This window comes from Carassius carassius, chromosome 10 (assembly GCF_963082965.1).
Source record: "Carassius carassius chromosome 10, fCarCar2.1, whole genome shotgun sequence".
Lineage (NCBI taxonomy): Eukaryota > Metazoa > Chordata > Actinopteri > Cypriniformes > Cyprinidae > Carassius > Carassius carassius.
Genome location: NC_081764.1, coordinates 12,295,733 through 12,439,911, shown reverse-complemented (window position 1 = coordinate 12,439,911; position 144,179 = coordinate 12,295,733). Strand labels below are relative to the sequence as shown.

At 36.9% G+C, this 144,179-nt stretch overlaps 1 protein-coding gene across 2 annotated transcripts; it reads right to left on the bottom strand.

The window, feature by feature from the left end:
- Nucleotides 1-43,378: 43,378 nt before the first annotated feature.
- Nucleotides 43,379-88,626, bottom strand: LOC132151800 (BMP/retinoic acid-inducible neural-specific protein 3-like). Of its 2 annotated transcripts, none has more exons than XM_059560173.1 (8): nucleotides 88,119-88,626; nucleotides 87,206-87,480; nucleotides 69,937-70,124; nucleotides 69,189-69,373; nucleotides 59,762-59,867; nucleotides 58,745-58,981; nucleotides 56,747-56,969; nucleotides 43,379-44,612 (listed from the first exon to the last, which is right to left on the bottom strand). In XM_059560173.1, exons 2-8 carry the CDS (start codon nucleotides 87,433-87,435, stop codon nucleotides 43,496-43,498), a joined length of 2,286 nt encoding a protein of 761 aa, XP_059416156.1. In that variant the 5' UTR covers nucleotides 87,436-87,480; nucleotides 88,119-88,626; the 3' UTR covers nucleotides 43,379-43,495. The 2 variants fall into 2 exon arrangements, with proteins under 2 accessions (XP_059416156.1, XP_059416157.1); XM_059560174.1 differs by having other exon boundaries at nucleotides 87,206-87,477.
- Between the last annotated feature and the right edge of the window lie 55,553 nt (nucleotides 88,627-144,179).

Sequence of the window (144,179 nt, the reverse complement as noted above, 5' to 3'; positions counted from 1 at the left end):
TTTGTAAACTGACTCTACAGTGTTTGAACAAAGAAATCCTCTTAACTTATAGTGTTATTGTAAAGTTACTATTTTACATTTCTGTGCTTTGGATGGATTGCATTCTGAGATAGAGATAAATGTGTTATGATTTATTCTGTATATATCTTTGTAGGAAAATGGAAATGTGTTTTTGAAATAACGATGATACCTGAATCCATGCCCCCATGCTCTAAAGAGATATGAGATATATTTCAGCGCTCAAATGAATTGTTTGATGAAGAATGCATTTGTGAACTGATGAAATATACTGAAGATGTACACATATTGCTCAAAGGCAAATGTGTTTAGTATTGAAGATCACTGGTGACTGAGAGAGCAAGATTTTTATTAAAACTCGAGCTGACGACATATAACCATAAACCCTGAGGCGCACATAGAGGATATTACCGATATTCGTGGTTCGATTACATAAAACCAGTTTAAATTATCTATTTGAACTGCACTGGGGATATTGCTTTTTTTTTTTTTGCTCTGAGGGAAATAGCTTGTTATTACGAATAAGCACTTTACCATCCTTAGATGCCAGTGGTTTGAAGAAAAAATATGCCTCATTTGAGATGGTTTTGGTGGGTGGGGGCTGTTCAAAACATGAATGCTAATGAATGTGTAATTCCTGGTTCCTGAAATTGGCTGACATGGGCGGCCCATCTGGTACAAGTGTGTTCTAAACAAATTGTTTGCCAATTAGTGTTTGCAAGTATCTGAAAGTAATTACTGAGCCTGAATTGTTGAATGGTAATTAACAGAATTCCATCAGTTCATCCAAATGCCAGTACTGTTAAGGCCAAAAGTTTTGAAAGTGACATAAAATTTGTGTTTTGCAAAGTTTGCACACATTGTTTCTAGGTTATTATGTAGAGTGATCAGATGCATGTTAACTATTTGCTAAAAGATTCATTGGCCAAAAAAGGAACTTAGTTAATCCAAATGATTTATAACATCTTTACTTTTAATCAAATATAAATAAAAAATTATTTATTATGTCTGTCCTCTGTAATTTGTAATTATTTCTCTAGCCATCTGAACAGATAATTGTTTTGCCACCATGATTGATTGTTATAAGAAACCATATAGCTATTTTTTGTGTCCCTCCCCCAAAGGAAATCTGAATTATTATTTATTTTATTTTTGAATTTTTTGGTATTGTTTTGAAACAATATTATATAGGTGCAGTTATGTGCACTCCACTGCATACTGAACAAGCAAAAGACACACAAGAGACTTCATAATTTAAAATATTTTTTTTTACAATACTAGGGCCCTCTGCAATGTTATTTATTTATTTCTCATTTAGTCATTTATCCTATATTGTGTTTTATTTTTTTCTGGATTTATGATTTAATACAAATTTATTATCAAAAACAGTGGTAATCAAATACAGCCATAAAACATCAGCAATTTAATGTAGATTATATCTCTTAAAATCAAAGTCATTAATTCTCTTTTGGCAAACAAAGTGCTGCACAACAGAGATTTAGTGTTAAAATTAAAACCTGAAAAAAGGTGTGATTTATTCTTTAAAAAAATAAAAGAAATTGTTTTTATGTCACATTATGTCACATTTATGTTTGTCAAATATTTATAATATTAATTAATTGTGGAAACCATAGGCCCTATTAAAAATTACACTATTAGCTGACTGATACCCACCGGCGGCGCCAGGGGGGGTCCTGACAAAAAATGCCTTGACCCCCCATTTGACCCCCCACCCTCTTCCTGAATATATATATATATATCCGGGATAAATATAAAAAAAAATATCTTCAAACTACGCAGAATAATAATATACAATTATTATTTTGACATTTATTCGTACGCTGAACGAGAACCGTTTCTGTCGGACGCGTCCGATTCGAGAACCGAAAAGCTGATAATACTGCGCATGTGTAATTCAGTGTGAAGCAGACTGACTCACAGCTTGTCTGAACCGAACTGATTCTTTTGATGATTGATTCTGAACTGATTCTGTGCTAGTGTTATGAGCGCGGGTAAACCGAAGGCTTGAATGAAGGGCAGTCATCGCGAATGACATTACATCGAGTGCAAAAGAACCGGTGAACCGTTTTTTTTTCAACTGGTTTTATTTGATCGAACTGTCCAAAAGAACCGGTTCACTTGAGAACCTGCTCCTTTGCCCCTTAAGTGCCCTTTTGTCAAAGCAAAATTTCCTCGATTTTTTTTTTGTAATAACATTCCCTTTTGTGAATGCCTGCCCACGCCCAATCATAATATTAGTACAATTTATTAATAATAATTTAGCCGTAAATAAAATGACCAACATGATGACCTTTCACCTTATGACGACGACCTCATCCGACCGAGATGATTCCTCACGCGCATTTTTTAATTGCTAAAGGATATTTTCAACACCGCGGTAAGTGGTGTTTCATTCTCAGCGAAGTGATTTTGATGGTTATTTACTTATTATTATTTTACAAGAACAATGTGATGTGAGAACATGTTGTTTATATAGAGAATGGGCAACTACGTCATCGCGCAGTAGCGGCGGCCATCTTTTAGGACACGGCTGTGGTAACAGTCTCTTGAGGCCCATCACCAGTTTACTAATGGTTGGGTTCAGGACCTGGAGATTTACAAACTCAACAAACCGGAAAATCGTCGTTCGCACAAAGGTAGGTAATCACCACGCACCAGACACACATCACTGTCACCATACTAAACGTAACAACAACACTGCAAGTTAAATTCTGCGTCGTAAAGTTATATATTTTCCTTTTTTTTACTTCGGAAACATTTTGGTTAAGTTGTTTACTTTTATTTAATGTAATTTCCAGGCGAAACGCTGTTGTTGTTGTCATCGTTGTTGTTGTTTTGCACTGTTCTAGACTAGTTTCTGTACTAAATCAGAATCAGGTTTATTATATAAACACAAATAAAGAACTAGTAAAGAGATCAGAAATACATGTCTACAAAAAATACACTGGAGATTTGACTATGAAATTACAACTATGTTTGACTATACATTTTTCACTGGTGTGTAAATGTAAAGTGAAGGCTATTTTAATATATATATATATATTATATATATATATATATATATATATATATATATATATATATATAATATACATATAATTCATTTTATGCTTATCAGTGTTATTTATGTCTTAGGTTTTGCACTCTCAACGCCTTAATGAACCTCCACTCAAGCCATGGGTGATCCTCAATACCAGTGGGCAAGTGGAGTGTGCACACTGCACATGCATGGCTGGCATAGCTGAGTCTTACACACATGTCGGGGCCCTCCTGTTTAAGATTGAAGTAGCAGTGCGGATACGGGGTACCAAGACAGTCACTGATGTGCCAGCCTACTGGATGATGCCAAGTAGTGTCGACAAGGTCCAAGCAGAGGTGGGCTACAAGATTGACTTCTCCTCTGGCGCAGCTAAGAAGAGGGCACTCGACAAGTCCAACAGTGGAGAGAGCACAACGCCAGGGATACGGACTCGTATGGCTGCACAAGTTCGTGTGGACACACAACAAAACTTTCAGACTTGTCACCTCTACTTGAAATTTTACATAGTAAAAGTAAGGCTGTTTGCCTTTCTGGAATGGAGGGCTACTACCAAAATTATGCAGACCCTGTTAAGCCTTGTGTAGTCCCAAAGTCCCTACAGCACCTTTGTGACCCGGGGAAGGATGGATCTGAACTGTCTGTCCTGCAGCAGCATTGTGAGGGCCTCACACACGGCAGCGGTAACAGAGGCACAGGTGGTTGCGGTGGAAGCTCTGACGAGACGGCAGCATCGATCCCCTGCCTGGTACACATCAAGAGCAGGAAGAATAACAGCTTCCAACATCCATGCCGTTGTGTCCACCAGTGTTGCCAGACCAGCTTTGTCAACTGTGAGGAGGGTGTGCTGCCCCAGAAAAACAGCATCCACAGCTGCCATCAGATGGGGGATAGACCACGAGGAAGAAGCAAGGCAGACCTATGTCACAATGACAGCTTCCCAGCATGATAGCCAGAAAGTGGAGCAATGTGGGTTTATCATAAATGCCACTACACCTGAGCAGCCTCCACAACTCTGCATCCTTCAACCGTATTTGAGCAAGCTCACACAAAAAGGGCAAGAACACAGACAGTGCGGAATACAAACCAACTCAGGTGCGAATAAAGTGGTTCCACCTCAGCTGTGTCGGACTCAGTCAGGCCCCTTCAGCTAGTGAGCCGTGGCTCTGTGCCTCATGCACACAGAACTGATTGAATACTGAACAAACACTTCGTTGTTCAATAGATTGTGAATAGTTTGTAGTACATAGTGCCTTTTTTATTATGACATGTTGTCATTTCTTGAAGTTATCTTTGTTATATACTGTTATATTTGCACTACATTGTTACTGTGCAGGTCCTGTTATTTATTTTACCTGTTATATTTGTACTACATTGTTACTGTGCAGGTCCTGTTATAAGTGCCTGTTATTTATTTTACCTGTTATATTTGCACTACATTGTTACTGTGCAAGTCCTGTTATAATTACTTATTTACTTACCATATTTACTTCAGCATTGCACTAAGATCATGTTATGTGACACAAATAAAAAGATTTATAATTGACATAGTTTTCCATCATTTATAATAATAATAGTAATAATACATTTTATTTGTGGGTGCCTTTCATAGCACTCAAGGACACCTTACAGCAGACATCCCAGGGCTCCCGGAAGTTCCGGGAGTCTCCCGCATATTGAAAGCGGCTCCCTGAGACCCGCAAATTAGTTAAAATCTCCCGGAATCTAGACCGAGCGAGCAAAAGCGCGCATGCGAAACAGATACTGTGTTTCAAACCGTGTAGCGCACACACGGCAGAGAGGGAGAGGGAGCGAGAGACCTTGCGTGTGTGTGCTAATGTGCGTGTGTGCGAAGCGCATGTAAGACAGATAGCATCCTGATTGGCCTGTTTCTGCAAATCAACCAATCAATTGTCAGTGTGGGCGGGCTTTTATCTCTTGTCCCGAACAAAATTAATCAGTTATGTCTATCTAGAAACAGGAGCACCATTGCAGAGGGAGAGTGTCACAAAACAAAAAAAGTAGAAGACACATTTTACGGCAGACTACACGAAAGTGTACTACTGTCTTATAGGTGTCAAACATAATGACAGTCTTGCTCAAGCATTGCCCATGGAGGGTTATATGGTTCCAAAAGGCATGTTGAGATGAGTTGACAAGTTTAATTTCATCTGCATATTATTCAGGTTAGTTGCCAAGGCTACATGAAAACAACCAACTCCTTAGACCTGTTTAAAGTTGCAATGGAAAATAAATAAAAGCAGTTTACATAAATTGTATAAGCAGATTATATAAATAGTAAAAGTAATCTACATATTTAAACATAATTAACGAATAATTACATAGGCCTATAGCTTATAGAAATAATATTTTATGCTTTTATATCTGTTAGGGACCACAACATGTTAGGGAGGCTAAGCGCAGGGAAGGCTGCTCCAATATATCTCAGTTCTCCCATTCAGATAGGCAAAGTCTCACTAAGAAGGTGACTACAGCTGAGATGTATTTCCTTCCTTTTGTTGGGGGGGGGGGGGGGGGGGGTACCTCCCTGAAATGACTTTTTGCAGGTTGGGATGTCTGCCTTACAGATTAAAACAGAATACATTTCAAGGAGGCAATACAATAAAGAAACAAGACAATGTAAAGAATAAGAAAAAAATAAAATAGAGAAAAAAGAAGCAGTTAAACATTAAGCTGTTTGAAGGTGAAGTTATGTGGGGTAGGCTAAATAACTCTATTAACTTTAATAACACAAGGTTAACTTTAACACATGGTATGCAACATATGCAGTTCATAAGGTTTATGGCAAAGCTGAAAAATACTCCATTTGTTGTACGTTTTCCACGCCGATCGTGAGAACGATTATGACAGTTTACAATGCAACATGCGTTCACAATTGTCGTTTTTCTAAACTGAATTAGCCTACTTCTAAAATATACCAATATACTACCGCAAATACTAATATTACTGCTACTCTACGCTTCTCCCGTAACCTCCGTGTCCTAAAATCCCACAATGCCTTGCGTTACTGTGATCCGCTCACGTCACGATCCCGAGCTCTATTGCTGTGTGTAGCCTGTAGTGTAGAAGTAACACTAGCGTGCTGTTTGAGGGAGAAAAGTTTAACAGGCATTGAAGGATCTGGTCTTTTTTATGTTATTTGACTAAACTATTATTATATTACAGTATTTATTTATTTTTTAACACAGAGTGCCTTAAAAATAATTATCCCAACACTGGTAAGGCTTATTCAGACTTTCTCATTCTCTGAATTATCATTATAAAAATAAAAACAATTCAGAAATGAATTAAAATATAATTATATTTTAAATGTGACGCAAATTATTATTTTTTCTACAATAGCAACAGTGTTTACAAGAGCAAGACCACTTTAGCCTGTAAACTCAATAATATCTCTCTGGAAATAAATGTAAAAATATCAATGTCAATAAAAAATGCATAATATACCTGACATCAAAGTGCAGTGTGAAGGATATGAATAACAATTGTAGCCTGTCATTTGTTTACATTGCAAAGGTGTTCAATATATTATGAATATGAATCAATATATTCCAGTGTATCAGTTTTTTTATGTTTTGTATCAATATTTAAGGTGGACTTATTGATTAGGTGCAAGAGTAGTAGTGATGGTTAAAATAATAGATTAATGCTGAAATAGTAAATTGAACCTTGTTCCTAGATGGACAGAGAGTGGGAAGTAATAGATCAAATGAGGAGATGGAGAAAGAGGAAGAAAAAGAGGGAAATGTAGAGGCACAAGTGACAGAAAGAGAGCAGGGAACAGCAAGCCAGGAGACAGAGGCTGGTGAGAAAGAGGAAAATGTAGAGGCACAAGTGTTTTCTATAGTTTTTACTATAACAGCTGTTCTTAATTATTCTGTAGAACAGAGAAGAAAAAGCCATCAGGTTGGGACAATTTAAGACATTTCAGTTTCTAATCACAGAGCTATTATTATTTTAAACTTAAAATTGTCTTCTCTATTGTTTCTTTTTCAAAACTGCATCAAAGCATTTGCTGCTGTATCAATGCATAACCATCCATATCTATACGTGAATCAGCAAGGAATGCATCACAATATATTGCTGTATTGATATTTTGAACAGCGCTATTTAAAGCCTTGTTCCATGTGCCCCTTTTAAACTTTGAGCACCTGCCCCTCCAAAGGTCTCTCCACGGCCCTGTTCAGAGGGAGTGTCAGCCACATTAAAAAAGTTAACCGCTTAAGTCATTTGTGGATTAATGCGTATTGGTGACGCGAACCATTTAAAACGCCAACCCTTTAAAGTTTGAGCATATTGTTTGCAAACTGCAATTGATTAATTAATTAAAAACAAAGTAGTAGATATGCTGTGTTGTTGTTTTTTTTGTTTAGTAGCAGTAATATGCAGTTATTAGCCGTGTCCACTGTATTTTTTGTTGGTTTTCATGAGACCCCCCTTGAAATGACCAGGACCCCCCTTTGCCCCGCCAATCAAAATTGTCTGGAGCCACCACTGCTGATACCCCAAGGTAAAACACATCAGTGACCATTGGAATTGTGTGAAACTCTCTTCTCAAAATGTTGTGCTTTGGAGTAATTGATATGAGGTTTAGAAATCTTATTTTTAATCTGGTATACATGGAAAGGTCAAATGCACACATTTAGCTAGTTATTATGCATACCGTATACATCTGCTGTTACCATCCTTCTGTACATTCTAGCAGTATGTTAGACACTGAAAATCAATACATGGCAGGCCCAAACCAATACTGCGCTTTTTATCTAGACTAAATTCAATCTGATAATGACTTAGGGGCTTTTTCAGAGGTCAGGATGAGAGGAAAGTATAGAGTCCTTCCCAGCTGCAGATCAATGCATTTCTTCATGAACGGAGTGAAAGCAACTGATTTGATAACTTGCCTGCTAACAGTTCCAGATGCTAACTGAAAGCAGAGCTATTAGTATAAGAGGGTCATAGCAGAAGTCAAGTACCATTATTCTGCACAGTTCTTTTTTTGCACAGCTGATGGAGGAGAAACAGAGTCGCTAATAAACACATTGTTTTAGCTATGTCGTGTGCTTAATGAGTCTACCAGGGGTGAAATCCCATAGGCTTACTGTAAACATTCGTTTTGATGAAACAATAGAGACAAGGCTATGGAGATCCAATGAGCAACATAAAATGTCTTTAAGAAACATGAAAGTTCTGCTGCCGGTTGTCAAAACCCTCATGGCCTAGTGCACAGTTGAGTGGTAGAGAAGTAATGGCTTATGTCTGCTTAAACACTTATTGTGTTGAGCGGAAGACTGCAGTCAGCCTGACTTGGCAGTCTCAGATAGATCCTCTTTTATCCCTGGAAAAAGGCTGGCCACGAATTCATTTTCTGCCCAAAGGTGACTGCTGACTGAAAATGGAGGCCTTGCTAGAGGAGCAGTCATGCTTGACATTTAGCATGGACCCGCCTCTTGAAAAGCTCCCATCATGCAGCTTCAATGTACTAGATGCTCACAAACCCCCTAACTCCATTTTAGAAGACAGCATCTGATTTCCGTTAAAGCTCCTCCAAAGTGCTGACTCAAAATAAAGTAATAATTTATAATAAAATTATAAACTACATATTTGACAATGGACTTTTCATCTATAGAAAAACCTTAATAATTAGGGCCCTCCAGACCCCGTTCTGACATGCTTCTTAGGAAGCATAATTGTGTTCAGAAAAAAGAGTGCAAACTGAATTCAACAGATTGCAGCCCCTTGCAGTACATTTTAATCCTACAAAACAAATTCAATACATTTTGTGGCTTTTTTTAATAACATTTACAATTAAAACTGTAACAGTGGCGATGCTACATAAGGGTGGCAATGGCCCACTAAGATTTATGGCTGGTCTATTCAATGTATTTATGTAAAAATATATATACAGTACAGACCAAAAGTTTGGAAACATTACTATTTTTAATGTTTTTGAAAGAAGTTTCTTCTGCTCATCGAGCCTGCATTTATTTGATCAAAAATACAGAAAAAATGTAATATTGTGATATATTATTACAATTTAAAATAATTGTTTTTAAATTTATTACACTTTAAATTATCATTTATTTCTGTGATGCAAAGCTGAATTTTTATGATCATTATCACATGATCCTTTAGAAATCATTCTAATATGATGATTTATTATCAAAGTTGGAAACAGTTCTGCTGCTTTTTTCAGAACATGTGATACTTTTTTAGGATACTTTGATGAATAAAAAGTAAAAAAAAAAGAAGCTATGTTTTTAAAAAATAAATATTTTGTAATAACAATATACACTACTGGTCAGTAATTTGGGGTCAGTAATTTTTTTTTAAATAAAATCAATACTTTTATTCAGCAAGGATGTGTTAAATTGATAAAAAAGTGATAGTTAAGAAAATATATTATTAGTATATATATTAGAATTTTTTTTTCTTTTGAATAAATGCAGTTCTTTTTAACCTTTTATTCATCAAATATATTAGACAGCAGAACTGTTTCCAACACTCATAATAAATCAGAATATTAGAATGATTTCTAAATGATCATGTGATAGACTGGATGTTACATGTGACACTGAAGGCTGGAGTAATGATGCTGAAAATTCAGCTTTGCATCACAGGAATAAATTATTATTTTTTAAGTATATTCAAATAGAAAACTATTATTTTAAGTTGTAATAATATTTCACAATATTACTGTTTTTTCCTGTATTTTTGATCAAATAAATGCAGGCTTGATGAGCAGAAGAAACTTCTTTCAAAAACATTAAAAATAGTAATGTTTCCAAACTTTTGGTCTGTACTGTATATATATATAACATGGTGTATAACTGCTGATTTTCCAGTTGTGCACTTCGCTATGGTGAATGGTAAATCCAAATGCTGTCCCTCTGTAAAACAGTCCTTGATTGGTCTTTACTTATCGTCTCTACCCACTGCACAAAAGTCCCTTTAAGGCAAGTAATTTCTCTCAGCGGCAATCTTTGAAACACCTTTCGTGCAGCTAATTTGGTCATGCAAGTACAGCTCCTATTTCTTTGAATGGGGAAACATCGAATTCTCCATAACTTTTCACCAAGTTTACAAATTAAATTTCATATTTGAAATCACCAATAAAATCTGACAACTCTCTCAAAAATGTTGCAGCTGGAGCTTCTAATAACCGCTTCAGTGAAGTGATGACTTTACCATTTACTGTAGCTATTGGCTTTTTTATTCAGAAGGTTGGACTATGGCTGGTCTAATTCTTCAAGTGGCATTAGAAACCTTTGCATCATTGTCATTGCGACACAATTGGATCCCGGAAATCCTACAGCTTTAGTAAAGCAGTATGTAATGTCACTCTAAAGCCCCTTTCACACTGCCAGCGATTACCCGGAATATGTGTGTGCGTTCACACACAACCCGTAAAGGTCCCGTAAAGACACGTGACATCAGGATGTTACGTGTAATGTACGAGTCAAAAAAGCTAGGCACCATAAACTTTTTCCACAATAGAAGGGGCATGAACTTGAGTCTGCAGCATTTGATTAGCCTCCTTACCTCTCCTTGTCATCCTCCACTTTGTCAAAACCAGCAGTTGTAACGGGAAGGCTCTGGGCTTTTCAGGCTGACTAGGTGATTAGTGAACCCAGTCTGAAGAGTCCATCAGCCATCATAACTTTGGTTCATCTGCAGGCTTTTAGTCTCAGAGAGACAGTTATGCAGGCTGATTTTTGTTCCCCTAGAACCAAATAAATCATGTCCAACCTTTGACTGGCTGGACTAGCAGAAAGGGCACAACAGAACAGGTCACAATTACAAAACACCCTGCTAAACCTTATGTCAGTTGTCAGATTGGGAACCTCTGCTATACTGCTTTGTCACTCAGAAAAACTGTTGACATTGCAGCTACAAATTAATTTCTTCTTCCAAACATTTGGAAACAATGGCAGACAGTGATATAAATAGAAAGACAATGTGTTCACTCATGCAGTGGAACGAATGAGGTACAACAAAGCCATTTTTTTTTACACAATTTTTCCAGGCATGTCTGTGAGGTTCATTCATCACATTTCTCAATTTCATTTATCTTACTTCCCAATTTTCTTCACAGCTATTTTACAGCCACACAAAATACATAATTTCAAATATATAGGGGAAGGAAGTATATTCATCCCTGTTCTTAATGGGAGATATACAAGGTCATGTGAATATGAAGTTATGCCTTTTTTTTATTACTTATTTAGAAAAAAGTCTCTCGCAAAAGTTATACTTATACATTTATACTCATGTGCAGGCATTGGTTCATTCATTTTTTTTTGCATTTTCCCACAACAACACTAGTTTACTTGCAGTAACATGCATTATTAAGTGCTGCCTCAAATAAAATTACTTTCACATTTCATTATTGTCAGCAGGAAAATAAACTATTTTTAAAAAACATTACAATAATAAAGTTATGTCTTCTTTGATGATTTCTGTTTTACTGAAGAAATACTGATTGTTAAATTTACAAGTAATTAGTCATGGACTTTTGAGCAGGTTATTATTTTATCTTGATTTTGCCATAGAGAATACAGTTGAATGTAGGTACAACTGGTTGCTGGTTGGGTAGTGAATAACGATTTAAGACATGTAGGCTTGGAAAACAGGCATGCTTCTTCCTAGGGCTGTGCAAAAAATCGAATCGAATTTTCATGCGCATCTCATCAGTAAAGATGCTCCTGTGATTAGAAGTATATCTCCAGCACGTGCGTTCAGATCAGGGTTGCCAGGTTTTCACAACAAATCCTGCCCAGTTGCTTCTTAAAACTAGTCCAAAACTAGTCCAATCGCGCTTCCACAAGATTCCCCGATAAAAATTGCTTCCCAGGGTTAAAATATAAATTTTTTGGAGGGGTTGCCATGGTAAATTTCGCATTTTAGGGGCTAAATATCACGTTATTTGTATTGGGGTTGCTTCAAACCGCGGACATGAAAAACAATCAAAGACTCGGCAACACTGGTTCAGGTGGAGCGGCAGTTACTACACAGAGCCGTAGTCTACCGACAACTAACACAAAATCGTTTTCAAAATCGACAAAGAATCGCCTGCGATTTTAACATCGATTTTGTGTAGATTGTCAGTGAATTACGGCTCGGTGTAGTAAATGCCAACCATTGTTGCCAAGTCTGTGGTTGTTTTTCATGTCCGCGGGTCGAAGCGACCCCAATACAAATAACGTGATATTTAGCCCCTAAAATGCGAATTTTACCAAGGCATCCCTGCTAAAAAACGTATATTTTAACCCCGGGAAGCAATTTTTATCGGGGAACCTCCTGGAAACGCGATTGGGCTAGTTTTGGACTAGTTTTGAGAAGCAACTGGGCAGGATTTGTTGTGAAAACCTGGCAACCCTGATCCGAACGCACGTGCTGGAGATTTACTACTAATTACAGGAGCGTCTTTACTGATGAGATGTGCATGAAAATCGCATTCGATTTTTTGCACAGCCCTACTTCTTCCTGAACTTTTTCAACTGTATCTGTATCAAGAATTTTAACAGCATAAATGATGCTTATGTATGGAAGCATATGTGTAGCAATATTCAATTTGGAATGTAATATGCAAAATGACAATGCAATATGTAAAATGGCAATGCATTTCTGTATTTACATTTACATTTTCCAATATATTTGTGCAACGTTTGGTGCAAAATGAAAATGAAAATTAAATTACATAATTTTCATTTCCCATTTCACACACTAGTTTTAATATGTAAAATGAATACTAATTTTAATGCTTTATAAGTTGCAAAATTAAAATTAAAATGTATTACAGAAATTATTAGATATGTATAACATGTTCAAGCAAAAACTGTGGCAAAATTATCATTCAAATGCTATTTTTCATAATTGCATTAACTAGGGCTGGGCGATATGGAGCAAAAAATATATCTCGATATATTTTGCTATATCTCGATATACGATATACAGTATATCTCGATATCTTTACAGGAAAAATAACCCCCCAAAAACGACTGTAAAAACAAATATGCCAAATATTACATGTTTAGGGCCCTATGAAATGTTTTTTTTCTTCACCATATGTTTTATTGTTATCTAATTCTGTGTTTAAGCAAGTGTAATTATTTAAATGCATAAAAACAACTTAATTTGTTACATTTTTTTCTTATAATAGCCTTATGTGAAATGTTTTTTCCCCTCTGAAATTCTGTGTATTCAACATTTTTCTGGTTATCAAATGAAGGCATAAAACATTAATTTAATTTATCTTTTAATTATTGAAAATTAAGCAAACTTTATTTTTTTTTGGAAACAAATGGGATTTGCTATTAAAAATAATACATGGAAGAAATGTTGTGTGATTATTCCTTAAATTATGTTTGTTTAATTTTAATAGTAGTAGTAGTAGGCTTTCTACATTCTGCTGAACAATAGGCTAGTAATAGATTTCTGGCAAATACTTTTATTTTGATAGGTTTACCTTTACAGTTCTGTGTATGTGATACTACAGTCTATGATGTGATATGACGCTAGTTTTACTCAAATCAAACGGTCAGATGCTCATGAAGTGACTCTCAGTGCAGTTCTGGAGATGTTGTTCATGTGTTCACGTCTTTATTTAGTGAGACGACAGAAGCTGAAATCACCGGAGCGTCACTCGCGCTTCCGGGTGTGTAATAAAACTAAGAAGCGCTTCTGCTCCATTCATTAACACAGACACGCAGAACATGCATGATTCATATTTAAATAGACTTTTCCGGCTTAATATTTGTAGATATTAATCCATATCGCGATTTGATGTGAGTGCAATGACCTACTTTTGATAATTCATTTAAAATTTGACAAATTCCGTGATAATCCACATTAAACTGTAAATTCCGTTTTTATGACTGGATTCCGCGATTCCGTCCGCGTTTTTTACATTGCGGAAATCATAGGGCCCTACAGTAGACATCTGCCTGCAGCACGAATTATGTGCCCAGCTACATCTGATTCAAATATTATGCTAATAAACAGTGAGTGGTGGTTTCAGACCACTCTCGCACTGACTCTTATTCTGTCTGAAAGAATGAAAAGACAGAGCTGAAGGTGGAGCGATTCGACCAATCAGGTGAAAGCAGCATTTTAGCTCCGCACACAAGTGCGAATTAAATATTGAAGCCATAAACTGAAATGATCAAAACGTAGACGGACCAACTGTCTTGTCCATGTTCTCTCACTTGAATCCTCTTGAGTCTCTTGACCTTCTGCAAGCCCCGCCTTGTTCACGCAGTGATTGACGTGGCGCGAGGGGGCGGACACGTGATCGGCTCGGAATGCATTTTCAATGTGCACATTGAATTTTGCTACATTCATTGCGGGACATTGAATGAAAATGCATAAGTGTCTTGACTGAGTGTTAATGCAATTAAGAAAAATAGCATTTGAATGATCATTTTGCCACAGTTTTTGCTTGAACATGTTACACATATCTAATAATTTCTGTAATACATTTTAATTTTAATTTTGCAATTTATGAAGCGTTAAAATTAGTATTAATTTTAAATATTAAAACTAATGTGTGAAATGTCAAATGAAAATTATGTAATTTCATTTTCACTTTGCACCAATTGTTGCACAAATATATTGGAAAATGTAAATACAGAAATGCATTGCCATTTTACATATTGCATTGTCATTTTGCATATTACATTCCAAATTGAATATTGCTATCCATATGCTTCCATACTTATGCAGGATTTTGAAGGGAGAACACTACTGCCAGCCATATTATGGGGTCGCTCCAAACAGAAGTGCTAAAAAAGTACTTCAAATGTTTTTAGTAGGGTTCAGCTGATGGACAGTTTGCTCTCAGTATATGATTCTTTGTGCTGCAGAAACTCTCACTCTGACCTGATAGTTATAAATCTGCTCAAAGTTTGCCAAGCGTAACATAAATTAAACCATCTGCACCTGCAAAAGTGCTCTGCTTCTGTAAACTAGACACTTTGAAATTCCTTGCTCGCACATTCCTTTAGAAAAGTCTATTAGGAACTTTTTAAAAGTTTTCCAGTAACCTCTTTTTTTGTAATTGATTATAAGTGATATTACACTGCAAAGTTGTTGTACATTATAATAAATAAGCTTAAAGAGGGAAAACTGCATTAAATAGTGCATAAAGTGATGTTTAATTTAGTTATTGAATTGAACATTTGCTGTGAACTACATGCCTGAGCTTTTCAATTGTCTTATACAGTAGTTGAACAGCACGAAACATTTAGGAAAAAAAAAAAAAACTTTTTGGTTTGTATTTGCAAATTGTCAATTGATGAGGCTTTTTAGGTGTATCTTTTAAATAGGATGTAATATCTAACACCATTACAAATTTGTTTAAGCACTTTTCAGACAAGGGAATAATCTTGCATGTACAGTATATGTGACATAATATTTTTTATTCTTAGACCCTCTGTTACCATAGTAACAAAGAACATATAAACTTGTGGGACTGTATTTAATTTTCAGGTTTATAAATAACGGACCATGTTAATGACCCTTCAGTAGAATTTCCATTATGTGAAAATGAAGCAACAAATAAAGGCCTCTTAAAAGGAAATTGCTGTAAGCACCTGATCTTAGCACAGTTGTTTCATTTCAGAATCATTCATTCTTGCCAATTAAAATGAAGGGCAGCAGGTAACGTAACTCTCACACACACACACACAAATATATATATATATATATATATATTTATTATATATATATATATATATATATATATATATATATATATATAATAAATATATATATATATATATATATATATATATATATATATATATATATATATATATATATATATATATAAAATAAATATATATAATAAAAAAAAAATATAAAAAAAATACAAACCATTTATTTTCAACTGTAATATTTCACAATATTACAGATTTTCACAGTATTTGTTGACCAAATAAATCCACGGTGAGACTTATTTTAAAAATATTGCAAAAATCTTACCGACCCCAAATGGTTTGAATGGTTTGTGTGTGTGTCTCTGCAATTGCATTCAGTTATTGAAAGTAACTGTGCAACTCTTCGTATTTCTTTATATACTCTAACACTTTGCCATCCTGCTACTTTGTCATTTATCATCTCCAATACTGTACATTAAAATGGAAGATGACACAAGGTACCACAGTAAAAAAAAAAAAAAAAAAAACTTTAAGTAATTATGAGTCTGATGTAATGACACTTGGACTGTCAAAAGGCTTATAGAACATCAAAGCATTTGCACAAACCCTCTGCTGCAAGGGAAACACAACAATTAATTTATGCCATTGTTAGTTTGGTCATCTATTTCCCCAAAATAGTGCTAGTGCTGCCTCTGCCTGCCATCTGCTCATCACAATTCCAACATTCCGGCTACTTTATTACGCTTGGACTGAGATTAGCAAGTGACACCAGATTGTTCTGCCATGAATAAAACATCAATAACATTCTTGTCCAATAGATTTCCCGTGTTCATCTGTGCGGAAATTGAGATCGCCTCATTTTTCCACAAGAGAGTACTGTATGTCCTCCTGTACTGCGGCTCAATATTATCACTTCCTTTGAAAAACTGCGTTCCTTTGAGACGACTTGTAGGGTTGCCCTCACTGTGCCGGAGCTCTGAATAATTCAGTCAGGCCAGGAGTACACCTGCTGTCCCATCAGCACAGCTGGGGCCCCGACTGCTCTCCACAGCTGCCCGGACACATGCATGCACTAATTGCAGTTTGGGGAAAGAAAGTATTTTATTCTCCTCAAAAAACAAAACAAAAAAAACAAACAAACAAAACAAAAAATATATATATCTGGGGACAAGTCCCACTGCATTGCCATAGAGCGGGATTTGCTTTGTATTGATCTGAGTGGCTGAATCAATTAATCAGGTCCTCATCTTCTAGACTGACACAGCTTAGAGAACAGGAGAACCCTAGGCCCTCTATGATTTATTTGTGCTTGGAAAAAGAATGAAAGCGAAACAAGCATGACCTTGACTTGAACTTCTCTCTTTTGCAGACCTGAATGGAAATTTGTATTGTGTTAAGTCAGAGGAAACCTGCTGTTACTTTTAAGCTTTGAATTTCCAAAGATGCAAACAAACTTTTGTTCAAATGAGTCATATTAATAAACGAGTACCTTTTTTTCCTTAAGCAAAACTATCTGTAAAGGCTTTAATATAACTCTGCAGTGTTGCTCATAGACTTTATCAGATTTACTGTGCATGTGAAACTGTGCAGATGTATGAATATTTTTATGTCAAACTGAGATGTTATCTTTGAGAAGGGGTTTTCGTGGGAGGAAGTTCTCAACTGATTATTTTGACCGTTCTAGAGCTCTGGACTAGGTGGAAAGCGCTTTATTTCTGATGTGTTGTCGGCATACTCCTGATTTTCATCACAACAGTGTGACAACTGCTTCCTCATTGTACCACCCAACATTCTGAGAGAAAGAGAGAAAGAGAGAAAGAGAGAAAGAGAGAGAGAGAGACGTTCTGCTTTTAAACAGACTTTTTCACTGTCACAATGGCACCCAGACTGTATGACATACATACTGTAAAGAATATTTATGACATAAATATGTCATAAATATGTAATATGACACTGGTGCGCAGTCAATGTCATCTGAATCTGTTGCACTGACAAAATGATTCATATTTGTATTCAGATAAACCAGAAGCGCAACACATTTAAATTATAAGATGTTTTAGATTGTTTATTGTTTTCAGAAAGACAATATGTACAATATGTAAACAGTGCTTAACACATTTATTACAGACCATCATCCATCACCCAATGTAAGGTCTGTGCCACAGCTGCCCTAAACTGGTGTATTGGTTATTACCAAAAGCATTTGTGTGTGTTTGTGTGTGTGTGTGTGTGTGTGTGGGGGTGTGTGTGTGTATGTGTGTGTTTCAATAAAGGTTAATCCACCAGTATGTGTAAGCTGCTAATTGTTTGTTATCCATGAATTTTTGAATTTACTGTTTTTACTGGTTTACAAGAAAGGCAGTATTTTTTTATTCAGATGCCCAATAAAGGGCTTTACATAAATATTTTTAAATAATTATGCAATAATCATAGCATGTTCTATGATCATAGCCTATCTAACTGTCTGTCTGTCTATCTAGATAAATATATATCATTAATAAAGTTCACACTTCAGTCATAAGGGTTTCGTTGCTTTGTATTTTTTATGACTTTAAAATGTTCTTTTATATATATATATATAAAATCAGGTAACATTAACACTAGACTGCATTGTAAAACCTCGACATATGGCGACGGGCAGGTTTCCCCAGGTTGGTTTGAGTCTAAAGTTTCTAGTTAGCAAGTTTTATGTTCCCTCTTTTCCCTGTTCAACCCAGGTCTTCATTCCTGAGGTTTGCAGGTGTGTAGCATCCACAGAGCAGATGTGATTAAAAGGTCTACATGTAAGAAAGCATCTGACCATTCCATCCTCTCCTGTTCATGTGACCCAGTTCTAACCTCATTTATGTTGGATCCCTATCCGTTTCCTCTTTGCCAGGGCAACTGGGATAGCTATTAAGCTGCATTCATTTAATAATTACACATAACCTGTGTGGTGTGGTGCTGATGAGTTGTAAAAAGATTTTTTCTTTTTCAATTTACGCTCTATTGGTGTGTGGTTTTGGGTTTGGTTTCCTGTCATAGCAGATGATTGAATATAAAGTGGCTGCCAATGCCGTTGACGACAACTTGAAATGGGAAATGAAATCAAATCCCAGAGGACCCTTCTATGTCTGTAAATAGGCAGGTTGACGTTCATCTCAACGCCAGCCAACATCAAAACATACAATTAATAGATTAGTTAGGGACGAAATATGGCCTCACAAGAGTGAGAGAAGGAGGATTAAGGCCTTTCCAAGTGGATAGTGACATATCGAGAGTTTGAGACACAGGTCTAGCCCAGACTAATGAGGAATGATTTGGGGGTTAGCCTGAGATATAATTACTGCATCCACCTCTGCTGCTCAATGAGCCTTGGTCCTCTCGGGAACGGCCCATTTCCAGTCAGTAATAGGGAGCGAGGCTGAGGTTGGCTGATCAAATTGCCTGCTCAATGGCAGGTTTTTTCTTTCCTGATTGTCCCAAAAGACCCAAAGAGCTTGACCCATGGATGTGTTTTCTCTCGTTGTTGCCAAATTTAAAATCCAAAGCTCTCCCCAGGCATGCTGTTTGTGCTCCGGCCCTCTTTCATACGATGTTTGATTTATGTGAAGCCGTTCAAAGACAAGTCCATAATGAAGTTCTTGCAAGCACAAAAAAATGTGGACTCCAAAGAGTCAGAATAAAAATGCATATATAACTGGTCCGTGATTGTCTCAGTGTGTAGTAACTTGACTAATGTGTTGTGGAAAGAACAAGGGATAACCCAGTTTACCGTGAAACTCACCATCTGGAAGCAGGCGTCCCTGGTGTTTGTCTCTAACACGGGGGACAGGCGTTTGAATATGTAGGTGCATTCTGCACTTGACCTGATCCTAGGATGAGAGATATGCTACAGTGCACTTGTTTTGGAAACAAGTGAAAATAAGCTGGTCAAAATTTCATGAGGAAAGTCACTTTGTGCTAAAATGCTAGATGAGCTTATAAATTGAGTTTAGAACTTATCTGGGGCTTTCATCTACATTTATAAGTTCTAGAAAAGAGAGCACTTTACATTCTGCTTGTCAAGTAATTTAAGTTTCTCTGTGAATAGCCAGGCGTTCTGAGAAAGCTTGTCAAAGGAAAACTATAGTATCGGGCAGATGGTTTACATTGCTAGCGGAAGTTTATCAGTTCAAGATCTTAAATCTATTTTCTTTGCTTTCACAAGTACAGCTCAAAAAGCACGTTCCCATTCTCCCATCGACCTTTGTCGAGTTGTCATGACAACATGAGTAGGGGACCTCTGTTTCCATGTCATTGCCTGCAGATCCCTTTGGAATTAAGCTCAGCACCAAAGGTCCACTGGGTTCTGCTTTTACAATACAACTTATTCATCTGCAGACCTAAAAACCAAATTTGTAGGTGTCTGTACTGAATAAAATATTTGGTGATTCACTTGAATTGTTTTTGATGTTGGCGCTCATCATTTTTAGAAGGAAAAAAAAATCCTTGCCCCACACCATTTTAATTTAGACATGTATTTATTTCAGTAAGTTTAAATAGTGTCCTTCAATGTTAAAATGCATATTGGCAGTATTATGTAATTGAAAGTGAAAGTGACGTGACATTCAGCAAAGTTTGGTGACCCATACTCAGAATTTGTGCTCTGCATTTAACCCATCCGAAATGCACACACACAGAGCAGTGAACACACACACACACACTGTGAGCACACACCCGGAGCAGTGGGCAGCCATTTATGCTGCAGCACCTGGGGAGCAGTTGGGGGTTCAGTGCCTTGCTCAAGGGCACGTAAGTCGTGGTATTGAAGGTGGAGAGAGAACTGTACATGCACTCCCCCCACCCACAATTCCTGCCGGCCCGAGACTCGAACTCACAACCCTTCGATTGGGAGTCCGACTCTCTAACCATTAGGCCACGACTTCCCTCAATTGACAATTTACATGGTCAAGGTCAATAAAAATGGGACTTAATTTTTATTTTTATTTTTCTGTCTGTATTAGTGATTTGAATTATACCTTTTCTGTAATGGACATGTTTTTATTTATTTATTTATTGAGTTTCAAAAATGTCAGGCGATATAACTGTCTGATATCATAATAAAGAAAAAAATGCACTTTATTATTAATTAATTATTTAATTATTATTTATTATTATATAAAAAGGCATATTTTTTTCACAAAAAAAGATAATTTTTTGGTATTAATTATTAAATACAGTTATATCACTCTTTTTTAATATATGTATATGTTTTTACAAAACTGATTCACAGCTTATTACTATTTGGAAGTCACGTGGTCCAACCAACATACAGAAACATACTGAAAGAAAAAACATAAAACAGCAAGTGATATAATAGAGGGAGGATCCCTGCAGATTCCTTTCTTTATCATGGACACTCTTACATTTCATAGACCTAAAAACAAATCAATTTGTATACTTTTAATCTCATAAAGAATTGTTGTTCTCCTCAAATTCCTCTCTGGCGACATGGTTTCCTTGCAGACCGCCGAAATTGTCTGTAACTATGCAGTTAAATTAAAAAACTGAGAATTTAGAATAAATCTGGTATGGTTTAAATGTCATATGTCAATTTTCATTTTTATAATTTGCCGTTGATCCAGTCACAAAACTGAAAAAGGTCATTCTGTAATATATTGGAAGAAGATGAAAAAGCACTGCTGGCATCACGTGTTGATATCTATTTACACAACCCTGCCGAAGATGCTGGTAGCAATGTGGTGTCTTTGTCTATGGATTACGCTGAGCCCAGAGGTGACACGTAAAGGAGACATAAGGGTGAGAATCTTCATCCTGTGCGGATGGCCGAATAGCACCCCGTTGGCTGAGATGAGTATCAGCTGAAAATCTCTACGGTCGAGGAAAGAGCGTGCTCAGAAGCTGCTGTCGCCTAACATTCATCATCCACCACATTCAGTCCGGAAGAAATATGCCTTTGGAGCTACCATCTTTCATGGGAGTCACTGTGTGAAGCCACCATTTGTTTTGTGGACAAAGTTCCTTTAATTCTGCTGAAAGAGTCACAGAGCTGGGAGGCCTGGATAAGTACTTCAGCCAGCAGGGTGATTTGCCATTGGCTTATGTCATAAACCACAAAATCTACAAGCAACATATGCTGCAGAAATTAATCTCAGGTTCATCAGGTATTCAGAGGTTCGTGCTTAAATTAAAACAAACATTGATCTTGTAAGAGGGGGGCAACTTGTTTGACCCGTCCCGAAATGCACAGATGTGATAAATAGCTCAGAGCAGGCACATGCAGGGGGGGGGGGGGCGTTGGGTGCTTGAGCACCTGTCCCTTTGCCCCTTGGTGCCCAAAGTGCCCTTTTGTCAAAGCAAATTTTCCTCAAATTTTTTGTAATAACATGCCCTTTTGTGAATGCCTGCCCATGCCCAATCTAAATATTAGTCAAATTTATTAATAATAATTTAGCCGTAAAAAAAAATGACCCACATGATGACCTTTCACATGATGACCTTTCACATGACGACGACGACCTCCTCCGAGCGGGACGATTCCTCTCAAGCTGCACGCGCATTTTTTAATTGCTAGAGGATATTATTAACACCGCGGCAGCTGGTAAGTGGTGTTTCAATCTCAGCGAAGTGATTTTGATGTTTATTTACTTATTATTATTTTACAAGAACGATGTGATGTGAGAACATGCAGATATGTTGTTTATATTGCTGTGTGTAGTCTGTAGTGTAGAGTAACGTTAGCGTGCTGTTTGAGGGAGAAAAGTTTCACAGGCATCGAGGGGTATGGTCTTTTTTATGTTATTTGACTAAACTAGTATTATATTACAGTATTTATTTATTTATTCATTCATAGAGTGCCTTAAAAATAATTATCACAACACTGGTAAGGCTTATTCAGATTTTCTCAATCTCTGAATTATCATTATAAAAATAAAAACAATTCAGAAATGAATTAAAATATAATTATATTTAAATGTGACACAAATATATATATATATATATATTGATATTGATATCTGACACCTGACATCAAAGTGCAGTGTGAAGGAGATGGATGTATAACACTTGTAGCCTGCCATTTGTTTACATTGCAAAGGTGTTCAATTTTAGACAACAACAACTGCAACAGTAATAATAACATTAATCATTATATTCCAGTGTATCAGTTGTTTAATGTTTTGTATCAATATTTAAGGTGGACTTATTGATTAGGTGCAAGAGTAGACAGTAGTGATGGTTAAAATAATAGATTAAATATGCTGAAATGCTGAAATAGTAAATTATGCCTAGTTTCTAAATGGACAGAGAGTTGAAAGTAATAGAGCTGGGGTCCGTTTCACTAAGGAGGTTCAACCAACTCTTAGTTTAAACTTGAACTCTGAGTTGACTTACCCTGAGATGGGAAACTCTGAGTTTTCGGTTACAGAACAGCTGAAATTAGTTGGTTTAATCAACTCTAAATTGACTGACTCTGAGTTAAGCGCGTGCACCACTACTATAAAAAGCCAGTATCAATGGAGTGCCAATATTACGATTCACCATGGCAGCAGCTCCCGCCAAAAATCCATCTGCATACTTCAGACTCAATACAAATGTAATTCTTCTCAATGTTATAATATCACAGGTGAAAACTGGCAGAACATTAGATTAATGAATTAATAGCTAATCATTTTATGGTATCTCATGGGCAAAAAATATATATAAGATAACCATATTAAAAATAATATTTTAAGTGTTTTTTTTTATTTTGCAAATGATCTGCCAATAAAGTAAGAAAAATATGGGAGTGGCTATTTACACTAAGTGGAATTAACATACTTTCTTAGTGATAGATCCTATTTACAGTAGGCTAAGTGCAAGTAGCTCTAGATGCTATTTACAGAAAAAAAATGTACAGTGAAAATCGTGATATATTCTATTTACCATGTAAAAGTAGCAGTTCTTTGCAACAGACTAAGTGTACATAATAATTAGATGCTAGTTATACTTTATACTGGCAGATACATTTGCACCTCAGTATTGTTATACATTAACAGGATGCAATAATAACATTGTAAATGATTATATTTATTACAATTATAAATAGTTGTATCATTATTAAACACTCGTTAGACACTTTACTTCCACTTTTAGAACATTTTGTTCATTTTTATTAAAAATAAATTCTAATGTGACATGTGATGGGAAAAGTGAGAAGAATGAGCTCGACAAAAGCCTGACTCTAACCCAATCAATAGCGTTACAAGCTAGTTTCCGTGCCAAAAACATTACTGCCTAGTGTCTACACCACTGAAGCCGTTATTCACATGTGTCATATTTAACCTTATGTGTCGATGGAGGGCGGAGCTACAGTAGATTTGCACTTAGTAATAGACACTCAGAATAAGGTTTACCATTTGCATTAAGATTATTTTTATTACCACACTGGCATATAATTTTGCTTAAGTAAAATGCACTTAATTTAGACCCCCCCCCCCCCAGGAAACAAGACACATTTTCTTATATAGAAAATCAATCTTTATTTTAGATTTTTTTTTTTTTATATATATATTTGTACTTGGGCAAAAAAAAGAAGAAAAAAAAAACACTTAGTAAGAAGAGCATTTTTCCAGCGTGCATTAATGAAGTGTTTAAAAAGGGGGAGGAGACCGAAATAAACTCTGGGTTTATCGAAGAAAACCTGCTCCCAACCAGGCTAGGTTCATAGAGTAAGTTACCATGATAACTGACTCTGAGTGTAAGTTACCTGTCTTTCAGAAACGGGCTTGACTTACCCTGCTTTCTCAGGTTTGACAAACCTCTCATTCTGAAACAGAAAACCTAGTTTCCCTCATTTCAGGGTAAACATACTCAGAGTTTTTACTTAACCTCCTTTGTGAAACGGGCCCCAGATGAGGAGATGGAGACAGAGGAAGAAAAAGAGGGAAATGTAGAGGCACAAGTGACAGAAAGAGAGCAGGTAACAGCAAGCCAGGAGACAGAGGCTGGTGAGAGAGAGGAAAATGTAGAGGCACAAGCGTTTTCTATAGTTTTTACTATAACAGCTGTTCTTAATTATTCTGTAGAAACAGAGAAGAAAAAGCCATCAGGTTGGGACAACTTAAGACATTTCAGTTTCTGATCCCAGAGCTATTATTAGGTGGAAAGAAAATATATATTTTTTAACTTTTAAACTTAAAATTGTCTTTTCTATTGTTTCTTTTTCAAAACTGCATCAAAGCATTTGCTGCCGTATCAATACATAATCATCCATATCGATACGTGAATCAGCAAGGAATGCATCAAAATATATTGCTGTATTGATATTTTGAACAGTGCCATTTAAAGCCTTTTTCCCCGTGTCCCCCTTTTATACTTTGAGCACCTGTCCCTCCAAAGGTCTCTGCACAGCCCTGGCTCAGAGACCAAATATTTGCGGTGGAGCTTCTTCATTTAGGTGAAAGTATCTTTTCACAGCCTATAAGGGCATTCATTTTAAAGACTGCAATTAAAAAGACTGCAATTAAAGATTGCTAATTTAAATCATATGCTAAATTTCTTGCTATATTGTCACCAAACTGCCTACATTAAAAAATAAATAAATAAATAAGTCAACATATTTATAAAAAAGCTGTATATTGCAGAACTTTTCTAAAAATAGTGCACACATTTATGTTGATCCTTTTTCCAATATTTAAAGCAAGATGCTGCCCTTTTACCAGAGCACTCAAGGCATGTGCGGACATGAGAGACTTGGCTGCTTCTACATGGTCTGTTGGAATATTGACAACTCTGAGATAGATTGGTATAATGGTGAAATGATTGATTGGCACCTTGTGGAGGGAAAACTGTGCATGTGTTGGAAAGAGAGTGGAGGGATAGAGAGATTTAAACCTGAAGATGAAATTTCTGCACCAGTAGCGTTACCAAACTGAATTGAAAACTTGATGACTGTTTTTAATCTGACTTCCCGAACACTTCCCGTCTTTTATTGTTCAGTTAACAGATAGTCCCGCCTCTCAAAAAAATAAAAAAAATAAATAAAAAAATTAATAAAAAAAATGCACTCATTTGTCAATGTAAAGTTTGATGAATGCAGTCATTGAACATTACACATAATCATTCATCTTCAGACTGGTTACATGTAACTGAAATTCTTTTAAATTTCCAAGCCATAACCTGTGACATGATTGCCAGGGAAGTAATATTTTTTATAAAATAAAACGTTGCAGATCTCTGATGAGAAAGATATATATATATGTGTTTGTACAATAGAATGAAGACTGCATCTTTTAAATGTAGTTTATAGTACTTTATGGCAAAGGTAGAAGCATTCCATCAAATTCCATCAAAAACACAATCACTTACATACATGCTGCTCACATATTATTGTAGCCCAGTTTGTGCTGATTACAGTGTTACAGTGTTTTCGGCAGCACTTGTTTAGTTTAAAAGTAGACATGTCAAGCTTTCTATAGATATCTCTCTCATGTCTCTTCGTTGAGTATTCACTGAGTTACAGTTCATTTTAATGACGTGTTTGTAAATGAAGATCACCGCAGACCAAGGCTGCAGACAGCAAACCTTGTTTGTTATCTTTATTTTATAAATGCACAGAGTTTTGTTGTTAGTATGTCTGTATGTGTCAGATTCGATTGATGTATTGCTCTTACATGTACAATCAAAACTGAAAGTGTAATTTAAGTTCTTTTCGGGTTATCAGGAGAAAATGCCTCATAGCACGTACACTCGTGAATCGACTCCAGAGGGCTAAACTTTAGCCATTAATATGTTTAAAAGCAACTGAAAAAGATCAAATGTCGAGGCATCTACCTATCAGTTCTTTCTGGTCCTCGAATCTGATTGGCTAATAAGAATGCATATTAGAGTGATAACAGAACTCCTCCAATCGATGGCCTGCGGCCTCGTGCCTATGGCCAAACTTACAGCCATGCCGATATAGGCTACTATATGTGTATGCATATGTATACAGTGTATGTGTGTGTGTAGCTCAAATGATTCCCATGACTCAAAACACTGGGTTATTTAATGAAATGATGATGAACAGTAGCCTACGGTCATCAGTTTGACCATACTGTGGCCTGATGTACTGTACATAAGACATTTGTGATTGGTTATTTGATTGCTTTAGATTCAATGTCACTATCTGGCCAAAAAGATACACTTTAGCATTCAATAATTGTATTCATTTCACTGACACAATGGTGAATTGACAGTGAATTTCAATCACTGTGGTTGTCAGATTTCCTGTAAAGCTCAAAAGTGTATAGACAGTATAGGAGTAAGGAATATATCTTCATAAAATGTATGTATAATGACTTGGTAAGAGTATGAGGGAAAAGCTCCATATATACCTTCAAAAAAGTTATTTATTTATTTTTACCTTTGGTGTAGATTCTTTTTCTTTATGAAGTGTAGGCTAGAAAGTTAACAGTAAATTTATAGCAAGACTGACAAGCCATTTTATATAAAAATATATAAATATATTCAGCTAACCAAAAGGAAACATTTACTGGAACAGAGGGAAGTTTCCAAAAGCAGACAGAGTTTATATCTACACCTCTTGGGACCTCGTTCTCTTGAGGGGAATGTTTTACAGGCATTACAACCAAGCACAGATCTCTTGGGATTCCTGCACAGGCAAATATCACTTTGCTTCATCCACATTTTTATATTGCATAAAAAGATGGAAATTTGCACAATGCCCTGATTTCCAAATGCACTTGTGAATGGTCGTATGTTAGAAACTGAGAACAAAATGTATTAAATAAGTAGGCCTCAGAAAAAACAAGCTGGTGTTGTCTGAACTGCTACTGTTTTTAACAAAATGCAGCAAGAAAAAAAAAAATATATATATATATATAAGCCTCGACTTATCATTTATTATCTTGGTCAGAGATTGTTCTAGTTTTTAGAGAAAAAAATAAATAAATAAAAAAACCTATATGTCAAACTCCTATCCGAACAGACGATCATAATAATTAGTTATGGTTGAACCTTCCTTGACCTTAAGGTATAATGCATTTGAACTACTGCATTTGCATTGAAGAGATGGTTTGCCTCTGTTTTCCAGAACTACTATTAGGTTAACCCTTGAGGAAATAACTCATGCATTGAAGTGTGGATATGTCAGAGCACATATGACACCTTGTTTCTTTTGCAACATCTCTGTGTAATAAAATGTGTTCAGAAACAAAAGCAAAAGTGAGACTGTCCGTATAGTGTCTAATATACATAAATACATGTATATAATTGTATTTATATATGTATATATATTTTAAATTTTCTGGACTGCAGCAGTATATTCACTTGAAGTTGTTAATACTGTACTATAAACTGATTTTTTTTTTTTTTACACATATTTACAAACTTGATATTATTTACACTATGGATATTGTTAGCTAGACTCCTCATTATCAGTGCTTTACACAGCTTCTCTCAACAATTTATATCTTCTGTGGCTGCAGCAAATTAGTGACTTGTGAATTTGTCTCTTTGCAGTCACCTCCTGCTTTCACAGTGTGGCCAGATATGTGCTGTAAGAGTGTCTGTTGGCTGTCGTCCTCATCAGTTTCACCTTCCCTAGAAAAACTGCACATACATCTGCTAATTATGCACATAAAAGTACTGCATGGAAAACAAGCACATGCAATGCACATCGCCAACTCATCTAACACATGCACCTGCTCATTTAAGCAGAATCTGTCAGATTAGTTTTACTTTAGTAACATATTTCCTATCCAACGATAGGAATAAAATTTTTAAAAATGGTTTTTAATGCAATTTATATATATATATGTATATATATTGAAACATTATTTGGAAACGCTGCATAAAAGTTTTTTTTTTTTTTTTTGCATATTTTTAAAAGAAGTCAATGCTGAATTTATGTGATCAAATATACAGTAAAAACAGTGATATTGTTAAATATTATTGCTATTTAAAGGAACTGTTTCCTATTTTAATACATTTTTAAAAGTTTAAATATATCTGTAATGGCAACGCTGGATTTTAAGCAGCCATTTCTCCAATATTTATTGTCATACAATCCTTCAGAAATCATTCTAATACGCTGATTTGATGCTCAGATATTTTCAGTTATCATAGTACTCAATTATTAGCAATAGTTCTTAACGTCAATGTTGAAAACAGGTTTTGCTGCTTAATGTTTTATTATTGTTGTTTGTGTTATTGAAACACTTTTTTTTCCCGGATTCATCAGCATTTGACAGAAATCTTATGTAACATTATAATGTCTTAACTTTTAATGTCACTTTTGCTGAATTTAATGCATTCTTAATATAAGTATTATTTCTGTAATTCTTCACACTATTGAACAGTACTATATAAATATCTAAGTCTTTTCTATTTTTATTTATTTATTTTGGATTCAATGGTCTCTAATGTATATTGTGTCCTTGTTTTGTTTTCGAAAACTGAGGAAAAAACAAAAAATAACAAAAATATCATGCAAATACATAGTTCTGGCATGACATTCTGATGGTGCAGTCTGATAGGTCTAACTTAATCTGATGTAATGACATCATTATCACATGGCACAGCTGATTGTTTCTCTCTTGTATTGGTATCCAATGAGCTCACTACTCATCATTCAAATATATGACTAGAGCTTGCTGTAGCACTGCAGCTTGCTTCAGAAACCCTCCACCTTCCCCAGCTCCACCTGTATAGATTTGCTACGAGGTGATTCAAATATGCTATGGGGTTATTTCATGTACTGTATGTCATATTTGCAGCAGCAATATTTATTGCATGCTCACAGTAGCATGTTGTGGATGAATTGGCAGCAGGTAATCTCGGTACTGACTCTGCCGCAGCAGCAGCAGCGTAGCAGATCTTTTCCACCAAGACCAAATACATTACCATGTTAATCACTCCAAGAGTTGTCATGACAGAAATATTTTTCCTGTGTTTTATTCAGCTGATTTTTAATAATTTGATTGCTGCATATATAAATGTACTTACTAAGCTGATATTACAATTTTAAAATGAAATGTTAAAATCATATTTATATGACTGGCAGTGACTGCAATCGGAGTTTGTAAAAGTTTCTTTTGACATCGGGTTTGTCTTCTTAACTGATTCTCCGAGTCAGATTTGTTTTTAGACTAGCAGTGCCTTTTAAACTAGCAGTGATGGTAGTGAAAAAAAAAATTGAAAAATAAAATGTAGTCATGTACAGTAGCAGCATCCACCAGCAGTGGCAATAAATTGATTCCTTTAATCTAACCTGAATTTTGGGATTCTCATTACACCAAATGGGAACAAAAAGAAAAATGAAATGAGACAAGCTGTCAGATATTTTATTTGACTGTCATCTCCTCCCTGTGGTCCTAATCTTGTATAGCACTGTACCAATTACCTTACATGGAGGGAAAGAGAACACTGAAAATGATGGCAGCGTCTTGGACTTTGGAGGTCTAGGACTGACTGAATTGTTTATTTTTTTCATTTCTGCTGCCTATATTCATCAGCATGTTTATTCATCAGAGTTCATCACCCCATTCAGCTATAGATTGATCGACCAGAAGGAAGTATCTTAGAAATGTAAACACATAAATCAAGCTACTGTATAAGAACAATCACCATGTGCAAAAGAAAAATATCCAATACCCTTTCTCTGCTTACAAGCTCATATTCACCTCAGCCAAACGGCTCATCCATCTTTGAAACAATAGAACTCTCTCAAAGACTGGTGCTCGTCCCAGGTGGATAATTGACAGATTGGCGGTCTATACTAGGTATAAAAAGTCAACATCCTCAAGCTGACAGAATGGTTCTGAGGAGAGAAAATCAATTATTTTGGTCATGATTCATTCTATTGATCTGTCTGTAATGGATGGTAAGCTGCATTAATCAGAAACAAAATATGGTTGATATGTGAATAAGACCGTGAGATGATTGTTATTTACTACATTATATCTTCTCTGACTTGTCCTTTGAAAGAGAATGTGGAGAATTGCCCCAAAGGACAGACCAATTAAAGTGAAAGTTCACATAAAAAATTACATTCTGACATTTTTTTCAGCCTGATGTTGTTCTAAACGTGAATTAATTTATTCTGTGGAGCACACACACACAACTATTTTTATCAACTGTTTTTGTCAGACAATGAAAGTCAATGGGGTCCAAAACAACACTGGAATCCACTCCAGTGATGTTCATTGTATAAAGGAATAAAATAAAATAAAAAAAACCTAAACAAAAACAGGGATGTATTTAAGATGTTGACAGGTTCGGAATGAAATAAGGGTGATTAAATTATATAATTTTCATTTTAGGGTGAAATATGCCATTAAGCAAGCTTCCCTTTGCAAATACCTGACATTTTGATGATAGTTTGTTCTGGTGTAATGTTTTCAAAGAAACAAAATGGCCTTTTGTACCTTTCTTTTGGAGAACTCTACCAAATTTATGCTACAGTGAAGGATAATTATTATAGCAGTGTGTAGCAATTAGCACATTGCATTCCTTTACCTCAAAGATACGGTTTCAAAATCATCTTGTTTTTACACATGCATTGTTTAGCTCTCTCTGGGCATTCTTTGCTGAAATAGGATTTAGTAAATGTACATTTGGGAATTTCCACAAACATTTATCTGGTTAGACATTATTGCAGACTTCTAACAGATATACTGAGCCTATAGGACTCATTTAATAAATTAGGTTTGGGATGAAAACTGCTGAATACTGAATTAATTGCACTGGGATATAAATGGTTAATTTGTATTTATTTTGTCCCTTGTTTACTATCTTGGATGTCAGTGTGAAACCATGTGAGTATTTTTAATTGTTTGTAGTTTATGAAATTGCTTATGTTGTTTGATTTTCTGTTCATGACAATGTATACAGTAGCATCAAAAGTACATAGACACTTAAGATAATAATAATAAAAAAAAATAACAAATTACATATGGGAATATTGTACAAAGTGGCATGTATTTTAAAGTACAAACTTTTAAAAAAATTGACAAAAAATAAGTTTTATCATTTATAATACAAATATTATTCAAAATGTAGATACATTTTAGTTAAATGTTAGTGGATCATGAAAATTGTTAAAGTGATTTGACAAAAAATGAAAAATTAGACCCAGTTTTAAGTTTGTCGAAAAGTGTCCAAATATTTTTTTGACCACAGTATATACAGTACACACATACAGTAGACACACATAAATATGTATACATGCAGACCCATATTCCCTTAGGCTGAGTGAAGTTTTTACATGACAAAAGCAATGGAAAGTATTTGCCAGTGAAAAATAGAAATGGTTTAGAGCCATTGCTTCCAAGCCATTAAAGGAGGCACGCTGCAATCTCCCGCAATCATCTGTGCTATTTCTCTTGATATTCTGGCTAAGCTGGTGACTGGTCACATGAGAGAAAGTGTGTAATAAAGTCTGAAAAGATATTCTGAAAATATTTATCGGATAGTGCTTGCATGGTCTGTGCCACATGATTGCTAGTGAGCTATGGGTATTCAGTCACATCTCTATCAGAAATAACTACTTTTTTATTTTGGATAATTTGGTTGATGTTTTACATCATTTTGAATGGTAAAAAAAGCATATTAAATTTGGATTAATTAATATATATATTTTTTTTCTTTATCCAGTACAACACTGTACTTCCTTAAATCAGAGAGAAGAACCCTCTGACATGACCAAAGAATCATGAAAGTGCATAAAGATAATGTAAGCATGAGCCCAAGTCTTTTTTTATTGCACTTACATGCATAAATTCATTTTTCATGCTCACTGTTCTGACACGAAGGTCCTCATAAATCTCCATAAATCAGAATTTTGAGTATTTGAAATAGATTATTATTATTATTATTATTAGTAGTAGTAGTAGTATTGTTGTTGTTGTTGTTGTTGTTAGCTATTTAGATCCTCTAACTACCAATTAAATATTTATATGACAAATTAGACATAGAAAATATGAAAACCCTTAAAGCAAGAACATGATAATCTTACATGCAGGTTACATTTGACCTAAAAAAACAAACAAAGGGAGAGCATATTTATTTGGGAAAAATAAAATAAATACATTTCCACACCAATCTAATGGAATGTTTTTATTATTATTTAAATCAGCTTAAAGGCAGTATAAAAAATGTTACCTTAATGAAACAACTTTATTTTATTTATATATCTATGCTATATCTTAACAAACTTGAGATATTTTTTACTTTGCAGTAATGATAATGGTTAGTGTAATTAATTTTCATGAAAATTATTTTAAACATTCTTCAAAAATGCAATATACTGCAATATATAGTACAGTATATGTATAAATATAACCTGCACATGATCTTGACCTGATTTATGAGGTTTACCCATATATGCGATAGAGTTTCTATGTTTTCCCACAAAATCATAAATATTCAAGGACTTATTTTGAGAAAAAAATAAAATAAATTCTGGACATTGTCATGATGAAGGCTTGCTTGTTCTTAAACACCTCAGCAGGGCATAAATCCACACTCCTCGAAGTGCTCATTTAAGAGCTCATAAATTTTACATTTTCTCTGTCTAAACCGGTTACCACAGGAGTCACGCTGTGTGAGGCAAAACACAATATTATCATGTATTTTTACCCTCTAATTATGTCTGTTATGCATATGGTACTAAAAGCTCAAAGTCACATATATATATATTGTCGTCATGTCCCAAACCACTGTGTATTTATATAGGTTGTAATATAAAGAAGATACATTTCAAGTCATCTGTTTGCTGTTATGAGCTGCTTGAATGAAAACAACCCTACGTGTGATCTTGTTTTCATCAAAAGCAAGCAGGGCAACAAAAGGAAACGAGAGGTGACAGATTAGCCCAGACCATCTGAAGTGTCACTGATATCTGTCAACTTGTGCAACATCTGATTCAGTAATGGTAGACCTTTTGCTTTTGAATCCAATCCGCAGGCCCGTGGAGGAATATTATGTGAAAACTGTATGCCTTCCCATATTATTGTCAGTGTCTTTTGTCATTCCATGGATTTCAATTGATCTCCGAACTCTTTTTGTGCACATACTACAACTTTTTGCCGCTTCCAGTGCTGATGGGCTAAGGAGAAAGTAGGAGTTGAGGTGGATGCCCTCTTCAATTTTGTCATTTTATTTTTTTCCCGAAGTGAATTTAGCCCTAGTGAAAGTATCAAAGAACACAGAAAATCTAATCAAAAAGAAGCGGAAGCGGAATGTTTCTTGCCGCTAGAAACACTCATCTGAAGTTGGAGATACAACTGCTAATTTACCTCCTCCTGACAGGAAAAAGTAAGCACTCTTCAAAGCCAGCCTGGAAGTCTTTGTCTGCTTTAGCATCAACATTCCAGCATGTTTTTTTCTCCAAGGGAGAAGAAATAATTGGCAGCATTGTGCAAGGTATCAGTGTCAGGTCTTATAAGTGATACAGCGATGATGTACATAAGGACATGAAAGAGACATGGAAGAAGACTCTCTTTTGAACCTTCAATGTGTTTATAAAGTATGCATCCATATTTAATGTCTTGATATGACATATTGCAAAAATGTGGGTGAGGAATCTGGTTTTTCAGATGCCTACACCTGCAACTTTTTCCCCTGGTGGCTGTCCCTATTTGCAAGATGTGATTTGTGTGCTTTCCTCTGTTAACGTTTCTATTATGCTAATTAACTGTGGTTTAACACTTTTAAGGAGACTTCAAAGCTCAAGGTACAGAAAGTTCTGTCAAATGAAAGTGGCAGGTTGCCGTATTCCAAACCCTATTGGCCACATTTTATTTTATTTTTTTTTCTGACAAACTCTTTATTTTTCAATTTAACAGGAGGGATGTCATTATGAGAACAAGGAAGAGACACAGAGAAAACAACATGCAACATGGAGAAAAATAAACAGATGAACGAATAAAAAATAGAAAATTATTTTGAATTGTAAATCTACTTGTAAATATCTGTTATTTCATATGAACACAGAATTGATACAATGATGGCAGATTTGACTTTTTTTAGTCAAGTTTTTTAGTCAATATCGGTTGATTGGTAAAAAAAAAAAATAGACATAGCTGAAACTAAATTTAGTGTAGAAAAATTGCAGTTAAAACTGTTATAAAGAAACATCAAGTAACATTGAATTAAACATGATATTTTAAAGTAGAAATACTGAAATAGTAAAACGTTCTTGTAAAATGACCAATAATCATTAATCCAACAACATACATGTTCCAGAGTAGTAACTTAAAAACCCTATAATTACAAAAAAAGAAAAGAAAAATCATCTTTTTTGTATGCCAAAAATAGATTGATTTGTCAAAATGTTATGACCCATACATCACTTGGATTTTATTCAATTTATATATATATATATATATATATATATATATATATATATATATATATATATATATATATATATATAGTAACTGAATTCAAACAGAGTAAAAAGTAATAATAAAAATCTCCCTTTCACAGTACAGTGTCAGAGAGGGTATTTAGCATAGATTGTTAATTCAGAATTTCGCAATATATAAAGAGGATTTTTGGCATGTTTAAGAGCACAGAGCTCTGTTATTTTTTTTTTTACAGCATCCTGAAATAGCCTCATACTTACAAACAATATACCCAGCAAGCTCTTGAGCATTTCACAAAGGTGGAATGGGCACTCTGTGCTTTCTGCAGTGACAGCTCAGAGTAGTTTTAATAGGCTGATAAAATGCTGACTTGAGCACACAAAGAAACTGCGATGGTTTCGCAGTGTTACGCTCTGACTGATGGAAACTGGTCTCTGCCACAGGTTTTATCATCTGGTTTGTTTCTCCGCCATTTTTTTTTTTTTTTACGTTTCTGAGAGATAATGAGGAGCAGGCTGAACTTACCTTAGCATTATTCCCGCACTGAAACAGATACAAATAGGGTTTTTTCATTGAAAGCTGGAGTAAACACTGGTGACATTAACACTTGCAGGTTGTAATTGTGTTTATTAAGATGCTATGTTTAGAGGGCTAATTGAAAAATGATTTAAAGTGTCACTCTTTTTCTCTCTTGACACCTGGGACGAATTGAACACCAGAGAGCTTTCGTCTGTACCGATAAATGGATCTAGCTGTTAATTAATCTGTTTTTCAAACAATTTGATATCCTCAGGAGAGACTGTCAGCAATACATATCACATTCAGCCATTTGCAGTACCTCCAGGACATCAGCATAGCTGTCAGTTTACTTCCACCATGATAACTATAATCACGCCATGTGTAGCTATTGTTGAGAACCAATCTTTCTTTCTGTCTCCTTCCACCATATTCAAAAAGAAATATGATAATCAACCCTTCCACTAGAAGGTAGAAACATTCCTTAATTTAGCTGCCTGAAATCCCTTTTCCAGCAAAACTTGACTTTTTACATAACAACACTTTATAATCACGTTTGCTTGTTTAAATTCCGAAACTCAAATGAAGCAAACCTGGTTTTGGTCGAGGTTCTTTGAAACCCTGTCTCCCCCCAAGAGATATGTATTAGTGCATCAACACATTATATTAAATATATTTTAAAAGAGCATTAAAAATAATTTAAAAAGTAGATTTAAAATATTATATTTAATTAAAGTGTGCTTTAAACGTTTACAAAAGCAAATTGATTTTAATTTATTTTAATAAAATGTATGTAAATATTAAGCATGCAAATTATTATAGTAGCCTACTGATAAATGGTGTTACTGTGTACAAGCATGTAAACTGTGGGTAAAGTCCAACTCCTCTGTTATCCATTCAGAAACAGTAATTGATTATGACAGAAGGCAGTGCTGTCTTAGCAGTGTGATTGTGAAGAGTGCTGACATGTTCTGCCATTTGCTTTCAGAGCCAGTTACAGAAACATTCAAACCTTTAGTGCGTTACCGAATTCTTTCAGCTTCAGGCATCCATCAGGAGCCGCTCATTAGGGGGCTTGCCTGACTACTGTCAGCCCAGGAGTCTTTCTCGTGTAGTTGAGCAGCCATCACACCATCACCCTCCTCCCACCTCCATCCCTCATTCCTATCTTTCCTATCTGCACCAGGCTTGTTAGACAGAGCCCAACATTAGTCCGGTTTCTCCCTCCGTAGAGGCTCACAGGCCTGTCAGCCCCAAGGTTTAGTTAATCACTCAGTGAGATCAGCCCTGCGCTCGGGCCCCGGACGCTAATAGAGCGACGAGTGAGACTCAAACATAACATGAAGGCCTCGTTAGCACAGCAGGTATTTAAGGAAACACCCCCTTTCAAATGAAAATATAATTTGTCTTCGCGCAGAACCATGGGGCCCTTTTTGAGAGATGGCTATGCGTTGTCAGCACCAGTGGCATTGGGAGGCTCTAGGCTGGCACTATTGTCACCATGAATTTGACGTTTAATAAATACTTCAGAGGAATAGCTGTATATTTGATCCCCAAATACACAAGTCATTTTGTAGCGTTAAGGGATTTTTGCCATTTTTTCTCTTTTATTTTCTTTTAAAGACACTCGAGAATGATAAAATATAACTTCTCCCTGCAGTCCAATGTTAGTCCAAATTATAGTGCTGGCCAATGATGATCAATGCGATTCAAACAGGTCTTCACAATTAACCCACATGTTTGTATTGCAAAATCAATACACCTAAATTAGAAATCTACTGTAAGATGAAAGTCACGAATAAAGTTCCATATAAAACATTTTCGGTTTTGGAGCGCCAAATCTATTATTCTCCACTAGAAGATGCCACAAACACACTACTTTATATATTAATAAAGAGCCAGAGGCCGAACACTTTTAAATGCACATTGCTCAAAAAAAAAAAAGGACAATGTGGTCCCCACAGGCAGAACAGTCCCACAGATGGGGTCTCAATGGTCTCGGGTGTTTGTTATTATGCCATATTATTAGAAAGAGCATCACAGTGTTAAAATGTTGTATATGTGCCATAATTAACTGTTCCCCGACTTCCCTTGCTGCTTTTCGTGCATTAATCCACCCGCTCTGTCACAGCAGCACCGGTCCCTTCTCTCATTAGTGCTGGCAGGTATCAGAATGCAAATAATGAAGAACTGTCCACCAGTCAAACTACATACTGTATATATATATATATATATATATATATATATATATATATATATATATATATATATATATATATATATATATATATATATATATATATATATATATATATATATATATATATATATGAGAGTGAAAGAAGGGGATTGGGAGTCCAGGAAGTGCCAAGAGTGAAAAGCAATCATACATGAGAAAATGCCCAGGAGAGCACTCCAACATGCACTAACTGCAGAGGAACACAGTGACAAGCCACGTGCCTTCATTTTCAGTGAAACGGTGCCGACTTTCAGCGCAATGTGCCAATCAGTGTATAATGTCACTCTCGTCGATGATCGGAATTAGATGGGGACAAAAGACTGCTGGAGAATGGTTTGTGTCAATAACGTTCGCCACTCATCCTTAGAATTCCCTTTCATTTTGTTTACTGTATGGAGAAACAATAACATGCAATACAAACAATTATTTTTCCACCCTGTTGATTTCGTCTGACACATTCTCTAGGGAGGGAAAAAAGGCAATTTTCTGTATTTCAAGGATGTCTCTGCATGGCATTGGGGCGTCTCTTTTGGATGATTGTGCGTAAATAACTGCAATTATCGCAGGTGGTACGTACAGCAACTATACTGTATATGCATTATGAATTTGAGGATTTGACTAACTTGCAATGAAGCTTTAAAGCAAATTACAAAGTACATAACACTCCTTGTTGTCCTCTCAAAATAAATGCTTATTAGCTCTGGATGGCATCCATAAAATTGGCGTTTAAAAAATACTTCAAAGTGCAGACTGCTGCCCTGAAATGAATTACATACTAGGACTTTTTCAAATTATTATTACCTTCAGAATGTGATACACAATATATAAGCTTTATTATTGCAGTACACATAAACCTTAAATCTATCTATCTATCTATCTATCTATCTATCTATCTATCTATCTATCTATCTATCTATCTATCTATCTATCTATCTATCTATCTATCTATCTATACAGTACAGACCAAAAGTTTGGAAACATTACTATTTTTAATGTTTTTGAAAGAAGTTTCTTCTGCTCATCAAGCCTGCATTTATTTGATCAAAAATACAGAAAAAACAGTAATATTGTGAAATATTATTATGACTTAAAATAATAGTTTTCTATTTGAATATACTTTAAGAAAATAATTTATTCCTGTGATGCAAAGCTGAATTTTCAGCATCATTACTCCAGCCTTCAGTGTCACATGTAACATCCAGTCTATCACATGATCATTTAGAAATCATTCTAATATTCTGATTTATTATGAGTGTTGGAAACAGTGCTGCTGTCTAATATATTTGATGAATAAAAGGTTAAAAGAACTGCATTTATTCAAAATAAAAATACAAAATTCTAATAATATATATTCTAATAATATATTTTCTTTACTATCACTTTTTATCAATTTAACACATCCTTGCTGAATAAAAGTATTGATTTTATCTAAAAAAAAAGAAAGAAAAAAAATTACTGACCCCAAATTCCTGACCAGTAGTGTATATTGTTATTAAAAAATATTTATATTTTAAAAACATAGCTTCTTCTTCTTCTTTTTTTTTTTTTACTTTTTATTCATCAAAGTATCAGAACAATGTCAAAACTCTTATTTTATGAGTTTTTACTCATATTATATTATAATCATTACTTTTTATGAGGCCCTTCCACAATTACATACTCTCCATGTTAATATAACTTTCAAACAGAATTACTTCTTTATATGCTCAAATGCGTGTAGTCCATTAATTTAGTTTTATTGCCACTAAATTAGTTTCACTTACCCCCTCAGGCAGCAAAATGTAATGTGCATAAATATAATTTATGCCCCTAAACATTTGCACTACAAATATGCAGTTCAGACAAATGTCAATTACCTGCCATGTGCACTCTCATATAAAACAGATGCACTTTAGACCATTTCCAGTTAAGTGGGAGTTATTCTTGTCAGAAAAGACCTCAGACTGCTAGGGCGCCTTGTGCTAGATAAGATGAAGTTACACCGTAAACGATTTTCCAGGAGATTTGATTTTTTGTGTTATAGTGTCACCTTCACCTAAAAAAAAAAAGAAGAAAAAAGAAGAAAATAAAAAATAAATTCCTTCACCATTGCACTTTCATATTATATTTTAGTGAAACCATTACATTTCTTTGGGAGATTATATTCCTTTTGGATAGGCTGGGGTTCAGTAAGGAGATGGTGTCACTTTGGGAGTTTTTCTTGATTGTGCTTGTGTGATGAACTATGAAGAACACCGAATGAGGTTGCAATGATTGCTCTTCTGGGGAACATTGAGTTTGTAATAGGAGGAGTAAAAACAAACAGTATAGACAGTTTACGGATCGTGCATGTTTGTAGCATGTGGGAGGAATGATATGTAATGTGAGGTACAGTAGTTGCATTTGGGGTTTCTTTTAAAAACATTTATGCAGTTTGGGGATATTTTTGGTATGTAGTATCATAAAATCAATGTTACAATCTAACATGATGAGACCATGCAATGTATAAAATATAAATGTTAGATCTGAGGTGACCATATATATTATATTACATATTTCAAGAAAAGCTATAAAATCGTTCAAAAGTTTTTTTTTTAATATCAGCTTTTGAATTTTACACTAATTTGCTTTAGATGTAATGTAGCAAGACCGACCATTTGTTCTGACCCCTTTATAAATGTGCTCATGTGAACAGCTTTAATGAAAGTTGGAAATAGTAATAGTTGCAAATAACAATTACAATTTATTGTATAAAGTGCACATAAGGGAAAAGAATTTAAAGGGAAATTGCACTTCAAAATAACATTTCTGTCATTATTTATTTACCCTCATGTCACTCCAAACCAGTATTTCCTTTGTGGAACACAAAAGGTGAATTAAAAAATGTTCTGGAGGGCTGTTAACCATTGTGATTGGATCATTGAGCTTTAGTTCCCATTCACTGTAATTGCACAAGAACATTATTCAAACTTTCTCGTTTTGTGCAACATGAACGAAAGACAGTAAAGTTATAAATGTTTTTTCTGACACAAAGGTGATTAAATAGTGGCAGAATTGTCATCTGTGGGTGAATTAATCCTTTAAGAAGTAATTAAATTACAGAATTGGGAGTCATTGCTTTTTATGAACGTCATACTAAGTAATCAAAAATGCCATTAATTGGATTCCCATTGAAATTCATTTAAGAAAGCCACAGAGAACTGGTAATGGCAGCCTTAGTAAAACTCACAAAACACACCCCTTTTCAATATGAGACTCAGTCATTGTGGTACACTTGAGTATGGATGGTGGAAGTAGCATTTATGAAGCCTGAAAAGGCAAAATCCATCGATTTCCAGGAAGTCAGAAGATAAACTATCTAAGAAAATGATCTCTGTTTTTTATATCACAGCTAAAATGCATTTGTTTACTGTAAATGTAAGACAATTTCAGTATTTGTCTAGGCAGAAATATTTCTCCTGTCACTGTAGAACTGGATATGTAGAAAACAAGTCCCTCCAGATGTGTCTGCTGTGCAGTATGCCCCAGTTGTTCATCACAAAGATTCAGTGATCATATCTGTGAACTGTCCCTGATAACTGCTTCCTTAAATTCTCATTAGCTTGGCCCCTTCTGTCGCCCCTTTAAATGGATGATTATTCTGGACCCTTTCTTGAGACATATCACAGCTGACTAATCAATAACTAATTTAACTTTTGGTTATCTCGGAGTAAAAAAAAACAAAAACAGTTGCCTAACTTTTGTTCTTTTGAGGCAGTTTCACTACTTGTTCCTTGATGATTTTACCTATTTCATCTCAAGATGATCTTATAAAAAAAGTTGAGGAATTAGTCATCAGGTGTTTATGTCAAAAAGCAGTTGATACTGCTTCCAAGTGGGTGTTGCTTTTAATGTGTTTGTGTTTTTTTTTTCAGACATGCACATTGTCAAAGCTTTTCTCGTAGATGAATTGGCTCTATCAAGGAATCATTTCTCAGAAAGACTTGTCTGCCAGGTTATATATATATATCTCGGGCTGGCAATACCACGACTTAGGTGCCCTTGAGCAAGGCATTGAACCCCCAACTGCTCCTCAGGCGCCGCAGCATAAATGGCTGCCCACTGCTCCAGGTGTGTGTTCACAGTGTGTGTGTGTGTGTGTGTGTGTGTGTGTGTTCACTGCTCTGTGTGTGTGCACTTTGGATGGGATAAATGCAGAGCACAAATTCTGAGTATGGGTCACCATACTTGGCTGAATGTCACGTCACTTCACTTCACTTCATATATAGTCTGAACATTTTAATTATACATAGTTATTTCAACAAAAAATTAGTAATTTTTGCAATTCAATGTGCAAAAAATTTGCAATTCAAGCAATTGGATATTTACAGACGCCACATAAAAATGACTTTTATTTAGAGTATTAACAAATTCATGTTCTATACATTTTATGGACATTACCTTTGTAACTTGTCACAAATAATAGATTTTATAAAAATAAATGTAGATGAAACAGCATATATAATAAGTACCTTGCTTATGACGTTGTGATTTTTAAACAGCTTTCCTCCTACATTCATATTTCAACAAACACCGTAAAAAATTGTTTTAAGCATCAATAAAACCATCTATTGTTGATTAGGATACTGATAATTTTGAGAGTTACAGTGTTGACAGACAGCATAGAAAAGGCAAAATTTTAATTTTTTAAAGTCGGAATTGTGCCCAGGCACCGCAGGAACCCCTGGTTACACTAACAAGGTTTGGCTCACCATGTGTTTACTGCCTCTGTTATACTTAAAGAGAATAAAGAGGTGAAAATAAAAGTCACTTTAAAAATTAAGAGTCTGTTCCTGGACAAGTCCTACCGCACACATCATTTATCAGGACTGAGGCTGATGCTAAATTCTGCAGTGTGCCATGAAACTGAAATGAGGCCATCAGACTATTAGTGCTTTTCCACTGCGTGTTATGACTTGGCTCGCTACGGCTCAGTGCAGTACGACACAACTTGTTTTGCATTTCCACTGCAGTTTAGTACTGATTTAGAGTGGGCGGGATTATTCACATGTCCATTGTTGCGACTCCTCTACTGCCGCAACTCGCAAAAAACATTTTCATTCTGCGTCGTCCCATCAAGCTCTCACTGGATCCGCTCCTTTGAAATCAACGAGAGGAACGTCTGTACTTTCTCAACAGACAACGAAACAGACATTTTTTGGTTGTTAAAAAGGTGCACTTGTTCAAAACAGTTGCATTCGATCCTTCGCTGGCTGTGCTGATTTAAATCTAGTGGTTCTGTTATGTTTGTGTCGTAAGTTCAATGACGCAGATAGTGACAATTCTCTCAGGCCAATACATGATCAGCAGAGTTTACGTGTCATGTTTTGGTATCAGGTACTGTACTCAGTGGAAAATCCCCCAAAAGGGAACCATACCGTGCCATACCATGTAGTGGAAAAGCATGAGTTATGGTTAGTCATCATTGCAGTTAAGAAACGAAAAGGCAAAAGATTTGGTCATCCTTCTGAATGGCCTATTACATCAGTGGCTAAACAAACCAACCGTGGCTTTACCATCAACACTGTATCCCAGCAGTTGTTCAATATATATTTTTTTCTTTTCTAAAAGTATATCAGGCCATTTAACTATAGTTACTGAAATAGCTACAAACATACTGCTACCTTGCAGTGCCTTATTAACTACATAGTTTGGTAGTTTCATACTCCATTGAGTTGGGCTGCTTGGCGCTGAAGGCCTGAAGAGCAGTCTGGATTCGGACCACATCAGTGGTAGAGAGTTTGAGACGGTGGCGTAATAAGCAGGCGAACAGGTCCAGAGGTTGTTGGCCCGGTGGAGAGAGACGGTTGACCCGGTCTCGGATCTCCAGCAGCTGGAGCAAGGCCGAGTCCTGCGAGCCCTGCGTGTACGGATAGTCCAGCTGCAGGATCAAGTCCTGAATGGCATCTGGATCAAAGTGCATACTATATCCGAACACCTGCATACTGTTAATTTTCATGTAGCCCAGGTTACGAGAAGAGTCCATGTATTCCAATGGCTCGAAATGGACGCTGCCGTTCCCCTGAACTGATGCCGCTTTGACACGGCTCCTCAGGTAAATGTGTACCGTCTCAAAAAAGGTCTTCCACTTGTTACCCAGAGTCAGGGTCCAGTTATAACAGTCAAGCAGGATGTCTAACTTGGTCCTTTCCCAGTCAGGGTAACTGTTCTGGTCAATTGGCATGATCCAGCTCTCAGAATGACTACCTCCAAATGGATTGATGTAAACGGACAGCATGGGTTCCAGGGTGCTGTTTTTAGTAAGGCATATCTGCAGGGAGATCCCTAGGAGCATGTGAACGTGGTTCGATTTGAACTTGTTGCTCTTCAGTGTCAACAGCATCCTCTTCCTCCAGCTGGGATCGAACCAGTTGTTGAGTCTGACATCATTGCTTATGAACATGGCATGAATATTGATCCGTCCGTCCTTCTTTTGAAGCAGGTAGCGCAGCTCCGTGTCCTGAAGGTCCGTCTCGAACCCGATGTAGTTGTCAGTAGAATCCGGTATGGTATTCCTACAGGACCCTTGGCTCAGCATGTAGCCGGGATTGCAGCTGGCACAGCGAGAGCGGTTCTCGTAGGAGCAGGAGGCGCAGTGAGGACCATCGCCTACGTAGCACGGGATAATGCCCTGGCAGGATGGGTGCTCGTAATGACAGGAGCAGGTCCGCGTTTCCTCCATGTAGGAGCCTATCTGATTGTTCTCACTGCAGTACATGATGGAGAGGATATACCTAAGCCAGTAGCTGAGAGGCCTATGGTGAAGGAATTAATGTGATTAGTCAGATTGTCTTGAAAGTCATAAATGGTATTAAATTTAATCAAAGATAAAGTCTAAAGATAAAGTACTGCAAGTAGCAATATTAAAGATGTCACAAGAATTAATCAGGGTACTTATGGGAAAATGTTTTATTTTGTTCATTCTCCAATAGCTTAGAGCCTAAAATCTTTTTACACTGTGTACACACACACACACACACACACACACACACACACACACACACACACACACACACACACAGTCTCACACAATACAAAATAACTGGGCACAACATCCAATATAATATACAATACAATATAGTATGATGATTTTATTATAATAATTATTGATAACTTAATATATAATACATGTGTGTGTGTGTGTGTGTGTGTGTGTGTGTGTGTATATTGTATATGTAGGTATAACACAAAAAGTAAAGTATGTGACATGAAAGTACTTTAATCTTAGAAAAATACAGCTTGTTTTTCTCATAATAGACAATTTGGAAGAATCAATACTAAAAAAATAAAATAAAAAATAACACAAGACACCAAATTATTTCCAAATAATTTCATCCATTTTATAAGCATGAAAAAAATGCCATCCTGCAAAAATTAACATAACATGCATATTCAGACACTGTAATGATTATCTCTGCAGCCACTGGTAAATGAACTCAGTGGAGTGGATCAGCACGATCTGTCACATGGAGTCAAATTGTAAACATCAGCTAAATTGTACATGTTTCCCATTTTCCATTTCACTTTGTTTTTCCAAGCACAATAACAGAGTAAAAATACAACTCATATGGCATTAATAAAGCCTAAGCTAAAATAGCAAATGTCATGTCTGTTACTGCACCAAGTCTGAAATTAAGCTATACTGGATGTCATTTTTGACATATTAATGTCATTGGTTAAAAATCACTGAAAGACAAATTATAAGCTGAAGAGGATGCTATTTTGAGTATATTTAAGATTAAATAAGACCCAAAACATTCTTAATTCTCCTCTGAACTGGCTTATAGATAAACAACTCATTATTTTCAAACCTTGACGTATGTGGCAAATCTTCTTTTCACAGTTCAAAAATCTATTTCAGCAATTGCAGAGTTCCTTTTGTTATGCTATCCTGCGAGATAGCCAAAGACTTTCATAGCCATAAAATTACCACTTGCACAGAGAAAAACAGTTTACTCTGGATTAAAACGTAAGTGATGGCAACAGAATGAATAAATATTCATGGCACCAGGCTGCCTGAGAGACGGTCAGTATGCAGGTGGTTGGCAATCGAGGAAACCTCAGCAACCTGTCAGCATATTTCACTGACAGCGAAATGGAAAATCACACCAGAGACAAAACATGCATGTACATTTATTCTATGAGAAAACAATTTCTCAAAAATTTCCATATTTTTATACCATAAAAAACTGATGGAAGGTAAACAATAGCAATAAGCATTTTTGCTCTTCTTATGGAAATTACACCAATGAAGGAATAAGCATTAATATTGTACATTGACAAAAGCAATATTTCTGGTAAAATATGCAATGATTTAAAAATGCTTTTTTTTAAGATTCCATTTTATTATTTTTATGCGGATTAAAAATGTATTGATCAATATAATCAGTAAATTCTATTACTGTTGCCATGAGTTTATATCTCACAGTGTTTTTTTTTATCAGAATTGCGTGACATAAACTTACAATTACAAGGTATAAAGTCAGAATTGCGAGATATAATCTCACAATTGCATGGTATAAAGTCAGAATTGCGTGATATAAACTTAATAAAAAGATAAAGATTTAAAGATTTTTGTGATATAAACTTGCAGTTGTGAGTTACAAAGTCAGAATTGCATATTAACTAGAAATTCAGAATAAAGTCAGAATTGGGAGATATAAACTGGTGTAAAAGCTAAAAAATGGTTCAATTTCATTTTTTTTTTTATTATTCAAATCTGCCATTTCCTTTTTTATTATTCATAACAGTAACATTATTGACAGAAAATACATTTACTTGAATTAGCGTTTGGTTCTGCAGACTAATTAGCAAGAGGCTTTTTTTATAACATTTGTTGTTGTTAGTCATTGTTTGTTTGTAAGTAAATATTGTGTCATTTTTATTTAGAGATTGTACAGCAGACTGGTCAACTTTACGTTGTTAAGTTGTACATTATTTTATGCTGACCATAATTTGACCAGTTAATATATTCTATAAATTTTATGACTATTACCATGCATCAAGAAAATATAACACAGATTTTCCGTATACTAAATGTTCTAGTGAAAAGTTGAAAGCTGAAAATCTCACTGACCCTTAAGGAATAAAATATTCAGTATATCAGAGGATATCCATTGGCATTAATATGACTCTGCATCTGCAGCATCTGTATTGCATGTCATCCCAGAGCACCCAGCCAGCTTTAGTGATAATATGGGGGTATCTGAATATTATGTCTTTGAGAAGTCAATATGAATATTAATGAACCAAAAACTTTCAACTATAAAGCTGATCATCGCTTTACACTTGGCTTTCACCTCATCTGACTCAAGTAGTTTCCACTTGACTTGGCTGCCTGCGTGGTCTGCATAATCATTTTTGCACAGTCCTGACCCTCTACCATCTTTGAACACTAGTTTTAGACCTCAGTCGTGAACCTTCTCCTTCCACAGCCCTTACCAAAGGCACTGCATTATCATGCCAGGGCAGAGCCCATAAATTACCTGTTTCTCATGTCTTCCATTAAAACACAACCTGCACTTTAGCCTAAAGATGGGAAGATAAAACCAATTCATCCACTAACTCCTGAAATGATTAGATGGGACAGTCTCTATCATTTCAGAGAGGCTGGGACTTCAGCCAGGATACTAGACTTAACGCAATTACGCTTGCCACAATTGCCCTCAGATATGGACTGAGTAGTGTGTTAAAGGCATTTCTTAATTAATTAGCTCGGAGGACATGCATTTTAAATCTCCTATTAGTTCATCTATTTGGAAGCGGATCAGAAATGAAGATACAAATGCAACAGCGCAATATATGTATGTGACATCATGACAAATAAAGATGTTATAGGAGAATTAGAGGTTTGGACTTTATATGAACATGGGTTTTTCAACATTTTGTGATCTGTCAAAGAAAAATATATCAGTAATATTTTACAGTAAGGTCTGCTAACATCAGTTACAGTTTTTCTCGATTGGTTTGGCTCATTTCTTGAAACCGAGATGACATTCTCAAAACCATAAGGTCATTTGGCCAAACAGTCTTACAGTTCTGCTCAACATTATAGCTCACTAGCAAAATCAAATATCTTTCCCCAAACTCTTCTTCCATGCTTCAAAAGCAGATTCCTTTCCCATATAAAAGGTCAGTACAGTCAAAATAGCACAGATCCTTCTCAATTGCCTTGGCACATGTGCATTCATTTAGTGCTTTTGTCAAAATAACCTGGATGGTTTAGCACAACACCATGGATCCCCTGCAAAAGCTCATATCTCTCCCAAAACAGTTTATCCATGTGTCAAAACTAAATATCCTTCTCATATAAATAGTCAATGCCCCCAAAATGCATTATACCTTTGGCATTGTTTAAGCACTGCAAGTCAAAATGCTTAGACGTTTTGTCACTGAGGCACAGGTCTAGCAACAGAATACCACTATGAATAAAACTAAAAGATTTTACAGTAAAATCAGCCTCCAATAAACCACTCATACTCAAGGAAACTGTAAACATTTTTATTCGTACAAAGAAATGTTAACATTAGAGAACATACTGATTGATTGTCAAGTACTGTCATAAATTTATCAAATGTTCCAAGAAATTCTTTCATGGTATTATATCTTTGACTAATTTTGACAGTTGAACAGACAATTGTGCATATGATGACTTACACAATGAAACCATGCTGATATGTTTTGGAGAGAGTAACCATTTCACTGAAAAATCAACTAATCAGTTTAGATCAGCAAGATCTATTTATTTGGAAAATGTGCTAAATGTGGGCTCATTGTGCTAACTGTAGCTACTTGTACATAATCATTTGAAAAAAAGCACAGAGTAACTTGAGACATGTACTAAAGCATTTGCAATTTGATAAAACCAATGAAAAATGACATTCTGTTGTGAACAATTGCAAGGTGGTTTGGAGATTTGTCCATGTTATTTTGAGAATGTCATCTCGGTTTCAAGAAATGAGCCAAACCAATCGAGAAAAACTGTAATACATCAGGTACACTGTCAGAAATAGGGGTACAGCAGGGGTCCATTTCTGTCCCCCAAGGTACAATCTACACTAATGTACCCCATAAGGCTTATTATTGGACCTCAAGGTACATAATTGTACCTTTTCTTGAGGGTCTTTTGAACCATTTCTTTGAAAGGTTAAGGTACAATATCAAGAGCCAGCCTTGATTGGCTGCTTGATTTTCATTTGAAAAGAACGTCCAGTTCGCAGTCTTTCTTTTGGCAGAGACGAAGTCATAGATAGCATGGTTCTTACAGGGCTTTCAGTAAAATCAGCATTGTAATATTTGCAGTGTTAAAAGTCATTAATTGCCAAAGAGTTTAATTAAAAATCTACAGTGTTAAATAGTAATCATGTTCAGTGTTGTTATATGGTGTAATTTCACTTTTACACTAAAAGTGCGGAATAAAAAAAAAAAAACGCTGAATTGTCTGGACTCCGCCCCTCAGTAACGACGACGACATTCTTTCCTCGAGCGACCGAGACATAAGTTGGATTGCTTTTCCCTTGATAAAAGTACACTGGAAAAACATTTTTGTTGATAAATTTACTCAAAATATGATTGGTGGTGAACACATTTAGAAATTACTAACTGCGAGTGTTTTTGTCAGGTTTAATGATGATCGTGAGGGGCAGAGATGTAAGTTACAGAAGCGTTAAAGTTTATCATCATTCAGTTTCCTCAAAAAAGGTGATTAACGTTACGTGTAAAATAACTTTTTGGAATGTGCTTACAATGTAAGTCATTTATGCTTTACGCTTCTTTCATTTTTGTTGGTCGACACGTCCTCTCTCCTCTGTTCTCGCCGAGGCCTGGGTTTACTGGAGTCTGGCGCTGAAGACTGAAGCAGCTAACTTTACATTCGTTAGGTGTTCTACTCAAATGAGAGAATTCATCACTTGGTAAATGTATTTGTTTTTGAAAGCATTGAGTGCGGTATTTCATTACGCACTAATAAAAAATTAGTTTTTGTGACTCATAACACCATGTTGAAGTGTCTGTCTCGCCGCTGCAGATGTGCAGTCTTTCTGCAGCCAGAGCTGCTATAACGAGGGACATTTACCAGTCATTTGACTGACGTTATCTAAAGCAAAACTAGCAGATAGTCCTATTGACTGACCAAGCGTTGTCTCAGAAAATGCTGCGATAGCCGCCACGTAAACTTTGAGCGTGGAGGGGGCTCTGCCCTTTTCCAACAGCTCCTGTAGGAAGGAGAGAACCTCCGTCACCTCACAATTAAGGGGTGAACGTCCCCGAGCTGTGCACCAGCTGGAGAATACTGACCACTTCGAAGCATATAGCCGTCGAGTCGATGGAGCTCTAGCCTGAGTGATAGTATTTAGCACTCCCACTGAGAGATCAGCGGGTAACCGTTGAGCGCCCACACATGGAGGGACCACAACTCCGGTTGAGGGTGCCAAATCGAGCCCCTGGCCTGCGAGAGGAGGTCCCTCCTCAACGGCACTGGCCATGGGGCAGTGTCTGCTAACTGCATCAAATCTGGAAACCATGGTTGGTTCTTCCAAAGTGGTGCTACAAGCAGTACTGAGCATCTTGTTTCCCTCACCCATTCTATCACCTGCGGAAGGAGGGAGATGGGGGGAAAAGCATAGAGCAGGCAGCACGGCCACCTTTGTGACAGCGCGCTTTCGTTCTTGGAAAAGAACGCGGGGCAGTGAGCATTTTCGTGGGACGCGAAGAGGTCCACTTCCGCCCTGCCAAATCTCTCCCACAGCAGCTGGACTGTCTGTGGGGGTAGAGACCATTCGCCCGTGGGAATGTTGCTTCTGGACAGTCTGTCTGGACCCAGATTCTGTAGCCCAGGCACATGAACTGCTCTCAGCGAGCGCAAGTTGTGCTGAGCCCAAACCAGGAGTCGTTCCGCCAACCTGTACAGGTTTCAGGACCTGAGACCGCCCTGGCGATTTATGTAGGACACCACAGACATGTTGTCCGAACGGACTAAGACGTGGTGGCCCTTGATTCGGGGACAGAAGCGGGTCAGCGCGTTCTCCACTGCCAGCATTTCCAGACAGTTGATATGTTGGAGCTTTTCCCGTTCTGACCACCGGCCAAAGAACGGTCTGCCCTCGAGCAGCGCTCCCCATCCCGTAGTGGAGGCGTCCGTCGACACCACTTTCACTTTCGAGGAAGTCCCCAGGCTTACACCTGATTGGTACCAGTCGTTCGCTGTCCAGGGTTTCAAGGCTGTAACACAGCTCTGATTGACCTTGAGACGCAACTGACCGGATATCCACGCTCTGCGCGGTACTCGCTGTGGCGACAGCCGCGCCGTCATGGAGTGTGAGTCCAGAGCTATACCCAAAAACAGTATCGTCTGACTGGGGTTCAGCGAACTCTTTGTCCAGTTGACACTGAGACCGAGTTTCTCTAGGTGATCGAGTAAAATGGCCCTGTGTTCCACGAGCTCTGATCGTGATTGAGCCAGAATCAGCCAGTCGTCCAAATAGTTCAGCACTCGCATGCCGCTGAGTCTGAGAGGAGTGAGCGCTGCGTCCATGCACCTCGTAAATGTACGAGGAGCCAGGGACAAGCCGAACGGCAGGACTGTATACTGGTATGTCTGGCCCTCGAAGGCGAATCTCAAGTATCGAAAGTGACGTGACGCTATCTGTATTTGAAAATACGCGTCCTTCAGATCTATCGACATGAACCCGAATATGCGCGAGGAGTTTCCTGGTTGTAAGCATTTTGAAACTGCGTTTCGCCAATGCTTTGTTCAGCTGTCTTAGATCAGGTATGGGTCTGAAACCCCCGTCTTTCTTGGGCACTAGAAAGTATCTGCTGTACAGCCCCCCTTCGCTTTGAGCTTGAGATACAGGCTCCACAGCCCCTTTGCTCAACAGTTTTGATATTTCGGCTCGAAGTAAGTGTGCTACTTCTGTTTTGACCGTGGTTTCGACGCACGCTAAAAAGTGCGGAGGGCGTCGAGAAAACTATAGCGAGTAGCCTCTCTTTATAATGTCTAGCACCCAATCCGAAACCCCTGGAAGCGCTGACCATGCGTCTGCATGAATGGCTAAGGGTTGGATGCAAAGCGCGCTCTGTTGGCTGGGCAACGGCAGTGCTTCGATGTGCTGTAACATGGGTGTTATGCCTGTGACATTTGAGGCGGGGAGCGCGCTGATCACAGCGGGCAAATTGCTCGTCCTCGACCCCGCCACGGTGCTTAACCGAGTGAGGGAGGGCTGAGCGAGTCCCGTGGGACTCGTGCTGTCTGTGAGTAATTGTGGGCTGTAAGCGTGCACATTTACTGCTTTTGACGCATTGAGCACGGGTTTTGTTTTTACAGAAACCACATGACGTGTGAGACAGTGTTTGTGGGCACTGAAGAGTGGGCACGTTTACTATGTAGTGCGCGCGATCGACCTGAGTCGTTTTTATGGGCGCGAGCCCTGTGTGAGGGGCTGTGCTTATATGTGGAGATGGGCACTGAGCAGTGGGCATCGTCACTGCATTTATAGCACCATCGGCCGTGGCCGGGACACCAGAAATTACTCTCTTTTCGGGAAATATCTGGGTAGCCATGAAAACAGCTTTTGTGTGCAGGCAAGCGGGCAACTGTACACGCTTGCGCATTGCAGAAGACGCTGAGACAGTCACAATTCCTGGAACTGAAACAGCGGCGCGCTTGGGTGAGAGTTCGGCCGCAGCGGGACTCATACACCGGCGCTTTCCTAGGAGTGCTAGGATGACTTCGGGGCTTCCGGTCTTACCGCAATCCTCTGCCGTGGTCCCCGCGGCACGGGGCGCCGGCCGGTAGAGCGAGAGCGGGGTCTCGAGCTGCGTTGCTGTCGCTGTTGTGATGAAGCTGCAAGAGGCGGGCGGTGTGGCTGAGAGCTTAGCGGGGTCGGTCTAGCACGACTCGCTGCAGAACCGGAGCGCTTCGGGAGGAAGTGCTTAAAAGCTTGAGACGCTTTCTGGACCTCGACGAATCTCTCAATGAACTCGTTGACAGAGGATCCGAAGAGGCCAGCGGAAGTCAGCGGGGCGTTGAGGAACGCGGTGCGTTCAGACTCTGCCAGACTCTGCGCCGGAAAGCGCAGTGGGAACGGCAGTGGAAGGCGGCGTTGGCCAGCAGCTTCAGGAATGGCTCGTCCCGCTGAGATGCTAGTCAGACGACGCGTTGCTTCTTCTCGTGATCCAACGATGCGTGAGCTTCGCTGAAGAGATGACAAATCAGGTGAGTCAGCCTTTTCGAGCTCCCTTTATAGGGCTAGGCCACACCCGTTTCGGCGGTTGGTCTGATGTTGTCTCATGTTGCATCAGCCTGTGCTCGATAGGCTTATGCAGTTGCCGCAGAGCAGCCAATGAGCGAGCGAGCCGTCTCGCCTATGGCTGTATGCTGCTGCAAATGCGCTTTACAATATTTCAAAATTAAGGATAATTTTTTGCTTCAGTGTATCGTGAAAAGAGACTTTTCCCGCAGCGTCTTAGCTAAGACGCAGTACGAGAGAACTCTCGTAAGAGAACTGTAAATCTGTCAGTCTTTCAGTTTCCTTCGGTGTTCACTGGCAGAGCTAGCATGTACTTTATCAATTCATATGGCATCCTATTTTGGGTTAAATAATGTCCCAAATGCTTCCAGATATACAAGGTTACGTGTTAATGGAGAAATATGTCTGAATCTATCTATAGTTTCTTTTCACATTATAAATAATAAATAGATAAATTCTTAAGAAGTAATGTAGTACACTGTTCATTTTAAGATGTCTTATTACTCATGTTACTCACTAAAAGTATGTACAAATGTAATACTTGAATAAAAGTTGTAAAAATACAAATGTATTAAATAATCAGATTAAATAAATACTTAAATTGTTTCCGGCCTCCATGTGAATATTGCACAATGTTTCATTTAATTGACCCTAGAATGAAGGCTATATAAAAAAAATAAATAAATAAAGTTTATGATTTGACACCTGTTTTATAGACAGTTCTCATCATACTCATAATTAGGGATAATCACAATTGTTTCACCACATTTACTTATTTAAATAACTGAAATAACTGTTTTTATCCTTTTTACAATAGAACTGGCCCAGACTTATGCAGTGTCAAGTAAAGGAAGCACCTGTGAGTCTGGTGACTCTAGCGTGAGTGATGGAAGACCTTCAGGAAAGGAGCAGAATGATGAAGATGACGCCAAGAAGTGTCAGTCTGTCTCATTTATATGTTATTCTGTGTGCAGTAGAAATTTAAAACGCACAAATGAATATGAAAATTTAAGATTAACTGGGCAGGCACACAATTTTAGTTCATGTTCACACCTGGAATTTACTAATTACTAATTTAAGATATCAAACTGCAAAACGATAAATGGTAAGTTGGCCCAAAAATGGAAAAAGTGTCATAATTTCTCACTCTCTGTGATTCCAAACCTGCAAGACTTGCATTCATTTTCCAAACACAGATGGAGATATTTTGAATGAGATAATTTCCTTCCATCGACAGTCTACACAACTACCACTTTAATACTTCAAGAAGTTCATAAAGAGATCATAAAACTAATCCAAATGAATTGAGCAGTTTAGACCAAATTTTCTGAAGAGACTCTTTCACTTTACAATGAACAGAATTACTTTTTTTTTTAACATTGATCAGGGAACATAAACAGAAAATGTGGACTAAACCACATTATACATATAAATTACTTCTCTTTATGGATTAGATCTCTTTATGAAGTATTAAAGTGGTAGTTAAGGGACAGAAATCTTATATTCTATTGTTAAGGGACAGAAATCTTATATTCTATTAAAATATCTTCAGTTGTGTTTAAAAGATAACAAAAGGCTGAGTAAACTGATGAAATGTTTATTTTTAACAAACCCTGTAATAAAAGTATATGGCCATATGTGTCACCCAAGATGTGAGCTATTGCCAGGTTGTGAACAGAGCCATAGTGTGTCTACACAATCAACTGAGCAGAATGGTTCCTGAGAGAGATGTTGTAATTAATTGTTGTTTTGTTGTTGTCATTGTTTTTTTCTTTCTTTTCAAGAAGCCAAGTTCCTGCTTCTCCCAAGACCTTCAAGGACCCAATTGACCTCTGAATCAGCTGTAAAGGAGGAAGAAACCGGTTGTCTAAGGTTAGACAATATTTTAGAATAAGAATATCTATATTTTTGCTGTAACTGTAGTCTGTGTTCACGCATTTATTTTATTTTTTTGCTGATTTTATCTAGATTTTATCTGTTATCTAGATTGGGACAGCGATACTGCATCCGTTGGTCTCCTACTTCATTTGATTCCCACATCATCACAAGGCTGCCAGGGACCTGGAAAAATGTCATCCTGTCAAGCTGAAAAACATCTTCAAAAAGGTACATTTGGACATTTCTTTCACTATTGTCTGCCTCAAAATATTGCCAGATGGCTGGTATATGAAAAACAATTAATATAAATAAAATCAGTTGGAGAGCTGACCTTGAGTGTTACTTTTGTCTTTTATCTGCAGGCACTAACAAGAACAGATTTGATGATGATGTGTTTTATTAACTATTTTATGTTTCTGTGCAACACTTAATGAATGTAACTAATTAACCTCTACACATCTGGTATATGCTTTAAGTTGCCAATTTGCCCATTTGTTCAATAAATGATGAAATTTATACATCTGTCTGAAGACTCTTGATTTTATGTCTAATCTTGTACATTAACTTTATTTTTAACATAATTAACATTTTATTTGTTTGCACTGAAAAGAGGACTTAATTAATTACACTTAAAACAACCCCAGTGGTGTTAAATACACTTACTCAGTAGATGATCGTTTATATGTCACAGTTAGACATTGTTTAAAATGAAATGTGAAAATGAAAAGGATTGAATAAATTCAGATTTTAATTCTCTGTGTGTGTGTGTGTAAATTATATATATATATATATATATATATATATATATATATATATATATATATATATATATATATATATATATATATATGTCATATCAAGGATTGTACCCTGTCGAAGCCAATTTTGTACCCTTTTTGAGGGGTCCATTTTTGTACCGTTAAATAAAGGTACAAACAGGCCACCACAGGTACCAAACTGGTCTCTTAAGGTACAAATCACTGTCAAAGGTACAAAAACTGTATCCTTGAGGGTACAGCCCCAGTGACAAGCCATTGTACCCCTAAAGGTACAATTATGTACTTTCTTTTCTGAGAGTGTATCATGAACTAATTATAAACAGAAATTTAACAGAATTTTAATAATAACAAGTACTCTTGGTTAATGTTATTTTCTACAAGTATGCATAAATTGATGTCTTGTAAGCGCCTATTGGTTATATTGATACTATTATTAATATTCTGAATGAATGATAATAATAATAAACTACATTAATGTTAGATTTTTTAATGCCACAGTAGCTACTTTGACTGTTTTCATGGTAAAAAAAAAAACAACCTAATTACAGTAGTTAAAATTGTAAATGAAAACTAAATAAGATATTTAAGTTAATATTCTGCAACTAAATTTGAATTAACTTGATTAAAACTTTGTAAATGGTATCAACAGAATAAAACAAAACTAAATCTAAACTAGGACTGTAGCTTACTAAATGATACATTTAGCAATTTGTAATTGTTTCTTAATGATACCTAATTAATTAGTGTTATCAAATTGAACCTTATAGTAAAATGTTACCAGAAAGGCCCTTAATCTTTTCGGAGGCAATGAGAATCTAATGTTAACGAATTGAATCTTATAAAATGTTACCAAAAAAGCCTGTTCAAACCTGAATCCTTCAGGAAGCAATGATAAACTATTGTTTACCTGTCATCACTTTACAATCAATTATAAATATGGACATTTCCAGTTATAACCCATTAGGAACATGGCTAATCTCTTACCTCTCCCTGGGCAGAGATATTTTTGGCAGAGTCCGACACCTTTTGCTGAGTTTGAAGAGTTTGCCGACAATCCGCCGCGCTTTACTGAGCAGCTGCTGAGTGCTAGTCTCCAGCAGCTGAAAGCGCTGCTGAACGCCAGGGTCCATTTTCCAAAAGTACTGCACAGCAGATGTGTTCAGAGCATAGAATGTTGGTAATCTCCTCACAAAATTTTGGAAGTCCTCTAGAAAGGCAGACAAGTGTTGAAAATAAATTACTGGAATGACTTTGCATCATGTCGGGAAAAAAGAAATCAGTCATGTTTGACAAAATGTGTCAACAGTGAAAATGGGTGTGGAAGGGGAGCAGGTGGAATGTTATTTTCACTCCTTTGATGAAAATTGAAAATTGTCCTGTGTGATTGAACACTGATAGGCGAGGACAGCAGGGTATTTTCAATGAGCTGCTAAGAAGCACAAAGCCTTTTCTAAGAAGGACAGGCTGATTTTGAAGGAGCACATGTGGTTCAACTTCATATATATATAATAAAACACATTAAGTTCTGACAGTATAGCAAGTAGTTAAAGCAAAGCAGAATCATCTCAGCCATACCAATGTCTTCCAGCAAAGGGAAGTTCATTCTCATTCATGGCGAGAAAAATCAATAATCGTGTTATGGTGCTCAACGCCCCAATCAATTCTACCTAACATCTAACAAGAAATGATCTCAGTGGCTATAATTAACAGCACAGATCCTCATCATAGCCTGACAATTCCAGTCTGTGCAGAATTGGATTTTTTATGCAATCAAACATTAGGTAACTGAAAATATTACAAGTTCAATTTTTAGATATCCTCCAAGTTTTGTTTTGATTAGGAATTTCATTACAAAACAAAAACTGTGTGATGCCCCTGACAAATAGAGAAGCGGACTGGTAGATGATCTTGCTCCAGCAGATGATTGTTGTTTATTTATTTGGTTTACAGTCATTAAGCAGTGGTTTTTCACTCCCCGCTGGTGCTGCAGGAGGTAGAGCTCCAACATGGCTGTGATGCACACAAAACCCTTCTCTGTGCTGGCTCAGTGCCTAGCTTAGGGACAAGTAAGCCTGCCAAGTCCAAAACGCTGCTTTACCACAATGACACTAGATCCCAGGAAGCACTTCCCACTATTTCCTTGTCAGCCATCAAATCTAACAAGGTGACAACAATCACTGTGTAATGTCACCCCACTATGTGTCAGGGATATTCACAGATCTATAGGGCACGATGGAATTAACTTTTTGCTGGCATACCATTGGCCTCTCTGAATTAAGACTATTTTACAATAAAATAAAATAAATTATATCCATAAAACCTCATGCAAAACCATTTAATGCTATGTTTTTCACCCCAAAATAATTATCTTTGCCTATCCCCATATGATTGTATGCATAAAAGGAGAATTATAAAAGAATTGTGCTAGTCGCTCTTTTCCATGCAATTATTCTGCATTGGGACTAAGAGTTTTAACTAAAAAAGGAATAAAAGAATCATAAAAGTGGTCCATATGACTCTGTGTTAATAAGTTATACAAAAACGTACAAAAGACTGAAAATCAAGGCATTATTTAGAGATAAAAGCGAGTGAGAACTGGCAAGAACCAAACCAGTCATGAATCACAAAATCATTCTGACTTATTTTTTTTAACCAATTCATTTTAAGTTCTGATTCAAATAAATTTTGTTCACAAACTGCTACTTCTCCCATGAACATGACAGAACTATTTTATAAAACATATATGGTTTGCTTGTGTCCTTTTAGAAGATTGGAAGATTTAGTCTCCCTACTATTTCCAATTACATGGAAAATAGAAAACTATTATAGAAACTATTACTAAAATAGAAATTAAGTACAGTAAATGAAGAAAATAAGTTAACACAATTGTTTTCAATTTATTTAAATTGTTCAACATGTTCCTTGAAAAGTTACTGGTAAATTAAAATAAATAAATAAATAAATTAAATTGCATAATCTTACCAGACTCTTCAAACTCTTGGTTGGCTTGGATCCATGACTCTCTGATGAGTTTCAGACTGTCCTGCATTGCCTTCAGGTCTTCACTGGGACAGTTGCACTGGGGATAATCAACACTGCATTTGCACCAGCAGTCATTATCCCGGCACACAAACTCGCCCTCTGAATGGCAGCCAATATAACTGAGAGCTGCCTCCACAAATCTGCTCCTTAGGTATTCTGGCAGAATGGCCTGAAGCCCTAGAAGAAAACAAAATTAATTATATAAAAATGCATAATATGCATTAAACAAATGAAACCAGTATACACTACCATGTAAAAGTTTGGGATCAGGAATTTTTTGTTAGTTAGTTTGTTTGTTTTGAACATTAAATGAATCAAAAGTAAGAGTAAAGACATCTATAATGTTACAAAAGATTTCTGTTTCTAATCATCATATAACTAAAAAAAAAAAGTATAACAGTTTTCTCAAAAATATAAATCATCTCAACACTGATAATAATAATATTTTTTTTATTGAGCACTAAATCAGCATATTAAAATGATTTCTGAAGGATCATTTGACACTGAAGACTGGAGTAATGGCTGCTGAAAATTCAGCTTTGCCATCACAGGAATCAATTACAATAAAATAAAATACTAAACAGTTCATTTTAATTGTAATTATATTTTATAATATTGCTGTTTAACCGTATTTGTGACCAAATAATTTAGCCTTGGAGAGCATAAGAGACTTATTTCAACCTTAAAACTATTGAATTGTATAATAAAATACTAGTTTAACTTAAAGTATTTAAACATTCTAAGTATCTATAAGCATCTTTCAAAACATATTTTCATACTTTTCATAAGCTAAATTTCCTTGAAACCTTTAAGTGTGCTTTAACAACAAAAGACGTTTGTCGAATATTTCTGTGAACACGCTGCTGCCTCTTTCAATATCAACATAAAGGAATGAAATGAAAGGAGTGATGATATCACTGGAAAGTCTGGGATATAATTAAATAATAAATGTGCTACCTTGTAGATGAATCTTGTTTTCAGGACTCTGAACCAAAACGGAACTGACAGAATCGAGGTTGTCATAGTTACTGCATCCAAGAGGGCCTGTCCTTGTTTCGGTCACCTTAAGGGAAGACAAGAGAAAGCACATGACAATACTCTGTGCAAAACAGAGACAGAAATGACACTGAGGCTATTAAATATGCAGAGCAGGCAGATGACTGGCCTGTGAAATCTAAGTTACATCCAGTGCTTCTACAAGCTCAAAAAAAAGGCATACTGTATTAAACACCCCTAGAAAAAAGTCATATATTTAAAACACATTTATTTCATACTAAGTATAGTTAAAATCTATTAACATATTTACCAACATATCACTTGAGACTGATATAAAAATTAAGAACTACCGTAATTCCTCAAATAAAAGCCAGGGCCTTTATTTACCTGAACTGCAAAAGGTAAAAGGCTTTTATTTGAAGCAGGCTTTTATTAGAGGCAGGCCTTTATTTCTAATTCTGTCTGTTTGATAAGTAATTGTTTTAAATAACCCGTTTTAAATTAAAAGCGATAGCGTTCCAGTGGACAGAGATCATAACATTAGCACAGAATCAGTTCAGAATCAATCACTAAAAGAACAAGCTTGGTTCTCATGCGCTGCGCGTCAGTCTGCTTCACGCTGAATCACGCATGCGCAGTATCATCAGATCCTCGGGTTCTCGAATCGGACGCGTCCGACAGAAACGCTTCTGGGGTACCAGTGTTAAAAACTGTGATGCTTTGTTGTAATAAAATCACAAATAAAAATTATAAAGAAATATTAATAAATTATGTTTTCATTTATGGGTATTGCAATGTAAATAATACACTTAACACGTGCAGTAGACTTTACAGCATGAGACTACCTCTTGCTATTCTCCAAACCCGCACCCCCCGCCCCCTGCACAAATCTCCCGGATTTCGAAAACCAAATGTTGACAGGTATGCGGTTCAGTGTATTGGTGATCTGAAAACCGATGCAACCGGTTCTTGACTCAAGAACGAGAAACGCTCCGGCAGTGGGCGTGTAAGTTCGTTATCTGGCTCTGCTGCACAAATTTTCCCCCGGCCTTTATTTAAGACCGGCCTTTATTTGTCCGTGTTGACCACGCCCCCGGCCACTATATTTGAGGCCCGGCGTTTATTTGACTACCGGTTATTATTTGAGGAATTACGGTAAATAATGAATATGTCCCATAAATATGTTGTAAAGGAGCTCCAACGTCTGTCTAGAATACTATAACAATTGTTCTGTTACAACCAAGGACCTGACTGTTATTGAGAAAGCTAGGGTATTATTTAGGCCAAATTTACTAATGTACTGAAGGGCAAGATTTCACAGTGAACATAATGCACTTTCAGTGTACATAAATAGTGAAGGTTAATGGACCTGTGGCTGAACGCGACTTGAATTTGACAATAAATTTTGTGCATATCAACATAGATATTTCAGATCTATTTATTATATTGGAAGGAACAGTATATACTGAAAGAAATGAAACGGATGTAAGTCAAATGAATCAATGCTCAAGAGCAAACAAACAGGTATGCATAAAAGTAGAACATCTATATCAGTGACACCTCACTGACAAAGCTATCAACACAGTATATTTGTTCCCATCCAAGATTTGTGTTAAAATGTGCACAATCCCAGCTCAATCATTCCTGACAAAACCTTCAGTTTTTCCCTGACAAAAGTCACTATATCAAGGCTCGGCTGACACATGAGAAGAAAACTTACTGCCTGTGGGCAAATATATCTCCCTACCTGTCACTTACAAATTGTTCTCTGTTCTACATTGTCTTCTATAATATATCCCCCAGTGAGTGAATAAAAGTCTTCATGTCATGTTTGTAGATTAATGGTGACCCAGAATTTCTGTCAGGCGAAACTAACTATTCTTCTTCTGTGTTGGAAGAAAAGTTGCCTTTGTTCGACATCTACTCAAGGGTCAGTGGATAAACGGTGAACCGGATCAAATGAGACTAAGTAAACACTATAGTGAACCATCCAAGCAGAACACAGTTGTTGTCATGGAAGTGAACCACTGAAAATGACTGAGGACCTGGAAAAGCCAAGGAAGCATTTCTAATGTATTACACAAGCAGCAAATCCCCATTATCGAGAGCTGCTTTATTTAATTTCCATTTAGCGTGTTGAAATAACTTTCAAGCCAGTGAGAGTAGTGAAAGCCGAATCAGGAGGAAAAGCACAAGTTCAGCAAGCCTACCACTGGCCTTTTCATTCCTCTTATTGACGCGTCCACGCAATTAATTAAAATCCAAGGAACCTCTACAGGGATCAGCAGATTAATTTCTAACAAAGACAGATGTCCGACTTAGGAGGGAAATTGACCAATTGCAAGTATAAAGATGGGTTTTTCTATGCATAGCAATGAGCCGGTACACAACAAGGGCCCAATGAAGTGGAGCATGTGCAGAACTTTCTATAATGAAACAGAGAAAAACTGAGAACTGTTGCTGCAGCTAGTGCATCTGAATTGGAAATTCTGAATTTACCTGAGTATGCACTATGTGCAATCCATTATAGATGATGAGTACAAACCATGTGGACTGAAAACTGTTTTTTTTTTAAACAATCTTCTGTGTTTTATTTGTGCTGACCACATCAGAACTTCCAGCAGCAGGCTTTAATGAGATCAGTAACTGGTACAAGGGTTGCATTCAGTGTGGCTGAGACTGAAGGGATGTATTCAAAGGAAGGGGTCAGTTGTGACTTGTAACATTCACTCTCAATCACTCTGAACTTCATAAGACTGTTCCCTCTGTCTTTATTAAAGAAGACCTGGTGGCCTCGATCCTAGACGTGTCATTCTATACTGCCATGCTTAGAGACTAAAACACTGCACTGAAAATAGAAAGGATAATAATCACAGCACCCATGCCTCACTTTTAATGCTCACATAGATAGATAGATAGATAGATAGATAGATAGATAGATAGATAGATAGATAGATAGATAGATAGATAGATAGATAGATAGATAGATAGATAGATAGATAGATAGATAGATTGCATTTCTCAAACAGTAAATGAAGAAAAACAGACAGTTCTGTAATTCCCACCTGTAATTAATTCAACAAAGACTATGGAAAATATCACTAAGGGGGCCTACGTAGCTACATATTTGAATAATAATGGATTTTAAGATGCCGATTCCAGCTTTTTTGATACGCTAGAAATGTCATTAATGTTTCATAAGCACTGACACTTATTATACAGTTGCTTTAAACAAAGTTCCAGCTAGAATGGGGTCTGTATTTAATCAGAGAGAATTAGTCAATAGGCATTTTCCTATTTGCATCAGGCATGTTTTTACACTGCATTGAAACAAACAGATATTTTAGCAGCTGTTTTCATAAAAAGTCTCTTTCTGGTGGGTTAGCATACCCTTCCTTTCAGTGGGCGCTATGGGGGAAAATTATCATTGGTGGAAAGTGTGCATTAGAATGGAATTATACCCTTCTCCACAAAAAATATTACTTTATTGAAAGCAGCAGGGAATCATCGGCGAGGCTAGTAGTGGTTAATGCTCTCAGCTCCAGCTTGTGAAATCTTAAAATGGAACACAAAGGCATGCTCTCTACAAGAGAGCTTCATCTGCACGCATTAGCTTGAAATTCTTTTTGATTTTTCAAGCGTTCTTTCGTCGCAGCTGGATTCGGAAGTTCTCGCTCTGGTTTATGGCAGTTAAAAGGGAGAGACTGGGGGAGTTGTCGAGGTGCTTGGCAGAGTTTTCATGCCTCCCAGCTTGTGCTCGGGATGCTTGACTGATGACCCAGACAAACGGCAAAGCACTACCAGTGGCAAAATGCCCAACTCTTTCTCTAAATCATAATCTTCCATAAAGTTTTTTACAGTTTATATATTTTACCACCGAGTTTGTGAGAGAATTCATAGCATGCAAAATATATATGATTGCTTAACAGAGAAGAATATGACTATGAGTATTACAGTACATAGGAAAACGGAATAAAAATCGAAAAAGGCCACATATTTTATATATAAAAAATAATGTGTATGCTTTATTTAAAGGGACAGTCCACACAAAAATGAAAATAATCACCATATACTTAAGTCATTCCAAGCATTCCAAGCAAAAAAAAAAAAAAAACATGTTGGTAAACCAAACTGTTTAGATTGCCATAGAACCAGTCTAGCTTTCCCAATAAAAGTTGTTAGCTGTCATAAAAAAAGAAAGTCATAACTGTTTTGTTACCAACATTTCAAAATAACTTCCAAAAACAAATTTTGGTTGAATGAAGAGGAGTCAATGATAAGAAAATTTTCATGTCTGGATCGTCTATATTTTTTTAAAGGGGACATCAGATGCAAAATGCACCTTTACATACCAGAGTGTGGACAAAACCACCCTAATTAAAAACAATTCACAATTTTTTTTTTTAATCCCCAAAAACAGTCTCAATAGGCTTTATGCTCAATAACCTCTGCATTTTGCCTCAGCCAGCTCATTTACATCATTTACAGCAGCGGCGGAAGCTGGCATTAACTGTGGAGACATTGCAGGAGAAGTTGATATTTTACACTCGCTTTTTAAAAGAGCTTCCCCGATTACTGTGAACAGTGCTAACTGCATTAATTGTGAGGCAGTCAGATGTCACTAACAGCAAGGAGATGTTTCGAGTTACATCGACACTTTGAGGATGAGTATTTTCATGCTATATTCAACACTGCAGGCTGAAATGACCCAATTCCGATTTTTTTGCCCCTATGCGACCTGTATCTGATCTTTTCATGACAGTCTGAACGACACAGATCCAATCTTTTCAAATGTGACCCAGGCCACTAGGGTATGTGGTCCAGAATCCGATACGTATCCGATCTTTTGAAATGCGTCCTCCGTCTGAACGGCCAGGCCACATGTATCCGACCCGTACGTCATTGATACGCTACAAACGTCATACGTCTGCGTTGAAGTAGGCGGGAACGATAAGATAAACTGATGAATTATGTATTAGTGAAGCCACTCACATCAGTATCCCACCACTCCTGGCTGCGACTCCGCACCCACACGTTTCTCTGTACCGACGTTGCTAACACTGCTCCACAAAACGCCATGGCCAAAAACCTTGCTCTCCTCCTTCTTTTTAATTTTCTTCTTAAAACGAGAAGATTGTAATTGTGCTGGCTCCCTTGGGAAAATAACTTTAATATTGCAAAAAGAGCTCCGCTGTTGACTACACTGTTGTTGACATTCATGTTTAACGTTAGCTACTTCCGCAAACAACGAGTGACGTCGTTGAGCGTTGAGTACTCTTCTGCGCATGCGGGTCACTTCTGGGTCATTTCACGTTCACACAGGAGATCACAAAAGATCGCATTTAATTGGAAATGTGAACGGCCTTGCAAAAAAATCTAATTTAAAAAAAAAAAAGAAATTGAGCATTAAGCCCTGCAGTGTGAACGTAGCCTTATAGAGATCATACCTGTCTTTTCATTATTAGTTTTAATCAATCCAGATAACATGTTTACTTATATTGTATTCATTTTGACTCATGTGCTTGTTTATGTAACATAAATGATTTTTGTACTATGGATATTAACAAAATAATTTCTTAATTTCCAACAAGAATTAGGTGACAATGAGGGTGTTTCAGGTCAGTGAAGAAGGCAAGATATTTTCAGCTTAAGTCTGAAATAAATTCTCATAATTTTAAATACATTTCTACTTAAATATTTAACAAATATTTAAATAGAACATTAATACATGACTTTTATAGTTTATAACAAAATATTTAGTTTAATTATTTTCACAGGATGGTAAATTATTAACCTGTATTACTGTCCCACAGCAGTTGTTCCTGTGATAGCACTGTGTGACTGCAATAATGTTGCACTATACTGTATCAGACAGCACAACACTCGCAGCTTGGCATCAGTGAAGTTCCTCCTGTTCATAGCTGTCAATTTATCTAATATAATCAGCAAATTTGTCAAAATGGTATTTTACATGAACTCCACTTTTTTTTTTTATAAAACTCATAATTTATAAAAAAAAAAACACCTACTGTATAAGACCAGGCCTAGATTTAACAAATGGACTGTCCCACTACCAGTGCCAGAAATTAACATTTTTATTTTTTTTTTAAAGAAAAGTATTTGCTTGAAATAGATTTTAAGGGGCATTTGAAGGCATTTGAAAGCATTATTAAAAACTTTCGTTTTTTCTAACCATGCAAAAGTACATATACAGAAGGGAAGTCATTGGCTAAAATTCTACTGGAAATACGTGACCAGCGTTCATGCATAAAGTCAATTTTCTAACATGATGTCATATTGCTCAAGTCTCGCCCACGACGGCTGACGGACTGTCCCGTATTAGCATATTTACGCCCTTAGCCAGTTGTACGCTGTCTGCCATTTTCTCCGCGTTCAATCAGCTGTAGTGACAACAATATCTTGTAAGCAATCCAGGTGTTTTGTAGTTGGATGTAAACATGAACATAAGAGTCTTAATTTTCTCCCGACATTAGAGCCACTGAGGACGCATTGGATTTGTTTACACCTACGAATACACCTAAATTCCTTTATGTCTGCTCAAATCGTATTACTCCAGGCTGCTTTCCGAATGTGGGACAATTTGATGCTTATTAATATGTAGCAAGGTAGTTGTTAAGTTTAGGTATTGAGTAGAATTAAGGGATCTAAAATATGGACATGCAAAATAAGACATTTGTAATTACACATACCATTCAGTGGGTTGTTACATGTGTGTATTTACACAAATATTACAGCTGTAGATACTATGTACCAATGCGTACTTACATTGTAATTACATACTATGTACACATCTAGTTACCATGTAAGTACACAGGTATTAAGGACACAATATGAAGTGGGACCCAAAGTTCTAATGAGTCCTTGACCCATTGCCTGGTGTTCATCCATGCCTCTTCAGAGATATCAATTCTGGCCACTTAGCATGATGACTTCCAAGTATATCACCATGATTGCAGAAAGCATGTCAGGCGACATGCAATCATACATTTGGACATTAAAAGCGCTTGAATACTCCAATCATACTTAAGATTCTAAATGCGCTGATTGTTATAAACCTCAACTAACACTCCTCCCTCTTGTAAATCAAAATGAAATCCTGTGATTCATTTCAACTGGCACTCTGCACATTTCCTGTCCACCGTCATCTCTGACTGTGGAGGTTAAAGATTCATTTAGTATTTGCGGTGCAGAAAATCCTCCTCATAAGTCTATTATTCATTAGAGCCTGACACCTCACTTATATTCAAAATGGCAGAGGAATGGACTGGGCTCTCAAAGAAATTATTGAAATGGAACGGATCATTTGTCACACTGATGCATAATTCCACCTGCACCTTTATATTTTTAATTTATTTGCTATATTCCCACTATACCCTCCCCCAAGAAAATAGCTCTTCCATTTGAGCAGACCACTCTCTCTAAAACATTGTATGTTTTCCACAGAAATAATCGCCAGTTTGGTGTGAGCCTTTGTATTCACATCCACATTACATTGTCTTCATCCACCTGAGGTAAAATCCATGGGCTGAATTAAAGACAGCTGATCCTGAGAATATTTCACATCAAGCACCTGAAATGTCAAGCAAATAAAGGCATCTGAAAGGACCCCCATCTACTAATTTCCATCATGATAACTTAAAAGCTCTTAAGTTAAGACATTTGCTGTCAGGAGGCAAGGTAAATACAAATAAACTAGAGTGAAATAGGGTATACGTACATTTATGCATTTAGCAGACGCTTTTATCTAAAGCGACTTAAAGTGCATTCAGGCTATACAATTTTATTTTTATTTTTTTACTAGTATGTGTGTTCCCTGGGAATCGAACCAACAGCCTTTTGTGCTGCTAATGCAATACTCTACCACTGAGCCACAGGAACATGGAACATAGTTCAATTCTTTCAAATTCCGGAACCAACTGTTGTGCGTTCTTCCAGCGATGCTGACTGAATACCATACTAACAGTGTTTACCAACAGCACTATCACAACACAGCTACTGAAACAGTAACAGTTTGACCCTGCCTGTGTTTTGACCATGTCCTTAAATAAAGCTTGCACATTATATAGCCAATTACTGGATTGCATTCATGCCAGCACTTAACATAAATCCCACCACTAAATTTTATAAAATGAACTCTATTTAGCTATTGACTGACGTTACCAATCAAAAGTTTGGGGTCAGTGTTATTTATTTTAATAATACTTTTTTTTCCAGAAAGGACACATTAAATTGAAGGTGACAGTAAATACATTTATAAACTTACAAAACAATTATATTACAAATAAATTCTGTTCTTTTGAACCTTCTGTTCTAGTCAAGAATCCTAAAAAAGTATATAGAATTTTTTTTACAAAAGTATTAAGCAGAGAAAATATTTTCAACATTAATAATAAGAAATGTTTCTTGAGCACCAAATCAGCATATTATAATTATTTCTGAAAGATCATGTGACACTGAAGACAGAAGTAATGATTGCTTGCCATTATATACATTTTAAAATATATTTTAAAAGACAGTTATTTTACATTGTAATTATATTTCACAATATTACTGTTTTTACTGACCAAATAAATGCAGCCTTGGTGAGATTTGTATTTTATCTATTTATTTTTTTACAATTAAAAAAACAAACACAAAATGTTTTTGAACTTTTAAACAATGGTGTATGCTTTTTACCCAATCAAATACATATATTTTTTAAATATATTAGAAGAATATTTAATGGAAACATCAAGGAACTGGACTATTAAGAGGGATCTGAATCATTAAATTATTTAGAATTCCCATGCTTGAAATGAGACCAACAGAGATTTGTACATACAGTATGACAGATATCATTACAGAATCATCCTTTGTTTTTCAAACCATTCTAACTCTAACTTTCCAATAAGTATTTAGGAGTGTGTATGATGCATGCTGCAGAAGTATGCACATAGCACAGAGTATGTGGGCTACTGTTTCAAGCACAATCCCTGACCTGACACATATTGCTTGCTACCGGTAACTTGTTTTGGATTAGCTGATGTATGATGTGTCAAAGAGCTTAAAGCTGAATATGTGTGTAAAAACAGTGCCTATTAAACACAATTTAACTTTATCAGATGCTCCTCTGTGTGTACACACATAATTTTGTTCAAACCTGCGATTCATTAATACCTCATATTTCCACAACCAAAAACACAGGAACAAAAATGAAGGGAAAACTGCTGTGCTTCTCTAACATTTAACCCACTTCTTTTGATCTCCAAATGATGCAGCTGCAAAACAACAGAAACAGCCGAGCTCAAATCAAACCCCTTTCCAAAAATAAGCACTCAAACGTGGGGTCAGGTCCCCAGGTCTGAGTGCATCTAGGCCACAGGGTTACCTTGATGGCAGTGGAAGCAATCTGGAGGTGGTGTAGTCTGCGCAGAGTGCTCTCTCTGTCTATAAAGTAGGAGGCAGCCAGCTGGTGCAGGGCCTCCAGAGTCACAGCCGTGCCATTTGAGTCAGTCAGGTCAGCCGTCCGGCTTAGCCTCCGCTTGTCCACAAATATAGTCAATGCCTCCTCACCTGCAACAGGGCAAAGCAACATAAAGAAGTGAGGAACGCTGGGGAAAATGGCTTCTTGAAGAATGTTCTTTGTGTTTATGTTAGAGTGAAGCAAGGCAATTGTCTATACAGTAAATGTCTTGAAGGGAATAAAAAATGGACGATTTATCAAATAATTTTTTTTTTTTTCTATAAATGTATTATGCTAACACTTATAAATAATGAGAACGTAAGCTGTCATTAAAAGACTTTAACACTTTACATAATGCTGAACAGATGCATAGTTATGATATGAGTATATCTGAACATTTTTCAGAAAAAGATTAGTGTTAAAGATTTTAATGAAATCTTATTAATACGATTATGATCCTAAATATAGATACATCTAACAAGTTACTATATATATATATATATATATATATATATATATATATATATATATATATATATATATACGTTTTCTTTTTTTTCTATGGAAATGATGATAATCAGTAGAATACAATTTAAGAAAAAAAAATATTGGCATATAAAAGAATCTGCCAAAATGCATAAATTTAAATAAACAGTCAGCTTTGTTCAAGTACCTCCGAGTGTAGCTGAGAGCAGAAAGTGTGTGCCATATTTCCTGATGATGTTCTCGGTAATGGCACTGAGAGTGGGTCTGCGGCCCAACTGTCTGATGGTCTGCATGAACTCTGGATCGAGGGGTAGAGCAACGCCATTGTCCTCTCTCTCCAGAGCCAGGCTGTTCACCTTCCAGCGCCCAAACTCTCTGCAAGGTCACGCAAAAACACACACACATACACCCTATTTTGAAATGTCCTTCATTTGAGCCACAATGGACACAGGAGGATAAAATCCTGAACATCATTTCTTCAACAGCTGGGAGAGTTTGTTTTAGTATCTGGTTCAGTGGAAGCCACAGTACAGTTTAAGCTTTTTTGAAATTGCCATCCTGTACATTCTCCAAGCTAAAAAAAAAAGTAATGTTTAAAGAGAGGTCTGAGAAACCTTCACACAGCTTAAGTACAACGCATATTCGATTATCCTGCTGAGGAGAAATGCGATGACTGCATGACCCTTGCAATTCAATTCATTTTATGCATTCTCTTTATTTTTTCCAGCTTCAGCTTTAGAAATAGCTCTGGCCTGTTTTAAAAGCTGTTATCCTCTACATAATGGTGCAATTTGTTTAGTTTTTCTTTTACACCTAAGAAGGGCTGACTGGGACTATCTGTAACAATGGCAATTTTCTTTCTTTAATGGATAAAAGGTAAGAAGAGCCTGTTAGATGAGCAGTTGGAATTTTGTTTGAGAAAATCAGCTGAAACTATCCTTTTTCTGGCTTTCATTTACAGCAAAGGCTGCTCACCACAATACAGTGAAATGTTCATTACATAACTTTTAGAGCTGCAACTGAAAAAGATGTGCCTCAAGGCTATGTGGCTGTACTAAGTTATATATTACTTCAGAATGTAAGCTATACTTTAAAAGAATGACCATCACTATATTGAGTTAACAGTAAGATGCTTTATGTTAATATTAATTTGATATGGTAAAAGAAAATGGTTAATAAATGCAGAATGCAAAACACAAAGTGCCAGTGCTGGTCTTGATATATAAGTATATTAAAGGGATAGTTCACCCAAAAATGAAAATGTTGTCACCATTTACTAACCCAAGTTGTTCGAAAGTTTCTTTCTTCTTCTGAACACAAAACAAGATATTTTGAAGAATATTGGTAACCAAACAGATGACAGAAGTACCCCACCTCCCTTGAGTAAATGATGGGGTGAGTAAATTATGTCAGAATCTTCATTTTTGAAAATCTCTTTATCTTCAGTCTCTTTGATATAATGCTAATACTATATAGTACATACTACATTTTCCTTCTACATACCCTACCAAGGGTTGCAATTAATTTTACAATACGTGCAATTATGTGTACTTACAGTGAACTTACCTAAGAAAGTACTGTGCATATAAGGTAGCTACATGGGTTAAGGTTAGATTTAGGGGTGAGTTCAGGGTTAGTTCCAAGTTAGTGCAATTATTATAATAAGTACATAGTTTGTACATGTCGAACAGGACTGTAATGTAAAGTGCTATCCAACCAAAATGACAGAAGCTAGGGAAAGACATTTAAGAACAATGTACATTTAATGTAGGGGTGGGCGATATCTCCATATTTAAAATATATTGAGATATTTTTTAAACAAGATATGGATTTTGACATATCGTATATATCGATATATTGTTTATATTTAATTCTGATTCCGCCACTTTGCTTGTTTGTCTTCTCTGTGCTGTGCTCGCCCCCCCCTCCTTGATTTTGTTCCCCCTCCCCTCGCGTGTTGTTTCATAAACATGGTGGCGTCCTCAACAAGCCCGGAGGCTACAGAACTAGTCAAAAAAAAAGACAACTGGCTGCATTATATGGAGATACATCGGTTTTAAGGCGTCGGGCGAACAGCAGGAAGATGTCTACTGTAGGGCCCTATGATTTCCGCGATGCAGAAAATGCGGACGGAATCGCGGAATTCAGTCATAAAAACGGAATTTACAGTTTAACATGGAATGTCACGGAATTTGTCAAATTTTAAATGAATTAATCAAAAGTAGGTCATTGCACTCACATCAAATCGCGATATGGATATCTGTAAATATTAAGCCGGAAAAGTTATCATTTGATTTGAGTAAAACTAGCATCATATATCACATCATAGACTGTAGTATCACATACACAGAACTGTAAAGGTAAACCCGTCAAAATAAAAGTAGGGGAGAGCAGGGGCGAAAGTACCATTTTTCAGAAAAACATCATTTTAAAAGATAATGTTGTAGACAGAGATATATTTCTGCTGTGGTCAGTAACTCATAAGTGTGGTCTATCAATACCAGGTGGTATTTTGTAGAAATGTAGAAAGGCTTCAGTATAATTTCAATTTGAACATAAGTTGCACATTGTTACTTTTGACCCCATCGGTTGGGACGAAAGTAACACACAGGTGGGTTAAAAGTAACACAACAATATAAGCTAGATTTATTTTCTGTTACTCTTATTTTTATTAAGTATACCTGACTATGACCTTGTTAATATGTAACTGCAAACATATTCTGTCTTTTATTTTTGTAAAAAAAATTATTAAATTACATATTTATATTTTTATTTTAAATTTAAGTTTCATCAAATGTCTCAAAACCCGACTGTACAAACTTTATTTTTTTATTTTTTTATTTTTTTTATTTCAGTGTATTTTTATAAAACATTTTTTCAACAGAATGAACAATATAATAATTAAATTACACTGGAATAATATAAATTCTAAACATAATGTAACAGTAGGCCTATTCATGTTTCCATCCTTTTGTTTTTATGCATAAATTCAAAATGTGCATTAAAACATCTGGAAACACGGCAAATTCATAGCTGGAGGTGTAAAAGCTAAGATATGGCTAAAACCTAAATATAACTAAGGTAAATGCGAGGTAGGAGCTGCCCAGATGTTCCTCTATGTCCAGAAACGCTCTCTCATAAACATCTGGATAAAACCAGACCACTGTTTGTCTTTCTGGCCCTCACTCAGACATATTCTTATGGTATAATATGACATTAACATTTTAATAAATGATGCAAGAGACAGAAATTCACAGAATAGCATGTACCGGAACAAAATAAATACTTCTTGTCTCTGTAGCGGGACAAAAGTAACAACTGTTACTTTCGTCCCGACAGGAACTCCTGGCATTTAAACCTGATTTACTTTTATACTAAAAAAACTTTGATAATGCAAACTTTAGGATGTGTTAAAGCACTAAATAACCTGTAGATTGATCATTACTGTGACACATGAAACAAAAAAATAACGCAACTAATAAAAAAAAATTACCGCTTCAATAATTTACTTTTTGTACTCGAAAACAGTTTTACCGACCTAACTGCGGGAAATGATGAGGAAATCACGTGATATTTCTCAGCTCCATCAAGGATTGAATGCTGAATATACCGTCATAGCTGAGAATGCAAATGCAGTAATAGGCTCTGAGAAAATCGCTTTGTTACTTTCGTCCCGCGTTACTTTCGCCCCGGTTCTCCCCTATCTATTACTAGCCTATTGTTCAGCAGAAAGTTCATAGCCTACTACTACTACTATTAAAATGAAACGAACATAATTTAAGGAATAATCACACAACCCCGTTTGTTTACCAAAAAATAAAGTTTGCTTAATTTTCAAAAATTTAAAAATAAATTAAATGAATATTTTATGCCTTCATTTGATAACCAGAAAAATGTGAATACACAGAATTTCAGAGAGGAAAAACATTTCACATAAGGCTATTTTAAGAAAAAAATGTAACAAATTAAGTTGTTTTTATGCATTTAAATAATTACACTTGCTTAGACACAGAATTAGATAACAATAAAACATATGGTGAAGAAAAAAATAAAACATTTCATAGGGCCCTAAACGTAATATTTGGCATATTTGTTTTTACAGTAGTTTTTGGGGGGTTATTTTTCCTGTAAAGATAGAGATATATATCGTATATCGAGATATAGCAAAATATATCGAGATATATTTTTAGCTCCATATCGCCCTGTCCTAATTTAATGATCATTTTAATTTTTAATTGTAATGTGTAATATTTATACAGTGTGATGATTTATCATTCAGTATATTTTTAGAGGAAATATTTTGGGACATTTCCTTGTAAAGGAACATTATCTTTGCAACCAACTATTGGGTAATCTGGTATCAGTTGTCATCTGATTTTTTTTTTTACATAATCATGTTTTACATGTTGTAATCTTGAAAGTTTCAGTAAAAAAAGATTTCATTTAAAATTAGATGCATTTTATTAATTTCATTGACTAAAAATAGATCTGTCGAATTAATTAATATTATTAAAATTAATATTATAATGTTGTCATAAATGTCAAAATTCAGCAGAGCATACCCTAGAGGTAATCTTGTCTCATTATACCTTATATATTATATTACAGAATAAAGCTTGCTAAATCTGTATGTATCTAAATAATAGCAGATGACACTTATTGACACTGGAAAAGAAGAGCAGCAAAGACAATGAGACAGAGTAAGACAAATGGAGGGGAAGAGGGACAGAAAGAGATGAAATGGAGAGAGGAAGTATGATCGACACTGTGCCAGAACAAAAGTTCTTGATGGACAGTTATGGATGGAGCTGGAGGCTAATCCACCACTGAGCCCACGCTGCAGCCTCACAGCAGGAGAAGGCATATTGAAGAACTACCTGCCAGCCTTCCCCACAGAGACACAGAGTCAACGGTGAGAACATGCTCCAGAGGAAGCAGTCGGAAGCCAAAGGGCTGTCACAGTACAAGCAAATGAGACCAGCTTGTTATAATGTCAGAGGCAGCGCTATGTTTGAAACATCCGGGTGACTCTTACATCCAGTCTTCATTAAGATGAGTCAGATTTATGCAACATTTTTGCAATATTATGCAACACATTCTAAATGAGATTTGTGGATAGACAAAAAAGGTTTTGTGTTAAGTTGGATTACATTCAATTATTAAACTAGTTTCATGGCTGAACATTTTATGTGATTAAAAGTGATAAAAAAAAAAAAAAAAATGAATTAGACCAATCAATCATAATTGGATTTTCCATCCATTAGATCTATTCTGGCTTGAACAGCGCAGCCCAGCTGCTATACAGCCATCACACCTCACCAAACCACATTTACAGAAAGCAGTTAGTACAGAATGACTAAAAAGCTGTTCACACAGAACACATTTCCATGTTCAAAAACAGTTAGATGTGCATTGCAGTGAAACGGGAATCAAGAAGATGTAAGACGTTTTTAAAAGTTGGATTATTTTTGACATGGCAGAGGTCACTTCTCACCTCAGTTTGGACATTTTTATATAAGTGGAAGAAAGGGGGAAGAGAGAAACCACTGTCTCTGATCCAGTGAGTATTATGTATTTCACTTTAATGGTGTTAACCGTATAAACGTTTCCCACAAATGTCCACTCATAATCAAAACTACATGCAACAAAATGCAGATGTATGCAAATAAATGCTGCTTAAATACTTGGTGTCAGAGATACTTTTATTCTTCAAGGACAAGAATAATGTTACAAAATATTTATTTTTAAAATAAAGAACTTTTTTTTTAAGTTTCTATTTATCAAAAAAAAAGAAAGAAAAAAAGAAAAAGATGTAACACAGTTTCCACAAAAGCAGCACGACTGTTTGCAACTTTTATAATAATAATATCAATATTTCTTGAGCACCAAATCAGCATATTAGAATGATTCTGAAGGATCATCTGACACTGAAAATTCAGCTTTACCACAGGAATATATTACTTTTAAATATTATTTCACAATATTACTGTTTTATTGCATTTTTAATCAAATAAGCGAAGCCTTGATGAGAATAAGAGACTTTTAAGATATATATATATTACCAACCCCGAATTTTGAACAGTAATATTTATTCTGTAAGCTGGCAATACATTCTTCAGATCATTTGTATCTGTAAAGCCAATCCATCTTAATTTGTGCTCTGCATTGAAAATATATGTTCTTTTGCATTTTTAATAACTTTTGAGGCTGTTATTTCACAATGTTGACCCACATATTAGTTAACACACTCACAGGAAGGATAGGCTGTTATTTCACTATGTTGACCCACAAATTAGTTAACACACTCACAGCAAGGATGGATGGCATTTGTATCCAAGACTATCTGTGTCAGGCTCCAACTCAACCAGTCCATAAATCTAGAAACTCTCACATAATAAATGCTTGCTGCACAGAAACATGTCAAAAGGTGATGTCAGTCACTGTTTGAAAGCCTGTTAGTCTGTCAGCATTCATAGAGGAAGCCATATACAGTGCACACTTAACACTGCAACAGTATACTGTACACACGTACTGTATACTGTACATACCATACATACCTTGTGAATTATTGTGATGTTTTTATCAGCTGTTTGAACTCAAATTCTGGTGGCACCCAAGAGGATTTATTAATGAGCAAGTGATGTGATGCTAAATTTTTCAAAATCTGTTCTGATATATATTAATAAATATTTACACAATTAAAAAAAACTTACACTAAACAAACTGATCATGTGATGGCAAAGCATAATTTTCTTAAATTATTATTTTAGGATTCAGTGTCACATGATCGTTCAGAAATCTTTATTTTTTTATTATTTAATAAGAATAGAACAGCATTTATTTGAAATAGAAATATTTTGTAACTTTCATTTAAATAAAAATCTTCATTTACATCTATATGTTTGAAAACAGTTTCCATTTAAAAATGTGATTCAACTAAAGAGCTGGTCATATGGTATTTTAAAGTGCCCTAATACTGTGTTAAGAGTCCCCTACAACAGTTTAAATGCATCTTAGGTCAAAACATTGTAATTTTCTCAGAATATGCATTTAATATTAGAATAATTTTTCAATGATTTCAAAACGATTTGTCCTAAACAGTTCTGAGTTTAAGGTCTGTAAACTCCTCCCTTCCATAAGCCTACTCTGCTCTGATTGGTCAAGCTGGCCAAGGCTGTTGTGATTAGGGTTGCAAAAAAGGTGGGAAATTTCCTTTACGTGATGTGACAGCAGTTTATTGCAATTATTATTATTATTATTTACTAATTTCAGGTTCACGTGTGGGAACTGTGTTAGAATCCCCAGTGAGGCTGAAAACACAGCGTCTTCTCGACATGATGTAAACACACTCACTAACTACTGGAAGTGTTTGTCAGAGTGTTAGTATTTCGAGATTATGCAAACTTGTTACTGTACCTTGTGACGTATTATATAGGTAATAGGCAGAAGATTTAAAAATATGATGACTCGTTAAGGCGGTTCAGAGTCGACTCTTTCTTTCGAGACACAATATCTTTATTTATCATGCACTTTTTTGATTGACAACTTTGCAGACTGTTTACACTGAAGGATAGCTACATTACAAACTGCAAAAATATATATTTCTCAAAAACCCATATGACTTGCTCTTTAAACCTTTATGATAGCTCTGATTTCAAAATATAAAAAACTCTTTTTAAAATATTTTTCAATAATGTGCACTTTATTGCCAACTACCAGCAGAATTTTCAATTCAAGACTAACCTGAGGCTGATTGAAAAGTCAGGCTTCACCTCATTAGTTGTGTTTATCAGACACTTCTTCCTGCTAACATTAATCTGATGTAAACACGCTCATTAAGGCCTTACTCATTCCAAGGCATAAGTCATTTAGGACTTTAAGAAACATTCTGGACCTAAAATTAGAGCTAATTGGTCGACAAAGGACTACATTTGTTATTTATTCGAAGACTATTTCTTCATACTGAAATATTGAGTCATCATAGCCCCAGTCATCATCACTCATGTCAGTTGTGAGATATGACTTAACATACGCACCTCTGTGTGCTTCCATCATTCATTTCCCATGAGGAAAGTCCAACAACTCATCTCTCTTATTCAAGCCCTGCCCCTGATAAACTGAACTAGGAAAACAATCTACCATAGCAATGACCGAAGAGCCAGTAGGTGTTTTGTCCTTGATTGTGTTTCCAATGCAAGTGCAACCATACTCAGGGGATATACATGTCGTGAAACATAAATAATGAGATGATTAGCTATTGGGCCTGACACTACTAGCCTGATCTCTCTCTCTCTCTCTCTCTCTCTCTCTCTCTCATATAGGGTAATTTAGGGTAGTCTGGGACACTCAGTCTCTGTAGTACACATTTCTGGTCTATGTTAGCTTTAGCATATTAAGTGATAATTTACTTACACTTTATGCTTTTATATATAATGCATTAATAAGTATTTTAGTATTTTTAAGTATTTTTAGTTTTTTGGGGACTGTAAATGTTTTGACATGCCCTGATGTTTGTATTTATTTATGCTACTTATAACATCTTAATGGCTAAAGCCTGATTGCACTATATTCAGCACAAACTCTGCTTTAATAATATGGGAGCATGCATGTATGTCCACGTTTGCATTTTTTCATGAATTATGTCCCGTAAAGCACCTTATAATGAATTGTGGGATTTCATGAATACTTTATAACCAGTTGAAATACATTATAATACTCATCTATTGTTACACTTTTAGAAAGTATAATGCTGTAAAACACAAAAAGGGCAAAACAGAAACATATAGAAAGGCTTCAAATAAAATGTTACCACATATTCTAGTTGTAGGGTTGCCGTTTGATAAAGTCAAAAATGAAGGTCAAAAATGCAAACAACAACCAAGATTGCCATAATTCATCTAGTGTTGAAGTTTCTAGCTGATTTGATTTTGGAACAATTTCCCTTGGCGATGCAAAAAATAAAAATAACTGTCCACATTGTGTGTAAAGTGTGACTTATTCGAAATGAACTTCTTGTTTAAATATTTTTTGTATAATGGCAATATCAATAATTGCAATTGTGCTGTTGGATTTAAATTAAATTCACTTTGACTAGTATAACATATAACTGGTGTAGGCATGTGCCGATATTCCATGATGTGATATATCACGGTAATGGATATGCACAATATTCTTATTGTGGGCACTTCTAAATACCGTGAATAATTATATATTACAAATTATTCCGAATTTGGAATGCATTTTAAGAATACTTTTCCCATCAACTGGTAAAAATGCACAACACCGCTGTATGCTGCTTGAAAGACGCGTGTGCACTCTGATGTAAACAAGCATGCATGAGAAGCACATGGAGGAATGCGTGAGACATACACTGAATGAAAACAAATTCACTCTCTGACAGCAGATGGTGCTAAACTGCAGAAAATGCAGCCCTTACCCTGGAAACCCCATAAATAAAGCAGCTGTGCTACTTTCTAAAACATATTTAAATAATTTTAAATAGCCATTCAGATTTGTATATTCACTATGGAGTTCATCACAGCACCAAATACTTATATATTTAGACTTAATAGGTTATTTATTTTCAAGCTTTTTTTATCATTTTAATCTGGCCAACAACATGCCCTAGATATTGTTTGAAAGTGTTTTGATTCTTTATTGTTTATTCACACTTTACATTAGGGGTTCATTAGTTAACATCAGTTAATTCATTGGTTAGCATAAACAGCCAATGAAAAATTCTTCTGAACATTCACTAATCTTAGGTATTCCAATTTTTAATAACACGTTGTTAAAATCTAAAGTTGCAACTGTGTTATGTAATGAGCTAACATGAACTATTTTTTAACAAAGATTAATAATTTCTGTAGCAAATGTAGCTATTGCTTATTGTGAATGTTAATGGTTATCTAATGAGGTCTTATTTCAAAGTGATATGTATGGGTCTTTATAGTTTTTTGCACTTTAATCTGTGTAAAACCTTTAACTTTAACTAGAAAAAAGGTATTTATACCTGTTATACTGTGTTATGACCACTTTTTTTAAACTAAATATCATTACCTTGTAATACCTTATACTGTGATAAAAGCATTAGCAAATAATCGCAACAGGAAAATTTGATGCAGGCACATCCCTAAACTGGTGTGGGTAAATATACTAAGAACAAAATAAATCCAACAGTAAAGAAGAGGTGCACAATACAAACATTTAATTCCACGAATGAAACAAAAAAAAAAAAACTTGTCAAATAGCAGAAGCCCTGCGTGTCTTTAATTTGAAAATCCACACCAGTGAACATCACAGTTTCTGCTCCAGTTTGATTTCCAGGACAACACTGAGATATTCGTTTGATAAGAGCAGTTCAAAGAATGTCTACAGAACCCAGCTGTCAGTAATGTCCTGTAACAGTACACACACAACTGCATTAGGTTAAATATCCCTCAAAAATAGCACAAAGTTGTCAGGGTTCTGCCCTGGCAGCTGTGTCTATTTTGTCTTTGTTTAGTGTTTCTCTGTTTTCCCTGTGTATGACCACATGTCTTTGTCTCCGTTTATGTTGGCCATGTGCTCCTTTCGTCCTGCCACCTTGTTTCACATTACCACGCCCCCTTGTTTAGTCCTTGTTTGGTGCTCATTAATTGATTGTTTTCACCTTGTGTTTGTGTGCTTTCCTTCCTATTTATTGTGCTCATTTCCCTCATGTGGCTGCTGGATCGTTTTGTACGTGAGTTAGTGTTTGCTTAGCTTGCTAGCTGATCTATACTATAGAGTTTTTCCTTGTCTGTTAAAGTCTGGTATTTATTAGTTTAAGTTTATCTTGTCATTGTTTATTCTAGTCTAGTTTAAGTGTTTCTTTTTGTTTGGATCTCATTTTTATTTTCTCATGAGTTTGACTTGTTCTTTAAAGTGTTTATTTTCCCCTTTGAGTTATTTTCTTGGTTAGTTTTTCCAGTTATTTCTAGAACTTTATTTTGTATTTGTTTCTTTACCTTTTTAGTATACTTTAGTTAGTTAGCTTTGGTGATTTCCCTAGTTTATCTTGTTTCTAGGTCATAGCATTCTTGTCAGATTTTTGCCCTTGTTTTTGTTATTATTATTATTATTTTTCTCTTGTTGTCTTAAGTCTTGTCTAGTGTTTTGTGAGTTCTGTCTGTTCCTGTCTTGCCTGCTGCTTTCTCCCTGGCCACTGGGTCTCCCCGCCTGGAGGTCTGACGTGTGTGGCTTCACCTCCATAGCCAAGTGCCCTTGGTTCCTGGTGCTGTGGTCTGGTCCCTTGCACAGCCTCCTCTACAGTCCTGCACTCGGTTGTCACCCAGGGCCCCCCTCAGCGGTCCCCCCCCCCCCCCCCATCTGCCTGCTCCATTGTTGTATGCCCTATCCTACTGTCTGGACTGTTCAAGCCACTCCCCCCTATCGTGCTTTGTCTAAATTGTCAATAAACGTCCTTTGTTCATTCTGCATCTGGGTCCTCTCCCTCAGTAACCCTGACAGAACGAACCAGCCAAGTCAGAACCCAGCAGAATGAGTCTCAAGATCCTACCCCCTGCAAATGCTCAGGAGAGACTGGCCCGCCAGCAAGGCCTGGGTGCTCTTCGGCAGCAAGGGCAAGAGGTGAGGGCCTTTGCCCAATTCTTTTGGACTATGTCCAGGGGCCTTGAGTACCAGGATGCAGCCCTTAAGGATGTCTTCAACCTCTGTTTAGACGATCCACTGCCTCAGTGGGAGATGGAGCAATTGAGGATCTTGGACTTTTGGAACTTTTCCAATTATTTGCACCACCGCAAGGATTGGGTGAGTCCACCTACAGGGATCACCCCACTCTCCCTCATCCATTCAGTCAAGTCCCTGATCATCTTCTGACTCCCACTGAGAAAAGGAGAGCGAGAAGAATGAGGGTGGCCAAAGCTGCTGCATCTGCCATGGAGGCCTCTGTGCTAGTTCCATCCTCAAACTCGGCTGAATCCCTAACAGTCACATCTGAGTCAACCAAGTGCTCTGAAGCGTTCAAGCTCAAGGAAGCTGTGAGGGAGGTTCCCCTGTTAGCCCCTGTTCCTGTGTCAGTCAAGCCTGTTCTAGTTCATTCAAAGCCAGTCCAGTCCTGAAAATTCTGTGTCAATGTCTGTTCAAGTAAGTCAAGATGTAGGTGATGTGACCACTTACAGGCCCGGGAGGCGAAGGGTTAGGAGGGCCCGCGCCAGGAGTGCTAGAGACCTTAGTCTGGAGATCCCTCCTGCAGTTTCCCTGGAAGATATCAAGTGGTCAGCTGCTTCAGTCATGACCCTGGAGTCCAGTGGCGAGCAGCCAGCCCCAGAGCTCACTCCAGTGTCGGCTCCAGCCCCTGTGTCTAGCCCAGAGAGGACTCCAATCTCGGTGGCCCCAGCGGGCAATTCCACAGCCCTCGAGGGTGGTCAAGATGTAACCCTCAACCCGGTGGGCAATTCCACAGCCCCCGAAGGCGGACAAGATGTAACTCTCACCCCGGTGGGCAATTCCACAGCCCCTAAGGGCAGTCAAGAATCCACTCCCGAGTCTGTTCCAGTAGCCCCGGAGGGCAGCTCAGCAGCCCCTGAGGGCATTCAAGATTCCACTCCCGAGTCTGTTCCAGTAGCCCGGGAGGGCAGCTCAGCAGCCCCTGAGGATGGTCAAGAATGCACTCACGAGTCTGTTCCAGTAGTCCTGGAGGGCAGCTCAACAGCCCCTGAGGGCGGTCAAGAATCCACTCCCGAGTCTGTTCCAGTAGCCCGGGAGGGCAGCTCAGCAGCCCCTGAGGATGGTCAAGAATCCACTCACGAGTCTGTTCCAGTAGCCCGGGAGGGCAGCTCAGCAGCCCCTGAACCCGCTCCATTGTTGGCTCCAGCTCCCGAGTCTGCTTCATTCCAGAGTCTGTCAAAGTCTGCTACAGATTCAATCCAAGAGCCCTCAGAGCCAGTCCCAGCACTCATTCCTGATCCAGTCCAACTTCAGGAAGGGGTACCTTACCATACTCCAACCTCAAAATCTCCAGAACTCACCACTTCACCTACCACTTTCAAGCCATCACTTGTCAAGCCGGACAGTACTTCTACTTATGCCACCACCCGTATCCCTATGGCCCCGTCTTCTCTGCGACGAGGCTTTAACCATACTCAAACCATGCCTACTGCCTTCAGTTCTACCCTGTCAGGCTACACCCCTGGACTTACTCCCACCCCCTCTCATGTGCTGCCTGGTTGCTTTGGTCCTGCGACATCTGCACCCCCATGGACTTGTTTGCCTGGTTCGGACGCCAGGAGGCGTCCTTTGGGAGAGGGGTACTGTCAGGGTTCGGCCCTGGCAGCTGTGTCCATTTTGTCTTTGTTTAGTGTTTCTCTGTTTTCCCGGTGTATAACCACATGGCTTTGTCTCGGGTTTATGTTGGCCATGTGCTCCTTTCGTCCTGCCACCTTGTTTCACATTACCACGCCCCCTTGTTTAGTCCTTGTTTGGTGCTCATTAATTGATTGTTTTCACTTTGCATTTGTGTGCTTTCCTTCCTATTTATTGTGCTAATTTCCCTCATGTGGTTGCTGGTTCGTTTTCTACGTGAGTTAGTGTTTGCTTAGCTTGCTAGCGGATCTATACTATAGAGTTTTTCCTTGTCTGGTATTTATTAGTTTAAGTTTATCTTGTCATTGTTTATTCTAGTCTAGTTTAAGTGTTTCTTTTTGTTTGGATCTCATTTTTATTTTCTCGTGAGTTTGACTTGTGGTTTAAAGTATTTATTTTCCCCTTTGAGTTATTTTCTTGGTTAGTTTTTCCAGTTATTTCTAGAACTTTATCTTGTATTTGTTTCTTTACCTTTTTAGTTTACTTTAGTTGGTTAGCTTTGGTGATTTCCCTAGTTTATCTTGTTTCTAGGTCATAGCATTCTTGTCAGATTTTTGCCCTTGTTTTTGTTATTGTTGTTTATTATTATTATTATTATTATTATTTTTCTCTTGTTGTCTTAAGTCTTGTCTAGTGTTTTGTGAGTTCTGTTCCTGTTTTGCCTGCTGCTTTCTCCCTGGCCACTGGGTCTCCCCGCCTGGAGGTCTGACGTGTGTGGCTTCACCTCCATAGCCAAGTGCCCTTGGTTCCTGGTGCTGTGGTCGGGTCCCTTGCACAGCCTCCTCTACAGTCCTGCACTCGGTTGTCACCCAGGGCCCCCCTCAGCGGTCACCCCCCCCCCCCCCCCCCATCTGCCTGCTCCATTGTTGTATGCCCTATCCTACTGTCTGGACTGTTCAAGACACCCCCACCCTATCGTGCTTTGTCTGAATTGTCAATAAACGTCCCTTGTTCATTCTGCATCTTGGTCCTCTCCCTCAGTAACCCTGACAAATGTAGAGCCACTAATTGAGCAATCAATGATCTGAGGCTTTTATGGAAAATCTTCAGACATTATTGTCGTTAGACTAAATATTTTCCGTCTAAATTGATTTGAATGCTGAAGAGGCCGGAGGCTAATAGACCTCTAATGCTTCAGGCATTAATAACACTTATGACTTTTACATTATTTTTTTTAGAATGTATAATAATTCAATTATATTTATTCCTCTTAAACCCTTTCAGATGCTTTCTCAAATGGAAATCTTGATTTATTCAACACTGTCCTTACTCAAAGTTTTTCCTTTTGCTGGAAAAGCAGAGGTCTGTGTATGGTTATACTGTATATGTTTTTTTAATTAAGGATTTTACCGTTATACTTTAAGATTAATTACATTAATCTTGAAAAATTTTAGCCCTAGGTTTATAGGTTTTACCATAGTCCCTTAATTATCAAAAAAAAAATCTTATTTTGTTTACATTTTTTTCATATACAGACTTGTATACTGAAGTTATGACTTACTAATTTATAAAAAGGTAATAAAACTGTAGCACCATCATCAACACAGTCACATAAAAGCAGACGTTTAAAGCCATGCAGCTCAACTCCCCTTCTCTATATACATAATTCAATATATTTAAATATCATGTGGCCATTTAGCATCTGAAAACAACAGCAAATATTTTAAACACAACTAAACATGGGAAGGCAGCAAAATATCTCTATTGATTTATTTTAAATGTATGACTATGATGTATTTAAATGTCCCTAATACTCTAAATTTATAATACTCTAAATTCTAGTAAGGATGGAAAGTACACATGTCCTGTCTAATTTGGATGTAAAAAAAAAAAAAAAAAAAACATCACACACTCTGTCGACTTTATACACTAAGTCTCATTGCAGAGTGCAGGAAAACTTCAGTAAGACAGTGTTTGCGTGGGGGAATTACTGCTTATCCTCATTGTTGCTCACACAGCTCTGGCTAAGCCGACAATTGCTGTCACCTTGTCCTCATGGAGCTTCACTATTAGCATCACCGCAAGGAACGAGTGAGCACGTATCTGCTCCGGCAACCTTTTCCACTCCCATCGGCTTGTCCGCCTCAGTCACCCATCATCCCGTGCAGCACCCTCCCATCATACACTTGTCAGGCAGCATATGTCTGGTGTTTTATGAGATCCCTTTCATGCATCTGACAGGAAGGATAGACACTACTGACTCTTTACTGTACCCTTGGGCTCTGTTCAACCTTTGGTGGAAGGTAAAAGGGGAGAATGAGAATATAATATTTGACACAATTTTACCTTCAATCTATGTCACCGCACACCACAGGCAAATTCGTAACAATCTAGGTTTGTTTTCGCCAATGCAAACAAACTGCAGATGCTGATGTACAATTTTGAGGCAAGAATTTTTTGGGGGGAATTCATTATCCAGACAGATTTTACAACCAAGCAGATGAGACAGCAGCTCAGGTTTTGCTGATTTTTTTTTTTACAGCGACTGTGTAATGAACACGGGTTTGAGTTCTTGAATATAAAAGCGGCAGTTTAAATTTTTTTTTTTTTTTTTAATTATACATACAAATTTCTAGAGTACATTTTACAAGAGTATGTTTCAAGTCTTTCTACTTTAAAATTTCACATTTAATCCGATGTGATACCATTTCTTTGTAATTGTTTGTGAAATTTCCTAGCAATTCCTGAGTGAAACTTGCTTCCACAGCTAAATTTTTCTCAGTGTACAAACCAATGCAACATTGCATTTCAAAGTAGTCCATAAAAAGACCAAAAAAGAGATGGTAGAATGCCTGACACATGCACACGCATACAGGCTAATAAAACCGTTGCAATGTCACCCATCATTAACTGTCTTCAAATACCTCATACAAGTCAAAAAGTGTTTAGACAGACCAGGAAGCAGAATTGATTCTCTCTCAACTCAGATCTGTGGTAGATGCAAACCTGTCCCTCTCTTTACTGCCGGTGTGAGAGCAAGGTACTTAAAAGTCATTCAGGCACAAGAGATGTTGAGATAGAAGCCCTGCCTAGCATGCAAAGTAAAATCAACTACCTAGACGTGCACATGTCAGCGCATGCACACACTCATGCGCACGCGAGCTGCTGGTTTCCACCAGCAGGGGGAGATCTGACATTGAGAAAGCACAACTGTACTTTTGTTTACTCCTATAGTCTGTATCTACCAAAGAAAAATAAATAAATAAATAAAGCCAGTGGAGCATTCACAGATACACACGTATGTTGAGGAGAGAACGTCTGACTAACCCCAATGTTGCCATCTCCATCTGTGCCTGGCAGCATGGTCCAACGACCCAGCCAAATGAGCGTGTCAGTCAGGTTCAGTTCAGCCAACTCTTTTCCCATTTTTTTCTCCTCCCCTTATGGGCTGTTTATCACTTCATCTAATCCTCAGCTCTAACTCAGCACAACTTTCCTCAACAGCTCACCCCACATCAGTTGCAACTAATAATCCAACATTAAAACTTTCAAACTACACTTTCAACAGCTGTCAAGAAGTTTCTGGACCAAAACACTTAAAGTAACTCCTTAATATTCACCCAGCATATCAGTAACATTATAGCATATTAAAAATGTGTTCAACATTCATCAGTAACATTCTAGCATATTTGAATATTTTAATTACTACCTAATTACTACCGTCAAGATGGTTCATATCATCGGTACATCTGTATACTATATATATTGTATCTGTGTGTGTGTGTGTGTATACAAGTACAGTATTATGCATGTATATTTATTACACAATATAAATAATATAAATATTATACTTTCTCTCTCTCTGATATATATATATATATATATATATATATATATATATATATATATATATATATATATATATATATACCCCACAATTTTCAGTGCAGTCATGTGGCAATTTGCATATTGAAGTTTATTTTCTATTCTATTCTAATCACACACCAATAAACAAAATGATCCAGCTTCCATTAGTTTCTTGTTAATATTGTTATATGGCAATATGTGCACAAATAAATGAAAAGCACCATCTAATTCTGCATATCACGAAAAATTCCAACACATTTTACACGCAACTGGCAACAAATAACAGAGGTAATAATCCAACTTACCTGTAAATCTTATATTTGGTTGTGAAGCCCTGTTGATAACGCTCCACAAATTCTGCAAATTCCTGTGAGTGATGAAAAGGCCCTTTATCTGAAAGGAGCCACCCAAATGGACCAGCGGCATCATGGGAGGCTGCCACAGGGGCTGAAACCCAGCAGTGAAGGCTTAGTACAACACACACCCATAGACTCATCAGATACGCCAGTCTTAAATCAGTACACTGGCAGCTCATGCTTCACCCTGCGACTCGACATTCTCTCCAAACTTTCCTCGCCTTCTGAAACAACAAAGACAATACAGTGAATTCAAGTGTGTACAGAATAACTGTGTACAACACCAATTTCCTTTTTTTATTTATTATTATTTTTTTTAACACAGCTGTGAAGTCCAGGGTTTTCAATCTGGGGTTCCTAAAGATTAGGAGGTCTGAGAAGACAATATATAAGACAAAGATTGAATTCGTATGACATTTCTTTATATAAAGTAATTTTTAACTTGTCTTTTAACTATTGTTAAACATGATATAATGTAGTAATATAATTATTGCTCCTAATGAAAGTTATCATAACATGTTACCAGGAGAAAAAAAAAATATTTTAGACGAATGTCCCTGGCTTTGTTTCGCTGGGGGTCCCAGAGTCTTTAAAAATTGAGATGTATAAAAATCGACTTAAGCTATTGAAATAGATTTCCATAGGCATAATATATATATATTGCATTGTCATTTTTTTTTGTCATTTTCTATCCATACTGTGTTTCAGAAACATTCTTCTCATCTATACAGTTGTCATTTCTCTCATTCAAATAAAATGAATATGCTTGTGTTTATTATTAATTTTAAGACAATTATTATTTTAATTATTGTATTATATTAATACTTGCAGTTTATATTGGTCTATGTATTAATAAGTTTACCTTCTCCAGGTGTCCGATGTCTCAACCACTGAAGTCAACAGCCTCTACAGTTTTACAGTTAAAAGCAAAGGATAGTGAAAGCAAAGCATTGGCAGATTGTTGAGGGTGACCTTTGCAAATTTGGCTCAGTTCAACTTGTTTTAAACATCATCGCAAAGCGAGAAGAGCCCTGGAATCCCAGCATCCAACTCCCTGCTTCCGCTATCGAGTATATTTCCAACGTCTAGTGCCATATAATCCGGGTGAAAAGAAGAAGAAGAAAAACTATCGAGAGGAGAAGCGGTCGCTCTGTCTTCACTCTTCTCTCTCCAGGTAGAGACAGCTCTCTTATGAATTGTAAGTTACGGTGAAGAAATCCCATAACCATTAGCGAATGACGCGATTAAAGTCTACTGTTTCCCCTTGGTCGACATATTTACTTAACCAGCTGTCCAAAAAGCACAAAGCATTATAAATGTAGACTCCAGAGGTCCACTCTGTGCAACTGCGCGCACGTCGGATGCTCAAACCCGACGCATCCCTTTACACACCATGAAAATACCCAATTTATTTCAGAGACAAGCCTCCTCCACTCCTCATTGGCTGCGAGTGGGATAGAGGGGCGGGGTTTCGGTCTTGAGAGAATGTACTTTGTCAGGGTAACAGTGAGTTTGAAAATGATATGCTTGTTATGAAAATAATACTATACTTATTTATGAATGGGATATTTATGATACAAAATAATACCCTGCTCGACTTGACTAAAATTACATTGTCAAGTCGTTATCAGGCTCACAACACTGACGGAGGCAAACTGTATTGAAATATGGCTTAATAGGTTTGAATTGAGATGTATTGGGTTTACTGTTATATTAGGGTTATTCAATACCTTCTGAACTCATAAATACATACATATTTAATATATATATATATATATATATATATATTTTTTTTTTTTTTTTTATCAATTGAATGTGTTGTCAAGAAGAAATAGGCATGATGGAAAACAGCATTGCTTATGAGTTGTTATAGGACCATGAAAAAAAAAAACCTGCTTCGACCAATGTATAAAAACTTTTATTATTACAGTTTTTTTCGATTGCTAAATGACAGTGAGCACAACTGGAGCTACATGTGCAAAACTCTAACAGTCTGCACTACCAACAGTCAACTGAGCTAAACAGTTCACATCACCTGCAAAACTCATTCCAAGCAACACAACTCTTAACACATGGCTCAAAACAGGCTCAGAGCAGCCAAACACTACACACAACCCTCACTGAGATAACACACACCGTCACTCAGAACCCACTGAGAGGAAAAACACTAGCATCAAACACCAATACAGAAAATACTCACTTTTCATCTTTACAGTTTGAACTATTTCAGTGACTTCATACAAAGTCATATTTTCTTCAAAGTAAAGAGGGACATTCTTTCACATGATTTATTTACATTTTTAGAACATAACAATTCTTTAAGGTAAATGAAAATTAGGAGTTTGCTTCAATAGTCTTTAGTAATTTACAGAATTACAGTAATGAGGAAAAAAGGTAGAAACTAAAAGTACATACTGTAATTCGAACAAATAATTGAGGGGCTAATCCTGAAATTGCATTCAGCAGTGTTTGAAAGGCACAAGGCTGAAATCTATTCTGTTTTGAATGTGTGCTTCACCGTTTTGACAGCAGTGTGTTAGCATTTGAACAAAGTGCTGTAAATCCACAGTGTTGTGCAGGTTGTGGTTAAAGTCATGGGATAAGTGTGTAGAGTTTTGAAAACTGTGTTCAAGGAATGAAAAACGAACTAGAGTTAGAGAACTAGAACTAGAGCAGACTGTAGTTAGAGTTTTGCACATGTGACTCCTTTTAGCAATCGAAAAAAACTGTAAATGAAACTTTTATTACATGAAAACTCATAAACAATGCATGATTTCCATAAGATGTGTGGGTTTCATATTTTATATGAACATATTAACACATATATCAAGGGGAAAGTACTGAATCCTTTGTATTATTATGCACAAATCAACATTTCTAACACATACAATTACACTTTATGACTTTTGCACTTTATGACCACCACCCCCATCACAAACCCCTCAAAAGGTGTCTATGATCATGTTCTTAATAAGACATTTACCATTTTAAAAGTTATTAAAGGAGTGGCTGACCACGCTAACAGCTGTTTTAAACAGATGAATTAGCAGAATAAGTCAAACATTGACTTTCAGTTGATTCGCAGTGATCGACTGTGAGAAGAAATTAGCAATCTTGGGAGGACAGGAAGGGAAAGAAATCAAAGACAAAATTAAATCAAGTCCTCACAAAAAAAAAAAAAAAACAGGACCAATGACAGATCAGTGGATAGTGCAGAAAACAGCTGTTTGACGAAGCTGACACAGCACTCTTTAAAGCCATTCGACTGTTGTAGGTGGCGTTGAGATCTACATTTGTGGTATTGTGTGCGAGATCACAAAGCGAGGACATTTATCAATGCATGGACAGGAAGTCATTACAACAGGTAAATATTCCTTGGAGTCAGTGATGTGATGTGTTGGTGAATTGTAATCAAGAAAGCAAAGATAATATTTTAATTAGCTACCATATTGACAGCTGAGGCAAGGTATTTTTGCATATCTCCTTGGATGCATTATGCCTATTTGCTTTTTTTCCCTCATCTCATTCTCTCTCTCTCTCTCCCTCACTCTCCCCCACAATGGCTCATGTAAATAGGTTAGACTGTGAAAACATAAGAAGTCTTTGGAAAATATAATTGCAGGCAGGAAAAATTCACTCCAGCTCTGCACGTGCTTGCATAATTAGCTTGAAGATGCCCATTACATAATAACTAACTATGTGTAGGTAAAATTGATGTTTATCAATGTAGCATGTTAGCACCAGAGGTTTCACAGACTATTAATTGTCATAAGCAGTGTGTGAAGTTTTAGTCTCAGCCACTGCATGTGTAGATGAAGTGTCAGACTCTCTTCTGGCTGTATGAATCACCCGAATAGTGATGAGGCCAAGCCAGTGTCATGTTCTCCTTCCTAATGACTCTGACATATGAGTTTGTTCCACAGTAACAAGCACCATTGCTACAGCTAGAAATGTCTAATGATGATGTCTAAAAAAACATTAACCCTCTCTTCACAATGCCACATGATCAATGTGCAGGCCCATAAATCAATCTGCAATGTCGCGGGTTTGTAAGTGGCTTTGTTTAACAGCTCGCATGCAACATCAGAATCATATGAATACAAGGAGTACATAAATGCCACTATGCTTAAAAAAAAGGGGGGGGGGGGCATAACTTCATTTTTCTAGCTCAGTGTAAAAATACACTACAAATAAGGGTTTTTACACACAATAAAAGCTGAACATATGAGTTATTATTCTAATATCTTCTACTTCGTTCTGTTCTTTGGGTTAAAAATATAAAATAGTTCACCCACAAATGATTTGCTGAACATGTATACTCACCCTCAGGTCATTAAAGATGTAGACGATTTGGAGAAATTTAGCAGTACATTACTTGCTCACCAATGGATCCTCTGCAGTGAATGGGTGCCATCAGAATAAGAGCCAGAACAGCTGAAAAAATCATCACAATAGTCCACAATTTTCAAGTACTGTAGCTCGTAAAGGGTGTTTGATCTGTGCATATTTATCTCATAATTCAGAAAATATGACATCTTTACTGTAGACAGCAATATTATGGATATACAGTAGAGGACTCTTATAAATCTTTATTATTTGATCAAATGGAGTTGTGGAGAATACCTGGGGAGGTTTTTTTTTTCTTTTTTTCCGGCTGTTTGAAAGCTCATTCTGATGGCACCCATTCACGTTTGTACCCATCTGCCTTCTTTGTGTCTGATGATACAGTATCTGAAATACTGTATGTTGAAAAAAAAAGTAGCTAAATAGAAAGGAATATTATTATAGAAAAAAAAATCTGAAGCATTCATACATAACAAGTAAACCTACTGTTGAACAAATAAATAAATATATAAAATAAAAGAAGCAGAGTACTCTCATTCCAGACCTCAGGTCATTTGCTAATGGCATCTTTCTTTCTTTCTTTCTTTTTTTTTAAACCACTGTAGAGATACATTATTTGTGTGATGTTCTGCCCTCCAAATAGATCCATCTTGATATTGGATTTTGTCATGGTTGAGAGGCAACACGATTTTCCCTTCTTACTTGTGGCATGACTTTTTGCTTGAATAAGGTGGACTAAAAAGGACTTGGTGGCATTTATATGGGGAATGAACAGTTTGTACAGGTCATTCATAGAAAATGGAATTTCGCAACACAAAGAACTGTAGTAGTTGCTTGATGAATGGCACAGTCCATAGGGCGAGCCTGATGGACATCAGCCTGGAAATCCAAATAGTTTCCTTTTTATTTTATCCATAATGTATGTTTATATAATAGCTCCATTACTAGCATGACATTAGAAAGAAATTGAGATGTATGGCTAAGCATATAGCACACTAGAACTCAACTGGTGGCTCAGAGTGTCGTGTAACGGGGGAAAAATAACAAATAAATATAAAAATAATAATAATTAATAATAATACAAAATTAAAAACAGGCTACAATTAATATGATTTCCCTTGCTATGAGGATAAAAATTGGCTTAGTGTAGTACTAGTTAATCATTATACTTTTATTCTATTTTCTTTTACATTTTCTTTTATTTTTATAAATAAGTTTGGTACTGTGTTGGGTCCCTACTTCGTTGAGTCTTGTAGCAAAACCATTTGAGAACCACTCTACTATATCAAGTGTGTGGCATTTTCATGAGCAATATGCACACTGAAGTAAAAACCTTTATTTTATTTTATTTTATTTATTTGCTTATTTGTTGATTTCGAGTGCTAACATGCAAATAGATATTTTAAAAAGATAATAAAATGATAGATGTAACATAATCATTGCTTTTCCTGCTTAAATAGCTGACTTAATGTTTCTCCTGGAAAAAAGATCAAAATAATAACACTATAATCTTCTCAAATAGTCATTAAATCTTGCCAAAAGAGAGGCTTAGTTATTAAAGGACGGCTTAATAAAGATCTCAGTTTGAACATCGTCTTTTTTGCCATCTGTCTTTAAATAATTGCTGTCAATGAAAAGGCTGGCAGCATTCATGGTTTGGCCATGCAGCCAAAAAAATACAAATAAAAAAATAGAAAAACAATCAAGTCCTTAACAGACTAGCATCATGCATATTGTGACTAGAAAACACACTATATTGCATGAGTGATCCGATGGTTCTCTAGCACTGAGCCTTATTAGAATACAATTCTCTATCACAAAATGCTTCAACAGTCACACCAATAGCATTGGGATGATGTCGAATGGGAATATTCTGGGTTTAGTACAATCTTAATGGAATAGTTCACCCCCAAAATGAATTTTTTTTGTCGAAAATGTTCTCACCCTCTTTATCCGAAAAGACTTGGAGTAGCATTACATCATTTGCTCACCAATGGATCTTCTGCAGTGAATGGGTGGCGTCAGAATGAGAGTCCAAACAGCTGATAAAAACATCACAATAATCCACAAGTAATCATCATGACTATAGCAGTTAACATCTTGTGAAGTAAAAATCTACTTGTATGCAAGAAATAAATTCATTGAGGTGTTTTAACTTTAATCCAGCTAAAATATCCAATTTTTACAACTTGACAATGCAAAACAATAAATATTTAAATTACCTTTCAGATTTACAGATTTTATCTTGTGGTAATCAGCATAATACCACAAATGCTGTCGACTGAGCTTTACTTGTAATGAACGCGGAGATTGAATAAACTGTAGTGGTTTACAGTTACATTTATACCAAGTGCTCATCTTGTATGTAGATTACAGCTATCCAAAATTAGCCTGTAACAATTTGCTGTCATCAAGATTTGGATTTATTAACAGAGGAAAGAACTACTAATTAATCTATAAGGAGAAACAAATTATCTGTCATTTATCCATCCACTATGTCAGTTTTGTTTTTGAAGAAGTAATTCCAAATGTTTACAACAGTCTCAGGGCAGTATGTACTCTTGAAGGTCTGTTAACTCACCCTTAATCGAATAGTTGATCTCACTCACTTTCTGAGATAGGAGTAATTGAATGGCAGTTAGGATAGCAGTGGGGATTCGCTTCACTCAAGGGGAATAGCCAAGGCAGAGTCAACAAGGAAGTGTTCAAATGACTTACTGAAACAGGGCCAAGGTCTTGCTTCTTCCTATGAAACTGTTTATTTATGCAACACTTGCTTCAGTATCTTTCAAAGTTGTTTGAGATATTTGGTATTTTCTATAACAGGTATTCCTGAATTAAACTATTGGCTTGGTAAACATCATCAGTTCAATCACAGTAATTTAACTTGGAATAGTGTCTGTGGCAACATCAAGGACAGAAGTCAAGGCTGCTGATTTAAATTAAGCTTTTATCTAATGTGCCCATCACCTTTGGCAAAAGGAGAAGTCTTATAGGACATACTTCATTCACTGAACGATGGTGCAGTAAATTAACCAAATCCCACTGCTGAAGTGTCAGGTAATGATTTCCCTAATTACTCTTTAATTCAATTTCAGAATATATTGACACCCTTCAGTAGCTTTTGCATCTCGTTTCCCCCTCTCTGTCTTCCTCTCTCTCTCTCTCTCTCACACACACACACACACACACACACACACACACACACACACGCACACACACACACACACACACACACACACACGCACACACACACACACACACACACACACACACACACACACACACACACACACACACACACACACACACACACACACACACACACACACACACCATTCTTTCTCTGGAGAGATACTAGACTCCTTTCATGCATTACTTGTGACTGTTATAACTCTTTTTATTTCTTTAATGGTTCATGACCTCTTGCCAGCCTTTTGCTGCCATGCAACAATAGCTTTATTGCTAAAATTTTTTAAAACATCTGTCACGTTGACACTAGAAAGAAAAGGAATCTTTCTTCCATGTGCACTTTGTATTCTGGTATACATATGTGTCTGCAAACATATGTGGTCACCAGGGTTGGGCAAAATTCAGTTTATTGGGAATTGGCTTCCTTTTCCTGGGATAGAAATTCAGTTGAATTGGTCAAACCCCACTGGAAGTTGAATTGGAATTTGAATTAGAATGAGAGGAAGAGAAAATTAGTGAATTGCAAATTAACATAGTCACACAAAAGATTCATTTAATTTCCATTTCATTAGTTAGTATGATTTGATTCAATTAATTATGATTAATTATGTCTGTTTATTCTGTAATAAGCAGAATATGTCTCAACTAATTAGGCATATTTCTCTAAATGAGAAATAAAAGTACTCTCCTTTTTTTTTTAGTTTTCAGTTTGCAATCCAGCACCAAATTGTCCACCACAGGTTTCGTATAACTTTTAAAACATATACAAATACTGGCATACATTTGCATCTCTTGAGTATGTATTATTTATTGTATAGGTCTGGAATACACTGAGATAAACATTTCCTGTAAGGCTGCTTTAAAAAAAAAAACTACATGTATTGTGAAATCATCATATATTGATTGTTTTTATTTATTGTAACATAATTTTATTTTTATTCTTTTACCAGAGGGATTTAGTTAATACACAGGTAAAATATAAAATAATTTAAATTCAAATCCATGCCATCTCAATGTTTTACTATTAAAATTAGAATTTCCACAGGGTATATTATACAGTATATGTGTACACAGAAATATTATAAATTCACATCATAAGTTTCAATTATACAGCTTAGGTGTTATGAATGCAACATCTGTCTTTGTTCAATAGTATCCCACTTGATTATTAATTTGATAAAGCTTTAAATCTGTATGAAAACACTTTTATAGCAGTTACAGCAATTTCTTTGAATTTCATCCCACACTAGTTGTTCTTTTTTAATGAGTAAATGTGAATTATAATGCACTCTGTCTGCTACTTCAGTTCAAATTCAGGAACTGAAAGCCATTCTCAGTTCAGTTCTTGATGGTGCACAATGCTGATGATACCTTCCCCTGATTAGGAACAAATGTCCCTGCAAGGAACAACGCAGAATGGGGAGAAGTTGTCGTTAGCCTTGGGGTACATTAGCATGGAAGTGAGACAGAGAGGGAGAAGTCATTGTTAGGATATCATGCAATATGTTTTCTTCACCTAAACTACTGTGGGGGAAATTAGCATAATGCTGGCAAGGATTTTTCTAAAAAAGGGGGGGGAAGGTGCAGCAGTGAGAAGGAACAGGGGAACAGATCAGGACTTAGAGCTGGAACAGGTGCAAATGCACAGCACAAAGGCGGCAAACAGAGGAGTCAGTGTTCAGCACTGTCAGAGGAGTGAAATATTTAAGGGATTTGGAAACAGTGAGCGTTCTTAAGTCCCCCAGCCATCACTGTCGACTGCTGTGCTTGGCCAGAAAAAAGAGGTCTGTGTGATTCTGTGTCCCTCCTAGACCCAAGCATCCCTAAAACCAACACAGATGATTGAATTTTTATGCTTTTGCAAGTAAGCTGTTATCTTCCATGCAGGGTCAGAAAAAATGACAAATTCTTTGAGACAGGTTGATGTAAAATGCATTTTCTTTACATCGCTCCTTTGCACATATTGTGTGGCTTTGCTTCTCACAGTTCAACTTGTATGACCTTCAGGAATGGACCACTAAAAAAGCTTTACCCCCTAAAGAAATAAATAGTAATTTAGAAGAATCTAGTCCTATTCCTAATACAAGATTTCCTTCATTTACATGGAATTTAATTTACAGTACTTCAGAAAGCTATCCATTAGCATTCATCTCAATTGTAGTATACTCCCATAAAGTACACATACACACACACACACACACTGATGAAAATTATTTTGTGGTGAAGTAAATACTAAATAAAAACAAATGTAATTTCTACATAATTATTTTAAGTTAATAATTTAGTTAAGGCAAGAATAAAAAAAAAGTACATTCTATATTAATACTCAATTTAAGCTTGTAGAAATTAAAGTTTGAACTTATAAGTATATTTTACTAGGAATTGCTTATGTTTACAAGGATTCTTTAAGTAAATATCAAAGATATGATCCCATATTTCCCATCATGCATGGGGACATGAATAATTAAAGTTAAATTTTTCACTGTTTTCGAGTTGTATTTACACTGTTTTATGGTTGCTTTTGTTGTTAGGTTTAGTAACTTACTGTTTTGTGACATGTGGAGTTCATTTTCTACTCAAAATGATCCATTTATACTCTAGCCACTAGCCACTGATTGTTAACATCATTGTGTATGGTTTACCAAGTATTGACGTCTCTGTGTTCATTTGGAAAATAATTATATTGAGTGGACATATTATCTTTGAAGGAAATACAAGCTGTCTAATTGTTTACTTGCATGTTTGCAAGCAGTGGCGGATCTAGAAAATTTTGCATGGGGGGGGGGCAAAGGGGTGGCAAGAGGTCTTGGCAGGGTGGCAGGGGTACATGTCCTGGTTTCATTGCTGTGATATCTGAGAGGAATTGGATTTAATAGGACTGCTTAGCTAATCAAATGATCGATCTCCTAACTGGCACTGTATTGTGTGTTGTAACGTAACAGCCCAAACTAAAATTGGGTATTTTTATTTAAAGTAATTAATTAATTAATTATTAAAGCGATTTAAGGGAATAAAGAAAAAGAAAGGCTTGTTGTATAAGTGAAATAATTGTAACTATTTGCAACTAATATTTTATTTTTAATTTACATAAATGAATCAAGGAAATTATAGCATATTTTCAATTCAAAAAGGCAAAATTTAATAAATAAATAAAAAAGTTGAACTTTTCTATTGTAAAACAGTCAAATATTAAATTATCTACCTACATTTTACCAGGCATTTGTTAACTTGTTTAATAATTTTGACATTGATGAGCTAGACCGCTGAACTTTTAGTCTTCCTAACAACAAACAGAGCGTTGCGTAATGTAGTGCATCAGAGCAGCATCAATAATAATATCAAGTGAATCTCTTATCTGCATCTTAAGTTTATTGCCAATAATAATGACAGGTTTGCGAACGTGAACTCGGTGAGCTCGCGCAAAACACATCTTCAGCACAGCGACTCATTTAAACGCCTCTGATTGGCCGATGTGATCAACAGACATGTCTGTGATTGGCTACAATGCTCAACGTTGCAAAAGCACGTCAAAAGTACCTTTAATGCAAAGGGAAAAATATAAATAAAAATGTAATATGCACTGTTCATGATTAGTTAATCGCGGCCGCTGTAATCTTATTCACATTTGTTTTTCTGATGAATTGTTTTGCTCTGTGAGAAAGACAATTTAACAAAAACTTTCGGGGCTTAAGCCCCATTAGCCCAGCCCTAGCGCTGCCCCTCAATATTTTAGATTTTTTATTAAGCTGTTCTTGTCTTTACTAAAATCAAAATCAGGCTAATCAAAGAGAAGAGTGCTCTTACAAATCACAAGGAAGCGATTTGACCGCTGATTTTGCCTAACGTAATAGACTCGCTGTTTTTGCTGATGCTGAATCGTCTTTAGCATACAATACATTCATTACAAATGTAACTAAGTTAAACGTGTGTTTAAACTACACCTGGGGAAACTCACTTCACCTTCAGAGGATCTGTCCGGGGCAGCTCAGTCTCTGGTTGCAGGGCCACCGCGCCGAAGTAGACTCGCTGTGTGTATGAGCCAGACTGAGCGAACGCCGCTCTGCACGTTTGAATCAGGGACGTAACTAAGTATTTGAAGGGCGAATGATACATTTAAAATAAAAAATTAAATTGTTCACTTTTGGCAAATGTATTGGACATAGTGGTGGGTTGTTTTTGTAAGTACAGTTTTTGGATCATTAAAGTTAGGGGGGCAGCTGGGGGGGCAAGGCTCTAGAGTGCCCCCCTGTAGATCCGCCCATGTTTGCAAGTGAACCACATGCTTTAATAGCATGGTTGTTTTTGAGTGTTACCTTGTTAAAGTACATTTTATAAACTCTGAGGGAAATGTACTAGAGTATTACATTTAACTAAATAACTAAGTAGATATTACTCATCAAACTGGCCATGTTAAATTTACTTAATTCCTTTGCTAAATTTACCTAACATAGTTAAGTAGATTTTACTTTGTTCAATACTTAAAGTTTGCATAAAATAATTAGTGCAAATTGTTATAAAGATTTTTTTAAAGTAAATCCTACAAGTTATTTTTTTCAGTGCACACACATAAATGGAGTATGTTTTACTTTGAAACACATGATTGAATTAATAAGACCTGCACAAATAAAATTAATACCATATGAGATGGGTAGGACAATATCATATTAAACTGTAAAATTACTGTAAAAAGCATAATTTACAGTACAGATGCACTGCACACTGTCACAAAATGAAGTTTTCTTCTTGTATATGCTGTCTCAGGTGATGCCCCCCTCGCCAGAGGTTTGTAAATTTGAGCTTGCCTCTCCCGTGCAGTTCGTCACCTCGAGTGAGCAGGTTGAACACTCTGAGCACTTTCTAAAATCCACATGAGTGGTAAGTGTGCATGCTAGCCCATTGCGTTTCTAAAATCCACATAAGTGGTAAGTGTGCACGCAAGACTCTGCACACAAATCCAGTATGGTAAGGGTTACGTGCTCAGCTTCATTCCCTTTCTTCGAATTGGTTAGACCTTGGTTCCTTGGACTCCTTTCAACCAGTGTGTTTTTATTAATACACTTCAAGCATCGCTCCCCTCAACATGAAGGGCTATTGTGAGCCTGGCGCTTCCCCTTAAGCGTCCGAGTTCTCTCCCCTAGTGAGGGGTTGAATTCCTTGCTCCATGGGGTGCTCTCGTGGTAGTTTAGCAGTGCTCCCCTTTACCAAAAAGCACGCTAATCTCTTTCTGAATTCGAAATTCTCCTCTAACGTGAGAGTTAAGTTCTCTGTTTTTCCCAGAGCACCTGGCATCCAGCAGCATCAGATAAACTAGGCCCTTCCTTCGCCTCTCTGGTGCGCTGAGTTTTGAGAGTTGGAGTTAATTTATAAAAATGAAGTTTTATAAAATGATAAACTTTACATTTCAGCCTTCCAACCATTTTTAAGAAAATGGATGAGTCTTAAGTATTAATTATTATATTAATTTAAACAATTAGGGGTGTGCGATGTTGAAAAAAACAGATCTCAATAATATTCTGGGATTAACGATAATTAGACAATATTTTACTGAGTATGTTATTGTGTTGATATCTTAAGGACTGCCATGGACAGCTGACTCATGAATTTTTTTGATATTCTTTATATTCTGTGTGGATATTCTTCATATTCTGTGTGGTCAGTTCACAGCAGTAATAGACATTAACCGATTCCAACAAGTTTTACGGGCATTTTTACCTTTTTTTCTAAAATTGTGCACCATCTTTTGAGTCAGATACTTGCATTTGGATGGTTACCAAGCATATTAAATCAGTATCAACAAAATGTATCTTTGCAATACAGAGGAAACACAGAAACTGCATAAGAAGTGTAATTACCATGCATTTACACATTCAATGCAGCTCACAAATGCATAAATTATGTTTTTATATTTTAAACATAAAAAATTGAAAACTTAAATTATTTGAAAAAATGAAAAGGTACCTTAAATGTGAAATTAAAACCGCCAGTAGGAGGCAGTAAGTCACTGTTAATGAGTCATTGCGACTGAACCGTACCATTTAAATGGTTAATTCATTCAGAAACAAAACCACGTCCTGTTGCTCAGAGACTAGGGGTGTAACGACTCACTCGTTTTCTCGATGCATCGATTACAAACCCTGACGATTCATATGCATCGATCTTGAAACTGATTTTTGAATCGTGAATCGCCGATCTCAGACAGTAATCGATTCAAAACCCTAAGAATCGAATGAATCGCGATTTCTATAGCGATTCAATGCTTTCAAAATATACACACATTAAATGACTAAATGTACGAATTAATGGAGACCTTGAACAGTGTTCGTGCCTCTTATCTGTCCTTCACGCGCTCCACTTTTTACCCCGAGATTGTCACAGGATTGCGTTCGCGCTCCGTTCGTCTTAGATGCAGCTGACGTGCGATAGGGCTCGTGGCCAGTAGCCTAATACTAAAGTGAAGTAGTTTTACTTTTCTGTAGTTTGTCAATGGCTGAATGTATGAAGGAAACTGTTAAAATAACCACAGCATTAACAACGACCTTGAAATAACAGCACGAGGTTTATCTGATAATCAGATGCATGAAAGTAGCATTTGTAGCTTTAGCATACAGACAACGGGTGCGTTTTCTCTCAGAATCATTCGCGGAAAAGTTAGCTAGTCTACCCTAAGAAAACCCTAAGAATCGAATGAATCGCGATTTCTATAGCGATTCAATTCTTCCAAAATATACACACATTAAATTACTAAATGTACGAATTATAGCATTTTATTTTGAATTATAGCATTTTATTTTGTGAAAATGAGAAACATTTTCACACTGAAAGAGAAGTGATCTCGCTCTCATAGTTGTGCCAGGCTTTATCTGCAGCTAAACTGAATAAAAGCAGAATGAACTGATGAAACGTAAAAAAAACCCCCACAATAAATAACATTTATGAATGATGAAGTGCTAATTGACATATAATTTATTACAGTACAAAAACTGTAAAGTATATTTTCTACCTTATTTTGTGCAGAAAATTTATTTGAGAAATGATTTCTTACAGATAATTAAAAGTAATAAAAAAGAAGAGAATTACTTGTAAAATAATAATAATAATAATATAATTATGATAATATATAGGCTACATACATAAAAATATTGTATTTGACATTTCTGTCACTTCTGAAATGATGGCTGTGACAAAATGTTAGCCTATATATAATATTCTTAAAGCTCTTGGCTCTTTAAAAATCTTGGCTTACATACATTTTTATGTATACAATTTTTCATCATTAAACTAGCATTTAACAATGGACAAAAGGTTTTTTTTTTCTAACCTATGGTTCCCTTTCAGTCGGTCACTCTCGACGCCACGTCGGTGACCGACGAATATGGGATATCGCTTCGATAGACCAATCTACTTCGAGTGTAAACTAAACGAGCCAATGCACATTGGCATGCAATTATTGCATCCAGCTGCCGCTGATCACTGCGTGAGTATAAGAGGGCAGCAGGTGCAATGCATACCAGCTTTTCGCTTCGGAGCCGAGCGTTAGTATCGCTCTGCTCAACTGTGTCTGCTTTGAACTACGAGTTCAGCACTCTCTCGGAAGCTTCATGTGTTGGCGAGACGGCGCTTCAGCGGCGGTCGTTCCTGTGTCGATTGGATTGCACACTTCAGGCTGCATTACCCCTGTCGTGTTGCAAACGGCCAATTCCCCTGTGCGCCTCAGCACTAAAAGAGCATTTCCTAAAGAGCAAATTTCTCTAAAAGAGCTTAACGGGTGCGTCTTTGTAAAGACGACGGATCGTCCTTGTAAGGATGCCGTTTCACCCGTGCGTTTCTGGGTGCGGTCGTTACCTGGCAACGGGTGATGGTCACGATCGCTGCCTCACGTGTCTGGGCGTCGAGCACGCTGAGGTGGCTTTCGTGGATGAGTCATGTTCTCACCCGCTACCGTGGCCGCGATCTGGGGCTCGTTCTGGCGGCCGACAGACGAGAACCACTTCCGGCAGTAGTGCGGATGGTTTGAGGGTCACAGTGGTGGCAAACCCCGCAGGGAACCAACCCTCTAAGGCCCACCACTCCTCTTGCACCTCCGATCCAGTGGAGCAACCCACGGAACGCACTGGGCCCTCTACAGCGAGCGTACCAGTGGTATCCAGTGGGCCTCCCCCCGACCGGATGTCGATCTCAGCATCGGAGGGAGAACTGTCGGACGAAGATTCGGCTGCGCTGCCGCCCTCTGGGACGGTGGCAAGGCCTGAGTCGGACCCCAAAATGTCAGCTATGCTTTCCCGGGCCGCCGAGAGGGTAGGGCTATGCTCCCGGGAGAATGGCGACTCCATCCCCTGAAGGTCCAGCTGATTTGGAGATGGTTCGGAGCCGCTCAGGTAGACCTGTTTGCTTCTCCAGAGATCTCTCACTGCCAGTTGTTCTTCTCCCTGACCGAGGGAACTCCCGGCACGGATGCACTGGCACACAGCTGGCCTCGGGACCTACGCAAGTAGGCGTTTCCCCCAGTGAGCCTTCTCGCACAGACACTGTGCAGAGTCCGGGAGGACAAGGAGCAAGTCTTGCTAGTAGCGCCGTATTGGCTCGTGTGGACCTGGTTCCCCGAACTAGTGCTCCTTGCGACAGCCCCTCCTTGGCCAATTCCTCTGACGAAGGATCTACTGACTCAGAGATGGGGCACCATTTGGCATCCGCGTCCAGACCTTTTCTGTGGTTTGCGTTCGAAGGACTGGCATATCAGTACAAGGTCCTACCCTGCAGGCTGTCCCGGTCTCCCTGTGTCTTTACGAAAGTCACGGAGGCAGCTCTCGTTCCTCTCAGAGAGCAGGGTGTTCGCATTCTTGACTACTTAGACGATTGGCTGATACTAGCACAGTCTCGAGATCAGTTGTGCGAGCACAGGGATGTGGTGCTCCGGCACCTGAGCCTGTTGGGCCTTCAGGTCAGCTCGGAAAAGAGCAAACTCCCGTGGAGGATCTCTTTTCTCGATATGGAGTTGGATTCGGTCGAACAGACAGCACGCCTCACAGAGGAACGTGCGCGGTCGGTGCTAGCCTGCTTGAATACGTTCAAGAGCAGGACAGCGGTCCCACTGAAACTCTTTCAGAGGCTCCTGGGGCATATGGCGGCCGCGGCGGAACTTACACCGCTCAGCCTATTACATATGAGACCGCTCCAGCACTGGCTTTATGGCCGAGTCCTGAGGTGGGCGTGGAAGCGCGGCACTCACCGGGTCCAAGTTACACCGGCCTGACGCCAAACCCTCACTCCGTGGTCAGATCTTGCATTTCTCCGGGCAGGGGTGCCCCTAGAGCAGATCTCCAGGCATGCTGTGGTCTACACGGGTGCCTCCACCACCGACTGGGGGGGCCACGAACAACGGGCATGCAGTCTCAGGGGTTTGGACGGGCCCGCAGCTGCAGTGGCACATCAATTGCCTTGAGTTGCTAGCAGTACACCTTGCCTTGAACCGTCTCAAAGGTCTCTTGTGAGGCAAGCATGTGCTGGTCCGAACGGACAACACTGCGACCGTTGCGTACATCAACCGACAAGGTGGTCTGCGCTTCCGTCACATGTCGCAACTCGCTCGCCACCTCCTCCTTTGGAGTCAGAAGGTTCTGAGGTCACTTCGTGCCGTTCACATTCCAGGCCTGCTCAGTCGTACAGCCGACGAGCTGTCTCGAGCAATGCTCCCGGGAGAATGGCGACTCCATCCCCTGACGATCCAGCTGATTTGGAGATGGTTCGGAGCCGCTCAGGTAGACCTGTTTGCTTCTCCAGAGATCTCTCACTGCCAGTTGTTCTACTCCCTGACCGAGGGAACTCCCGGCACAGACGCACTGGCACAAAGCTGGCCTCGGGACCTACGCAAGTAGGCGTTTCCCCCAGTGAGCCTTCTCGCACAGACACTGTGCAGAGTCCGGGAGGACAAGGAGCAAGTCTTGCTAGTAGCGCCGTATTGGCTCGTGTGGACCTGGTTCCCCGAACTAGTGCTCCTTGCGACAGCCCCTCCTTGGCCAATTCCTCTGACGAAGGATCTACTGACTCAGAGATGGGGCACCATTTGGCATCCGCGTCCAGACCTTTGGAAACTCCATGTCTGGTCCCTGGACGGGACGCGGAGGTTCTAGGTGACCTACCCCAAGAGGTAGTGAACACCATCACTTCGGCGAGAGCACCGTCTACGAGACAAGCTTACACCTTGAAGTGGAACCTGTTCGTTGAGTGGTGTTCTTCTCGCCGAGAAGACCCCCGAAGATGCCCGATTGTGGTCGTGCTATCCTTTCTGCAGCAAGGGTTGGAGCGAAGGCTGTCTCCCTCCACCCTCAAAGTCCAGCTTGCCGCTATTGCTGCGTACCATGACCCCGTGAATGGGAAGTCTCTGGGTAAGCATGACTTCATCGTCAGGTTCCTTAGAGGGGCCAGGAGGTTAAATCCTTCCCGCCCCCCCTGTATACCCTCTTGGGACCTGTCTCTAGTGCTTAAATCACTACAGCAGGGCCCATTCGAGCCTTTGCATTCAGTTGAGCTAAAGTTTCTTTCATTGAAAACTCTGCTCCTGCTTGCACTGGCCTCCATCAAGAGGGTAGGGGACCTGCATGCATTTTTGGTCGACGATTCGTGTCTACAGTTTGGGCTGGCTGACTCCCAGGTAATCCTGAGGCCCCGGCCTGGCAACGTGCCCAAGGTTCCCACTACACCCTTCAAAGACCAAGTGGTGAACCTGCAAGCGCTGCCCCTGGAGGAGGCAGACCCAGCGCTGGCTTTGCTTTGTCCCGTCCGAGCATTAAGGTGCTACGTAGACCGGACACAAAGCTTCAGGACCTCAGACCAGCTCTTTGTCTGTTACGGAGGCCGGCAGAAGGGGAGTGCCGTCTCTAAGCAGAGGATGGCCCACTGGATTGTGGATGCCATAACCCTGGCTTATCAGGCTCAGGATGTGCCCTGCCCATTCAGGTTGCGAGCTCACTCAACTAGAAGTGTTGCATCCTCCTGGGCGCTGGCTCGTGGCGCCTCGCTGACAGATATTTGTAGAGCTGCGGGCTGGGCGACCCCTAACACGTTCGCTAGGTTCTATAGCCTTCGTGTAGAGCCGGTATCCTCCTGTGTTCTCACCTCAAACGGGTAGTGGCACTGAGAGGCCCCGGTTAGTGTCGGCTTGCTTAAACCGCTCCAGAGTGTCCGTATTGTAGACCCTGTTGAGATCCTCCATCACCCTAAGCAGCTGGACGCAGCGGAACGTCCGGCGCCAGACCTTCATGATGAATCTGTGAGAACCATGGAAGGGTGGGTTTCATATTGAGACCTAAGCGGCACTCATATGTGTATAGTCCACGGTATAGCCTTAGAGCCTGTGTTTCCCCGGCAGACTTCTGCCTTCCCAAGAGGGTTTTAATCACTTCAAATTTCTCCTTATACTCCTAAACGGATGCTATATGTGTATCTGCCTCCGAGACCTCCTTCGGGAAGGATGGGGCTCCGCAGCGTCCCGGCTCCAAGCGAACCGGGTACGTTTTCCCAGTGTTATCCAATATCACCCAGTGAGGTAGTGCTTTGACAACGGTGAGTGGAGCTACTTGTTCAGAGCACCGGCCTACACCTAATAGGGGCGCCGGCGGCTCGCACAGGGCACTGGAAGGGGCAGCACCCATGGCGCTTTGATAGGGATCCCATATTCGTCGGTCACTGACGTGGCGTCGAGAGTGACCGACTGAAAGGGAACGTCTCGGTTACGTATGGTAACCCTCGTTCCCTGAAGGAGGGAACGGAGACGCCACGTCCCGTCGCCATGGTTGCTGTACCGCCGCTGAGCTGCCGGGTCCCTGGCTCGGCTCCTCAGCGAAAAACTGGTATGCATTGCACCTGCTGCCCTCTTATACTCACCCAGTGATCAGCGGCAGCTGGATGCAATAATTGCATGCCAATGTGCATTGGCTCGTTTAGTTTACACTAGAAGTAGATTGGTCTATCGAAGCGATATCCCATATTCGTCGGTCACCGACGTGGCGTCTCCGTTCCCTCCTTCAGGGAACGAGGGTTACCATACGTAACCGAGACGTTCTCTAACCATAAATGCTACTGTAATTTGTCACCTGACTAAGCATTTAAAGAATTTAGGGGAAACATTTTAATAATCCTGTGAATGCACTTAAAGAATGCAGAATCGAATCGTTATAATCGAATCAAATTTAATTTAATTGTCAATCGAATCGAATTTAATCGTTCTAAATTTGCAAAAATCATTCTTGAATCGAATCAAAAACCTTTGAATTGTGAATCGAATCGACTCGCTGCCTTCCCAAAGATTCACAGACCTATCAGAGATGCAAAACAGCGCTGTGGCTGTTTTAAATTATTTTTGTAGGAGAAATAGAGCAAAAACAGGAAATATGGTGTGTAAAACGTAAGTCTTTTAATATTAACTACTTGTTTATTTAACTGTTGTATAAATTCAATATCACATTTGTAATCTTGTTGCTTTTGGAGAAAAAAAAATGTCACTCTTCATGTGATATTAAATATATTAAATTATATAAACATAAATGTTTTGCCCCCATCTTAAATTATAAGATAATAATAAATGTATTTTTAATAGACTGATTAATGCACCTAATGTATGCATGTACTGTGTATGTGTTTTGTGTTTGCTTTTCGCAATATACTCATAATATCAAATCTCACATAATTAAAACTACAATTACGATATTATCGCAAACCATATCGCACACCCCATACTGTTTACATTTTTATAATGCATTGTCGATCCACCAGTTCACACGTAAAGCTCTGCGTATTTGCAGGGTAATAACATCGGTTGATTTTTGCATTGTTCTGAACTCTGAACAAAACAAGTTTGCTACAAATCTGACATTTTCTTTAGATAATACAATGGTTGAGGTTTTTGTGAGAGGACAGAGGTCATAACACAACAATAACAACAGTAGTTTATTATCTTTCCACTGTGGAAAAAATAAAAAAAAATAATAATAAAAAACAAGTCATCATTGAAAGTCTGTCCCAATATAATACCACCAGGCTGCGAAATAATAACAGTGATGATCAATATTGTTCCTCCTATTTCCAAAGCATCCAAAAAAGGACATAGTGGCCTGGTGGAACAGAGGACAAAGTCCTTATTTAGAATTGACAAAACTACTGTAATTCCAGTAGTTTACTAACACACAATGGGAACTGAATAAATTATCAATTTATAACACATTGATTTTAAACATCCTAACAAATTATTATTATTATTATTATTATTATTATCATTATTATTATTATTATTATTATTATTATTATTATTATTATTATATTTATTTATTTATTTATTTATTTATTTTTATTTTACACAAGCAAATCAATGGCATACTCTTTACTTAAGTTCTGTATTAATACCATGGTATATGATAAAGTGATGATTCAGCAACATTTCATAGCATAGCATAGCTGAACCATGGTAGAATAGAGTGTTTTTTGATTATAATTTAAAACACTTAAATTATTTATTAACATATTTATTTATTTGGTCACTCTTATATATATATATACTCATATATTTATGCATAATCTTATTATATTATTTGTAGAGTGTTTTCTGATCAAGTTTGCAATGATTAAAAAAATAAATAAAGCAACTTTCTGCTGTAGCAACTGGATTTAATTAATAACTTAAATAGCTGTGATTTTTGTGGCCCGTTTTTACATTCAAATATCATGTGAAGGCTTTAAACATCACAGTGTGAGTAAAACTGATTTAATGAGACAGAATGAGTAAACAATGATGTTGTGCTTTGTGCACTGGAGCCTAAGCCTCTTTTCTAAATGAGCTGTTGTTGTATGCATGCTTCTGTTTTAAAAAATATCCTATGTGTACCAACAGTAATTTTGATAACACATACAGTTGATCTGTTCTTCACCAAAGACCTACTTTGATTACTCAACTAATGTTCTTAAACTATCTAAACTGCTCATTTCCCTGCAATGTCTCTTTGGCATTCAATGACAATAGGCCTCCACCAACTGGAAAGCTTAAAGCTAGATAAAGAAATGCCAAGCATTGCAAATGATGTCTAAACGACTGTCTGACATAAACAATAATGAAGAGAACAGATGAACATCCTCTTCAGGAGTACTTCATTACAGGAACTCACATCAAGAACACAACCTGCTCTGCAAAGATAACTGCAGCCAAGAGCTGCATCCCGTTCACCTGCTTCTCCCAGAAACTTACAGCCAAAAGAAGGAGGAAACGTGGAGAGAAAGAGAGACGGGGGGCAGATTTGAAAGGCTGTGCATAACACACTCATCATTTTCACACCGCATGTCTAAGTAAATCATTATAACAGGCCCCATGACTCTCCAATAGAGCACACCCAAGATTTATTTTCATTTTAATACATGATATACTGTAGACCTAGGCAATAACAAAAGAGCAAAGCATAAAAACAAGCTGTGTTTGTATTTGTACATAATGTTTGCATTTGAATGCAAGAGAGTGCTATTAATAGGCCCAGAGGGAATCTACTGCCTTATTCTGCATTTTCCGTGCTGAATTTTGTTGATTTACTGAGTTTAAGTATTGTAAAATGTGTTAAATGGAGCTGAAACTTTCCAAAATAATTAATAAATGAACACATACACAGCAAGGGATTCTTATGAATGGTAGAAGTCAGATTCTGTGGAAATGTGCCATGCTTTCTGTGGCTGTGGATTTCATGTGGGCCCAGCTATTATTTAGAAAATATTTCTGAAATATTTTGTACTTCTGAAAACAATTCTGAAATATTTATCATACAACAAACTGTACTCACAAAGTGGAACCTTTTCTGCAGACCAGCATGAATCCTTCTGCCATTCACAATGTCCAAAAGTAAAATGTATAACTGTGTCTGAAGAACACAAGCAGTACTTGAGATCACCGGCGGCGCCAGGGGGGGTCTCAAGACCCTGCCAAAAAACGCTTTGAGCCCCCGCCCTCTTCCTGATTAAAAAATATATATCAGGGATAAAGATTAAAAAATGTTTCTCTTCAAACTATGCAGAACAATAATAAATAAAAATTATTTCTACATTTATTCGTACATTGAACCGAGAACCTTTTCTGTCGGATGCGTCCGATTCGAGAACCGAGGAGCTGATGATACTGCGCATGTGTGATTCAGAGTAAAGCAGACAGACACACAGAGCGTCTGAACCGAACTGGTCCTTTTGATCATTGATTCTGAACTGATTCTGTATTAATGTTATAAGCGCAGGTAAACCGAAGGCTTGAATGAAGGGCAGTCATCGCCAATGACATTACATCGAGCGCAAAAGAACCGGTGAACCGTTTTTTTTTTTTTCAACTAGTTTTGTAATAACATTCCCTGTTGTGAATGCCTGCCCATGCCCAATCATGATATTAGTACAGTTTATTAATAATAATTTAGCCGTAAATAAAATGACCAACACGATGACCTTTCACCTGATTTCACCACATTTTTTAATTGCTAGAGTATATTTTCAACACCATGGCAGCTGATAAGTGGTATTTCATTCTCAGCGAAGTGATTTTTATGTTTATTTACTTATTATCATTATTATTTTACAAAAACGATGTGATGTAAGAACATGCAGATATGTTGTTTATATTGCTGTGTGTAGCCTGTAGTGTAGAAGTAACACTAGCGTGCTGTTTGAGGGAGAAAAGTTTCATAGGCATCGAGGGGTTTTGGTTTTTTGTTATTTGACTTTTATTATATTACAGTACTTATTTATTTTTGAACACTGTAGAGTGCCTTAAAAATAATTATCACAACACTGGTAAGGCTTATTCCGATTTCTCATTCTCTGAATTATCATTATAAAAATAAAAACAATTCAGAAATGAATTAAAATATAATTATATTTTAAATGTGACGCAAATATTTTTTTTTCTACAATAGCAACAGTGTTTACAACAGCAAGACCACTTTAGCCTGTAAATTCAATAATATCTCTCTGGAAATAAATGTAAAAATATCAATGTCAATAAAAAATGCATAATATACCTGACATCAAAGTGCAGTGTGAAGGATATGAATTACAAATGTAGCCTGTAATTTGTTTACATTGCAAAGGTTTTCAATTTTAGACAACTACAACAGTAACAATAATATTAATCACTATATTCCAGTGTATCAGTTTTTTAATGTTTTGTATCAATATTTAAGGTGGACTTGGTGCAAGAGTAGATTAGGTGCAAGAGTAGTAGTGATGGTTAAAATAATAGATTAATGCTGAAATAGTAAATTGAGCCTTGTTCGTAGATGGACAGAGAGTGGAAAGTAATAGATCAGATGAGGAGATGGAGATAGAGGAAGTAAAAGAGGGAAATGTAGAGGCACAAGTGACAGAAAGAGAGCAGGGAACAGCAAGCCAGGAGACAGAGGCTGGTGAGAAAGAGGAAAATGAAAGAGGCACAAGCATTTTCTATAGTTTTTACTATAAACGCTGTTCTTAATTATTCTGTAGAACAGAGAAGAAAAAGCCATCAGGTTGGGACAATTTAAGACATTGAAGACAACCACGTTAAAAAAGTTAACCGCTTAAGTCATTTGTGGATTAATGCTTAGTGGAGACGTGAACCGTTTCAAACGATTCAGTTCGATTTGGTGAACTTGTTCAAGAAGATCCGGTTACATTGAGTAATTCATTCGCGAACCGGATATCATTGAACTGTTGTGTTTTGTACTCTCTCTCACAACAGACACGGAAGAGAAGACAATGCTGAATAAAGTCGTAGTTTTTGCTATTTTTGGACCAAAATTTATTTCCGTTGCTTCAAAAAATTCTAACTGACCCTCTGATGTCACATGGACTACTTTGATGATGTTTTTCTTACCTTTCTGGACATGGACAGTATACCATACACACAGCTTCAATGGAGGGACTGAGAGCTCTCGGACTAAATCTAAAATATCTTAAACTGTGTTACAAAGATGAACGGAGGTCTTACGGGTTTGAAACAACATGAGGGTGAGCTATTAATGACATAATTTACATTTTTGGGTGAACCAACCCTTTAAAGTTTGAGCATATTGTTTGCAAACTGCAATTGATTAATTAATTAAAAACAAAGTAGTTGATATGCTGTGTTGTTTTTGTTGTTTAGTAGCAGTAATATGCAGTTATTAGCTGTGTCCACTGTATTTTTTGTTGGTTTTCATGAGACCCCCCTTGAAATGACCAGGACCCCCCATTGCCTCAATCAAAATTGTCTGGAGCCGCCACAGCTTGAGATGTCATGTGCTTGTTCAGCAGGACAGCACAGGCAATTACACCATCAAAATAAAGCAAAAAACAAGACAGCAATTTTGACTTTTCACGGTTAAAAGCAGAAATTTATGAAGGAACTCAATGAGCCTTGCCTTCTAAACAACAGCAACCTCAGGCACTGTATCTCATCAGTCATTTAACACTATCATGCGGCTTGACAAGAAACCTAAGATCTGTATAGGCTAGGACAGGGGTAGGCAAGTTCGGTCCTAGAGAGCCGCAGTCCTGCAGAGTTCAGCTCCAACCCTGAAAAAACCCTCATCTGCCTTGTAGCCTTAGTAATCCCCCAAGTATAGGTTGCTACAGAAAAGCCATCACCTGGCTTTCTGATTGGATGTGGTTTCGTTTCACGTTTATTGGACTAGGTATATACAGAACTTGTCTGTACAGCTTCTTCTGTTTACACAGCTCTAGAGTTTACTCACAGCTCTGCCACTAAAAGTTGACCAAATTGCTTTTGAAAAATATCAGACTGTCCAAACGTGGAAAAAAACAGCACAACTCATTTCAACACTGCTGCATGGACCATTCATTAGCTCGACTCACAGCGGCTGTTTAGACTAACTATCAAGCTCTACTGTTGATTGATTCATTGGAGTCTTTTCTGGTCAAAGCATCTGTCAAACCAGTAAGTAAAATGGTCTAAATCAATTCACAATTCATTCCGAATCATTTAAACCCTTCAGACATGCACGCTGAATCATTAGCTGTGGTAAAACTATAACGTGATACAAACACTAAATACCAAAAAACAAAAACAAACCTTTAATTAAATATGAATATTGACCAGTCTATTGAAAACTTACATTAACTGCATCCTCTTTTTTGCAAGTGATGAAAAAAATATATTTATTTTGATCAACGCTGACAGGGTTTACGCGGGGTCTTAAGACTCATCCATTTTATAAAAAATTGTTTAAAGACTGAAATGTAAAGTTTATTATTTTATAAAACTTAGTTTTTGTGAAAACTTGAATCTGAACTGTAAATTATGCTTTTTACAGTTTAATATGGTACTATTACCCTACCCTGCTCATATTATTTTTCTTTAATGTTTTAACATCTGTTTGAACTCTCATTCTGATGGCACCCATTCGCTGCAGAGCTGCTAAATTCCTCCAAACCTATTCTAATGAACAAACAGGTATCAGGCCCTCCTGACATGAAACACATATGTCATGTTTCAGGTCCTGCTTTGCCTTTTTTGGTCTGTTTCCTGTCCTTGTTTAGTTTGATTATAAGTTGATTCCCCGCACCTGACTAGCCCTTGTTATCCTGTCTTTATAAGCCCCAGTCTGTTCAGTTTGTGTTTGTTGAGTGTTTCTCATGTACTATGTGTTCCCAGTGTTCCCTTGATTAAAGAGTGCCAAATATTCCTTCGTGACTCCAGTGTGTTCCCTGAATAGTGTGACATGACAGTGAGTAAATTAATCAAGTCTTCATTCTGGGCTGAACCATTACTTTAAATCAATCAGTCAGTCAATAAATTAACAATGTTTTTGGATTTCGAAGTACCAGTCTGAGGAAGATCTTTACCCCCTGTTTTTAATAACAAAAATAATTTAATATATGGAAAGCACTAACTTTGATTATCATAATCTATGATGGTTCTACTGATAGAAAGACATGCTTCCTGCTACTGTAAGTTGCAGTCTTTTGACCCCCAGTGACACAAGTTATAATTTGATTCATCAACTTTAAAAAGATTTGAAAGTAGAAATCATGATTTCAAGACACTGAGTAACAATGTGTGTGCAGGAACTTCTCAAGGGCTGTGAACCTGTGGCCAGCCAGCATAATCTGGATGATGCATGAGCATATAGTTCAGGTTGACTGGCATTGCCTTGGAGCTTGCCAGTGGCCAGTCCCTGATTCCCCAACACTCAGTTTTCCTCACTTCACCATCTCCATGTGCCTCCATGGTAACAAGGCAGCAGTATGTGGGGAAAGCATATTCTGCTGATGTGTAATTACCCTGAAGGTAAGTTGTCTATTTTTCATTCAACCTTACCTCAATCAGCCCTGATGAGCCAATTTAGCTAGGAGCATTTCACAAGCCAGCTACAACAAAAGAACACTTTAAAGATGGATGATAAAACAAGGTTTCCTGATGAAATAATTATCAGATGGGTGCGATTAATTTCTGCACTCTATAGTGATGAATAGAGTGTCACTGTAATTTCAGGAGCATCTTAGCATATCTGTTAGAACATTGATGCTTTTGGTGTTTGAATTTTTCATTAATGTTCTGCTGTATGCTCCTAATTAATGCCTCCCCATTGAGTTGTTTATTTTCTCCCACTGTAAGGCTGAATCATTTAAAGAGAATGTTACACCACATGAATTCATGCAATATCTGCTGAAGAGCACTTAATTATAGCAGCGGAAAGCTGAAAGTATGTCTTGAGATATTGTACATAAGACTGGACCTTTGAAAAGTGTCCTGATAAATTGGATTTGTGAATCTTAAATTATGGAATTATATATTTTTCTGAAAAGTATATGAAAGTTTAGCAACATACACCAGACTTGTAGCTAGTTTGATCTTGCCAGCATAAACTAGTCTGTCAGTAATTTTTCAGAGAAATATTAGGACGCACACATTCCTCATATAACTTTATTTCATTAGTCTTCATTTATTTTATTAACGTGACACTATATTGTATCCTGCAAAAAAAGAAGCATCACATCACTGAAGATCTGCCGGTCCTGCTTTTTTCAAGCAGAAAGCTCTGCTGATGTTTCTGCATAATGTTGCATGAAATGTGTAACTTATCTCGTCTGCAATTCTGCATATTTTTAAATGTGTGAAGTTATCAATGTGTTGCAAATCAAAGCAATAGTTCATCCAAAAATGAAAATTCTGGTTAGCTAGCCCAGTGTGTTGTGATCGACTTAACCTTCTCTAGTGTGTATCTAAAAGTTCTGCCCCTCACCTCAGAGGCAGTTGTTTTGTAAACAACGGGGTCGTTAATATAATTTATCAGTTTGAGCCCGATTGAGAAGCAGAGGATATTATTGAAGAGGATTGTGTTTAATGGTAGGCCTATGTGTTTTTTTTTTTTGTGTTTTTTTGTCTCATACTTTTAGATAGTCTTGTGATGCCATGTAAACTTTGTCATAAATATACTGAAATCAATAACTAAAATCTCTCCTCTTGGCCCTACTGTGAGTTCATGAATAAATCTGTCCAAATTGTGAATTAAACATTAGTTTCAGTTAATGTGTGTGTGTGTATATATATATATATATATATATATATATATATATATATATATATATATATATATATATATATATATATATATATATATATATATATATATATAGTTGCTTTCTGAATCTTACAGAGCTGAGCTGATCTGATTCTTAAATTCAACTCACCATCTCAGTTATTCAGTTTCAATGGCTCATTAGAAGAGAAGAGAACCAGTGGAAATTGATTTGAATTGTGGGTTGTGTTGTCACACAAATTATACTTTTTAATGTTTTTTTCAAGCTTGAAAGACTTCCTCTTCAAGTTGGCTTCATAAAAAACAAAAAGAGTGAGCAGTAAATTAAAACATACATTTATTTCACATAAGATGGAATCATAAGGGAGCTTAAGACATAAAGTATAAATAAAGTTCTGTCATTGTATGACTGACTTTTTTCAGACAAATCCATTTGGAGTTATATTAAAAATTGTTCTGGCTATTCCAGGCTCTATCGTTGCAGTCAGTCCACAAGTTGTCAAATAAAGCTTGTACATTCATAGTAAAATGTGCTGCAGATGGCATGAATAAAGGTCCCCTGTAGTGAATTCATGAGTTTTTTTTAAGAAAAATATTCATATTCAAAACGTAATCATCACTTTAATCTAGCTTGCGCCCAGTGTTGTGCCTGAACGCGTTCATTGAACGATAGTTCATGAACTCGTTCATATTTTGGGCGAACGTGAACTGAACGTGCTGTATTAATGCCTGATGAACGTTACTGTGAACTCGTTCATTCTGGTGTCTGTGAACGGCACGCTCTCTCAGGTTAACTTCGTTCAAAGGGGTGCCAGATTTCTATAGAGCCTTCCAGGCGAAAACCCGGCTAAAACATACCGTAAATGGGTCTTAATATGTAGCGGAAAAACACCCAATCTGGCAACACCAGCCACCAGTGTCGCACCGCCGTCCGCCGCATGCGTGATGCGGCATCAAAAAAAAAAACGGCAAACGACAGCAGCATGTAGCAAGAAGGCGTATGATCATTTAAAATAATTTTATGATGTTTATGACAAGGTCGGTGAGAATGGGAGACAAAGCATTAAAGCAACAATGGGGAAATGCTGTCCCCTCAATGCTAATGTAAACCCTGGTTGGATAAGGATTCAAAATTGGATATGAAGATAAAATCTGACGCATAGCTTCATTGTTAAAACTGATAAAATAATTGCTGTCTGTGATTCTATATGGGCTGTGGCAATAATTTTGAAAAATAATAGCTCGCAGCAACGTATGGAAAAAAAGAACTATGAACTAGTTCATTTTTGGAACTGTGAACTTTAGTTCAAAATTTTTGTAGTTTGAACTATGAACTGAACTAGTTCATTTTAAAATTTGTGAATTGAACTTTGAACTAGTTCATGTAGAAAGTGAACTTTCCCAACACTGCTTGCGCCAACAGTTGTACACAGAAGCATGTATGAGGTCAGAGATGTGCATGCGTCGGTGAGTCTCGTGAAAACCAGTGTTTACAGGATTAAAATGTTTCCATTCCCTGGCAATGGAAAACCAGTCTCCTCTTGGCTTATATCAAAATCCTCCGACATTCTTCTTTACAAATCCTTGTTTTTTTACTTCTAATTAGTTACCATTATTTTGTTCTGATCTCTCCGCTGCGTTTCCACATTCTTTGTAAAGCTGACATCATGTGTACTTCAGTGATTGCAAGCAAGATTCAAATGATTATTACATTTTGAATATGGAGTTTTCTTACAAAAATGCATCGATTTGTTACAGGAGGCCTTTGTATACCCCCTGGAGCCATGTGTGAGACCTGTTTTTCTTTTATTATTATATTTGTTTTTTAATAGAAGGGCGCTTTTTATTTCACATCTTTTGGACTGAACCAATGCAACAGCCGCTGACTGCAGTGATAGAACTTGAAAGATCAAAGACATTTTTTATATAACTCCGACTGGATTCGTCTGAAAGAAGAAGGTCATATACACCTAAGATGCCATGGGGGTGAGTAAAATGCAGCATAATTTTCATTTTTGATTGAACTAACCCTTTAATCATTTATGTAAGAGTAAATTAATTTTTTGATCTAGTTTGAACCATTTAAATTAAATCTTAAATGCAAAAAAGGAACAAATAGACTGTATGTTACTGTATATTGCTACATAATATTTCAGTGATACAATAAATGGCTAAAGAAATACAAAATATAATTCACACAAAACTATTTAATAGTAGCATTTCTTCTGCCTGTCAACAAATGCAGAATACTATGGGATTTGGGACTTTTTTTTATAAGTTTTATTAAAAAATGTAATTCTCAATGTTAAGTCTATTGTCTTGTATGTTCCATGGCCTGTTTCTCATTGTTTACTCCTTTGCTGTTGTAGTTTCATGTTTATAAGTCTTGTACATGTATGCAATTTGTCATTAGTCTTAAGCCCTAATGTTTCCCCATTGATCTAGTCAGTTCTTCTGTGCCATTGGTTTGTGAACAGCTTTATGTAAGCGACTTAATGAAAATCAAAGACTTCATCTGATCTTACCATAGGAACAATTTATTTCTATAAAATCATTTTTGGTAACCATTAAACATGTAGCAGTTTTAAAAGCTATAAGTAAGTTAAATATATTGCTAGAAAACCTAAGGAAATATAACTGAGTAGGCACTGGAGACATCCATCACTTTATGTAGAAAAAATGTCCTTTTATTCTGTTGTATAATCAGTGTTAAATCATTTTCTTGGTGAAAGTTTTTCAGTCAATTACAAATTCAGCCAGATGACAGCTGTGCTCTGCAAATTCATCTTCAGTTGACAATTGGCCAGCAAAATTCTGTTCTTATTGCCCACTTCTGTGTCTTACATGTTTTAGCGTATCATAACTCGCACAGACAAAATGGATTTTAGAAATAACCCCTGTGCTTCTGTGAAGCCCTGTAAATATGAATACTCACTAAACCATTTACATCACTGTTGTCCATCTCTTGCCACTTATATTCACTTTATCAGGATATTTTCTATACCACTGTACAACCAGACATCATTCATTTTGCCCAGAGAAAGTAATTATTTCCAGCAACCACAGTGAGCCACAGATCTGTGACATTTTGCTCCATTATCATAAAGAGCTAATGTCTCTCTCTCACACACAGACACAAAGAGAAAACTAATATCAAGACAATTTTGACATAATTACCTGTAAGGAAAGAAAACAATTTAGAAGTGGGTTTATCCATCTGCTTATTGCGCAGGAAGATGCAACTCTATTTATATATATATATATATATATATATATATATATATATATATATATATATATATATATATATATATAAAAACTTGTTTTGGAATGTTCTTTATTTCTTTCGCTGTACTATTGAAACCTTCATTACTCCTTACCCAGGGTAACTGCATGGAAATATTCCAGCAAGGGTACAGCTTAGGGGAATCTATGCTCTGTGGTCTGCCTGCATTGTATTTATATCTACCAACATGGAGGCTGAGATGTTTTTCCCTGCGTGGCCCAAATGGGCATCAGCTGGCCTTTTAAGATGTAATTTCACTTTTGAAAGACATCTTGTTGTTTAAAAATTAGTTCAAATAAAAGAACTGTAGCCATTCTAAATTCGTATTGATTGTAATCCACTGATGAAATACTTACCGTATTTTCCAGACTAAAAGTCGCACTTTTTTCATAGTTTGGCTGGTCCTGCGACTTATAGTCAGGTGCGACTTATTTATCAAAATTAATTTGACATGAACCGAGAGAAATGAACCAAGAGAAAACATTACCGTCTATAGCCGGTAGCCTCCTGGTGACGTGGTTGTGACTAGTTGCTTGTAGATTAGAGTCCTTCTCAGTATCAAATGCTAAAATTAGATGCTCTAGTAAGCTAATTGTATTATGTAAATATTTTATGGAGATTTTTGATTGTTTCGCTCGGGCATTAACGGCATGGCAATTTAAAAGAAGTTCAACTTTTCTTGAGACTCTACACTTTAAATACAATAGTGCTTTCGTTTGGGTTTCTCTAACGTTTTACTGATTGGAAAGTCGCTCCAAATTCAGTTTGGTGAATACACTGAAAAAGACCGGCTCAAAAATAATATATAGAATCATAGCTCATACAAGTAAAGCTTTTCTACAAGCTGCATTAAATAGACATAAATGCCACGCAAAAAAAAAAAAAAAGTAGCTGCATGACACTAAAATAAATAAACCTCATTTTAACAACATAAAATGTAACGTTAACCTATACTATGTAACCTTGTCTAATAAGAAAGAAACCGTTATTTGAATGGAAAACCATCAAATGTGAAGTTTCACAGGGAAGGTCAATTATGTTCACTGTACATTTTAAGGTGACTTGTTCTTTTTTACTTCCAAAAACTGTTAATTGAACAGTATTTTATTGTAAAATTAGCCTATATGAAGTGTCCCATTAGCTGTATTAGTTTTTTCACGGTTTCACCTTACACTTTTACATTCTTTTAATTTATAACAACATGCACCACTGATTTCCACTGTATTATGCATGTTCTGCTAAATGTATGTGGTGGTGAAATTTATGCCCTACTTTGATATCTCAGTAAGTCTTGTCATCTTATCAGTTAATTGTGTGGTCTCTATCTTTTAGTAGAAATAAGACTTCTTTACACTTTTATCCTTTTGCTTGTCTCCGAAAAAGAAGGAATCCACCCATACATCTGACTTCTATCTACTGGTATATCTTCGTGCCAATCACTGAATTGCTTGGATACTTACTCAAACTCTTGCTTGCCTGCAAACCCTCAAAAACTGCTGAAACTCAGAGGAAAAATGGTAAGAGGCTGAATAGCTTTTAGATTTGGGTTGTAGGAGACTGTCTGTTTTCAGCACACACACACACAATCTCATTATATTGTACAACAGAGACTTGACAGTTCTATGCATGGAGGAGAGACAATACAATGCATTAGACAAGACCTAGGAAATCTCAGCCATTATACAGACATATGAAACTATCAGGGCGCCATTGTATTAAGTAAAGGGAGAGTTAGGCCTATATGGCACACAATAATAATCATGTTTGACACTGTCCCTATATTGTCCTCTGTGAAGGTAGGTAAAGATGTGTCTGTTCGGTACACTATAGCAGCATAGCGTCTTAGCGCAGTGACCCAGTTAGGGATAGAGACTCAAATATATCTGCAAGGATTTGCCAAAGGGCACAGGAGATTAAGTGACAACATGGAAAATGCTTTAATGATGATCATAAAGGTCTTGTGTGGTGGAGTGTTGGGGGGGCAAAGCTTCAGTGTTTCTCCTCTTAGATTTTCACGCAGCCTGCTGGAGGAAATTTCACTTTCCTTACCCAATGAGCAATAAATAACCTTAGTGGGCCTGAGCTTCTACATAGGTAAATAGGCACCATTTGAACAGTTTGGTAGGGTATTGTACTACAGTGCTAATATACAAATTCTCAAATGCAAAAACACAATCACAAAATAAAGATCCATAATCAAGATGGTAAAATTAACCAGGTAACTGAACATCAACAGAACCATATTGTTTTATTTATTTGTTTTTCTTTTAATGACCAACCATAAGATGAAGCACACATATATATTGCCATATGGCCTGCACTTACACCTGCAGTATGTGATGATGAGGACACCAAGTCTGGTACTGAAACCCTCGACAAAATGGTGTAAAAATAATAGCTTATGTGTGACTGTATTGAACAACTTTGAATGCAATTAGTTGGCATTTGTGTAACAACATCAAAATGTTTCATACAATTCATAATGAATTGCATATAATTTCTCATTGTTTTCAGTATTGTTTCTAATCATGCATACAACACAAACAGTTGTTTCTGTGCACCGGCAGGCATTTGTTACAGCATGTCTGATCCACCGTAAAGTGTGAATCAGCCAGTTAACCATATTATCTAGGTTTGTTGATTTGGCTAGGCTACTCAATTCCAATGAAGATCCACTGTATACAACGATATTGAAGATTGTGTGCTTACAAATTTGTGGTAAGCGTTGTCACTCAATAAACGGTGTATTTTCTCTGGCAGTATCAGCAATGAGGCAGTTTGTTTGATACATAACTTTACATCGATGACTTCTTTAAATTTTATTGGCGGTAGACAAACAATAAAATGGTGTATTTCTGCCACTAACTGGTATGGAGTGTGGATCAAATTGACATTCTCCTTTCACCCCCATTTTTATATATATATATTCTCTCCCAAAAATTAGTTATTTAAAGGTACTGAAAAATAGAACTATAAAAATTCATTCCTTGAGTTATTTTGAAAAATATCTCGGTCTAAATTGCATTTTATTTTTTAAAATTTAACATTAGATTCCTCTGTCTCATATTTTTGACTACTGTATGTTATAACATGTTCCACTGTTTCTTCTTGTACACAAAATTCACACCTTCCCGTATAATGTTTAGCATTTTAGAAAGTGTACTATTTAATCTTGTGTGTCCAAATCTCATCCTCAATATTATTATCTCATCTTTCCTGTTTTTCCCTGCACTTCTCATCTCTCCCACTTTTCCTTTGAATTCTGTAAAACCACCGACCTTTTTTCTCCTTATCGTATTGATTTTGCCACACTCTCCTTCGGTCTTTTCTTAATAATACTCTTGATTTCATTCTTACTTAGATTAACAATTTAGTTAATGTCGTTGTTTTAACTGCTTCTTTTGCTGCTTTATCTGCAGTTTAATTACCTTGGATGCCAATATGCACTGGCACCCATACAAATACCACTGTAAGCCTCATCATTTGAATTCTAAATAACGTTTGCTTTATTACCATTAAAATGCCTGGTCTACTTTCCGAATGACTGTATTGTAATCTAGCCAAAGATGAACATGAATCTGAACAAACAACTGATTTCAAAGGTCTTATATCTTCTATCCACTGTATTGCTAATAATAATGCAATCATTTCCCCTGTATGAACTCATCACTGATCCTTTCCCTTACTGATAAATTAAATTCTGGAACAGTAAACGCTACTCCTACCTTGTCTAGTAGATCAGTAGATCTGTACATATCTCTGGTACTTAATATATGTCTGCACATTATATGAATTACATTCCTCATCCTTATTTTTCTAAAAGTGTAAAATTTATTGTAGCATCTGAATGTAACCAAGTTTTTTATTATAGGTAGCGGAACATTTGGACTAACATTTAACTGATTAACTTCAAGTCATGTTGCTCTCTGTATCACTGTCCATCCAAAGCTTTTAATTTTCCTCCTCTCTTTTTCCCAACAAGGCTTTTAAGTATCTAATGTTCGATGCTCTTCACTATGGCCTTGTAGATAAACCCAGTAATTGACTGATAACTGTACCCTTCTCATTTCTAATGACATTTCCCCCATTTTAACCTGTAGTACTGTAATTGGTGTAGTTTTTATTGCTCCTGTACATTAATCTTAAAACCTGCTGCTGTATATTATTCAACTTTCTAAGAGACGTTTCTGCTGCTGATCCATACACCACACAACCATGATCTCACACAGATCTAACCAATCCACTATACATGGCCTTTAATGCCATCCTATCTGTCCCCCATTCACTGCCAACTAAACAGTTTTACGTCGGCTGTTTTGAATCGGTTATTTTAATGAATCGTTCAAACGTCATTGGTTCAGTTTTTTTTTTTTTTATTGTTTCAGTCACGCAAAATCATATTGAATAAAATAGTATTAGAGTTTCTTTAAGCGATGAAGTGATGTTGCATTCACTAATTCCTGCCGAAAAACAAAAAAAACAAAAAAAACTTTGGAATCTAAATTAAGTGCAGTTTACTTAAAACAAGAAAAATAATATTAATGCAAATAGAAACAAGAATAATAATAATTAGAAAAGATTGAAAAAAAAAAAGCAGATAATTTGAAAAATAAGTAAGAAAAGCATTTTTGCAGTGCAGGTATAGGCTATTCGTTCATTGCACATATTTTCATCAAGCAGACACTCTGAAAGTGACAAAAACGGCATGTTCTCTTATACTGAATCCTGTATATGAGGAGGCTACATTAGTTATTTAGTAATTTAGTTACTTGAATTACATTTACATTGGGAGAGGATTATTTAGATGTGTGTGTGTGTTTGTGTACTGGCCATCTTTATTTCCTACAAACATAAAAGCAACAGTTATTCTTTTTCCTGTTGGATTTTTATATTTTTCCAATACTTGGTATTGTGACCATGTCCTCTTAATCTGTTTGTTATTATTTTGCATGCCTTCTTGCTGTTGGCTTAGAAGTTAAATGTTAATTTAATTTAATTAATAAATGCAACAGTTTAGATTGGAGAACATTTAATTATGTGAAAAGGGCATTAAAGTATGTGGAAAAAGCTTGAGGGGTGTACTTCCTTCATTTCTTATCCCGTCATGAGTTGCGTATCCATTACCCTTTAAACTGCGCAAATTGAAATTCCAAATTGAAAAATTTAGTCTATGCTTGTATTTATACCATCGGTTAATGTAAATGCTGTCGTGCCCACTTTAGCCAATGCTTTTGTTTATACCATCGGTTGTTGGAAAAGCCATCATTTCGCAATATATATTTTTTTAAATCAACATTTATAAAATTTCACAAAAGTTCTGTAATGGAAGCGCAGCTTTATTGAACTTCTTTGTTTTTCGCCAAGCTAATACACGAGTTCCATTTGTTTCATTGCCATTGTTTGTTCATTGCTGCCAATATTCAGCCGACTTCCAGATTGATGACGTGTCGTGAGAACACTCTATATTGGGTGAATTGTGAATTTACTGTGCTAGTATTTGAGCTACAGGAAAGGCTTTAAGGTAAGTTATTGATTTTTAGCTCATGTTTTGGTTTGTTCATGCATAGTGTGGCCTCTTAAATAATGTTTTGTGGATAACCAAGCATACTAAAGAGACGTCCACTACATTTATTGTCACTTTCAAAATCAGTTACATTTCCCTCTCATCTGTTTTGACACAGACATCAGTACTTGCATCTCCAAACTTTAAGCTGAGATTAATAAGCCATTATGCTTTTTACTACTATGGGTAGTAAATAAAGGAAGATAGAGTAATATCAAGCTTAATAAAATGAGATGTTTTTAATTGCTGCTTTTCCAAGAACCACTGAAGTCTAAACACTCATTTTACTCTGAGTTGCAGTGTTGGTTATGCTTTGTGAATGGTAGTACATTGTGTACAGTGTTGCTGTGTCTGTGAAGGCTTTTAGAGAGAATTAGACTATTACCATCAGTGTGTGAGTAACACCCCATGACAAAATAAGCTACAATATTGATGCTGACATTACATTATTTTCACATTTTAAAACTTGGAACAACAGAGGTGTTGTATTCTCCATCCCTGACCCACAAGAGTATAGATTTTCTCCCTTTTTGTTTTGTTCCAGTGTCTTGCCCTTGGCATTGTTTGCTTTTAAGAAAGCTCTGAGTATTTTTATTATTGACCATAATGATGTACATTAATTTCCTTCATGTACACATTCTGGGAGAAAGTAATGTCTGAAGGATGAAATTGCACTGTTTGGCAGAGGAAAGCTTTTTGTTCTCTACTCTGTGCGCTTTTTGCAACTGCAACTAGGGAATTGGCATCGCCGCCAAGATAAAAAAAAAAAAGAAAAAAGGCCAGAACCATTCTGAACCTGTTTGTAATCTTCTCAAGCAAAGGCCTGACACACATTTTTAATGCTACATAGTGAAGTATGATGACAACTAAGAGCTGCTACAAGGATCAGGTCCGTTGGGTGAAGGTCAGGTGAATAGCTTATGGGCTGTTCAGGGTCAGTACTCTTAGCCCTGCAGCCTAACAGCCTTCTGGAGATGGGATGATGGGAGGAGGCAAGAAAAATAAATGTTGAATGGTACTGACATTGACAATTGAATCAACATAATTGTTTACTATTCTAGGTGTAGTTTGCTTTTGAACAAGTTGTTTTAAGAATTTTTTATTTATTATTTATTTATTTTTATTTTTTTATAACTGAACCATTCTTAAAGTCCCAATGCAATCAGAAATTTTGTGCCTTTTAATCCATGTATATTAACTTTGAAGCCTTATCTATGGTAGTTGACTCTAAAATGTTGACAGGTGATGTTTAGCATGTATGCATTGTTTTGTTTTTGTTTTTTATTTTATGGGATAATTGAACAACTATATTGAGGACTCCATTCCCACTTTAACATTTTTTTGTTTGTTTGTTTTTAAATCTAATTGAATTTGACCTGCTCCATCATTTTGAGTTTTTATGGCCTGAACAAATAAGAACCGTGTCTGCTTTCTAATGAGATGTACTTGTACACTCTCAGGAAAAAAAAGTACAAAAGCCATTACCGGGGTGGTACATTTTCAAAAGGCACACCTTCGTACCTAAACAGACCATATTAGCACCTTAAAGGTACAAATTAGTACCTAAAAGGTACAAAAGCATTCCCAGCCCCAGTGACAACTTTTGTACCTTATTTTTTCTGAGTGTATTAATTATTAACCCTCTGATGTTCATTCGTTTTTTTTTAGTTTTTTTTTTTTAATAATTTTTATTTATTTTTTATTTTGATATGCCAGGGGTATATAGGGATGCTCCGATCCCCCCTTTTCACCTCCAATATGGATTCCCATACCTGGTGTTAAGTATTGCCCAAACTGTGTTCTGATTTGATACAAAAAAATCAATCGAGTGTGAAATTACCTTATAAACTATATGACTCACTGTCTGGAAAAGACTGGGATCATTCTTTTTGGAAAAAAAAAAAAACGGAAACAAAATAACAAACAGAATTAAGTCAAATAATGCGAAAAATATGAGAACAAAATTGTCTATCACAGTTAAGCTGATGATGTCCAGATTTACCTAGCCTTATCACCAAAAGACTACAGCCACATTGACTCCCTCTGCCAGTGCATTGATTAAATTAATTTCAGAATTTTGTTAAAGGGGTAGTTCACTCTCAAATTAAATTTTGGTATGTTTTAGCTTACCTCAAGGACATCCAAGATGTAGGTTTCTTTGTTTCCGCAGTATTTCCCATTTTTATATTTTTAGGTCAAACCGTTCTTGTCTGTGACTCATATAATGGAGGTCTATGGTCACCACCTCAAAGAGCAGGCACAGAGAAGTCCAAATTATACAATTCCTCATCGTAAGTACACACTGATGACCTAAGACATGAAACGTGCGGTTTGTATAAGAAAACGAACAGTATTTATATCGTTTTTACCTGTTGTACCCAACCACGTATACAAATATAATGCAGTAATTGTAATTAATTAATTTGTTTATAATGCACCCTATAATCGTTGCGATTATAATAAAAATACAACACATTACTCACTCTATTGACAGCGTGCCATTGGGTCCCTCTGGCATTGGACGTCACCTCCAGTTTATACGTGGCAAACTAAACACAACGTGCAAAACGCTGCGTCTCAACAGCGGAGAAAACTCAGGAACTTCAGTCAGGCAGGTGTATGATGCGATACTGTAAATGCCCTCGTTGTCGTCTTGTAGTTGTTCCATTCATGACAACATATGCTCTCCACTTCTGTTGGCATCTCACAACAATTGCTACTAAAACACCACCAATTTTGAAGAGATCTCTGTCTCTCTGAGGCTTGAAGACGTGTTGCTGCAGCGGATCGCTCCTGAGTACTTGGTCTGTGTATTCTGGTTCAAATAAATATGGTTGTGAGAAAAATTAAACGTTGTCTATGGATATATTAAAATCGTCTTCCATTGCAATTTCCTGTACGTCTAAATATGTTTAGATCTTCACAGTGAAAGGTAACACTTCCGAAGTCTCTGTGTAAACCATAGACAGTAAGTGTAAACAATGAGTGATGTACACGTGCGAGAGATCACTTCCGGCACTCTCTGTGATTGCGCAGACTAAGCCAGAGCGCGCGCCCACGTCACATCAGGAAGCACTTGCGCCCACAGATCAGTTCGACGTGGTTGTGTACAAGAGGTAAAAACTATATAAATACTGTTCGTTTTCTTACACAAACCGCTCGTTTCGTGTCTTAGGTCATTAGTGTGTACTTATGATGGGGAATTATTTAATTTGGACTCCTCTGTGCCTGCTCTTTGAGGTGGTGACCATAGACCTCCATTATATGAGTCACAGACAAGAAAGGTTTGACCTAAAAATATCAAAATGGGAAATACTGCGGAAACAAAGAAACCTACATCTTGGATGTCCTTGAGGTAAGCTAAAACATACCAAAATTTAATTTGAGAGTGAACTATCCCTTTAAACAAGGAAAAAACTGAAGTCATTGCTTTTGGAAACAAAGATGAAGGTCTCAAGGTGAATGCATACAGCACCTTGACTCTAGTGGTCTAACAACTAAAAATCAAGCCAGGAATCTGTGATTCTGGAGACAGACCTTAGTTTCAGTAGTCATGTCAAAGCAGGAACTAAATCAGCATACTATCATCTAAAAAAAAACATTGCAAGAATTAGATGTTTTATTTCCAGTCAAGATTTGTTTCCATTGAAACATGTTCATGCCTTTATGACCCAGCAGGGTGGACTATTGTAATGGTCTCCTCACCGGCCTTCCCAAAAAGACCATTAGAGAGCTGCAGCTCATCCAGAACGCTGCTGCCAGGATTCTGACTAGAACCAGAAAATCTGAGCATATCACACTAGACCTCAGGTCCTTACACTGGCTTCCAGTTACATTTAGGATTGTTTTTAAAGCACTTTTACCCATTTATAAATCACTTAATGGCCTAGGACCTAAAAAAATAGCAGCTATGTTCACTCAATATAAACCTTACAGACCACTCAGATCATTACGATCAAGTCTGGTAGAAACACCAAGGATTCAAACAAAACAAGGGGAGTCCGCTTTTAGTTATTATGCTGCCCGTAGTTGGAATCAGCTTCCAGAAGAGATCAGATGTGCTAAAACATTAGTCACATTTAAATGCAAACTCTGTTTAACTGTGCATTTATTGAATGAGTGCTGTGTAATGTCCGAACTGATTGCTTTATATTTTATTTATTATCATTTTCTATATATATGTGTGTGTGTGTGTGTATTTAACACATTTACCATCAAACACAAATGCTGCAACCATTGTTTCCTCCATGTTTTGTCACTGACACGCTGCTACTGTACCTCAGAAACCTAGCTATCAACGAAAATTCACTCTATTTATTATGACATTGTCGGAAATTTGATCTTTTTGACATTATGTACCAAGTGTCTGTTGTCCCTCCCATATTTCTAATATCAAAAGCCTAGACAGTACAGAAAACTGCGCTCTGGTGATTTTGTGGGGTCTTTAACATGTTTATGTAACAAGTTTAAATCTCACATTCAGTTTGTAATTTGTGCTGATTCAATCCTGAATTTGTGCTTTGTAAACTGCACAGTGCCAGTCCCAGTGACCCTATCAGTGTTCACAGTTGTTGAATTCATCCTATAATTCCGTATTATACCAAATCAAGCTACTAGGTGTCCTCAGTATACAATGGGATTGGAGGCAGATCTTTCCTTAGGGACCGCAACCAATGTATTTTTTAATTACAGCTTAAAAGTTTAATGCTGAGTGTTCTCTGAATTTGAAGCCATGGCAGGGATTATCATAACTAATGTATTTCAATAATGAGCAGGTTTAAGAGTCAGGCGAAGTTTATTGTGGTGGCTGCTAAAGCATGATTGTCAGCCTTAGGGCAAGGAGCCCTAATGGGGATTTATTACAAGCCAAAGAGAGTATACATGACTTCATTAAAACATTTTTATTTATTTATTTTACTGTCCAAATGCCCTGTTTTAAAAGAAACTAACACAGAGCTACTATTATGTTTACTGTTCCACTGGCTGTTGGGGTCGACGTCATTATGCTTATGAATGTTTTTTTTTTCTAAAAAGCTTTTCTAAAGCTTCTAAAACTGATGTAGTCTTGCAAAACTTTTCTCACACTAACACAAATCCAAAATAAAGACTTTCAGATACAAAAGTCACTGTGGTCAGCTGTCATTTATTGACAACTTTCGGTCATGTCCCAAGTGACTTTTATAAAGTCATACCAAAACCACAAAATGATACCAGGAAAATCGGCCCTGACCCTCCCAGAGGCAGCAATGACCCATATTCTGTCATCCGAATCTATCCTACTAACCATTTCACAGGTAAGAAACTAAACACATTCCTTAGTTTCAATGAAGCATTGAATCCATCTAATGGGCTCTCTAAATGGCTTAGCATTCCCTGTGGGAATGTTGTGGTAGTAAGGGGTGATGTTAGGTGGGTTAGACACAGTACAACCTTCATGCAGAGTCCAAAAAGAAACATTAGTCTCTCGCTTACAGCTGTGGGCCCAACAGTGACTTTGTGATGTGGTTCACAATGAATCTAAATGATGGGTTAATGCATTGAATATTTTAGCCACCAGACACAGCAAGATCAGAGGAATTTGTCTTCACAGGGGAAATAGTGTTGTAGAGGAGAGCCCACTGTAGGGGGGAACTCATTAATCATTTCAAGCTATTGAAGCGTGCAAGTTCTTCTACCCAAGCATCTCTGCTATAGAGAGGCACTCTCCTCTGCAAACGTTATTTTGATGCCCTTTCATTTATCACCCAAAATCAAGTTGCATGTTTCTGCTTAATAATAAAAGCCTCCCAAAAATATCTCCTGGTGATAAAAAAACTGAATTCAATCAAGTTAAAGCTTTAAACATAAACATGACTTTACAGGTATTTGACATACTACATAAATATCATTCTGTCTATTTCAGTGCGCAGCAGCTTTTCCCACATACTCTAATGCACTTTTCACGTAATAAAATGTTCCCCTTTGCTAACTATTGCGTTTCTTAATTAGAGTAATGAAATTAACATTTGACTTCTACTCAGCCAACAATAGGACGGCTCGCATAATAATGAAGAACAGATGAAGAGATGGTCACAATACCACATTGGAAGAATATTAAAATCCAACAGGAAAAATAATAACTGTTGCTTTTGTATTTTTAGGAAATAAAGATGACCAAATAAGTTTAACAGCTGTGGTGGTAGTTACGACAAATATCTCGGTCTACCCTTCCATCTGGCATTCTTCAATTCCATTCGGTAATCATCTTCATTTCCAATGGGTTTGTCTAAAACTACACAAATCTTATAAGAGCAAGAGTGAAAGACACTTTTCTTACTGCTCAGCATATCGACCTTACTAATGTGCTCTGCATCCCTGATGTTATATAGAAAACTACCATTTAAAAATGGTACCGCTCAAATAAATATGCATGTAGATATGGTCAAAAAATATCTCCGGATGTACGGCAAATGTAACTCCCCATGAATTACTGCATCCTCCTCATCTACACATTTTTGTCAAGTTCAGAGTGTCTGCATGATAAAAATGTGCAATGGATGAATGTACCTACACACACACACACACACACACACACACACACACACACAAACACACAAATTATTTTCTTAGAATTTTTGTCTTGTTGTTTCCAGTCAAAATATCTAAAGATTCTTAACTCAAGAAGTATTTTCTGCTTTAGAAAAATGACAAAAGATATTTAGTCTTTTAAGTGTTTTGTTTTCCTATTTTGCTAATTATCTGCCAATGGGGTGAGTAAAACATTTTTTGTTTCCATTTGCATTATTAATATTTTTCTTGTTTTAAATAAAATGCACTCAACTCTCAAGATTCTAAAATATTCACTAAATGCATTTTTTTGCAGTGAGTGAATTAGGTGTTGAAGATTGAAAGAGAAAGGGGAAGGAGACTGAAAGCAACTCTGGGTTTAACGAAGAAAACCTGCTCTGGATCAGATTAGATTCACAGTGTAAGTTACCATGCTAACTGACTCTGAGTATAAGTTACCTCGGTTTCAGAAACGGTCTTGATTTACCCTGCTTTCTCGGGCTTGTCAAACATTCCATTCTGAAACCGGAATAAGGGAAAACTCTGGGTTTCCTGAGTATGTTTACCCTTATTTCAGGTTTAACATACTCAGAGTTTTCCCTTAACCTCCTTTCCGAAACGGGCCTCTGATATGCTGGAGCATCTGCAATTTGTTTTGATCTTGGAAATGCCTACAGTTTACACGGGTCATCCAGGGGCCTGTTCCATGAAGCCGGATTAGCTGGCTAGCTAGTTAAGTTTCAGTTTAGTTTTCACCAATCCTGGATTTTAGGTGCCATGAAAGTGGCTTGGCTTTTAGCTGTGTTTATGCCATAGTAACTTACACACCATGGCTAACCTGCTCCGGGGGGAGGTTATGTTCTGAGTTATTGATCTCAAACTGAAATTGGACTAATCAGATGTGTGCAAAGTGACATGTCTGACACAAAAAAAGTCACTCCCCAAATTTAACTTTCTCCAAATTAAAGGCCATTAGTACTAAAAAATGTCTGACTTTAATGACAATTGCAATTATTTTATATTATTTATATAATTATATCATTTACATTAATAATCCATTACACACAAGCAATTTTAGTTTAACAGTTATTATAAATAATTTATTTTAAATGAATGTTAATATAAACAGATCGTATGTAATATAAATAAGCTGTAGAATCAATAGATAATGCTTTAAAAAAGACTATGTGACCTTACAGTCAAGTCTCTATCGATGTGTATATAACAAGTTTCACTTGTGACTGCTCTGGTAAAGCTAGACAATTTATTTTATTTTTCCTCCTTAATGAACAAGTACTTTTTGTATTGCAAATGCATTTCAATTCATATTATTCAATCTCTTAACCTTTAACAAAACCTTTAACCAAGGCTCGTGATTGGCTGTTCGCCAGTGATGTCACATTCATTTGCACATTTGACAAAGAAAGTTGATGCTACCAACATGTACCAACAAAGCCGGATTGGAGTGGTTTGGTTTTGTCAACTCAAAACTAACCTTGCAACTCTGAATTTGTTCATCTACCTTCATGGTACAGGCCCCAGGGCATGCTACAAATATTTCAGTTGTATGAAGGATATGTATGGATATATACAGATATCTATTGTCGTCCTCTAACTATATTCTTGAGTCAGTTGATGTGTTGTGGCATGTTTGCTAAGGATATTACAGGCTCTTCACATACCATCTAAAGAGTTTTGGTGAGTTTGAATTATTTTGAATATAATGTATACGTTATCTCTCTTTTATTGAATAGTGATATTCACTGGAGTGAACATGCTTTCCTGAAAACATTTTTGTATTGACATTTGGATATCACAATTCCAATTTTGTCGGTCACCGACATGACGTCTAGAGTGACCGACTGAATGGGAACTGCTGTTGATTTCATGAAAAGCATAAAACACACATACCATTGAAAGATTGGTCATTTGTTTGTTTATTTATAATCGTTTATATAAAAAAATCATACTTCCTTTTTAAATTGTCTATTCATAATTTGATAAATAATTATATGTATTTATTCATATTTATTTTGAAGTATTTGTTTGTTTTATTTCTAATTGATTGTAATTATGTATTAAAGGGGTGGTTGATTTGCGAATTCACTTTTTTAATGTTAGTTAGTTTGCAATGGTGCTGTTTGAGCATAAACAAACAAAAGGGTTGATCCAAAAAATTGCGGGTGCCTGCGGTCACCAGCAGTTACGAGTCATCCAAAAATATTTTTTATGATATTGGGGTCGCGGTCAGTCGGGTCGTTAATTTATATAGTACTAGACACAGTTTTGAAATACATAGGCCTACACTTTATTGGCTGAATAACTGGCGCGAAGATGAGGCATGAGCTCAGTCTTTGTGGTGGAAATTTTGATTCTAAGAGATTCGTTCATTTTCAGTTCGTTCACCAAAATGATTCGTTCACACAGCAAGTAATGAAAAAGAGTTTTGACTTCTGGATGTTAGTTTACATGGTACATTAAACTGTTGTATTTTCAAAAGATCAAGTAAAATTAGATTTTTCAAGATATGACCCCTATAAAGGGAGGCTTCTGCTTTCCCTCAATAAATGATGGACTGCTTGAAAGATTACTTTGTTTTTATGAGTGGCATTTCATTTTAATTGGTTCATTATTTCTAGCAATTGCATCTTCAAATTCCCTTGATTGCTGCAGCTGTGGTTCATGCTGTGTCGGGATAGTCGAGGTTGTGAACACACACACACTAACAGGCACATACTTCTATTTTCCAGATGGACACATTAAATCAGTGCTTGCTGGACCTGGCAGGATGTTATCAGAAGCCATTGACAGCTTCCACTGTGGGTGGATATTGCTATAAAATAAGAAAAAAGTGCTTATGTTATTGAATTATGGATTTTGGTCATAAGGATGTGATGGCATTCATTTCCTAATTGAGCATCCCTCAAACAGTGCTTTCAGACATGTGTTCTGTATTTGCAGTCACAGATTATGCCAGTTTCTTGCCAACAGTTTGCTATTCCATTGTGTGGATGTAATGAATGTGTTAAATGAGGCACATCCATCTTTTCAAAGATCTTAAAAATAATATTTGGAATTTTGGTGATTCACGCTGCAAGCAATTCAGGTGACATGAAAAAAAATAAGACTGGAAGAAAAGTTAAATTTTTTAGAAATGTGTCTTTTATGAATAGATTTACTGAGAAAGGTGCAAGTTATTGCTACATTCTCAGCAGCAATATGATGGTCAATCAATGGAATGATAAATGACTCAAAAAAAAAAAAAGAAAAAAGAAAAAAATTATATATATATATATATATATATATATAATTTTTTTCTTTTTTTTTTTCTTTCCAATACCAAAGCCCTGACACTGAAAATGTTGGCAACGCTGCCTCAGAAATATTTTATCTAGGAAATCTCTAAAAAAATTAGAGAGAGAGAAAAAAATCCCCCTTTATCCAGGCAGGCCTTGTTTGGTCTATCAGAGACATGTGAAAAACAGTTCACACAAATCTTTTTACTATTGATACCTGTACATTTTCCTTTAGTGAGGATTAGTCTGTTCTCTGTTTTGTGAATCCTAAACCTGACGAGTACTCCTCTTATCTGACAAGCTGGTCTGGGAGATCACCAGACTCAAAAGACTGGTTAGTCTAATCTTTGAGCATTTAGTTGTGCTCTCAGCCCTCTAGGATATTAAAATGCACCATCTGTTTACTGAAACCTGCTCAGCATGGTTTACATGCAAGACCTTGTCAGTCAAATTTATGCTTGAGCAAATGGGCATGGCAGCATATGCTAGGCATGAGAAAGACATAAATATAAGAGACACATTTACACATTTTCACATATCAAAAGAAATATGGCTTTATATACAGTACCGTAATTGGCACAGATGAACAGAAATGATCAAAACCAGAAAAGAATACAGAATAATGAGTTAATTATATTTTTTTTCCTGGTCTTTTTTTTTCTTTACTGTTCTGAATTGTCCTTGATGAAACTCTACTTTTTTAAAATTCCATTTTCAGATGAGATGCCAACAGTACTTGAGCCACCAACTGTTATTTTACCCAGAAAATTGGCAAAAAGGTCTAAATTCATAATGTAGGTGCACTAGGCAGCACAACGAGGAAATTAGCTCAATTTACGTATTCGTTGAAGGTCAAAACAGAGAAATGTTGTGAAAATATAATATACCTCAAACACATACATTCCTATTTGTATGGTATTTGATTTCTCAGGGGACACATAAGTTAGCTGAAAAACAGTATAATGTGCTCTGTAATTTTTATATAGGTAGTGTGAGGAAAACAAATTTACCTAACCTCCCCGGGGAAAAAAACTAGCTGCACCCGAATCAGGCTTTAAGTAATCACCCATTTACATTACAATCCACACCAGCTAAATGGACTCGAGGGCTGTAGAACACCTAGCAAAAAAAGCTCTTTGAAAATGCAACCGCCATGATGTTAAGCTTTGATCTCAAGTCAATTCATTGTTAATTTCACAAGTGTTATACATCATCACCAACACAAAATGGACTGTATGTATGCTGTCTTCAAAGACTAAGAGGGACACAAAACGACCATATTTGCAAAGATCAAGGATTTAAAAAAAGCTGACATTTTGTGCTTAATTGTTCACAAATGTCCCCCATTTAATTCTGATCTTGTCAGTATTTTTGCCTGTTACATAGTACTGTTGAATAATGGATAATTGTATACATTTTAAATAGAAATGTACTTCTAAAAAATATTAACTTCTTTATATTATATTATAATTAATTAATTAATTAATTATATATAATATTGTTGTTACAGCTCTGAAATGTTGGCTGGGTAAAAAAAAAAAAAAATACTACATGCCTGAATGAAACAAACAGCAGAAGCTCTGAATGAGATGCATATTCATTCTCTAACAGCAGGAGTCGCCTCTGGAACACCAGATACAGAGCAGATACAGCGTTTCCTTGGTTACTGCTGTAAACAAAGCTGTGCTGAAACACTGCTGCGCTTAAACACTGCTTTAATATGAACATACAGAGACGAGATGAAAAGAAAATACCATGTAAACTTTTCAGAATACAGTCAGTTCCCCTCAGAAACACATACATTTAAACCCCCAAATCAATATTGAGGATTTTCTTCCAACAGTTTGTGCATCATGAACAGTGAGTGATCTGCCTGCTACAGTATTTTTCTCTGTGCGTCTGTCTTCAGCGTCTTTAGCTCTCATAGACTTCATATTTTCACATAAATTACATTTTGAAAAATTATTGAATTGCAACGCAGTTTGTGCAAGTCCAGAACAGAGTTGCAATAAGACAAAAAAAGCGACTGGTTGCCGATCGCATATAGACCAAAGTATACTTCAGCCATCCGCGCACTGTCGGCATCTGGTTATTTTCGTCATCAAGAGGGCTCGCGGACAGCTGCGAACCCCATGGTACTGTGCATGTGTCGAGCTCATCCGTCCGCACTCATCTGTGGTTCATTATACTTTTGAAATCTGTGCTGACGCGGGTGTGCGTGAGACGGAAAGGAACGCTGAATGTGATGTGTCCGGGCCTTAAATTCTGGGGGCAGCTCCTTAAGTTCGGCCATCCTATACACACGTGACTGACCACTTGCTCGCACCAACAGGAGGAGGAGGGGTCAGTGTTAATCTTTAAACTGCACTCAGCCTGAGGGATTCCTACTCTCTCAGTCATTGAGGAGACATGGAAAACAGCGCATACTGCAGGAACGGTATAATGGAAAATATTAGTGGTTTTGAAACTGTGACATTTTCAAATCACTGTATACTTTGAAACCGGTAATCGGCCCATGCCTATTCAGAGGTTATCTTCATTGGTTTGTGTTCTATTGTGTGCATTATGTCCCTTTGGTTTCTGTAAACACAGCCGTGGGAAATTAATATATAAATAATTGTGTTCCTTCTGTTTCATTTGAAGGATTTTCTCAGAATTCAGGGATTTCATTTTTCTCGCTGCTGTCACTCTTCAAATAACAGTCTCTTCTATTCGATTCCTCTCTTTCTGCAACCACAGGCTTGTCTGCTTTATTTCCTTCAGGCCACTCACCAAATATACGACCATATCTAGACAATGTATGTTTACAGCAGTAGACAAATTAAACATAACAGAGCTGCAACAACAACAGGAGCATGAGTGAAATAAGCCTACTGGCGTGAGTGGTAATGGCAGATGGAAGTAAGGAGTGCCACCCAGAAGACACATATCACATAGATAACTGATGCCAGCCCAACTGCATCTGACAGGAGGCTGCAGAATTTAATCAGACCTAGCACTGAATCAACACCACCGCCAGCTGCAATTGAAATCCCTTTATATAACCCAAATGCCAATTAGCTGGAAATAACACAGCACCACACCCTGTTGTCAAACTATTACATCATGATGTGTTGGCAGAGTCTTAGTTTGGTGATTTCATAATCCATTGCTGAAATTTGATTGTAATGTAAATTCAGAGAGTGTACAGTGTACAGAAGTCTTTCTGACACTGATAGCTGTGCATTGTCTTTCTATAAGAATTTGTCTGTTATCTGTGTTGTGAGCTTGATTACACTATTAAAAATAAAGGTTCTTTATTGTCATCTGTGGTTCCATGAAGAAACTTTAACACCCATGGAACTTTTATATTGGACCAAAAGGTTCTTTATAGTGGAAACAATTATCTTCAGATTATTAATTATTTAATTAATTATTAAAAAATATTGTTATTTTAAGAAATGTTCTTCTGGTGGAACCAATAATGGTGATTTTCTGCATATTATTTTGAAAAAATCCTTATAGATGACACACACACGTTTGTATTTGTGAAAAGTGGGGACATCCCATAGGCATAATGGTTTTTATATTGTACAAACCGTATATTCTATGGCCCTACACCTAACCCTCACTAGAAACTTTGTGCATTTTTACTTTCTCAAAAAAGCTCATTCTGTATGATTTATAAGCGTTTTGAAAAATGGGGACATGGGTTATGTCCTCATAAGTCACCCTCTCCATGTAATACCTGTGTCATACCCATGTCATTATACAAAGTTGTGTCCTGATATGTCACAAAAACTTGCACACACACACACACACACACACACACACACACACTAAAATATATATTTATATGTTCCACATTGTTTAGTTAGCCAGTATTTATTTTTTAATCTTAATTTTAAATTATTCACTTATTTATTAATTTATTTCAGTATTGGTTAATACTGGATAAGTGGTTCCCTATCAAGGGAACTTCGAACTGCGTCCTCTAGGGGTCGCTATGGGAACACACCTCATCGTGACCTGTGTGTGAAGCATACATTCAAAAAACACCAATAACATGTTGGCCGGCGACAGGTCATGGCATCACTGGTGCAACAATAGTATAAATAGGACACGTCATCTGCCTCTTCTTCCTCAATGACTGTTTTGTTTGAAGAGTACAGCATCTAGGAGTGTATTAATCTCACCAGGGGCTTTGCTCTGATACCTGCAGTTCACACAGCTCGCGTGCTGTGGCTGTGTGTGTGATGAAGAGCAAGCACATTTAGCTCTCGAAGGAGTTGAATGTGGACTGCTGTGCTCATTGTGGTGCATTTGCGGGACTACTGAGGAGTATTTCACCATTTACCCGAGATTGTAGATAGCGTCTGCATGAGTGCGTTCACCTCTCACGGGAAAAGCGTTGCATTCCCGGCAGCAGTTCTGTTCGCGCTTGATTTCCGAGGTAATCTAGCAGTTGGGCGGAGCTTGAATGCATGCTGTGAGTTGCATCACAGTGAGAACATGGAAAGGACCTGATGGGAAATTTCTCCCTATCAGTAATTTCCTTTTGTTTATATAGGAAATTTATAGTGTGGATCTGTCTGCAGTTTTTTGAAAGATGGTTTATATCATGTCCTTCTCAGGTAACCACATTATGCTGCACTCCGGCTTGAAATTATTTTTTTTAATTTAATTTAATTTAATTTAATTAAAAAATTCATTCTCGTTCCGGCATCCAAAGATTCCAGCATACTAATGCCAACATCAAGGGATGAATGAGAATGGTTATGAGAAGATGCCACCTGTTGAAGAGATGCTGGCCTGCTATCTCTCCATGGGGAAGGCATCTTCTCTTTAGAATTCCTCTTTGCCATCTTAGCCTTTCAGGATACATCTTGCTTAAATGGCAGGGCATACACAGAAGTGGCAGGTCAGGCTGTCGCTTCGTTGCACACGATGGCAGTGCTTCAGGCATATCAGGCTGATCTGCTGAAAGATCTGGTTGAAAGTGAGGGCCTTTCTCCCGATGAGGTAGCTGAGTTGCGCTGCACCACAGATCCTGATCCAGAGGTGGGTGTGTTGCTCCCTCAGCTAGGTATTTTACTGCTAGCCATTCCAGCATTATACCATAGATCGAGTTGAACAATTTCCATCTATGGGCTGCTCTTTCAGAGTGCCACGAGAGCCCCTTAGAATGGTATCTCTAAAATCCGTATTATGGTAAGTGTGCACGTGTAGTCTTTGTACACTTTCTAAAATGCACACTGTGGTAAGGTCGCACACTAGTACTTTGTGCTCTTTCTAAAATCCTGTATGGTGAGGGCTACGTGCAGCAGCTTCATGCCCTTTATTGAGTTGGTTAAAGCCCTGGTTCCATCTTGGGCACCCCTCCACCTGAGTATCCTCTGGATACTTACTTTAACAGGGTGTTGCTACTAGGGATTTGTAGAGACAGTTCCTTCAGCAAGCCCATGCAGAGCAAGCGGTAGCCCCTGTGTGACAGGCAAAGACTTAGTATGATGCTAGGCTCTTGGTCATATCCCCTTAAAGGTATCTATTCCTGATTCCAAGCTTTGAGCTCTACCCCGGGCCCAGGAGTCTGGCCCTAACAGGTACGTTTTTGGGGTATGTAGTCTAGGCTTTTGGCCGTAGGGGATAATGTCACAGACAGCCATCTAACGTCCCAGGGGCAACTCCCTTAAATCTTTGGTAGAGTTGGTACCTAGTGCTCGCCATGGTTTTCTGGCATGCACTCCCCTGAGCATGGTGGTGTGAGTATATCATTCCCCATAGCGACCACTAGAGGACCCAGTTTGAAGTTCCTTTGAAAGGGAACGTCTCAGGTTATTTATGTAACCATGGTTCCCTAAGTAGGGAGCGAGACACTGCATCATCTAGGTTTCTTACCATGCTTCGGATGCAAGCTTTAGACAAAGAAGTGGATTACGTGTTGTCTCGGCGCCTATTTATACTATAGTCGCACCGGTAGTGAAATCATGAGCTGTCACCGGCCAACATGTTGTTGGTGTTTTTTGAATCTATGCTTCAGACACAGATCACGACAAGGCAGTTTTTCCCCATAGCGACCCATAGAGGATGCAGTGTCTCGTTCCCTACTCAGGGAACCATGGTTGCATATTACATTTTATACCTTTTTACTGCCATAATGGTTCATCTTTAAAAACAAGTTAGTTTCATAACACAAACACAAAATAAATATTTATTTTTCATTCTGTACTTTATAATGTTGTGATGACTTAATTCACTTGTCTTATACAGTGTTTCAAATTATGTTTTTACTTTATTTAAACAAAATAGCATATTATTTCAGTATAGGTCATTTATAAGTTACCTGCTGTATCATAAAAAAATTTATTGGCTTACAGTTTATCAACATAAACTATTTATGTTACTTTATTAAACAATAATTATGGACTGGATTTTGAAATAAGTTTATATATGGCAAAATACATAGTCCATATTTTGTTTTCTTTCCTTTGGAACTTAAACGTGGTTGAGATAACCTTGTGTTGATTATATGTTTGAAATGCTAGATTTACTGAATGGTGCAACATCATGAAAAACCAATAAGCCAGAGTGTAGTTATAAAAATGCCTTGGGAATTCAGAAATAATAGAAATATAACGGAATTTCATAACAAAATTGGTGAAATGGTGCCAGCGAGAGTGAAAAGCAGCAAGTGTGGTAATGTTTTGTATTCTCTAAAGACCTTCTGTTGTCAGAATGGTGGTTGCCTAGTCTAATTGTATTTTCATATATACATCCCAGACCTCAAATCCCAGGGAACAATAACTGCATCTGAAAAAAAAAAAAACTTCTGCTAAATTGTGACCTCTCTCTGTTGGTGTTAAAGGGGATTATGTGTGAGAGGCTTCAGTGGAAAGCAAAAGGAGATTGAAATGCAAGTGAAAGAGAGAGAGAGAAAGTTAAAACATTCAGCTCCACATCACTTTCTGTAAACCGTCTTCCAACACCTGCTACTAGCTGTAGATGACACATGAACTGTTCCATTTGATAGCACTACTAAAGCTCTGAAAGCCAAAGCCACGTAATTAATGACATCTCTGCAAAGCGTACTGTATGTACACAATATCCCAGTGGAAATTAGCTGATTTTATAAATTATTTTAATTCTATCAGGTTGAAGGAAACAAGTGACCCGTTAGAAAAGCTGCATGCCTGAAGAGATAAATTGAAGAGCTTGTGATAGAGTTTTAGAAAAGGTTTAGAGCCACCATATGCTGAGCAAGCCAGTTTCAAAGTTATTCAATCAGAGATGATTACACTTTTAGTGTACCATATTGAATCCTGGCCAGGTCGTGTAAGCCTCAGTAAACATTTCAGCTAGAAAAATTGTTCCAAAATGCTCATATGTCAGAGTGACCTATTGCTAATCATTTAAATGGCTGCAGCTGCTTGTTGAACATTCTATATTAATTTTTTTATATATATATATATATATATTTTTTTTTTGCATGAACCATCAAATGCACTGTCCGTCAACGAGAAGTGTTTGCATGCTACCTTCAGGAATTCTAATCATATTCAGAAGATCATACATGAGTAAGAATAATTACAAAATTGTTTCTTAAAGAGTTCGAGCATTTCTTGACATGGATTTTTATTTAATTGGATACTCTAATTGTTCTAGATCTTTGACATTTTAAGTAATTTACCAGCTCTTTTTTTGGCAACAGCATATCATAAATTCCATAGAATTTTTTGGGGGTTTTTACATTATTGCATCTACAGTGGAACGTAAATGAGTTAGAAATGTGTAACCATTTTATCAGGAAACGGGTACGGTATTGCCAGCCTTGAAATTTAAAACCATTCTAACTCCATCATGACCTGGTTTTTGTAACTTTTGCAGTAATGAGAGATGTGTTGTAAAAACACTTAAATGGAGCAAATGCGATCAACAGGAATAATATCAGTAATACATAACCAACTAGAATAGAAGTTCATATAAACCGCTCAATTTCAATCAGTTTCCACTGACTTCATGTGAGTGTATGTTTTTCAGACTCTCTGATTACACTGCTTCTGAAAAGTCTGAGGTCAATAAGATTTTTTTTTATATGTTTTTTTGTATTTTATAATGTAATATTTTAAAATGTGTTATACTTCTGTGATGGCAGAGCTGAATTTTTAGCAGTCTTTACTCCAGTATTCTAGTTGAAATGAGGGCTAATTTAATTTGGTGCTTAATTTATATATATATATATAAATTAAAAAAATATATTTTCTCATAACATGAGATGAATTTAAAGATTATTGTGCAGAAAGCACTCCTCACTGTCATTAAAACATAGCATGCCACAGGAAAAGGAATCAAGCGCATCCTCTACAAATAGGCTTTGTCTAAATTCATGTAATTTTGGTTTTAACTTCTGAGTAATGACTGTGATTGTGGAATATTAAATGTAAATGTGTACATCGACATGAAAGCAGAGTTTAAAATCAGAGTTAACTTCATTACTTTTCTCACTCAAGGAAAAAAAAAGTCTGTACGCATGGGTCTGAGTTTGTGTGCAGGTGAACACATTTTCCCATCAAGTTTGTTTTTGTAAATCCCACCTTTTGCGTAGGAAGTGGCATGCGCCTCTTTCAGGGCAGGCTTTGTGCGTATGCAAAGGTTATAAATGGGGCCCCAGATCTTTTTGCACCATGGAGTCAAGATGAATAACAGGGAGCCAGTGTTAAACATACTGCATTTTTCATCAGGCAATCTGGATGCCCATTATTTTCTCCATAGATTTTTGCATGGAAGATTAAATACAAAAAGGTGCTTTTGAGCATCAGCTAAAGGTAAAACATGATTAACAAAGGCGCGATGTGAGGCATGACATTAGAATAGTCACAGTATTATGTGAAAAGCAGTGTCACAATAAGTATTAGCATCTTCCATGATTACAGCACCAGCATGTTTGTTAGCACCTGAATGCATGAATTGAAATGGCTGATGATGATGAAACCTCTACACATTGTAATAATTGCTACACACTGACATGGAGGTGGCATTTAAAGTGGCAAAATGGAAAGTGGTCTACTAATCCAATGTATTCTGCCAACAGCATTCCTATGGTCAGAAACATCTGAATGACAGATAAGCTACAGTCTATAGTTATACAGCTACAAGGTAGACTAGAGCTACCCTGTGGCCCTTGTAGATTTGGACTCTGCCTAAACTTATTTAACTTTTACAGTGGTTTGGAATGCTTTCAGTGTCTTACAGTTTTCACATATCTTTCACAGACTTTGTGCCCTGTAGGTTAGAAATTGGAATGTTTAAATAGGTTGAAATTTATTAAATAATTTATTAATAAATAAATAAATAAATAAATACACTTTTTTTTTTTTTAGTCTAGCAACTATGGCAAATTAAAGAGTCTGCTCTACATGCATGTACAGCATTCCAAATCAGTCATGTATGACATTAGCTCACTAATGTTGGAACCAAACCAATGTGTTTCAAACTCTGTCCAGACTCTGCACACTCCACAAATGACAGCAGAAAGAGCCTTTGCATGCTATTTGATGCATGGCAAGTTTGTCATTGAGATTCCTCACCACATGTTCACAGTCTCTACAAAAAGGTTGGGGAGGCTTAAAAAGGGAAGATTATGCCTCTTCATTCAGTGCTTCTACATTACATCACTTCTTACTAGCACCACAGGCCACAAGGCACTCAACTTAACACTCTGCCAGCCCAGCTGTGGGAATGAAACATCTTTTACTTAAAAGCTCAGGTGGTTTGGTCACTTTAGAATTCAACCTCGAAATGAGAGATTTTGACATTGACATTGAGTACGGCAGCGTCTGAATGCATGTCACTCCCATGCTCTGTCTTCATTGGTAAACTGCCTCTGTTTAACAGTTCTGATTATTAATAAACATTATTAGACAAAACTGTTAAACAAAGAAAGGAAACAGTATATGGAAAAGTATTATAGTGTTTGCTTTTCTAATAAAAAATATAGGAATATTTAAACTGTTTTGATGCAACTAAATAATAATAAAAAAAGTTCTTAGGCTAATATTCATTAATATAATGATCTGATCAGTAGCGTTTTTTGGATCCACTCTAGAGCAATACTCTAATGGAGTCAGTGGGCTAAAGTCAGTCACACCTCGACTTCCAAATAATGCACATTTCATTCATAATATTATAAATA

Bases quoted from the DNA above. Each gene is read 5' to 3' on its own strand.
- LOC132151800 (XM_059560173.1), bottom strand. From the start codon at position 87,435: ATGAGCTGCCAGTGTACTGATTTAAGACTGGCGTATCTGATGAGTCTA. The intron at 58,982-59,761 runs GTAGCACATTTA...GTTTTCTTCTAG, and splicing joins AAACAAGATTCATCTACAAG to GGCTTCAGGCCATTCTGCCA. The intron at 56,970-58,744 runs GTAAGATTATGC...CTGCCTTTCTAG, and splicing joins CCAAGAGTTTGAAGAGTCTG to AGGACTTCCAAAATTTTGTG.